General features: G+C 44.0%; 3 protein-coding genes across 11 annotated transcripts in view; 1 reads left to right on the top strand and 2 right to left on the bottom strand.

The window, feature by feature from the left end:
- CIT (citron rho-interacting serine/threonine kinase) overlaps positions 1 to 34,881 on the top strand; it is a 162,954-nt gene extending 128,073 nt beyond the window's left edge. The window contains exons 28-49 of the mRNA XM_035017121.1: positions 285 to 389; positions 7,699 to 7,839; positions 8,286 to 8,393; positions 10,144 to 10,306; positions 10,588 to 10,752; positions 13,773 to 13,910; positions 14,664 to 14,844; positions 15,512 to 15,603; positions 16,131 to 16,235; positions 16,445 to 16,614; positions 17,340 to 17,384; positions 17,853 to 17,933; positions 18,071 to 18,206; positions 19,882 to 20,021; positions 23,007 to 23,099; positions 24,688 to 24,796; positions 24,904 to 25,032; positions 25,594 to 25,674; positions 27,560 to 27,638; positions 27,772 to 27,951; positions 33,153 to 33,453; positions 34,491 to 34,881. Of these exons, the coding sequence (XP_034873012.1) occupies positions 285 to 389; positions 7,699 to 7,839; positions 8,286 to 8,393; positions 10,144 to 10,306; positions 10,588 to 10,752; positions 13,773 to 13,910; positions 14,664 to 14,844; positions 15,512 to 15,603; positions 16,131 to 16,235; positions 16,445 to 16,614; positions 17,340 to 17,384; positions 17,853 to 17,933; positions 18,071 to 18,206; positions 19,882 to 20,021; positions 23,007 to 23,099; positions 24,688 to 24,796; positions 24,904 to 25,032; positions 25,594 to 25,674; positions 27,560 to 27,638; positions 27,772 to 27,951; positions 33,153 to 33,453; positions 34,491 to 34,514 (2,766 nt within the window). The 3' untranslated portion in view covers positions 34,515 to 34,881. The remainder of the gene's footprint in view (positions 1 to 284; positions 390 to 7,698; positions 7,840 to 8,285; positions 8,394 to 10,143; positions 10,307 to 10,587; positions 10,753 to 13,772; positions 13,911 to 14,663; positions 14,845 to 15,511; positions 15,604 to 16,130; positions 16,236 to 16,444; positions 16,615 to 17,339; positions 17,385 to 17,852; positions 17,934 to 18,070; positions 18,207 to 19,881; positions 20,022 to 23,006; positions 23,100 to 24,687; positions 24,797 to 24,903; positions 25,033 to 25,593; positions 25,675 to 27,559; positions 27,639 to 27,771; positions 27,952 to 33,152; positions 33,454 to 34,490) is intronic.
- Positions 34,882 to 46,836: 11,955 nt separating this feature from the next.
- On the bottom strand, positions 46,837 to 57,613 carry PRKAB1 (protein kinase AMP-activated non-catalytic subunit beta 1). The gene is made up of 7 exons (XM_035017120.1): positions 57,196 to 57,613; positions 54,352 to 54,515; positions 52,412 to 52,505; positions 52,015 to 52,129; positions 49,762 to 49,895; positions 48,480 to 48,548; positions 46,837 to 48,214 (listed from the first exon to the last, which is right to left on the bottom strand). The coding sequence occupies exons 1-7, from the start codon at positions 57,352 to 57,354 to the stop codon at positions 48,137 to 48,139; spliced, it is 813 nt and encodes a 270-aa protein (XP_034873011.1). The 5' UTR covers positions 57,355 to 57,613; the 3' UTR covers positions 46,837 to 48,136.
- A 12,431-nt stretch (positions 57,614 to 70,044) lies between these two features.
- TMEM233 (transmembrane protein 233) lies at positions 70,045 to 114,383 on the bottom strand. 9 transcript variants are annotated; one of them, XR_004681427.1, is made up of 4 exons: positions 112,500 to 114,227; positions 86,450 to 86,586; positions 75,024 to 75,513; positions 70,248 to 70,265 (listed from the first exon to the last, which is right to left on the bottom strand). XR_004681427.1 is itself a non-coding variant. In XM_035017113.1 (4 exons), the coding sequence occupies exons 1-4, from the start codon at positions 112,683 to 112,685 to the stop codon at positions 73,776 to 73,778; spliced, it is 486 nt and encodes a 161-aa protein (XP_034873004.1). In that variant the 5' UTR covers positions 112,686 to 114,383; the 3' UTR covers positions 73,455 to 73,775. The 9 variants fall into 9 exon arrangements, 7 of the variants coding, with proteins under 7 accessions (XP_034873006.1, XP_034873004.1, XP_034873005.1 ...); XM_035017113.1 differs by lacking the exons at positions 70,248 to 70,265; positions 75,024 to 75,513 and adding exons at positions 73,455 to 73,827; positions 74,622 to 74,732 and having other exon boundaries at positions 112,500 to 114,383; XR_004681426.1 differs by lacking the exon at positions 70,248 to 70,265 and adding an exon at positions 74,663 to 74,732.
- Between the last annotated feature and the right edge of the window lie 28,924 nt (positions 114,384 to 143,307).

The raw sequence follows: 143,307 nt of genomic DNA, 5'->3' as shown, positions 1-143,307 counted from the left end.
GCATGTGAGAATGAGCATGAGTGGGGGGAGAGGCAGAGGGAGAGGGAGAAGCAGACTCTGTGCTGAACGTGGGGCTCGATCCCAGGACCCTGAGATCATGACCTGAGCCGAAGGCAGACACTCAACCGACTGAGCCACCCCCAGGTGTCCCTAGAAAACAATATTTATATTCTGATCTTCAGAACTTGATTCTTTACCTGTGAAGGTTTGTGGGTATTTGCAAAAGTCATTAGCATCTAGCATTCCTAAATATGATATTATGGCCAATTTTTCCCAATGCCCAGCTCAATGACCTGGAGAAGAAACATGCCATGCTTGAAATGAACGCCCGAAGTTTACAGCAGAAACTGGAGACTGAACGGGAGCTCAAACAGAGGCTTCTGGAAGAGGTGAGTACAAAACACCTGAGAAGTAGAGCCAGGTGGAATTCTGAAGGTGAAAATATGTTGTGTTTAGGTGGTCAGATCCAGATCAGACGTTCAAATTTGGAAGTTTGAATTTTCGAGGAAGAGTAAGGTAGTCACTTAATACTTTTTTGAAGGTATTTAACACGTTCAAAGAATGTGTCATGAAGGCCAGAGGGTCTTTGTCACTTGTATCCCCCCACGTGGTGCTTAAAAGAATGTTGAGCACAGATGAGTATGTGCCAAATGGAAGTTTATTAAATATACGAGTGACTGAATGTTGAATTAAATTGTTGTTTTAAGGTTAATATCTAAAGTATATTAAGTTTTCAGGCTGATAAACATCTATGCAAATTAGCTTCATGCACAGGGCAGGGACTTGATCAGATTTATGCTGAGTACTAAATTTCATGAAGACTTTTGCTCATTCATTTAATTCAATTAAAAAAAACTATGCCCTGCCTTTGAGACACGGAATGGAAAGCTCAAATTGGTCTCCCGAACCCATCCCTTATATTATTTCCTGGACCTTTTAACAGAATTCTGAAAATCTCTCTTTAAGTTGATGACTACTTCCCACCCCCAACCAAAGCCCTCCCTTATGTGTTGAATCACTTATGATTCTGCTTTGTTCATTAGAATTGACCAACGAGGACAAATATACTTTATCAAGATATTTAATGAGAAACAGGACTCCAAGAGTGTTCTGTTTAACCCATAGTGAACCTGATAGTTCAATTAACCAGAATACCTATTCTGGTTCGTTGAGGTTTTATTATATGATACCTCCCAAGGGACTGTGCTGATAGAAATAATACTGCTAAACTATTAACTTTGAAAAGTGTGGTGCAAATTTTGCAGGTGAGTATGAAATATTTTACAGAATGAGACCTGAAAAAAAAAGGGTGGGAATTTGGGAGAGTTCTGGAGGTGGATGGTGGTGATGGTTGCATAACACTGTGCATGTCCTTAGAGCCAGTGAACTGTCCACTTAAGAATAGTGAAAATTGTAAATTTTATGTATATTGTATCACAGTAAAGATTTTTGCAATAAAATTAATTATACACACACATGGGTGGGAAGTTCACCAAAGGCAGCGTTAAGAACGCTGTCATAGGGGTGCCTGGGTGGCTCAGTTGTTAAGCGTCTGCCTTCGGCTCAGGTCATGATCCCAGGGTGCTGGGATCGAGCCCCACATCGGGCTCCCTGCTCAGTGGGAAGCCTGCTTCTCCCTCTCCCACTCGCCCTGCTTGTGTTCCCTCTCTCGCTGTGTCTCTCTCTCTGTCAAATAAATAAATAAAATCTTTAAAATAAAAAAAAAAGAACGCTGTCATAAAAATTTAAAAATCTACCTGGTGGTCAAGTAGAGAATGATGGTCTTTTATCTGGAATGAATAGGCAATGTCCCCGCTTTAGGCACATGTTGGAAACAGAACAGAAATAATCAATGATCTTGCCTGTCCTATTTTCCTTCCGAAGAAAGAGAGTTGGCTCTGACAGCTCAATACTTTGGTCCAAGGTTACATGGTGAGTCAGTGACAAGGCTTGGAATAGCATACTGGGATCCTGATTCAGTCCCCTCTTTCTCACTTCTAAACGACACGAGAACATTTCCAGCTTCCCAGTCTGTACCTCACAGATAGATTTTTGAGCACAGACATCTGGCTGACATGGAGTTTGAGGCAGATTTCACTGACAGTTGAAACCATTATGAAACAAAGAATGATATTTATTGTCCAGGATGTAGCGAGGATCCTTGGTCGTGGTGTGCATTTTATAAGCATGTGACCAAGGGCTTAACCTGAATGTCGTCTTTTTTTTTTTTCTGAATCATTTTTTAAATGTAAACACCTGACTAATCATCATCACAATGAAAACATAAAACATTTTCATCATCCAAAAAAGTTCCCTATGCCCCTTCTAGTTGATACCTTCTGACCCTGGCCCCAGGTATCCACTGATCTTCTCTTTGTCACTACCGATAGCTTTTCTTTTCTTTTCTTTTTTTTAAGATTTTTATTTTTATTTTTTTATTTATTTGACAGAGAGAGCACAAGTAGGCAGAGCAGCAGGCAGAGGGAGAGGGAGAAGCAGGCTTCCCGCTGAGCAGGGAGCCCAACGTGGGGCTCGATCCCAGGACCCTGGGATCATGACCTGAGCTGAAGGCAGACGCTTAACTGACTGAGCCACCCAGGCGCCCCCGATAGCTTTTCCTTTCTAGAATTTCTTAGAAGTGGGGTCATAGTATATATACTCCTTGTATCTGGATTCTTTATTTTTTTTATTTTTTTAAAAGATAATTTTATTTTAGAGAGTGTGTGAGTGGGGGGAGGGGCAGGGGGGAGAGGGAGAGAGAGTGAATCTCAAGCAGACTTCCCAGTGAGCATGGAGCCCAATGCGGGGCTCCATCTCATGACCCTGAGATTATGACATGAGCCGAAACCAAGAGTCAGATGCTTAACCGACTGAGCCACCCGGGCGCCCCTGGATTCTTTGGTTTAGTTGAGCATGTTTTTGTGGCTTATCCTTGTTGATGAATGTACTAGCAGTTCATTGCTTTTTATTGCTAAGCAGTAATTTATTGTATGGGTATACCATAACTTATCCACTCACCTGCTGATGAACCTTTGAATAGTTTCTGGTTTTTAGTTATTATAAATAAATCTGCTATGAAAACTTGTATGCACATCTTTGTGTGGATATGTTTTCATTCCTCTAGGAGGAGCATTGCTGGGTCACATGTGTATGTTGATAACAAAGTGGTTGTTCCATTTTGCAGTTCCAATCCCATAATGCTTAGTATTGTTTAGCCTTTCTCGTGTGTATATTACAGTATCACATTGTGGTTTTAATTTGCATTTCTTTAATAATGAAAGATGAACATCTTTTCATGTATTTGTCATTCATATATCTTCTTTTGGAAAGTGTAAGTTCAAATCTTTTGGGTAGTTACTTCTGAGTAAAGTTGTTGAAGATTTCTTCATACTACTCTTTGTCAGATGTATGGATGCTGGATCTTTCAGCCAGTTTGTAGCTTGCCTTGTCTTTTAAAACAGTGTCTTTCAAAGAGCAAACGTTCTTAATTTTTATGAAGTCAAATTTATCAGTTTTTAAAAATGGTTTGTGTTTTCTGTGTCCTATTTAAGAAATCTATGCTTACCCTAAAGTTGCAGATATTTTCTTCTCTCTGTACTACAAGAAATTTTATAGTTCTAGCTTTTATATGTAGGACTAGGATGTATTTTGAGTTGATTTTTATGTATGAGAGGAGAGGTTTGCTGTTTTCCATAGAACTGTCCTGTTACTCCAGTACCATTTGTTAAAAGACTCTTTTCCTCATTAAATTTTCTTGACATCTTTGTCACAAAACCATCTACATGTTTATCTTATTCCATTAACAGACCATCTGATTATAACACATCTTGAAATCAAGAGATATTATCGTGTGTGTGTGTGTTTATCATGATAAGTGTACTCTTTAATGCCCATCCCCTATTTCTCCCATCCTCCCACTCACCTCCCCTCTGGTAACCATCAGTTTGTTCTCCATAGTTAAAGAGTCTGTTTCTTCATTTGTCTCTCTCTCTTTCTTTTTTTGTATTTGCTCATTTGTCTTCTTTCTTAAATTAACCCAAGTGTCCTCTTTATTAGGTACAGAGACTTGTAAATGGGGCCAGAATCACAGTCTCAGAGTTGGGAAGAGTTTTTTATGTCATGGAGCCCAGATTCCCAGCCCTTGTTCCATTGTCCCCTTCATCCCTGCCCTTGGCAGACTTTGCTAATGGATATCTCTCCCAAATCTTTCCTCTTGGGCCCGAAATGGCTTTGGAAACTTTTTTTTTTTTTAAGATTTTATTTATTTGACAGAGAGAAAGATAGCTAGAGCAGGAACACAAGCAGGGGGAGTGGGAGAAGGAGAAGCAGGCTTCCCTCCAAGCCAGGAGCCCGATGTAGGACTTGATCCCAGGACCCTGGGACCATGACCTGAGCCGAAGGCAGATGCTTAACGACTGAGCCACCCAGGCACCCCTGGAAGCTTTTTTGACATGGCCCTTGATAGCCACTATCAGTCCGTTGGAAGTAATGCCAAAGGTGAAAGTCCATTTGCAAATTCTGGTCAAATTAACCTCATGTCTAAGGCAGACAATCCCTTCCCCAACATTCCCCACCAGTGGGCCTGGTTGAACCTCGGCCTGAGTGCACAGTGCCTGTGGACCTCCCAACCCAGTTTTTCCAGCAACTTTAATTCTCAGAAAGTCCTGTCTAATTTCCGTTAAAGCCTATAACTTCCAACCAATGGTTCTATTTCATTGAAACATTTGAAAATAGAGCAGTCTGATATTTCCAACCAAAATAGGAGAGTAATGCTGACTAATGATCAAATTACTTGAGTAATAATTTTAAAATGAATGTTTCATTAGCAATTGCTGTGTGCCAGGTGCCTTTCTGAGTACCTTCCATGACTTGGTTCCTACGGCCTTTGTGACAGTTCTATGAGAAAAACTACTTCTATTATCTCTGCGACAGTCAGTTTGATACCAACGTCGCTCTCCCACTGCAGACCGCCTTCCCTTTCCTAAGAGAAACATTTCAAGTCCCTCCAAGTTTGAAATGTTCTTTTCTGGTAGATTTATCTTTCCAAAGAGAGTTTCTAGAAGTCTGCATGGTCTGAACAACATAGAGTACAGCGGGACATCTCCAGCTCCATTCCAGGCTCTGTAAGCCTCTGCCAATTACCCACTGACCTGTCATATCGCCACCAACCCTTCCATAAGGTGTTTTTGTTTTTCTTTAAGATTTTATTTATTTATTTGAGAGAGAGCACAAATAGGGTGGGGCAGGGGAGGGACAGAGGCAGAAGGAGAGGGAGAAGCAGACCCCCCACTGAGCAGGGACCCTCCCCTCCCCCTGCCACACAGGGGGCTCCATCCCAGGACCCCGAGATCATGACCTGAGAGCCGAAGGCAGACACTTCACCGACTGAGCCATCCAGGCGCCCTTATCAGTTAGTGTCTTTAAAAATCCCATCCTTTTAGGGGCGCCTGGGTGGCTCAGTCGTTAAGCGTCTGCCTTCGGCTCAGGTCATGATCCCAGGGTCCTGGGATCAAGCCCCACATCGGGCTCCTTGCTCCGCGGGAAGCCTGCTTCTCCCTCTCCCACTCGCCCTGCTTGTGTTCCTGCTCTCGCTATCTCTCTCTCTGTCAAATAAATAAATAAAATCTTTAAAAAAAAAAAAAATCCCATCCTTTTGAACTTTCTCTGGTTGGTTTTGATCCATCCTTTGAGCCACCAGGGTTGTCAGGTGTTCCGGTTCTGTGATCCAGTTCCTTGGTGCGTCCTGCCAGTCTCCCGTCACCCTTGTGAAACTCTTGGACAGATGAAAGCACAGAGCTAATGCTCTCCTTTCAGTCTGACACTGACCCGTGAATAGCCCCCGTTTGCCTCTCTCTGGGAAGCAGGTAAATGGTTTTGAAAAGCATTCCACCGAGCAGCAACCTGCCATTCTCACTTGTTTTTTTATTATAGTGAATAAGCAGCCTATTTCTTGGAAGGCTAATGGACAATTGATGTGTTTGTTCTAGAGAAATATTTTGGGCCCGGCTGTCACCAACCCGATTCTTGTCCCCAGCTCCTTATTCTCTGCTTCCTGCCTAGTAATTAATGTTGTCCTAAAATAGTGGGAAGAAACTAAAGAGGGTAATTTGCGAAAATCACTTGCGCCGTAGGGGACTGATAGCTCCCTTTAAGAGGTAATCTTAGCTGTTTTCTCTGCTCCCCCCTCCCCATATTTTAGGGGTTTCTGTGGTTTGATTCAGAAATTCCAGGTTGGCATACAGGGCAGGTGATCTCTGGTTGCTGACAGTATCTCTTGCTTTACAGAGGACTAATGCGGGGAGGCTGGGAGAGGAGGTCGGCATGGGGAAGACAGCTGGGCTAGGGACAGACGGGCGTAGGGAGAGGGGAGCCTGAACTGGATGGAGGGAAGGGGAGACAGAGAGACTGCTAAAACTCCTTGAGCATCTATGGTACTCTGGGTGTGGCGCTCAGTATATCACCCAATCAGGGGAGACATTGTACCCACTTTCAGGTGAAGACACTGAGGCTTCTAGAGGCAATATGAGCTTCCCCTCGGGTTCTATGACCGATACGTGTTAGAGTCCTCATTTACACTAGGGTCCGTAGCATTCCAAAGCCCACGTTCGTTCCACCACACCGTGATGCCTCAAGGAATCCGCTTCCCCTCCAGAGGAAGGGCTGTTGAGGAGTAGAGATGGAAAGAAAAACAAAACAAAGGTGGAGGGAAGCGAAATGGGATGAAGAGGCAAGTTCTGAGGTTGTTGGTAGCTCTTGGCCTTCTGGGGCGGAGAGCGTGGAGATTTGCCACTGCCTGCTGGGAAATGCCCGTGGTGGTATTTACGGCTCTTCAGGAGCTCTGTCCTTGAGTCTGCAGAGAGTCTAGGCCACCACAGGAGGGGATTTTAGGGCCACCTCCAGGGTGGTTAGATTGTCACGCTGGGGTTGGATGCCATCAGGCGGTGTCTCCTCAGGGTAGCTGCTCTCTCCTGCTTTTTTAGAAACAAGCATTTTAGGAAGGAGAGCCATAAAACCAGCATCTTTATAGCCCGCTTTATTTTCTGGTTGACTTCCATTGTAAAAATTGGAGGAAGATTTCCAGCACAAAACTATTTCCAAAACACTAAAGTAATTCCGCCCCCCTCCCCACCCCGGGTTTTACTGACTCTTGTGCTGAGTCTGGGCTCTTCTCTTCCTTCCTCCCCACACTGCAAAAGTATCTCCTATGATTGTGGCTATTTGTGTCCTGGTTGGGGGTCCCTCACCCTGACAAGGCGCTCCTTAAGTTAGAGGTGATATGATTCCCCTTTGTGCATCCACAGTGCCTGAACAAAGTGGTTTCTTGTGGTAGCAAATGAGACCTTAAAAAGCAAAGCGAAGGACAAATTGGAGCTTAGCTGTCGTTGCAGTAATTCGCAGCATCTTTGATGTCAATTCACAGGGGGGCAATGTCCTTAATTGTAACTGACTAGAAAGACAGACACACCAGCCTGGCCTTCCTCTTACAGTGGGGGGTCCTGTGACTTGCTGGCCGTCAGAGATTTCTGGGCAAATTCTTTTTAACTGTGCCCATGCATCCATCTGGGACAGAAGACGGAGATGATTTCAGAAGCCGAAATTTGGCGCCGTGTCTGCAATTAGTTTGGTAACAAGAACAGTGGGGCAACGAGTTGTATTGTCTGTGGTATCGAGACTCTCTTTGGCCTTTCTCCCCACTAGCAAGCCAAATTACAGCAGCAGATGGACCTGCAGAAGAATCACATCTTCCGTTTGACTCAAGGGCTGCAAGAAGCTCTGGACCGGGCTGATCTGCTGAAGACCGAAAGGAGCGATCTGGAATACCAGCTAGAAAACATTCAGGTGAGAACCAGCAAAGGAAATTTACTTAAAAATTGTCTGCAGAGGCAAAGCATCATGGCCAAAAGCCATCTGGTGAAAAGTTCATTTTCTTTATACTGTGTATTTTTGTGTGTTTTCCCCAAGATTTCATTATGAAAATTTCCAAACCTTCAGAGAAGTTGGAAAATACCTATAATGATCAGCTCTGAGATTCTAATATTAACCCCTGGCTTTTTTTTTTTTTTACACTTTTCCATATACTTATCCATCTATCAGTCCTTTTTTTAGTTTTGTTTTTGGCCATAAGAAAAGGACTAAGTAAGTAAATATTGGCCCAGTGTGGTCTGTGTTGAATTTTCATATGCTAGTATCCTCATGACCTAATTTTTTTATGTTCTTAAAGTACCACATTTAAAAGCATCCTTCTTTTGAGGGCTGAGCTTATTTTTGTTTTTATGAATTTTTAGGTTCTCTATTCTCACGAAAAGGTGAAAATGGAAGGTACTATTTCTCAACAAACCAAACTCATTGACTTTCTGCAAGCCAAAATGGACCAGCCCGCTAAGAAGAAAAAGGTGGGTCCTCGTGTTTGAAAAGTGGGGAGTTTTTGCTCGGTCATTATGATTCATTAAATACCGCTGTGATGGATAATTATAGAAACATCAAAGAAAACAAAACGCACATTCTCTTGTTTTATATTGGGTTGAAAAGAGGTTTTGAGGTAGTCAGAACAGTCCTTACAGAAGGGATGTCGTTAATCAAGTCTGTAACACACTACTTTGTGTTCATGGCCTTTGGTGCCTATCTCTGATAAGGGAATGATTTTTTTTTTTTTTTCCCATTTCCTAAGCAGCTGGGGTGGGGGTGACAGCAGAGAGAAAGGTTTATATGGATGTCATTGTACAAGACTCCAGAGGGATTAGCAGGTCACAGGTACAGGACTATAGAGAGACTATAGGTCATGCATTTGGAATTCAAGAGAGAGAGAAAGGGGTTCTCAGTTCTATCGAGGGATTCTCAGGGCACATGTACGGGACTCTAGAAAAGACTTGAAATTACGCAGCCCAGTCCTTTTGATTGGCAAAGGCCTGTTTGGAGACCAGGAACCAGGGAATTGAGGTGACTTGCCTACAGGGCCTGTCTGGATAACTAGGCCCTCCACTGAGTGCTGCTTCATCCCTTTAAAATTATGATAGACAAACAAATGAAAAACTATGACCAGAAAGAAAAAAAAAAACCAACAACTATGGACAGGGTTCTATGTAGATGCACCTGGGAAGATTTTTACTACACCTAAAACACGCTTCCCTAAACCACCGAACCCCAACCTCCCCCCCCCCCCCCCCCAACCCCCCCCGCCCAGGGAGGTTTGGTCAGGTGTTCTCAGTTGGAAAAGGTCTCTGAGGAGCTTGCAGTCTGCTTCCAAAGGCATCCCTACCCCAGGAGAGCAGTGGCAACCCCCCTGGGACTTGGAATACGTGAGAGGGGGCTGGAGTGGGCAGTTGGTGCCAGTGGTCCCAGCCCTGCTTGCACTGTAAGGGGCAACAGTAGCCTTCAGAGGCAGCCCCCTCCAGTGGGGGCTGCAGGGGAGGGAATATTCTGGCCTACCGTGTGACTGTTGGTGCTTGTTATGCTTATGATATTTAATCTTCTTTTATGATATTCAATCTTTTTTTATTTTAGCAGCGGATTGTTATCTAATTGTGTCATGTGCTGTAGCTAGGGTGTTTCCATTAATTTTTGGTTGTTAATTTTTTTTTTTCCAGTCCCATTATTCCCTATGTTTTCCGTTTTTCCCCCTCCGTGTCCAGTATGTGTTTCCATTTGCATTTTTTTTTTTTTTTTTTTTTTTTTAGTAAACCCCTTGTTTTGATATCATTTTAGTATTCAGGTTTTTGGTCTCCCTTTTTTTTTTTTTTAACATTCATCTCTGTGTCTTGTAACTAAGCGTCATGAGACAAACGCAAAGCAAGAGTGATTTCCGAACCATCCCTCCTGACTCCATCCTCCACTTCCATTTTTTGAGGGTAAAGACTCAGGAAATGGCTCTCCTTCTTGGGAATGCTAAAGGAAGAGGTGGTGGCAGTTCAAGCATCTTGAACCCTCTTGTCGAAAATTTCCGAAACCCTATTTTTTTCCAGCCGGCTGGAATGGGCTGTGGCTCAGTCTCCCCTTCCCCCCCTTCACATGCCATTTTTACTAAATCCGCTTACAGTGAGTATGCTCCTGGCTTTCGTAGTTTGCTCCTCTTGAGTCAGTGTTCCTTTAGCTAGTTTCCAGTGCCAGTTTCCAGGAGTTAGGAGATATCTCTGTTTCCATTGCTAGGGTTTATTTAGTCGACGGAAAGAGGACCCTGCTTTGCCCACACAGGTTCCTCTGCAGTACAATGAGCTGAAGGTGGCCCTGGAGAAGGAGAAAGCTCGCTGTGCAGAGCTAGAGGAAGCCCTTCAGAAGACCCGCATCGAGCTCCGGTCTGCCCGGGAGGAAGGTAGGGGCACTCCCTATGCCACGTCTGTGGAATAAAGGCAGAGGACCCATCTCAAGCAGATTGCTCGTACTAGTCCAGCATCTGTCTCTATGGGCTGGAAGCTCTCGGGGCAGATGGCCCCCAAGTCTGAAAAATTCACAGCATCCGTGGCATTGCCCGGTCGGCACGATGCATGTTCTCTTGGTCTTGGGTCCTCGAAAGACAGCCCAGGGGCAGCCCGCTTGGTTTTGGCCTCTCGGTGACCCAGCTAACCAAAAGGCATCGGACTGGTCTCTCTCCAGCTGCCCACCGGAAGGCCACAGACCACCCGCACCCGTCTACGCCAGCCACCGCGAGGCAGCAGATCGCCATGTCCGCTATCGTGCGGTCACCCGAGCACCAGCCCAGTGCCATGAGCCTGCTCGCCCCGCCATCCAGCCGCAGGAAGGAGTCGTCCACTCCGGAGGGTACGTGCCCACGGAGCCACTGGAGTTCTTTTGAAAATCGTTTTTAATCGACTAAGAAAATGCAGACATACGGTAAAAGTGACAAGTAATAATACTAAGGGTAATAATACCAAAGAGTAAGAGGTTGGTCTTATCCCCTGTCCCAGTGCCAGTTCCCTGAGTATTCTTCCAGCAGTGGTTCATGCATGTAGGCACAGGTCGTGTTACTGCTGTATCTTATATAATTTCAAGAGTATGAGAAAATTTAGGCGTATTTTCCTCAGCCCTTTTTTCTATTATAAATATCACAGCGCACTACACCGTACCCTGCAAAACACCTTTTTTTTTTACTTAAAATATTATCTCAGAGTGTTTATTAATTCCTATGCATCGATCTCGTCCTCTGAGAGGGCTGCATGGTATTCACTGGTGTGGGTACATGGTTCACCTGTTAAACCAGACCCCTGCTGATGGGCAGTCTCTCCCTACCGGGAGCACCCTGCAGTGAAACCCTGCACCTCTTCGGGTGCTGCAGCCAGAGGATTAGTTTTTGGGAAATGACTCACCGCATTCAAGATTATTTGCATTTTGAGTGTTGGTAGTTTGATCCAGTTTATATTCTTACCAACAGTGTAAGAAGTTTTCTTTGCGGTCTTAAAAGTACTCTGTTCATCTAGAGAGGAAAGGGACTTTAAAGAAAAAAGGCCAGGTTGTGAGGGCGATCTGGCTGTGACATGTGACACCCCGTTGATGGCCAGCGTTGATTCGGCTGATGTGGCTGACTAGGCAGGTGTCCCCCTTGTCCCTCACCGCTCCATGTGTGTGTCGTCCCCCCGAAGCTGCATGCTTGGTCAAAGGCGGTGGCCTTCCCTGATACCGGAGGACTGTTCTTCGGTCAAGGGTATACGAGTAGCTGAGCTCCCCTGCTAGAACCTTCAAACAAGCTCTCAAGGTCCATTTGTAGGAGAATGTCAGGTGGTCAAGCTTCCAAGACTCCAGACGCACCCAAATGCGGTGCTGCATGTGGCAGTCTGCCTTTCTTTAAAAAAAAAAAAAAAAAAAAGGCCAAGGAAGGTGGTTTGGAAGGTCTTAGGGGATCGTCGAGCAGAGCTGTGGGGTAGCGTCATGGCATCACGATGTAACGGATGTTAGTGGCAAATCTTGATGGTGTTGTGGTGTGTCGGTGGTTCTTCTTCAGTAAATGGTTTTTCTTCGGTGATGATGCCCTCTTGTTTCCTCTGTTTTCATAACACTTTGAATCAAAGAGCTTTACTCTTAAAGTCATCATTATATAGTGATGGTAACACAGGGCAAGAAAATCCTTTCTGGCCATAGTGTCTGTTGACCAGGCTCCGTAGAGCAGCGGCCTGAGAGGTTCCTCAGACCCCAGGCCCCTCCTTCCTGTGTATATTCTCCGGGTCAGAGTGCGTTCACGTCATTCATTCCTTGCAGCTTTCTGATAAAGGATGGGAGGCCATGTTCTGTGGAGAACCCAATTTGGATTCAGAAATTTGGATCCCGAGCTTTGCTGTTTAAGGCTGTCTTTAATTAGGTCACTATGGAGAGAGGGCCTGTAGCAACCTCGTTATTTTAACAGACTGGCATATAAATGTAATAATTCAATTTTTAAGGCTTAAAAGTTGAGTTTTTTAACCAAAGGAGGTTATACATGAAAGAACAGGACATGAAGAGAGAATTCTTCAGGCAGTTTATGTATCTAATAATTAGAAATTCTGTAGTTCAGAACTGATTCTTAAACTGCATTCTGAAAACTTCTAGATACGGGATTTCATCTGGAAAACAAAACTTTCATGATTAAAATATTTACATACATTTGACTTAAAAGCATTATGTTTCCTTAGGCCCACAAACATCTTTGCTATCATATAGCCTGGCTTCTGCCAGTAATACGTTCTTTAAAAATACTCCTAATAACTGGCTAATGGAGATTTGAAGTTGATTCCTATAAATCTAGATGCATCTGTTAGTGTTAAAATAGTTTCACACTCTGTAACTAATCTGCTGTAATGGTTTTTTTACAGCTTTATTGAGATAAACTCACACACCATACAATTCACACAGTTGAAGTGTATGATGTTTTTTTATCAAGTGCACAGCGTTGTACAACCATCGCATTGTAATTTGGGGACATTTTTGGCCTCAACCTTTCCCTCCCCCAAAAGCACTCTACCCTATAGCAGAACTCCCCATTCTCCCCTCTGCCCGACCTCCAGCCGCCACTAAGCCGAATAGATGTGCTACTCTGGACATTTCAGTAAGTGAGATCATACCGTATTTTTTGTGTCTGGCTTCTTTCATTGAGCATAATGCTTCTGAGATTCACCCATGTTAGAGCATTTATTAGTTTACTTTTTCTGGTTGAATAATATTCTATTGTATGGATAGCACATCTTGTTTCTTAATCCACTGATAATAATTTGGGTCGTTTCCACTTTAGGCCATTATAAATAATGCTGCTGTGAACGTTGTATGTTGTGGCCACGTATGTTTCCAGTTCTCTTGGGGACATACCTAGGAATGGAATCGCTGGGTCATACCATTGCTGGGTGATCCTAAATTTAACTTTTCGAGGGACTGCCAAACTGTCTTCCGGAGTGGCTACACCATTTGACATTCCCACCAGCAGTGTATGAGGGTTCTAATTTCTCCACATCCTCACCAGCACTTGTTTCCTGCATATTTGATTCTAGACGTCTGAGTGGATGTGAGTGGAACCTCATTGTGCTTTTGATTTGTGTTTTTCTAATGACTAGTGATTTAGACCATCTTTTCATGTGCTTCTTGGTCATTTATTTATCTTCTTTGGAGAGATGTCTAGTTAAATCCTTTGCCCGTTTTAAAGTTGGGTTGTCTTTTTATTATTGAGTTGTAAGAGCTTTTTATATATTCTAGCAACAAGTCCCTTGTCAGAGATATGATTTACAAATATTCTTTCCCATTCTTTGGGTTGTTTTTTTTTTATTTTCTTGATGGGATCATTTGTAACACGTAATGATTTTTTTTTTTTAATTTTCCTTCAGAATTCAGTCGGCGTCTTAAGGAGCGCATGCACCACAATATTCCTCACCGATTTAACGTAGGATTAAACATGCGAGCCACAAAGTGTGCTGTGTGTCTGGATACTGTGCACTTTGGGCGTCAGGCATCCAAATGTCTTGGTAAGAGCAGCGGCTGTGCGTTCGCAGTGGGCACCTGCCTGTCTCCACCCAAACAGATCTATCTGATGGGGGTGGGTGGCTTTCTTTTCTTTTTTCTTTCTTCTTTAAAGATTTATTTATTTACGTTAGAGAGAGTGGGGGAGCAGAGAGGGAGGGGTGGGGGGGGGGACAATCTCAAGCGGATTCTGCGCTGAGCTTGGAGCCTGACGCAGGGCTCGATCTCACGATCCTGAGATCACGACCTGAGCCCAAACCAAGAGTTGGACACTCAACCCACTGTGCCACCCAGGCGCCCCTGTGTTTTTTCTTTTTAAATTTTTCATCCTGTAGTACATTCATTTTCAAGCTTTCAGTTTCAGTGGGAGGACACTATTTTTCCCCTATTAAAGGAATGAGCTTATCCGTGTTTCCAGCTCATGTCTCCACCGCCCTCTGCAAAAGCAAAACACCTTGTGCTTTGCTGATTTCCAGCCCCCTGTTTTTGCCCAGGTTGCTCTCTCCCCACTTTTAGGCTGTGTGTTGTCTCCAGCTGGACTGTGCAAACGGGTCCCTTACACACCTGTTGGTGGCGGCCTGGGGAGAAGCCGGGAACACTGTGTCGAGAACACTTGGCTCCCTCGTTTCCTTTCTCTGTCGGGGCCTGGCTTCTGGTCAAGCTTAGGGATTGCCTGGGTGTTGGGGCCTGGCGGGGGCTTGGCTGGCAGAGGAAAGCATGGGCCAGGGTCCGCCAAGGTGTTTTCTGCTTTTCCCCAGAATGTCAGGTGATGTGTCATCCCAAGTGCTCCACGTGCTTGCCAGCCACCTGTGGCCTGCCAGCCGAGTACGCCACACACTTCACCGAGGCCTTCTGCCGCGACAAAATGAACTCCCCGGGTCTCCAGACCAAGGAGCCCAGCAGTGGCTTGCACCTGGAAGGGTGGATGAAGGTGCCCAGGTATTGTGGCCGCGTGCCTCGGGCTGGGGCAGGCGCTGGTGAAGACACCACCCCAAAATAGGCCGCTTGGGAACAAGGAATATTTGGAGCCAAAGGCACATGACAAACCCCGGTCTCAGAATGACACTCTGACCTCCCCTCTCTCTTCCTGAAAGTCGGAGATGCGATTCCTGTGTAAAAGCAGCCCTCCCTTTTCCAGGAGGAAAGGCGTATTATCACCAGAGACAGGGAGTCAGGGCCTACAGAGAGAACTCTGCAAGGAACCCTTGTTAAAGTAACCTCTTATCTTCCTTCTGTCTCCTGCAACATTTTAGTTGCTTTTTCGTAATTACTAGTCTTCGAGCCAGTGTACAAACACGTAGGCCTCTCCACTTTTGGGGCCTTTACTGTCTGGGGGAGACTCCCAGGAACATATAAATTAAAATTGTATGCTTCTCTCCCATTCGTCCTTCTGCTACCAGGGGCATTCCTGGGCCAGCCACAGAACCTACAAGGGGTAGCAGGAAGCTTCGCGGCCCCTGACAGAACAGCCCAGGCCGCTCCCATTCCTGAGCTTTCCCTGGGAAGCCTCTTGACTAGGATTCCCTCTCCCCCTCCCCACCACTCCTCCCCCTTCCCTGTGATTCGGGCTCCACACCCTTGTTCTTGTCCATCCCTCTTTTCCCAGGAATAACAAACGAGGACAGCAAGGCTGGGACCGGAAATACATTGTCCTGGAGGGATCCAAAGTCCTCATTTATGACAATGAAGCCAGAGAAGGTAAATTAATAATTCAGGGGGAAATTTCGGTGCACGTGGTTGACCCAGGTCTCCCAGTCTTGGCGTGAAGGCTTTGTTTTTCGGACTGCGTTGCAAGCCTTCTACGATTTCCCATTTTTGAAAATTAAAAACCAAATGACTTCGCTAAAGGTTATTGGTACGATACTCACGTCTATAGGTCTCCCCTCTGAAGAACCCGCAGGGTGCTGCCCTGAAGATTCTGCCTGCTAATACACCTTCAGAGAACTTCTGCCTCAGTCAACTAGCCCATAAATCCGCATCGTCATCAGAAATTTGACTGTGCTACTCATCTGACACACTTTATTTTGTTTTTATCTTCCCTCTCCGCCTTCTCTGCACACCTTTCTCCTTCCTCCTTTGTTCTCGTGTGCCTCTCTTTCCACGCATACTGTCTCTCTTGCCCTGTCTCTCTCTCTCTCTCTCTCTGTTTCTTTCTCCTTCTTTTCTCCCCTTGTTCTTGTTCCTGTTCTTTTGGTTTTCTTTCTGCCCTTCCTCTTTGCACCAAGCTGGACAGAGGCCGCTGGAAGAATTTGAGCTGTGCCTTCCCGACGGGGACGTATCTATTCACGGCGCCGTTGGTGCTTCTGAGCTTGCAAACACAGCCAAAGCAGGTGAGGGAAGCAGGAGAACCCACCCAGGGGCGCGCTGGGCCTGCTCAGCCAGCAGGGCTGCAAGGGGCCACTCTCCTCCGCTCTCCAGTCTCAGGGGGGACTGGAACTTGCGTGCTTGGGAGGGGGGATCTCTGACACCTCAGGGCCATCCCTCTCCTGGGCGTGAGGGAAAGCCACACCCAACCCCTGCTCTCTGTCCGATCCCCTAGATGTCCCCTACGTACTGAAGATGGAGTCTCACCCGCACACCACCTGCTGGCCCGGGAGAACGCTCTACTTGCTGGCTCCCAGCTTCCCTGACAAACAGCGCTGGGTCACTGCCTTAGAGTCCGTTGTCGCAGGTGGGAGAGTTTCTAGGGAAAAAGCAGAAGCCGATGCTGTGAGTATGAAGACGGGCGCCGGAGCTTGTCTTTGTGACGTGGGCTGACATGGGAACTGACCTGAGTGCTGGGAGCCCTGTTGTTGCCTCCCTGAGGGGTATTGGTCTGAGACTGTCGTGACTGGGGCGCTTGTGTGACCAAGACACGGGCTCTGCGCTGGCTTGTCTGGCATCACATGCCCTCCCTCTGCAGCCCTTCATAACAGGGGAGTCAGCGCCGTTAGCGAGCGCTTGGGGCGCGATGGGTCTTGGTCATGGAGGCAGACATACTCATACGGAGATCCTCTCTCTCGTTTACTCTGATGAGTTTATTTGAAGACTTGAGTTGCAAGCACTTGGCCACGAAGCAGCGCAAAAGTCTGCCAACTCGGGGAGGGCTTTCCATAACCTTCTCCGTAGCTTCCACATGATCTGCTCCTCTGTAGGCAGGCTCGGGATCCTACTTCTCCTTAAGACGGCAGAACCGTAGGTGTGCCTTGATTGGCATCACTCCTCCGGGAAAGTTCCAGAATATAAGCAGGGCTCCTTGCTCATTGGCGTTTTCTCCACCCAAGACCAAACACTGGGCTCCTAGTAAACATGTTCGGTGTTTGCAGGGGCAAACTTCTTAACCATGAGCCTCCTGAGAGGAGCTTGGCTCACTGGGTGGACCTGTTTTGATAACTTGTTCTGTGGTTCCCTGTGCGAGCCTTTTATTGAAATCCACGTTAATATGTGCACAATAGGGCGGCGACCGTCTCTCCTACGAGCTTCTGCCTGCGTGGGTTCAGGTAAAGAGATTCAGAAGCTTTTGCTGCTTCGCTGCTGACCCTGGGCTTTGTTCTTTGGCTGCAGCCTGGAGGGAAAGGAGCCTTCCACGTGGCTTATTAACTCTCTGTGGGTGACATCTCTTTAGCGTCAGTTTATTTTCTACCGCAGAAAATCTCTCAGTGTCTACTTCACTCATTTATTTCTGCGTCCAAGCCGAGGCGTAACTCTGATGCTAATTAACAACTGCCCCGGAGGTACCAGAAACATTCACCTGCTGCCTTTTGAGCTCAGATCAAAATACGGGGCAAGCCAAGAGCAAATGTGTGTTTCTGGTGTTTTCAGGAGTAACCTTACTTTCTTCCTGGCACCAAACTTCTCTCCATTCTTGCTTTTGTCTTTCTGGATGGTTTGGTTATGAACAGCTCACACTTACTGTGCCTTGTTTTTTTTTTTTCTTTTCTTTTCTTTCTTGGTTCCAATATGAAAAGAAATTGCTTGGAAACTCCCTGCTGAAACTGGAAGGTGATGACCGTCTGGACATGAACTGCACGCTGCCCTTCAGCGACCAGGTAGCGCTGTTCTCCGGACACTGGCTGTAGTCCCCCCGAAGTCACGAGACAAAGGGCTCTTGCTCTTCCTACGCTTCGGGGTTGTCGTGGGGACATGGTTATGCTTACGCTCCGCCTGTGGACTTCTGTTCCTGCAGGTGGTGTTGGTGGGCACTGAGGAAGGGCTCTACGCACTGAATGTCTTGAAGAACTCCCTCACCCATGTCCCCGGAATTGGAGCGGTCTTCCAAATTTATATCATCAAGGACCTGGAGAAGCTCCTCATGATAGCAGGTGGTAGGCCAAGGACGTGGCGCTTTCTTTTCACTGTCGAGGGAAACTATTTGAGACCAAGTGTCACACCTGTGAAACACAAAGGCAGGCCCTCCTGGTGGCAGATGGGAGCCAAAGCGGCTCTTTCCTCCGGGTCCCCATCGGTGCCCAAGCCGATGGCACTCTTGGCCCAGATTCACTCCCGTGGTGGCCTGTGCAGCACAGTCTGACACCCCCAAAGAACACTTGACCGTTATGCCGAGTGAGGACAAGTGAGCCCCGAAGTGTCATGAACGGCAGACCCTTTGATGCCGATGTCATGGTGACGTCAACGCCATCGTGAGCCGTGGCCTTCTGAGAGCTTGCCTGCTGTTAGCATGTGGCCTCTCACTTCTCTGGGACCCCTCGGAGACCCCTGGGCTGTTCACCACTGTTAGCAGTTTGCCATATTTTTACCCTCTTCCTCTACAAACGCACACGCACACACACTAACTGCTGAACCGTCTGAGAGTCCCTCGCAGCTGTGACCCCAAAGTCTTTAGCATATCAGCTAAGAACAAGAGCATTCTCTTACACAACCACGGCAGAAAAAATTTTTTCTCTCTTTATTGGCGGTCCTTTTTTTTCCTTAAGGGACAACAGTAATTTGTTGGCCCAGTGTTCGAAAACATCCACAGCCAGGTCTTGTTTCGGGTGTGGCCGGATGCCTCTGGGGGTGAAGTAATAGGATCAGGAACTGACCTTTCTGGGTCTTCCAACACTCCGTCTCTTTGCCTCTTCTGTTTCTTTCTTTCCGCTTGCTTGCCTCCCTTCCTGTTCTTCCTTTCCTTCCTTGCCCTCCATCCCCACCTTCTTCCCTTCCTTCTTGACTTTATTCTTTAGAGTGGTTTTAGGCTCATGGCGAAATTGAGCAGAAAGTACAGAGAGTTCCCGGATGCCGCCTGCCCCCACTGTCACCATCCCCACCAGAGTGGCACACTAGACGTAACTGATGAACCCACAGTGACACATCGTCACCCTGGCTCCACGGTTTCCATTAGGGTTCACTCTTGGTGGTGTCCCTCCCATGGGTTTAGACAAACGTGTCAGGGCACAGATCCACCATCGGAGTATCACACAGGATAGTGTCACGTGGCCCGGTTTTTGGAATTCAAGAAATTTAACCCTTGCTGTAATGCACTTGTCTCATATGCTGCCCGGAGTCAGATTTTACCCGCAGCTCCAATAATGTCCTTTCTGGTATTTTTCGCCCTGATTTGTGATCCCGTCCCAGGTCGTGCATTACGTTTAGTGGTGTCCCAGTAGTCCCCTGTAATCTGGAATGGATTTTCGTCCTCCATGACATTGGCATATTGGAAGAGTCCAAGCCTGTGGTTTTATAACATGTCCCGTCGGTGCTCCTAACCCATCCTTCTTTCCACTTTGGTGGGAGCATGTTTAAAAGTCCAGTTCATGCTCTCGGATTTTACGTCTGCAGAGGTTTTGTTTTTTTTTCCATCCCAGCATCTTGACCAAGAAGCCAGATGTTTTTCACTGTACTTCTAAAACTTGGACCGGAGCCGTGTAGACAGGACTCTGTGGAAAACTGTTCATCTGCGTGGCCCCGCCTGGCTCCTTGTGAGGAGAGATGGAACTGCCTTCCCGGGTCTCTGCTTCCCTGCCTCACACTGACCTGAGGCTCCTCCTTCCCCCTCAGGAGAAGAGCGGGCTCTGTGCCTTGTTGACGTGAAGAAAGTGAAGCAGTCCCTCGCGCAAGCTCACCTTCCCGCCCAGCCCGACATCTCCCCCAACGTTTTCGAAGCCGTGAAGGGCTGCCACTTGTTTGCCGCCGGCAAGGTAAGCTCTCCTCAGGGCCTCGGCGGGCCGAGTGTTCTGGAAATCAGCTCTGCCCCCCTTTCTACGGGGCTCATTGATTTGACCTTGAAAACCAACTGTCCTCTCATTGGGTTAAATTTCTGTTGCTTCCTTTAGGCACACGAAACAATTTATGTAGCCATGAAGTTTGCTTAGGCTTTGAGTCCAAAGGAAACGTCAGAGAGAAAAATGAGGATAAAATTAACAAAACTGAAAGGATGATCCATAGTTTAAAAAAAGTGTGTGGGGGCGCCTGGGTGGCTCAGTCAGTTGGGCGTCTGCCTTGGGCTCAGGTCATGATCCCAGGGTCCTGGGATTGAGCCCCGCATCGGGCTCGCTGCTCCACGGGGAGTCTGCTTCTCCCTCTGCCCATCCCCCTTGCTTGTGATCTCTCTCTCTAGGATAAATAAATAAATCTTTAAAAAAATAAAATAAGTAAAATAAATTTAAAAAGTGTGTGTGAGTGTACATGTGTGTGCGTGTGTGTGTGTGTGTATGTATGATGGAGTCCTTTTTATTTTCATTTTTTTTTAAAAAAGGCTCCACACCCAGCATGGAGCCCAGCATGGGGCTTGAACTCACGACCTCTGAGACCAAGACCTGAGCTGAGATCAAGAGTCGGCTGCTCAACTAACTGAGCCACCCAGGCGCCCCTAGTCTTTTTTTTTTTTTTAATCTAACATGGAACCCCATGTGAACTAAGTGACAAAATGTTTTATTACTAAAAACTTGCAAATTCTGATTTATGACATTTATATAACATAAAGTCAGTTCCTGATAAGTCAAGTTAATTCTTTGGTAGCTAATAGCATATTGATTTTGGCACATAAATACATTTGCTTGCCTGCTTCTTTAAGGAAATTTTTTTTATTAAAAAAAATTAAGAGTAGGGGCGCCTGGGTGGCTCAGTCGTTAAGGTCTGCCTTCAGCTCAGGTCGTGATCTCAGGGTCCTGGGATCGAGCCCCGTATCGGGCTCCCTGCTCCGCGGGAAGCCTGCTTCTCCCTCTCCCACTCCCCCTGCTTGTGTTCCCTCTCTTGCTGTGTCTCTCTCTGTCAAATAAATAAATAAAATCTTTAAAAAAAAAAAAATTAAGAGTATTTGTGGGTGCATACACGTGAACATATATAACTTTAATAAAATCTGAATCAAGCATTTGTAGACTCCCTGAGGCTACTGGAGTTCTCCCGTTGTAAACCACTGCCTTTCCCTTCTCAGAAGACTGTTCACTGGGTATTTGGCATTTAGTCACTCAGTCAACGTTTACCTAGCACATCCTATGTACTTGACCGAGCCTTCAGAGGGGTCTGTGCTGAGGGATGGAGGACCAACAGGGGAGGGGTGCAGTGGGCCACATGAACCTTCTGAGGGGGGGCTTGACCTTGGCCGTGGCCACTGTTCTTGAGGCTTTTGGTTTCTGAAACCCTCTGGCCGTGGGGCTGGTGGGATTCTTTTCTTAGTCACTCTTACAACGGTTGGGATTAACTGTGGCAACAATAAAAAGAGGATAGAATATAAAGGAAGAGGATAAAAAAAAAAAAGGAAGAGGATGGCTGGCCTAGAATTTGCAAAGATTTCTCCGAGGAGGTGAATCTTGAGGGACTGATAAAGGACGTTGCTGGAAGGACCCAGGATTTCCAGATAGGGACCCAGCAAGGAACACTGTACCTTTTCAGTTTTATCAATTCTTCTTTTTAAAGAGAACAGTTTTTTCCTCTCCTTTTTTCTGCTTTTTGTTCTTTGTTGTATATTCTCTTATAGCTGTTGCATTTTTTTTATCCCTAATATTACTTGTGCTGGATCTCTCATTCATCTTAATTTCATCAGCATTATACCGATTTTACTAATCTTTATAAAGGAGCAGCTTTGGGCTGTACTGATTCTTGCTATGATAGCATTATCTTATTTATCATTGATTTTTGCTTTTTCCTTAATCTTTGTTTTTCCTTCCTTCAGTTTACTCTGGCTTTCTTCCGTTGTTCTCTTTCTAATCTCTTGTTTAGCTAATTAATTTTCAGGTCTTTTTTTTTAAGATAAGCCTTTTAAGGCCATACATTTTCCCTCTAACTACAATTTTAGTCACATCCTGTAAATTTTTATCATTCCACGTATTTTTAAGTTTCTTACGATTTCTTCTGTGAATGATGAGTTACCTAGAAATGGGCATTTTACAGTGTTGGAACTACTAAAAAATAGGTACATTATAAAATTATAACATCTAATAATATAAACATCCCCAAACTCACTACCCACCCCAAGAGCTAGAACATTACTAACAGTTTCCATTTTCCTGTGTGTTCCTTCCCTCTCCCATCCCATCTCATTCCACCCCTCCCCCCCAACTGCTGACCTTCATGTCAGTACTGATTTGAGAAGCTTCTTTCGCCCTTGGTGAAATGACAAAGACCTGATATTGGGAGGCGAAGTAAGAGTGATTCAGCTTTCCAGAAAAAGAGAACTCCACGTACACAGATCTTAGCTAAGAACTTTTTTCTTTGAACCACAGTCTCTAAATTCTTGAGGTAATTTCTACTGCCTTCCTCCCTCAGGGTAAGATCGTCAAAAGACCCAGTCTCTAGCAGAAGGTGCTAGAGACACCATCTAGCAAATGTGTGTCGTGTCACGGGATTTCCAGGGGCCTTTGGCAGGTCTTTGTTAAATCAGTGGTTCTTATGCAGGGGCAGTTCTCTCCCGTAGGGAACACTGGGCAGTGTCTGGAGACATTTTTGGCCTTCACAGCTGGTGGTTGTGCCATTGGCATCTAGAGGGTAGAGCCCAGGGTTGCTGCTAAACACCCTACAATGCACAGAACAGCCGCTCGCCACAGAGAATCATCTGGTCTGGCGTCAGTAATACCGAGGTGGAGAAACTCTGCTCTAAATTGGTGTCACGTTCCTAGTTTTGCTCTGGAGCCAGCATACACACCAGTGACCCTCTCTTTCTTTTCGTTTCCCTGATCGCTTTTCAGATTGAGAACGGGCTCTGCATCTGCGCAGCCACGCCCAGCAAAGTTGTCCTTCTCCGCTACAACGAAAACCTCAGCAAGTACTGCATTCGGAAAGTAAGTCCTGGGCCTCGGCCATCCTGCTGTTCCCCCACTTAGCGTGGAAAGCGTGCTGCCTCAGGGACCAGTGTGTGCCCGGTCCCTTCAGCCTGGGTGACCTCCAGAGAGAGAGAGAGACGGACAAGCAGACACACCCTTCCTTCCTGGAGAAAGCTCCAGAGCCCTGAGTAGCTGCAGTTTTCCTTCTCACTTTCTTTCTCCTGCCTCTGAGCTGCCTCTCCAGCCAGCCCAGTGAATTCAGCTCTTTGTTAAGGGGAAAGGAAGCAGGCTGATGGAAGAGACACTTTTAAATTAGCATAAAAAAGGAAAGAGCTCTCTGAGAAGCTAGCAGTCCCTGGCCACACTTAACAGAATCTTTGTCGGATCCTAGACGTTTCCATTAATAACTTTTGGAAAAGCCAGTGCTCACTGTGTTCCTAGCTGTAATTAGGGAGCTGATTCTCCGTGGAGCAGAGTGGTGGTGATGGTGACTGCAGTGTGGACAAGGTGCACATTAGATCATTTGCCTCCCTTCCAGAGGCTGGCCGTTGTCCCTAGATTAGGAAAACTCCACCTGTTGTAAGCCTAATTTATTTCAGGTGCCTTCACGATTAGTCTCAAGTGCAATGTGGGGTGAATATATAAGGGTCATTATGTGTTAGGGAAACAGTTTCATCCTGGGTGGGCTGTTCGTTTGTTTAATTTTATTGATCACCTACTGGTACCAAAGACCCAGCTGACTATTTTACAAACACTTTTCACAACAGCCCTGAAATGCACGGGTGGTAATCCCCAATTTTCAGGTGAGGCCATTGAGGCCGGCTGAGATCCTGTTACAAAGTTGAGACCAAAACTCTGGAGTTTGATTGTTCCCTGCTTTCACTGTGTCATGTTGCCTAAACGTCTCCTCATACTTACCAGCTGCTCAGTAAATATGCAGTGGTGATAGTGCAGATTAGATTTTGAACTGTTAGCTTTAGGAAAAGCCTCAGAAATCAGTGCTGCTTTATAATTCTTGGCCACCATTTTGAATAAGCATGCCTAGGTTTTTGAAAATATTGGGATGGGCCTGAAAACAAGTGGAAGTAATTAGAAAGCTGATCACTAATAGACAGGAGGACCCAGAGATTTGCCATGGCGGAGGGGAAGGGAAGAGATGACAACAACAGTGATGAGAATAATTATATAGGTAATAGAGGTTCGTGTTAGAAACTTAGCTCACAAAAAGAAGGAAGCTAAAACCACTCCCTCTAACCAGCCCTGTGTTTTCCAGTCTTTTTCCTCAGATAATAATTTATTATTTTTAAAGATCTGTCTTTGAATGCAACCTTTCCATTGAAATGGTGTTTCTCTTTTTTGGGCTGCCATTTGATATTATTTTCTTGGTCTGGGTTGCAAAGAACACAGAGGTAGCAAAGGAATTATTAGTCTTCATGGGGGACGTGAAAGGATTGAGTGTGTGTGCTTTGTGTGGCCGAGAACGTGAGCAAGTCCAGAGGCGACCGTCTCCAAGGCTCGGTGAGATGCCTGAGGGGGAAATGGAATAGCAGTGGAAATGGGCTGCCCTGTGTTAACTCACATCGTTTTCTTCTACCCTCTGTCTCAGGAGATAGAGACCTCAGAGCCCTGCAGCTGCATCCACTTCACCAATTACAGTATCCTCATTGGAACCAATAAATTCTACGAAATTGACATGAAGCAGTACACGCTTGAGGGTAGGGTCCTAGTCCACCCGCACCCCCCCCCCCCGCCAATCTCTGCCCTGGCCTCGCCGCCAACTCTGGCTCCTCCCTGACGTCCCGCTTCCCACCTGCCTTTACAGAATTCCTGGATAAGAATGACCATTCCTTGGCGCCTGCTGTGTTTGCCTCCTCTTCCAACAGTTTCCCTGTCTCGATCGTGCAGGTGAACAGCGCAGGGCAGCGGGAGGAATACCTGCTCTGCTTCCACGGTGAGTTGGGGCTCCCTGCCGGCCACTGTCCTGAGGGCTTGCGGGCGCCGGGAGTCCCAGACCCCCACCAGGGCTCTCGCCCGGTCCAGCTCCATCATACTCTGTCCTGAGAGCAGCCACTTCTTTCCTTCTCCGCCCCTTGCTTCTCTCTCTCCCTTTCCTTTCTCTCTTTTCCGTTCCTTCTTTCTTGGGTTTTCTTTTGGTGTTTCTCTTCATTCTTTTTTATTCCTCCTTTCCCTTCCCCTCCCCCACGGCAAATCTCTGGGGCCTCCTGTCTCTTCCTCCCTGTGTCTGGGTCTCTGTTTCTTCCCTTTCCCTTCCTCCATGTCTCCCGTCTCTTCCTCCTCCCCGCTTTGCTCCTTCTTTCCTGTCTCTCCCACTTTCCTTTAACACATCTCTGAGAGACGTGGCTCAGCAAAGGTCCTCAGGTCTTAACGATCCAGTTAAATGTGGCTGCTGGTCCCCTGGGCTCAATCCCTTGTTCTTCTGGCAAAGTGTGTAGTGTCATTGATTCTGTTGCCTCTGACTGTGCCGACGCCCCCCGGCTCAAACTCCTTGCAGAATTTGGGGTGTTCGTGGATTCTTATGGAAGACGTAGCCGCACAGACGATCTCAAGTGGAGTCGCTTACCTTTGGCCTTTGGTAAGTGAACCAGGGTCTGGAGGGCTCTATTCTGCCAGCAGCTGGAGTTCTAGGAAAGAATTGCAGGTGGAATCCTTTTTGGTTTATGCGCTATGCCTGTGGATTACATTAGACACCAAGTGCCATAGGTCGTAGTCCCGTGAAGTGTTCAGGGCAAAGATTCTGATGCTTGATGAAGAACTGCATATGCCAGATCCACCAGCCTTGTGAAATATTTGTTAGGTTCTCATGAAGAAAGGAGAGCATTCCCTGTGAATTTATTTAAATCATTTCAAAGGCTGCAGAGTACTCCATGGCATAGCTGAACACCTGTCAATTTAACCAGTTCTAATTAGGCAGAGCATGTAGGTCATGCTCATTCTTGAACATCTTGCACTAATCTCTGCACACTTACCTAGTATCTGCTGCTCATAAGCCCTAAAATTGGAGCTGCTGGGTCACGCATAAACACCTATATACATAAACACGCACACATGTACAAATACGTACACACATATTGGTGTAAATGTTCAGAAACACTGTTATGGCTAAAATACCCGTCAAGGCTATTTGGTTTCTCTTTTGCTGCATATGGACAAGACAACAACAACTTATTATTGCCCAAGATGCTGAGGCTTGACTGGACAGTTCTGCTTCATGTGGTACCAGTGGGGGCACTGGGATAACTAGAAAGTCCAAAATGGCCTCACAAAATGGCGGCCAATTGGTATAGTTGGTGGAAACTCAGCCGGGGCTGGGGGCTGGAGGCTGGAGGCTGGAGACCTCAGTTCCTCTCCACATGGGCTTCTTCCAGGAGTGCGAAAGTAGAAGCTGGCTGGCCTTTGTTGCTTCCACCACATTCTACTGGTTAAAGCAGCCACGGGGTCCGCCTAGATTCAAGGCGAGGAGGCTCCACTAGGGCCTGAGTACCGGGAGGCATGACTCATTGTCCAAAACCAAAGTCTTGGTTTACCACAAGGGATAATAGTGATAATTTCCTTTTCCTTTTAAGACAGAAAAGGCTCCCATCATATCCTAGAGTTTCACTGATGCTATGATATAGACATATAGTATTAAGATTAGAAATATTTAATTATCTTTGAACTCAGTCTTTTTTTTTTTTTTGAAAATGTACAGAATTAAACAGTTTAAAAAGGTATACTATGAAAAGTCTCACCCATATAACCTATCTCTCCAATTCTCCATCCCCACTCCCCCAAGATGGGGGGGAAACTCCTGCTTCTTATCCTTTCAGTGCTTTGTGCAAATACAGATGCATAAGAAAAAATAAATGTATTTTTAAGATTTTATTTATTTATTTGACAGAGAGAGACACACCAAGAGAGGGAACACAAGCAGGGGGAAGTGGGAGAGGGAGAAGCAGGCTTCCCGCAGAGCAGAGCCCGATGTGGGGCTCGATCCCAGGACCCAGGATCATGACCTGAGCCAAAGGCAGACGCTTAACGACTGAGCCACCCAGGCGCCTCGAAAATATATTCTTATCCTCCCCCCCCCACACACTTTTTTTTTAAATCAGTGTGGTGCCACACTTTACACATTATTCTGAATCTTGCTTTGCACACTAAGTAAAACATACCTCAGGGTTTTTTATGCATCCGTACATAGCTTCATGCATTTTTATAGCTGTGCAAAATCCCACAGTTGAACCCTAATATATTTAACTGACCCCCTATAACGTACCCTTGATTTGGTTCCCATCTTCTGCTCTGACAACATGGCAGTGAGTAAACTTGAACATGCCTCATTATGTTGGCACGTGGATGTATGTGTAGGCTAAATTATTCTAGGTGGGATTGCTGGGTCCAAGGTAGCACTGCAGCCTGGTTTTGATTTCCTCTTTTAAACCTTCCTTGCTCCATGCTCTTCTTCTGTTGTGGCCATGCAGCCTACAGAGAACCCTATCTGTTTGTGACCCACTTCAACTCACTTGAAGTCATTGAGATCCAGGCACGCTCCTCTCTGGGGTAAGCATTGCCCTTTCAGGCTTTGAAAAGCTCAGCTGTTGGGGTCGGGGGTCGGGGCCAAGTGTCTGTTTCTTCACATCCCGCCTAGCAATGGAGGTAACCTGAATGTAAACTCTTACCTGGAACTCCTCAGGACTCCTGCCCGAGCGTATTTGGAAATCCCGAACCCACGCTACTTGGGCCCTGCAATTTCCTCAGGAGCGATTTACCTGGCGTCCTCATACCAGGATAAATTACGGGTCATTTGCTGCAAAGGAAACCTCGTGAAGGAGTCTGGCACTGACCACCACCGGGGCCCCCCCACCTCCCGCAGGTACCATACTTCCCCTCTTCTTCATTATAGGATGCAGAGTGCTTTTCTGTAAGGTAGAAGGAAATTTTGCTAAGCTGGTCAAAGGTTTCCCCAATCTTCAAGCTCAAACCACTCCTTTCTTTGAGATACCGCATGAAAGTGACTCCATCCTTTTCGAGTATCGGGAGAATTTTTAAATGCCCCCTTGGAAAAGGTGGAGGGAAATGTCTGGCCTTTCTCTGTTGGGTATTCTCAGTGGCATTAGAATGGATCATGAATTATGCATTCATTGCTTTAGCAGATATTCTGCCGCACTAGTTGGGCTTGCTATGGGAGGTATAGCGCCGCATAAACCAGATGCAGTCCCTCCCTCGTAGAGCCCAGTGGGCGAGAGACATGAGCAATCAGGCAATTACAGCACAGCCTAGGAGGATGGGGCTCAGACTGGGGTAGTTTAAGACACCTTGGGAACCCAGAGGAGCGTTGCCAGCCTGGACATGGGGGCCAGGGAAGATTTCCCAGAAGAAATAAGGCCTTCCGTATGGGCCATGCTTTCCTCTTTCTTTGCATGTCTTCTAATTTTTTGTTGGGAGACTGAACATTTCAAATAATATAATGTGGCAACTCTGGAAATCAGACCCCCACCCCTCCCCTGCGTTTGTTGTTGCAGTTTATTGAGTGACTCTCCGGGACTAAATCTGTAAAGTCTGTATTCTTTGTTATGTGTGGCCATTCAGGTTTCTGCTTGGTTAAGTTAGTCATCTGCTAATGATTGGGCAGAGATTTCCTTCAATGCATTGAACCAGGAAGTCTCCCACCCTTTGCCGAGGGGTTGTGTGTGTGTGTGTGTGTGTGTGTGTGTGTTGGGCATACCTTCAATGCTCAAAGTAAGCCAGAGCTGAGAGACTGAGGCCTTCTCAGATTTTTCCTGGGCATTTGCAGAGCCTTACCTGTGTGCATAGCCTTCTAGATTCCTACAAATATGTGGGACCATTTCAAAATGCCCGTAGACATCTTATTCCCAGATTGCCTTTTGAGTGTTTTGGCCAGCCTCTTCCCCAACTGGTATCACTGCCTCAGGTATTTGCCAGGTTAAACACTTGCTGCTGATTGTTTTTGATAAACATCTGGGAATAGGGCTTTTCTCATAAGCAAATCCTGTGTCAGGTCAGCTAAAAAGCCCGGAGAATGGTAGCCAGAGGAGTAGCCAGACAGGTCAGATGGGGACTGTTTGCTGGGTTTGGGGCTTCAATCCTGATCTCCCTCCAGTGCTGCTGTGGTTACAGGGCTGTTGGTTTCAAAACTGCAGATCTGGGGAGAAAAGGGTGGGAAGAGGTCACATTAACATGTCACAAAGCTTGCTGTTCTTACAGAGATTCAGCTATTTTTTACATAAATGCTCTTGCTCTTTGAGTTATTGCAAGTCTTTGGTTAATTTCCAGAGTTCTGAAAAGTTTATTTAGACAGTTGTTTTCAGTGTTCTGGTTGCTTTTATGGAGGAACGGGTTTTCAGCAGTCCTTACTGTACCATTCTGGAAGCGTTCCTCCCCTTTTTAATACAGGTGATAGCACACTGCACATTCTTCTGTACCTGAATGTATCTTGGAGGTTGCTCCATGTCAGTATCAGAAGTATTTCTTCATTGTTTTTTATGCCTACACAGCATTTATGCCTTCGTATGACCTTAATTTATTTAACTGCTCCTGTATCTGGATGTTTCGGTGGTTCACAGACTGTTGCTGTAATAAATTAAATGACTTTGTGCTTATGTCATTTTGCATGCTTAGGAATCCATCTGTAGGATAAATTCCTAGGGAAAAAAATTGTTGGGTGACATCAGATGTCCATTTGTAATTTTGATAGATGTTGCTGAGTATTCCTCCCTGAAGGCTATATCCATTTTTAATCCTACCAGCAGTGCGTGGGAAGTGGGACTGACCTTGTCTTGACATAGAAGTCTTTGAGCCAGATCCAGGTTGATGGGTAGGTTTGAGATGTATAACTTTAAGTTCTTGGTCTACAAAGAAGTTCTGAGATTATTTAACCCAGGGGAATATTTAACTGACCTAGGATTTAAATTTTCTGCCCTGCTGTGTCTACCCTGTAAAGAGTTATGTGGATCCCCTACCGTGTGCTAGACAAGGTATCTGGGGCTGGGGATACACTGATGAAGACATGTTTCTATTCTCAAGGGACTCTCAATTTGGTGGAGGAACTATCTCTAATATTTAAAAAGTGCTTAGGTCTTGGAAAAGAACATCATAAATCTAACATTTTGAGACTACGTCCTAATGAATAGTCTTTCTTCTGTTGAAATACAAGAGGTTGGTCTAAATGTTTGGTCAGTGTAATTTTAATCCCGGGCACTTGCTAGAAAACCAGAAGTGGTAAATAAGTGGTAAATAACCAGCAGTTCCTCTTTTGGCTTGACCCTGCCTCAAGAGTAACTGCTCAAAGGACTATGGTTCTCTCCTGAAAATGTCGAGATTTTAAGTAGTTCCCAAGTCATGCCAAGAACAAATCAAAGTACTGTAATTTTTTTTTTTTTCTCTACTGCCTTACTAATTAGATGGCAGGCACCTTCCTTTTGAGATTATATAGTGTCTCTGTAAGAAGTTGCTTATTCTGTGGTTGAAAGGAGTTCCAGTTCCTGTGAAGGAGAGGCAGAGACAATGCTGTTGCTTTCCTGCTGTGGCCAGGCATGTCCAGAAAATTGCAGTTAGTCTTTGCTTGTCTCTTGGCTTATAAAATGGTCTTTTTATGCAGGCTGCTTTGGCAGGTCAGAATGTAGAAGGCCAGCTTGGTTGAGTGTGATTCACTGCAAGGCCTCACTGACCTGGTCTGTTTAGCACAGCAGGAAATGTAACTCTTTGCAAACAAACAAAAAACCCCATAAAATTGGCATGGGAGATCATTAGTCGTTAATGGATACAGAGATGGGAGATTGCCCACTTGGCCTAGAATGATAGGTATTTTCTTTCATTCCATTAATCTTTTTTTTTAAAAGATTTTATTTATTTATTTGAGAGAGAGAATGAGAGAGAGAGAGCACATGAGAGGGGGGAGGGTCAGAGGGAGAAGCAGACTCCCCGCCGAGCAGGGAGCCCGATGCGGGACTCGATCCCGGGACTCCAGGATCATGACCTGAGCCGAAGGCAGTCGCTCAATCAACTGAGCCACCCAGGCGCCCTCATTCCATTAATCTAAGCCAACATTCCAAACGGTCTTCCTGGAGCCATCCTTCTTGCTTTATGATGGGCCCCTGTGGACACATTTTATAATTTCCCTTCCATTACAAATAGGCTTAATATAATTCTCCTACTTGGAATTTATTTATTTTTGTCTTCCGTATCTTAAAGCCACATGACTAGAGAGGAATATAAAACTTTATTTCAAGATGTTGAAATCTGAGTTATCTTAAATTTTTCACTGGACATGTAGCACAGGGGGGTTCTGGCTTTCTGGGCATGTTGTCTGGAATCTTCACAGTTAAGAGTTGCACAGGGAAACCAGAGAATCACATGAAAATCTTCACAATGAACTGATCACTTATCAAATTATCGCTTCTTACCTTTCTGTTTCACTGTAGTGCAGGAATTGGCAAATTTTTTCTGTAAAGGTTCAGATAGTAAATATTTTTGGCTTTGTGGGCTATATGGTCTGTCTCAATTATTCAACTATTGTGTGAAAGCAGCTATAGACAGTGCATCTGGTGATGGGCATGGCTGTGTTCCAATAAAACTTTATTTATAAAAACAGGTAATCTCTCTGGATTTGGCCCTCAAGCTTGCTCTAGAGTCTCTCCTCCCCCGGTAGATGTCTTTGTTTTTAATTATGGGCATTGCCAGAAGCGGTTCTGGCAGATCAATAACTGAAGAAAAAAACAACAAATTTGGCCCCTTTCAAAGAGAAGGATTTAAATATCAAGGATTAAGATAGGCCTCTGGGAAAATCAATGACACTCTCATTTTTGAAGAAATGACTTTGACTTTACTGCAGAAGTCCAACATTGACAGAAAGTATGTCATTGAGTATATTAGCATACAATTGTGTTGCAAAAATTAGAGCGAGTTAAATCAGTATGTGATTCATACTTGGCTCAGTCTTAGAATCGGCATATAATTCCAATTGTAATTTAGATTTTAAAAATAATGAGGATAAATTTACTTTCTTGATTTCTACTTTTATTTTCTGAGATAAAGCCCCAATCAATCAAAATATGTTCTCCAAGTAATATTCTCTATAAAATGTGCCCATTTTAAGTAGATTCCCTTTTCCTAGCTCTAATTGTGCTGAGATGATGAGGATTGAGTACTTTTTCTGCACATTGGAGTGGGAAGGAATTGACTCTCAGTTCTGTTTCTGGATCTCGCTTCTTCAGAGAGATGGTTAGGGCTGTATCTGCTGAAATCTTCATTTGAAATATCGAGGCCAGAGCTGGATGGAGGGTTGGATGGGCCATACAAAAAGGCCCCAGTGTTTTCAATTGTTTGGTTATTACTATAAACCTTTGGGGCCAGGGACATGTTTTGAGCCAACTATACTGTTTTTATTTGTCCTGCTCAGTGTTCTAATTCTGTCAGGCCTGATCCCCACACCTCTCACATCAGTATTAGGTGCCCAAGAGTCTTGGAAAGCCACCTGGAAGGAGAGGTGACCGAGCACCAGGCCGAGGAGGGGGGACAGAGATGGCAGCTGACAGTGATGAGCACAGGCTTTCTCAAAATTGCTCCCTTGTATCAAGGGCCTGGTAGCAGTCTCACCCCTAAATAAAGACTTCCTTTGTGCCTTCTAGGCTCTGCAAAATACCAGGTCAGTAGGATACAGGATGGAATTAGGATGTCAAACTGACCTGTGTCAGAGTCCCAGCTCTGCAGCTCTAGGTTCTTGTCTGAACGGTGAGGGTCATGCTTGTTCCTAGCCTGTGGAGCTGTTATGATGATTTAATGAGTCGAAGCACATAAAGAGCTTAGCACAGGGTTGGGCACACAGTAGGTGCTCATTAAAAACCTGCACTGAGAGCAGGAAGCTTTTTTGTTTTTTTTTTGTTTTGTCATCTTTCTTTCCCTGTCCTCACTACCAAAAGAAAACAAAAAGCCTGAAGAACTTCAGGTGGGATCTTTTCTACTAAAGATGGGGCATGGGTGTTTCTCAGAGGAGGAAGATGCCCCTTTGGGGTTATGACTTCTCAGCTCCGCATCTCCCTTTCCTGTTGCCTGCAGCCCCAACAAGCGAGGCCCGCCAACGTACAACGAGCACATCACCAAGCGTGTGGCCTCTAGCCCGGCACCACCGGAAGGCCCCAGCCACCCGCGAGAGCCAAGCACACCCCACCGCTACCGAGAGGGGCGGACAGAGCTGCGCAGGGACAAGTCTCCCGGCCGCCCCCTGGAGCGGGAGAAGTCCCCAGGCCGGATGCTCAGCACACGGAGGGAACGCTCCCCTGGGAGGCTGTTTGAAGACAGCAGCCGGGGCCGGCTGCCTGTGGGAGCTGTGAGGACCCCACTGTCCCAGGTTAACAAGGTCAGGCACATCCTGAGGCCAGAGGAGTGACCTGGGGAGCTGAGGGCCCTTTAGGGCCACTGTTAGAAAAAAAAAAGGGGGGGGGGATTTATTATCATTCAGATTTTTCAGGACATATAGCAAGTTTAGGAAGAAAACATATTTAAGAGGGCTTTCTAAGCAGATGGATGATGTGTACATGTGTACCTCAAAATGTAATAGGTACCTACCCTAGGGTAGATCATTCCCTTCCCCAGAGGCAACCAGTGTTAACAGTTTCTAGAGATATTCTATGCATATAAGCAAATATGTATGCGTATCCTCCCTTCTTAAACACAAATGATAGCATACTACGCAAAATGTTTATGCCTTATTTTTTTCAAGCAAATATACAGATACACACGTACATCAATAATTTTTTTTGGAGGGCTACACAGAAACTGGGAACAGTGGTTGCCTTCTAGAACTTTGAGCCTTTTGAAATCTCTAAATTGTATGCATGTGTTATCTATGTAATTTTTCAAGTTAGCGAATGAAGAGATGGTGGGAGGTCTTGAAGACAAGGGGGCCCCCATGAGCAGAGGGAGGGTCTGAGTGCTTGGTGCCTCCTCGGCAGGCTAGCCAGTTCCAGGGGCCCCCTCTGGACAGCACAGCCACCTTTCTGTCCCGGAGGGGCCAGAAAGGGGGCTGGTTTTCTAGAACACATTCTCCTAATGCCACCTACAGGTCACTGTTGGGACCCCTGCCAATAAAGAGAAGAGGAAAAGCCAGTCAGCGTTTCTTCTTAGCCCCTCTGATTTACTGATAAAATGGGGACAAGTGTGTGTGTACGTGTAACAGATCCATCCATAGCTTTGGAGAATTTTCCGTGAATTACATTCCCTGACGAACCCCGAGCTCAGCGGCTTGGCTCTGCTCGCTGCTGCTGGCCCAGGCAGCACTTGGTGTTAACGGCCACAGGGAGACCAAGTGTGGCACGCTTCCTACGGGGATTATGCGGGGCGAGCCCAGGGACTCCTGGCCCCCTCAGCTAAAACTCCTCCTCATTTTGCTCCTAGGTCTGGGACCAGTCTTCAGTGTAAATCTCAGCCAGGAAAACCAACTCCTCATCTTAATCTGCAGGAAAACACCAAACACTCTAAGGAACTCTGCTGAAGGGGCCCCCAGCACCCATCTGCTCAGCCACCCCAAGGCACAGCTGGGCCCAGAGCCACCTCAGTGTGGACACCCTGCATCCAGGCGGTGCAGGGGCCGAGGCTCTTAGGAGCTGTCAGCGCCTTCCTGCAGTCATCCTCCGTGCACTTTGTTACTCTTTCAGAGCATTCATAAACTTTTATACCTAGCTCTAGCCTCTACCGGTTCATCAAAGGAAACCAACCTGCGCTAACTACAACGTGGTTAGAATCCTATTTAATAGCTACTTTAAGATCCTAGGGTTGGTTGGATTTCCTTTTTTTTTTTTTTTTAAGACAACAGAATTCTTAATAGATTTGAATAGCAATGTATTTCCCGTTGTAGTTATTTTTAGCTAGATCACGCCATCAGGTCTTTGCTCCGGAAACGTATTGTGGAAGAGTCCCCGCCAGTTGGCCAACCTCCTGAGCTCATGTAGGTTCATTCTTATCCCAGTCCATCCTCACAGATGGCCCTGTTTTACCCAGGGTGACATCTTAGCCAAATGTTTACTGTTCTCATTGCCTTTTATGGCCTTGACGACTTCCCCTCCCACCAGCTGAGAATGTACGGAGGTCATCGGGCCTCAGCTTGGAGGCAGTGACTTGGGGCCATGGGCCCTCGAGGAGCTCTCCCTCCCTGCCCCTCAGCGTCATCTCCCCAGCCTGCTGTCCCTGCTTTCCACATAGCTTTGGCCAGGAAAGCATGCAATAGACTTGCTCGGAGCCCAGCATTAAGGAGTCTCTGGGTCCAGGAGGGGACCGGGGGCGCCCACCTCCTGTCCATGACAGTGCATTGTTCCCCACCCTGGGATGGGAAGAGACCCATCCGGGAGTTCTGCATGGCGGTTCACTGCATGTGCTGCCCCCCCCCGACCTGGCTGCCCCCCTTGGGTTGCTCTGCCGAAGTACTAGTACCATACCACAGCTCCCGCTGAATTGAGACCCTCTGACCACTTGCCAACTCACTGGCCACAACAAGCTGCAGTCTGTAGCACTGAACAACCAACCAAACGCTCAAGCCTTACGACCAGAGAAGGATTTCAGCAAACCACCAACTCACACTTTCCCGCTTTCCTGCCGACTCCCTCGTGGATGACTCTGTTCACACACAATCCAGCACGGTTCTACCCCCACGAAACTGTGACTTCCCAAGGGAGCCTTTCCCTAGGGCTAGACGAAGACCAGGAAGTTCGAGAGCGCCGCAGCCCCTCCTCCGCCTCTGCTGGGGTTGGGAGGTCCTCAGGTGCAGCGCAGCGCACACGGGTTCTCTCTACCCGCTACCAGAATGCAAAATTCCTGGCAACTGGAAAAGCAGCAACCTAGAGGCTTTGCAGTTGGCAAGCTAACTAGCGGCCTTATTTCTGCCTTTAATCTCCCATAAGGCATCTCTTGCTTCAGATTCTCCATGACTCTTTTAGGCAGGCCTCAAACACCAAGGCACATCCTAGGTAGGCTGAAAGGTAGACCTGTTTCCACCACTGCAGGTGAACATAACCACATTTCCACCCACGTTGTCCACAGTTCAGATCACTTTCCGGATTGCAACCTGGCCCAAATCCCAGCTCCTTCCTGCTCGTCTCTTAACCTAAGTGCTTTCTTGTTTGGAACGCCTGTGTCCCTCCCTCGTGTTGTTAACGGCCTTGGCAGGTGTCACACTGTTGTTTTATGTGTTGCTTGGAGTCTTTGGGGTCATACCGCATCCCCTCCCTTCCCCAGGGCAGATCAGACTGAATGTTTGCTGAAGTTTTTGTCTCTTGGTCCACAAGTATTTGGAAAGGTCACTGAAAACTGGTCTTTCAGTCTTGGCATTTCATTTCGGATCTCCATGAGAAATGGGCTTCTTGAGCCTGGAAAGTGTATATCGTGTGTCTCATTTGTGAAATGCTTCCTGCTATAGAACTAGCTCTAAAGACTGTACATATTTACAAGAAACTTTATATTCGTAAAAAAAAAAAAAGGAAATTGAATTGGTTTCTACTTTTTTATTGTAAAAGGTGCATTTTTCAACACTTACTTTTGGTTTCAACGGTGGTAGTTGTGGACAGCCATCTTCACTGCAGGGTGGGGAGCTCCGTGGGACCACCAAGATGCCAGCAGGAAATACCGGACCACGAAATTGCAGTCAAAAGCTTATTAGCATAAGTAAGATTCTAGGTCTCCAAAAGTACAGGCTTTTTCTTCATTACCTTTTTTATTCAGGATGAGGAAAAGAACACAGGGAACAATTCAAGATCCACCTGGAGAGGAATGAACTTTGTTGTTAAACAATAGTGAAATAAAGCAATGATCTAAAATGTTTGCTTTCGTGCAATGACCTCTTCTTTTCTTGAGAGACTGTAAACATCCTAAGCATTGGGCCCGTGTCAGCACAGGTTTGTTATCATGGCCTGGGACCTTGCTTCCTTTCTTCGGGGTGGGAGTGGTCAGGGAACGACACAGGTCTGAGCACACTGCTCTCCTGGCGTCAAGAAGACTGGCAGCATTCTCTTCTAAGAGTGAGACCTTGTTGAAGTTGGGTCATTATTTCCAGTGAACCGCAGACTGGCCGTTAGGTGACTTTATAGGACTGCAGACCGGGAGAGCTCCGAACGCAAACAGGCCATTTTGAAAGGCTTACTTGAGAATGGATTACCTAGTTCTCCTATAATGCAGCTAACCAAGAAAACAGGTCACCTTAAAATCTCTCATCCATTTTAAGGCCGTGGGGAATTTAATGATGTAGATTTCCTTCGAGGAGTTCAGATCTCAAGGTAATTTAAAATGTAAATATTTCTATTTTTAACTAGATGGATATTTAGAGTCTGTGAGGTAGATTTTTTCCCATGATTTTTTAGTTTGTTAGTATAAACTCTGCTTGATCCGGACAAACATCAGTTTTGGCAAATGGTGATTTCTTTCATGGTTCCTGTTGCTTTTACTCTTGATTTTTATTTTCCAATGAACTAATCTGACCACAGCCACAATCTTACTTGTAGGGTTGTATCTGACATGGCTTGTTAGAGGAACTGTAGTTGCAATTCTGTTCCACTTTACTGTTGGAGATAAAAACCTGCCAAAGGTCATAACTATGAGAAGGGAAATAATTCAAAAGTTGAACAAGTGAAAATGTTCGAACCTCTCCTACAACACTGGGGAAAGTCCATTAAATACCAACCCCCATTTCAGTTAATGAGAATTCTCGGCAGCCACAGAATACTTCAAAAGCATAAACAGTTTGGTTCCAAAAGGAATGTTCCAGAAAGCTTCTCTGGACCCTAAGGAATGACATCAAAGAAACAACCAATAAATTACTCAGCCACATCATAAAATGAGGCCCAACCTTCCATGGTGCCACCACTCCTTTTTTTTTTTTTGATTGTTTTGAGACAGAGCATGCACGAGGGAGGGGCAGGGGAAGAGGGAGAAGCAGGCTCCCCGCTGACCAGGGAGCCTGATGTAGGGCTTGATCCCAGAGATCATGACCTGAGCCAAAAGGCAGACGCTCGACCAACTGAGCCCCCCAGGCGCCCCACCACTCCTCTCTCTTAAACACAGAATCAGACGTCACGTGTTCTATGTTTACAACTTAATTTTCATGAGACTAAAGACACTGATTGCACAGCAAATTTCATAACCATGCAACTTTAGGATTTGGAGACTTAGGCCAAAAAGAGATAATTTGCTTAATGGGACTGAAGTTTTTCTTCAGAACTGGGCCTCTTGAATCTGATTTGCTTCAGCAAACATCCATGCCCATATAAGTCTAAAGCATTAAGACTAGGCCTACAGGGGTGGGAGCAGCTAAACTTCTGCTCATAATAACAGTTGAATAGGCCTGTTCCAGTGGTTCTAAATCACTGGACTTTGCTCCCCTACCTTGAGGACATCTGACAATGTCTGCAGACTTTTTTTTTTTTAAGATTTTATTTATTTTTTGACGGAGACACAGCGAGAGAGGGAACACAAGCAGGGGGAGCGGGAGAGGGAGAAGCAGGCTTACTGCTGAGCAGGGAGCCTGATGTAGCCTCGATCCCAGGACCCCAGGATCATGACCTGAGCCGAACGCAGATGCCTAACGACTGGGCCACCCAGGCGCCCCTATCTGCAGACATTTTTGATTGTCACAATTGGCATCTAGTGGGTCCTACAGTGTAAGAGCAGCCCCCACTCCCAACAAGACCCATATCAGATCCAAGTGTCAGTAGTGCCCAGGTTGAGAAACCTTGGCCTGTTCTGGTCAGATATTTCTCTGGGCAGTTTAAATAGTGCTTATGATGTCTACAGCATGGAGACTGTGGTGCTAGGCACACAATGTTTATATGAGAAAAATGTTTTATCACTTCCCTAATCAAGTATTGCTTTATTTTCCAAAGCTGGGGAGGGGGAGACTAGTGGAAATACAGTACAGTGTTGATCACTTGACTTTCCCTTGAGTCTATCAATGATTAATGGAACTCTGTTTACCCTGAGGTAGAGGAAAGAACTTCGAAAACTACTTTACTACTATATGCAACTCAGGCTGTCTTTCAGAGAACCACAAAAAGGAAAAAAAGTTGACTCACGGTACAGACAATTTTCCAGTTGAGATGGGTGAATTCACTCCAGGGGTAGTAGAAAAGGTAGCAGTGAGGGCTGGTGTCCTCATCCAGGCAAAGACCCATACTGAGGACAAAAAGGACTAGGAGTGGGAGCTGACCAGAGACAGGGCAGGCCCCCCAGACTGGGATCTCTGGCTGCTCCAGCTTTCAGGATCTTCTCCAAGGGTCTGACTCACTGCAGTGATGGCTCTTAGGAAGGCCCTGCAGATGTTATTACAACAGGAGGGATGACTTGGGCTTTAGAAGAAATGCACACGGGGCGCCTGGGTGGCTCAGTCAGTTGGGCATCTGCCTTCGGCTCAGCTCATGATCCCAGGGTCCTGGGATTGAGGCCCGCATCAGGCTCCCTGTTCCACGGGAAGCCTGCTTCTCCCTCTCCCACTTCCCATGCTTGTGTTCCCTCTCTTGCTCTGTCAAATAAATAAATAAAATCTTTAAAAAAAAAAAAAGAAATGCACGTGTGCTTTGTAACTTCCTTATTTTCTCCTTAAGACAATTATCTTTGGCATTCTGGGTCAGAAGGCTCTGGCTTGTTCCTCCACTAATTTGCTGGTCAATAGAGGTGCTAAGTAGGGATCCTTCAGAAGCTGAATGGAGATGTGAGTGGTCCATAGACTTGGATCCTCATTAATTCATTCAAACTGTTCATAAACACGGGTGGAGAATCAGGTATTGGGAGAACTAAATGCATGTTCAGAAATGAAACTGTGCTCATCTAGAAATAATGGGTGTTGAACCAAATAACATTTTACTCTTTCCTAAGTGGTTGTCTCTGACCTCAGCCATGGATGAGATCACTTGATGTTCTGGGTTTTTAATCTTGGCTTTTGGAGTTTGGAAGTTTCCTACTTGAGCGAGTCGAGGGGTTGGCATTTCTTTCCTTTCTGGCCTCCTGACTTCCTGTTTGTGGCCGTATCCCATCCATGTTGTAAAGGTTTTGTGGCTCCGAACAAGAAAGGAGTCCTAGGATCATCTAGTGCTAGTCCAACCCCTCTCATTTTTCAGAGGAGGAAGTCAAGCTAAGAGGGGCGATGTGACCTGCCCAAGGTCACACAGCTAGTCAGCACCTGAACTAGATCAACATCCCTAATCTCATTCCAGCATTGACACTCGGGGCGGGGGGGGTGGAGACAGCCGACTCCAATGTGAAAATTTCCCTCACATTTATACCCATAAGTGAAGCCAGAGGAAGGAAAGAAAGGAAAGAGCTTTGCCTGGGTCCTTTGATCTTTGGTTTCAGTATTTTGACATATGGCCTATTGACTCAATACCATTATACATGTTAGAAATGTGAAGGCCTTACCTTTGGCTCTATAGATTCATTTGTATATATATTTCCAGAGGGAAGAATACATCTTCATTCAAAAGCATTTTGGGTTCCAGGACAAACAAACTAAAAGGATTTGTGATCACCAAACCAGGCCTACAAGAAATATTGAAAGGGGTCCTCTAAGCAAAGAGAGAGCCTAAAAGTAACATAGACCAGAAAGGAACAGAGATATACAATAACAGTCACCCTACAGGCAATATGATGGCACTAAATTCCTATCTTTCAGTAGTTACCCTGAATGTAAATGGGCTAAGTGCCCCAATCAAAAGACAAAGGGTATCAGATTGGATAAAAAAACAAGACCCATCGATATGCTATCTGTAAGAGACTCATTTTAGACCCAAAGACACCGCCAGATTTAAAGTGAGGGGGTGGAAAACGATTTACCGTGCTAATGGACATCAAAGGAAGCTGGGTGGCAATCCTTATATCAGACAAATAATTAGATTTTAAACCAAAGACCATAATAAAAGATGAGGAAGGACACTACATCATACTTAAAGGGTCTATCCACAAGAAGATCTAACAATTTTAAATATCTATGCCCCTAACATGGGAGCAACCAATGAGATAAGCCAATTGATAACATAATCAAAGAAACACATCGACAATAATAGTAGAGGACTTTAACAACCCCCTCACTGAAATGGACAGATCATCTAAGCAAAAGATCAACAAGGAAACAAGGGCTTTAAATGAGACACTGGACCAGATGGACTTCACAGATACATTCAAAACATTCCAACCCAAAGCAATAGAATACACATTCTTCTCTAATGCACATGAAACATTCTCCAGAATAAATTACATCCTGGGTCACAAATCAGGTCTCAACCGGTACCAAAAGATTGGGATCATTCCCTGCATCTTTTCAGACAACAATGCTTTGAAACTGGAACTCAGTCACAGGAAAGAACTCAAATACATGAAGGCTAAAGAGCATCCTACTAAAGAATGACTGGGTCGGGGTGCCTGAGTGGCTCAGTTGTTGAGCGTCTGCCTTCGGCTCAGGTCATGATCCCAGGAACCCTGGGATCGAGCTGGGCAGGAAGCCTGCTTCTCCCTCTCCCACCCCCCCGCTTGTGTTCCCTCTCTCGCTGTGTCTCTGTCATATAAATAAATAAATAAAAATCTTAAAAAAATGAATGCAACCAAAAATTCTCCAAAGAGTTCAATATTCTTTCATGCTTTTATCCCACCCACTCTTTGTATTCAGTGTATTCTCTGACAATGTAAAAGTTCCTTTTGTTGCTCTCTGAATTGTACTCATGCATTTCTCTTTGTGACTTTTCTCTCAAATCCACAGTTGCTTAAAACAATGGTGTATTGTAACTTTACTTGAATTACCTTGACAACACCGTTTTACAGATCTGCAACAATTTGATGTCTATAAAGGAAGACAATGATTGCTTTCAATAAGAAGTTTTTAAGTATTAAAAAAGTGTCCACAAAAAAAAAAAAAAGAATGGATCAACCAGGAAATTAAAGAAGAATTAAAAAAATTCATGGAAACAAATGAAAACACAACTGTTCAAAATCTTTGGGATGCAGCAAAGGCGGTCCTAAGAGGGAAGTAGACAGCGATACAGCCTTTCTCAAGAAACAAGAAAGGTCTCAAATACACAACCTAACCCTACACCTAAAGGAGCTGGAGAAAGAAAAGCAAATAAAGCCTAAACCCAGCAGGAGAAGAGAAATAATAAAGATCAGAGCAGAAACCAATGAAAGAGAAACCAAAAGAACAGTAGAACAGATCAACAAAACTAGGAGCTGGTTCTTTGAATTAGTAAAATTGATAAAGCCCTGGCCGACTTATCAAAAAGAGAAAGGACCCAAATAAATAAAATCATCAATGAAAGAGGAGAGATCACAATCAACACCAAAGAAATACAAATAATTTTAAGAACATATGAGCAACTATATGCCAACAAATTAGACAATCTGGAAGAAATGGATGCATTCCTAGAGACGTATAAACTACCAAAACTTAACCAGGAAGAAATAGAAAACATGAACAGACCCATAACCAGCAAGGAAATTGAAGCAGTAATCAAAAATCTTCCAACAAACAACCCAGGGCCAGATGGCTTCCCAGGGGAATTCTACCAAACATTTAAAGAAGAATTAATACCTATTCTTCTGAAACCGTTCCAAAAAATAGAAATGGAAGGAAAACTTCCAAACTTGTTTTATGAGGCCACCATTACCTTGATCCCCAAAGACCCCATCAAAAAGGAGAATTACAGACCAATGTCCCTGATGAACATGGATGAAAAAATTCTCACCAAAATACTAGCCAATAGGATCCAATAGTACATTAAAAGGATTATTCACTACGACCAAGTAGGATTTATTCCTGGGCTGCAAGCCTGGTTCAACATCTGCAAATCAATGTGATACATTAATAAAAGAAAGAACAGGGGCGCCTGGGTGGCTCAGTCATTGGGCGTCTGCCTTCGGCTCGGGTCGTGATCCTGGGGTCCTGGGATTGAGCTCTACGTTGGGCTCCCTGCTCCGCGGGAAGCCTGCTTCTCCCTTTCCCACTCTCCCTGCTTGTGTTCCCTCTCTGTCAAATATGTAAAATCTTAAAAAAAAAAAAAAAAAAAAAAAAAGAACAAAAACCATATGATCCTCTCAATAGATGCAGAAAAAGCATTTGACAAAGTACAGCATCCTTTCTTGATTAAAACTCTTCACAGTGTAGGGATAGAGGGTACATACCTCAATATCATAAAAGCCACCTATGAAAAACGCACAGCAAATATTCTCAATGGGGAAAAACAGAGCTTTTCCCCTAGGTCAGGAACACGACAGGGATGTCCACTCTCACCACTGCTACTCAACATAGTACTAGAAGTCCTAGCCATTGCAATCAGACAACAAAAAGAAAGAAAAGGCATCCAAATTGGCAAAGAAGTAAAACTCTCACTCTTCACGGGTGACATGATACTCTATGTGGAAAACCCAAAAGACTCCACCCCAAAATTGCTAGAACTCATACAGGAATTCAGCAAAGTGGCAGGATATAAAATCAATGCACAGAAATCAGTTGCATTTCTATACACCACCACCAAGGCAGAAGAAATAGAAATTAAGGAGTCGATCCCATTTGCAATTGCACCCAAAACCGTAAGATACCATAAGATATCTAACCAACGAGGCAAAAAATCTGTACTCAGAAAACTCCAGAATACTCATGAAGGAAATTGAGAAAGACACAAAGAAATGGAAAAACGTTCCATGTTCACAGATAGGAAGAACAAATGTTGTGAAAATCTCTATGCTACCTAGAGCAATCTACATATTTAATGCTATCTCTGTTAAAATATCAACTTTTTTCACAGAAATGGAACAAATAACCCTAAAATTTGTAAGGAACCAGAAAAGACCCCATACAGCCAAAGGAATGTTGAAAATTAAAAGCAAAGCTGGTGGCATCACAATTCTGGACTTCAAGCTCTATTACAAAGCTGTAATCAAGACAGTATGGTATTGGCACAAAAACAGACACATAGATCAGTGGAAAAGAATAGAGAGCCCAGAAATGGACCCTCAACCCTATGGTCAACTAATCTTCAACAAAGCAGGAAAGAATGTCCAATGGCAAAAAGACACTCTCTTCAACAAATGGTGTTGGGAAAATTGGACAGCCACATTGCAGAATAATGAAACTGGACCATTTCCTTACACCACACACAAAAATAGACTCAAAATGGATGAAAGACCTAAATGTGAGACAGGAATCCATCAAAACCCTTGAGGAGAACACAGGCAGCAACCTCTTCAACCTCAGCCGCAGCAACTTCCTCCTAGAAACATCGCCAAAGGCAAGGGAAGCAAGGGCAAAAATGAACTATTGGGACTTCATCAAGATAAAAAGCTTTTGCACGGCAAAGGAAATAGTCAACAAAACCAAAAGACAACCCACAGAATGGGCTAGTATCCAAAATCTATAAAGAACTTATCAAACTCAACACCCAAAGAACAAATAATCCGATGAGGAAATGGGCAAAAGACATGAACAGACATTTCTGCAAAGAAGACATCCAAATGGCCAACAGACACGAGAGAAAGTGCTCAACATCACTCAGCATCAGGGAAATACAAATCAAAACCACAATAAGATACCACCTCACACCAGTCAGAATGGCTAAAATTAACAAGTCAGGAAAAGACAGATGTTGGCGAGGATGCAGAGAAACGGGAACCCTCCTACACTTTTGGTGGGAGTGCAAGCTGGTGCAGCCACTCTGGAAAACAGTATGCAGGTTCCTCAAAAAGTTGAAAATGGAGCTACCCTATAACCCGGCATTTGCACTACTGGGTATTTACCCCAAAGACACAAATGTAGTGATCCGAAGGGGCACCTGCACCCCAATGTTTATAGCAGCAATGTCCACAATAGCCAAACTATGGAAACAACCTAGATGTCCATCGACAGATGAATGGATACATACACACACATATACACACTCAATGGAATATTATGCAGCCATCAAAAATGAAATCTTGCCATTTGCAACGACATGGATAGAATTAGAAGGTATTATGCTAAGTGAAATAAGTCAATCAGAGAAAAGATAATGATCATATGATCTTGCTGATATGTAGAATTTGAGAAACAAGACAGAGGATCATGGGGGAAGAGAGGGAAAAATGAATCAGGACGAAACCACAGAGGGAGACAAACCGTAAGAGACTCTTAATCTCAGGAAGAAAACTGAGCGTTGCTGGAGGGGAAGGTGGGTGGGAGGGATGGGGGTGATGGACATTGGGGAGGGTATGTGCTATGGTGAGCGCTATGAATTGTGTAAGACTGATGAATCACAGACCTGTACCTCTGAAACAAATATTATATGTTAATAAGCAATTTGGGTTAAGCTTTAACCATGTAACCAGTCCTCACCCATCATGGGAATGCTAGTAAGAAGGCACCGCCTGGGTCATAGGACACTTCACTTCTACATTTGGCTTTGCCCCTTTGATTTGGGTCTCCTTTCCCACATCTGTGAAATAATTTCCATTACCTTGGGTATCGAGTCTTTCACTTGGGCCTGTGAGCAATCTTTCGAACCACAGGAGACTTGCTTTGTGTTGCCTTTTAAAGAAAATGGGTCTTTTAGACGCATTGCCAGCTGTAGAGACTGCAGAGACCATGGTTCCAGGCGGAGGTTGTTCCTACATTTCCACCGTAGTAGCATCTCCCTCGGGAGTCCTTTGTGGTCACTGGGCTGAGAGGGCTCTTAACAGGGTTTCCTGACTCCCAGTTTGTTTTTACACTGGACTTCCAAGTTCATGCTGTTTCCTCCACAGCCTGGGGCTGCTGGCTTCCTCTGAGCTATGACTCAGGCTAGCAGCCAGATTCTCTAATCCTCCCTCACAGAAAGGGCTGTGCAGTTCTAGACCAACTCAGGCAGGGGCCCCACCACCAGCTGCCCTCTGTCTCCCCCATGGACCTAGGGGGTGTGCTCTCAGCTCACCAACATGGCAATGGTCTCTATGTTCCTGGTGCTTGAACAGATCCCTTTCATACTTTTGAGCTTAGGTATGTATTTTCAATTGTATTTTAAAAATACTTTGTCCAGTTTTGGAAAGAGGATTTTTGCATGTTTCCATAGTCTAAATAATCCCTATAGTTCTTAAAATCTAGGGTTCCCCCACTGCTTGGGTTTTCAGAGTGAGACAGCTAATTATTGAGGTAGGAATGCTTTCTAGGCTACTCTCCACCTCAAGTGGACCAAATGACCGAGGTTCCCTTCTCTCATAAATTTATTTAAATGTTTCCTGATGCCTGGGAAGGAAAGGCTTATTAAAAGAACATCTGTAATCTTTCATCTTTTTTGGTAGAACAAACGAAACTCCTTTTAGCTAATGGGAACAACTCTGATTCTAGAATGTCCTGGTGTCTTCCAAAGCAGGTGTCAAGATCCCAGGCTCCCGTGGTGCTTACTGATGAGCAAGAGGCGGCAAAATCTCTGACCCGGGGATGCCGCCAACCTGCCCAAACTGGGAACCTTCACTGTCGCCTCTCCTTGGCTTCCCCTCATGACTCACTGGTTCAAAGGAGCTCAGTTTTACAGGCTCCTTAACAGCCTTCCAAATTCTGCGTGCAGAATGGGGTGGGTCAAGGGAATGTTCCTCAGCCCTGGGGACAGCTGGATCTGCCCTGTCACTCACCCGAGTACCACGAGGATGGGACCATTTTCAGTGAGTGCCGATATGTGATAACGATTGAAAAAGCACTGCGCTGAGTAAACCTCTGAAGAGTTCCAGTCTCTTCTCCAAATGACGGAATAAAATCAAGGCTTCCTCCAAGCGCACGTCCCATTACCTTTACAAAGCTTTATTGAAACCTGTACGTCAAGGTGACAATAATTCAGTGTTTGGAAAACAGTAACAAAAAAAGGGTATCCCAGACTCAGGTTTACCAAATAAATACTGGAAACCAGGGAGCTCGTTCCTCCATCTCCCAGCAGGAACACAGGGTGTAACAATAGCAGCTGCTGCCGACTTGGGGACAGGAACTTGTGCTAATGGGCATGTCTGCAGCGTCTCCCCGGAAACCACGATGAGTGTAAAGAGGTTTGCTTTGGTCCAAAGGATGTCTTCTCGACACAAATTTAGAAGGCTGCTGTCAAGTTCTAAGTTCCTTCCAGAATAAGCAAGAGCAACTCTACCACCTTCATTGCTAAGTGGAGATGGAGGCCCTGAGCAAGACGGCACAGGCTAGGGTAGGGCGCTTCTCCGAAGTGTTCATGGTAACACTGTCACCTCACTGCGATTAGAGTAAGAAGCTGGACAACCCTCCAGCTAACAGTGGTCAGTCCTCAGGATCATCCAGCTTCATGGAGAAATCCGGCAGCGGTTTTCAGAGTCTGTTCTAAAAACAGATTATTGCTGAATACAGTTCACATGATCTATATTCTAGTGGGATGATTTTAAAATTGTCCTAAGACCATAGAGTCAGCCACCTCTGGTTTACAACAAAAGTACTTAGTGCACAGAAGCCTAAGAAACAATTGTAAATTTCATCTGGAAATCAGACAGGTTCTAATTTCTATAGAAATTATACCTCCCTGGAGCAGAGAACAGGAGACCATCTTATTGCTTTGATTTCAGAGGACCGGTACTTGCTGTTAGCTCCACAGCCAGGCCTCGACAAGGACAAGTGGGTGGCCTCAGAGAGACATATGATTAGACATTCTGTGTGGCCTTGGTCCCTGCTTCCCGGATTTTACCAGCAAAGTGGCTAGGGTTCATTTTTGGCTTAAGAAGCATCTCCACAACCAGCTCAGAAGATGTCTGTTAAGAACTGCACCTGTCCCCATGCACCGTGGTATGGGGGCCACAGACCTTCTGTGTACCCTCACTCTGTTCTCAGCTCTGGTGAGCCCTGAGGCTCAAAGCCACTGGGTGCCCAGAGGACTGTTACAGACGGGAGGCACTTCAGGAGCTGCCACGCCTGGAACAAACCTTCAAGCAGGACTATGGCGGGTATGAAATGTCTTATAAAGAGTGTGAAATGAAAAATTTACAGTCCATTCCCTCTAGTGGAAAGCATGCACATGTGGAGCCTGGGGGTGCACACTGTTCCCTGGGGCCCACCGCTGGCTCCCAGCTCTTCATATGGGCTTGTATAACAAGGTGGTGACATACTTTTTCTTGTATCGGTGGGTCGCGCTGAGCACCATCACTCCATCCTGAGGAAGAGGGTGGAAATGATCAAAGGCAGGACTAAGTCAAGGGCTCAAACGTGTGTGTGTGTGCGTGTGTGCGTGCGTGTGTGTGTCATCAAGGGGGCTTAATAAAAAGAGTCCTGTTCTGTCTTCGGAACCAGAGCCTGCGGGTATGCATCAGGTCCCAGAAGCTGCCCTTTAGGTAAGTACTCCAGGTAATTCTGTGGCTTGGGGGCCCCAGAGCACACTTTGAGAAACACAGCTTTATCAGCAACAAACATGTCATTACCTTGATAGAGAGCGCGTAAAGGTGGTTCAACATGACGTGGTTGGGCTCAGGGAGCAAAGCTGGGTCACACTGTGGGGGGAACAAAAGCAGATGGTGAGCATTTAGGATTTGGAAATGAAGAAGGTTCTCCCTTTATTTCGCAGCAGTGGGTGTCAACAGGAAAGAGGCCAGCTCTCATGCCCCTTTCTGCTTAAGCTGGGCAGTGAAAGCCTCGTCTAAGACGACAGGTGAGGTGATGGGGGTCATGCCTCATGCTCCAACTAAGGGGAGCTCCCTGTGTGCCTGCTGGATGCCCCACTGGTATGTGTCTTGGTCAGGCTTTACCTTGGCCTCTAAAGTGTGAGCCATGGCTCTATCCTCTTACAGAAAGGGAAGCAGGAAGAAAGAGCTGTCGACCGAGTGCACTTTTAGAGAAAGCAGCAAGATAAATCTGTACTAAACATTCCTGAGCAGTGGACTGCAGGCTCATGTCTATACTCAGGGAGCATGATGAAATGGATTGGAGGTGGGGCATGGCACCTGGTGCCTGGAGAACAGCGAGTCCCCGGGGAACGAGCCATGACTGCTATGGGGCATGCCCGCACATGCCTGCGTTCAGCTCTTCAGCTCAGCACACACGTAGCTGCTTGTATGTGGAGTCCAGAGCAGTGGCATGGTTACTTTATCACCTCATAAACATGTGAATTTTAGGGGGTAGCTTGGACAAAGCACAGGACACCCAGATTCCTCAGAATTAGGGCCATGCTGTGCATATCTACTTAAACAGAACGGAAAATTAACAAGGTAATAATGGGGTGCTCTTCAGGATCCAGGAGGATATACACTTCTTTTTATAAGTAATATCAACTTCCCAGAGAAAACGTGTGTTACCCAGATTCCCCAAATTTGGATCCAGGAGCACTGATGTTTCTGAAAGCAATTTGGTGATTTGGATTAGATTCTAAAACGTGGGGGCCAGAGGAGGAATTCCATTCGGTAGCTTACTGAGAAGGGGTGGCTATATATTTCATCATGATTTATAAGGAATGAGGCTGAGGCAGGAGTGAAACACAAGGAAGACAAGTTCAGAAAGGCTCTGTGTGATGGGAGAGCGGCACCCACACTTGGGGAACATCTTGCTCGTAGCCCATTCCCACAGCGGAGGGGGACCTCGGCAGGTGGCAGTTAACACCGATGGGCAACCCAAAACCTTTTTACCAACTGCTTTCTAAGAGATGGTCAGAAAGGGGAGCCTTGGAACATGACCACGGAGGATGGTCCTGGCAGATGCCTGTGTACTCACAGAAATCCCCGTGTCCTTGTTCAGGATGACCTGGAGCAGATGTGGAGGGAGAATGGGTGGGGCTTTAAACCGTTCTTCTGGTTTTGAGACATAGGGCTCCTGATGGTAGGGTCCTGGTGGGGAGCTGGACAGCTCTGTTGGGAGACGGTGACAGGACATTTACATTGAAAATTATGAGTTTGAGGAGCAGGCTCGTTGAATTTGTGGCATCATCTAGTTTTCCTTGTCCCCTCAATAAAGATTTATATTCCCTTGAAGAACATACAGGCCCCAAGGGTGAAGAGTAGAGGCAATGAGAAAACCCTCTGGAATTTGGGTGACTGGCATAAAATACAGCAGCAAGCTCAGATGCCCTGGCAGCAGACAACGGTGGTGGTGAAGCTGGTGATTCCGGGTCAGACTAACAAGGAAGCTGCTCACAGTAACCTAACCTGACCTGCCCCTGCAGAACAACGCTTCTCGCCTTGGGCTGGGCTGGCAAATACCGCAAAGAAGCTCAGGGCTTCAAGTGAGGCTTAAGCAGCCAAGCTTAAGGTCTGAGCACCACCAGCCAGAATAAGACAGAAGATAAAGTAGCCTGTGTATATAGACACGGTGGCAAAAACAGGTTCTAGGAGGCACCAGCACATTTCAAAACTAAAACCAAAAATAAAAAATTGAAATCCTGATCTCTACAGGTTCTCTGACTCTACCACTCTGAGATTCCTTTCAAACTCCTGCTTGAGTGTCTTGATTACACAGATATATCAAGAAGCTTCTAGAAGGGCAGTGTTTCATCAGGTTAGAGACGGCTCACTTAGCAATGTTGGGCCAGCTGGAAGGGACTGAGCGGTTATTCAAAGGACACCTGGCCTAGGTTCTGGTTGCCTGATCCTTGGAGGCATCCAGAATAAATCTGATGCGCTCTCACTCTGCCAGTTCCCTTGATGTCATTTTCTAGGGTACCAGCTCCCTTCACACGACCCAACATACGACAGCAGGAAACTGAGAAAAGCATTAAGTGCAGAAAACTGAGCCACTGGGAGGAAAGATGTATTTTAAGAAAGTGAGTATCTAAATATGAAGTCTGTGCAGAGCCTGATGTTGGTTTACCGGCAGTGAGGGGTCAGTTTTCTTTCCCCAGGTGGTCTATGCTGCAGAAACTTGACTAAAAGCTTCGGTATGTGGCCTAAAATTACATTTATCAGTAAGTAGGGGATACTGGGGCATTTTCTTCATCCCCCAATTCCCACCTACTAAGAAAGAAATAAATGACTTCTCGAAAAGATTAGTTAGCTAGCTATCCAGAGGGAGCACTATTTTTGGATTTCCAATTCCTGCTCAACAAGCTGGCTTTTCAGCCACAGCAAGCCCACCATGGTCAATTTACCACTGTGGTTTCTGAACTGATAAGAGATCCTGGTGGCAGAAGCTCCAGGCCCAGCCAGGTAACAACGAAGAATCATCCTGTAAACTGAACTGAACCCATCTTGTTAGATTATCAGGTACAGTCCTGGGCAATCTTTTCACTGCCTCCCACAGGGGTCCAGGAATTATTTAAACCCCTGCAAGAAGGGGCAGTGAAGTTGGCATGGACACTTAGATTACAACACATCACTGCCCCTGAATTCTACGTATTACGTTTCTTCCTGTGGGTTTGGATGGAAAGCAATTAACCGAAAGCTTGACGACTGGCTGACTCTTGGGAGATGGAAAAGTTTTACTAGGTTGGTACTGAGTAGGCTGCACAGTTAGCCTGTTTCCTGTGATGAGACTCCGTCTCCCCTACAAGGGATTCTGAGAAGGTGCTAATACACCCCATGAGGTCACAGAGGTGTCCATTTACCACCTGCTAGGCTGAAACTCTTTAGGCAGGCACCCCAAGCGAGTCGGGAGTGGGTAGGGAGCTGGCAGGCTTCCCCTGAGCTGGCTCATCACCGACCCAACGCAACTCTCCAGGGCCTCTTGGGCCCTGCCCCTGGCACGAGATCAAGCTCTGGTTCTGTTTCCATGGTCTGCTCTCTGTGGCTAAGCAGACCTACTGAATACTGGAGAGGACCAGAAAAAATGACTTACAGCTCTCTTGGGGCTGGATTTCAACAACCTGACCTGACAGAGTTAGGAATTACTTTTGTGGCTCTTTAGGGAGCTACAAACATCCACCCGACTGGGCAGCAGCTTGAGCTCAAGAGTGAGAGGCAAGAGAAAGAGAGTATTTCTAGATTGCATAGCCCCCACCTGCACACACGTGGTATAAAATAACTGTGTTCATACCAGACACATCGGAGCACTTTTGGGAATCCACCATTAAAGCATCAAATACTTCAAAGTCAGTTTTCTTCACTTGAATGATGTTGTTAACTGTGCCAAGCTGGCTGGTTACTATTGGCTGGGAAGAGACAGACAGGCAGAAATCATAACGTGGAAGGTCTCTGGAGTTATTCTCTAGAGGATTTAGACTTCCTGGCTGGAAGGTCTCATCTCCGCGCTAGCCAATCTGCTCATTTCCATCAAGTTTGCCCGTAAGTCTGACAATCAGCATTGCTATCTAGCTCAGCCACACACAGGGATTTTACCGGCAGGACAAAGGGACCTGGCACAATTGATAAGGGAAAGTGGTTTGTTTGGATTGTGCAGGTAGTCAGAGGACCAATGGCAGGAGGAAGAGTACCTCAGAAGGGTCATGCGTCCATTGCCCATCCACAAAGAACTTGTACTGATGCTCTCCTTCAGGCAGGTCCAGGATGGCTACAAAGTTATTGTGGCTGCACGGGAAAAGGAAGCAGAGGATTTCAGCTGGGTGAGCTGCCCTCCTAAGCGTACCGACAAAATCAGCCATCGAGGGGCGCCTGGGTGGCTCAGTCGTTAGGCATCTGCCTTCGGCTTAGGTCACGATCCCAGGGTCCTGGGATCGAGTCCCACATCAGGCTCTCTGCTCAGCAGGAGGCTTGCTTCTCCCTCTCCCACTCCCCCTGCAGGTGTTCCTGCTCTCACTATCTCTGTCAAATAAATAAAATCTTTAAAAAAAAAAATCAGCCATCAAACAAAACCCGTGAAACATGTGAAACAAGAGTTCAGCTGCAGAAGAGTAAACATTTTTAGCCACTTTAGACAATTCAGTAGAATGATCCCAATCTAGAAAAGCTGTAAAGAAGCAGCAATGCAAGACGTTTCCTGGAGGACTCACTTAGCTCAATTGCAGGAATAATCCGCCTTCCTACCAGCAAAAGATCAACAATCAGGCACATGTTCTTTTCAGCTTGCATGCAAAATACCACTCATGCAAGGAGAGCAGCTCCAGGTAAACTGCGTGCTGCAGAGTCTTAATCCTTGTCAGTATGCCTTGGGCAAGAGATGGGACCGATTCCACAGGATCCACAAATAGGTCTCTAAAGAAACTTGCTTCCCTACTAAGACAAGGTTCCAGGAAAGCTCTCTGTTTTGTTCCCCAGACTTAAAAGGACTTAAAAGTCCTTAAAAGGACTTGTAACTGTGTTGAGTGTCTCCCTCCTACACCAACATCAGCCCTGGGAAAGCACGTGGTCTGGGACAGCAATCAGGCCTGACGCAGCGGGGCACAATCTCTCCGTTTCATCAAGAACACTCACTAGTAAAGATGTTTTTTTCTTTTTTTTTTTTTTAAAGATTTTATTCATTTATTTGACAGAAACAGACACAGCGAGAGAGGGAACACAAGCAGGGGGAGAGGGAGAAGCAGGCTCCCTACAGAGCAGGGAGCCCGATGCGGGGCTTGATCCCAGGACTCTGGGATCATGACCTGAGCCGAAGGCAGACGCTTAACGACTGAGCCACTCAGGTGCCCTGAAGATGCTTTTCCAATGACAGTTTGAGACTGAAGTCCATGCTAGGATTCCTGATCATGTGTTTTACTATGGTCTTGCTAATGATGCCTACAGAACAGGTACCTTCCAAACAAAAGTAATACACAGAGAGGCAAAGTTAGAAGAAACCTCAGAGATTATCTGTCCAATAGTCCCTTCTTACAGACAGAAACACTGGGACTCAGGTGTCACCAAGACGTTAGCTCAGCCAATGTGGACTCAAATCCTGGTCTTGAAGATTCCCAGCTCAGTGCTCTCTCTCCACTAGGAATAGATTTCTCTCTTTCTGCAGAAGTCCCGCCTAAGCAAACACATAGCTGTGTATCTGAAGTCAAAGATGTTCATGAAATCTCATTACTGAGAAATGTTCTCTTCTAAGTGTGCTCTAAACCTAGAGACTAACTGGGTGTGAGATGTGAACCCTGTGAATTATTATTTTTTTTTTTAAAGATTTTTATTTATTTATTTGACAGAGAGACACAGCGAGAGAGGGAACACAAGCAGGGGGAGTGGGAGAGGGAGAAGCAGGCTTCCCGCTGAGCAGGGAGCCTGATGAGGGGCTCGATCCCAGGACTCTGGGATCGTGACCTGAGCCGAAGGCAGATGCTTACGACTAAGCCACCCAGGCGCCCCGAACCCTGTGAATTATTAAGCAAAATTATTTTCCATTCAGCATCCATTTTATAAAAACATCCTTTTCTATTCCTCATTTAGAAACCACAGTATCCCTGGATTAAGACAAATACGTGAATACTGCCCAGGCAGTTACCTTCTTGTGAGGGGAAGTTTACTCCAGTTGTTGAAGGACCCAGATAAGTAAACTTCCTTTCCGCCCCCCGTCCATCGAAATACTGTTGGCCGAGCCTGGGCAGGGGCTTTATCATTCACTTCCAGATCATGCCGCCAAGCCAGGAATTCTTCCTTCTCTGGAGCCTAGAAACGGAACAGTTTACTCAGGGACAGGAAGCCATTAGTGAGCTCCCTACAATGAACAGTTACCCTAATGTAGACAATTCATTCTAAAGAGACAGCGATTACTACTTAGGTTCATATTCAGGCTCATTAACTTAATAGCGGTGCCTTGGTTTCTCCACTTGCAAAACAGAGATAACAAAAGCAACTATTTCTTAAGGTTGTTGTGAAAGACTGAGTGAGAGGGTCCATGTAAATTGCTCTGCATAGTGTCTGACACATAGTGAGCACTTAATAATTATTAGCTGTTAATACTGTTGTGATTAAAGAGATCTACACCAAAATTTTAGTAGAAGCCACAGAACTCACTTGGAAGAGGATGCAATGAATTCAAGACCAGATAGATGTCATTTTCTTCCCTTAATTAACAAGATTTGAAGTACACGAAAATTTATTAGGAACAATTCCAGAGCTGTCAACTTGAAAACTCACAAATCCAGATTCTAAGGGAAAAAAATATTCAAAGTGGTGTTCAGGCATTGGGAATAAAAAGATAAGACACAGACTGACCCTCCATATGGCAAACAATGGCTTCTTAGCACAGGTAGTGATGTATAACTGAGGTATTCCAAACTAAGAGAGAAATAAACATATCCAACTCTGGGGGAAATATATGTGCTTTTGGATCTTTTACATATTTACTAGTCAGAAGCCAAAGATATTAAAAGAGCCGAAGATATTAAAGCCAAAGATATTAAAAGAGCGGGAGTTCTAGGCTGGGAGAGACCCTTAAAGGTGTCGATGAGTGAGCTTCTAAGACCTTCATTTCAAATATTGACCAGAGTTGTTTTTTTTTTTTTTTTTTAAGATTTTATTTATTTATTTGAGAGAAAGAGCACACAAGCAGGCAGGAAGGACAGAGGGAGAGAGAGAGAAGCAGACTACACATTGAGCGGGGGGGCCGACATGGGATTCAATCCCAGGACCCTGGGATCATGACCTCAGCCAAAGGCAGACACTTAGCCGAGTGAGCCACCCAGGCACCCTGACCAGAGCTTATCTTAAATGACGCCTGCTTTAAGACTGAACAAGATCTACAGATTAAAGAGTAACAGACTGGAATCACTTGCCACTGAGAAGGTGATAACTAACCACAGCCAAAATGGTGAACTAGTGTAGCTAAAATAACCCATGACTTCTTTGGGAATATAGGGCATTCAATCCAGTGTCTCTGCTACATCATTTCAGTAACTTCTGAGGAAGCGATAATGGATACTATTTAAAATCACTGTCCACAGATTCTCTGCATGCTAAACGTTTCTTGTAGGAATTTTGGAACAGCAACAGAACAGATACTTCTAGAATAAAGTAGTTTGGTTCTTATGGTATCTTAAATAGCCGTCCCTGCGCCACAGTTATTTCTGGGGGGAAAGGATATCAAGTCACTGGCAAAACAGGATTCCAAAGTTCACTTTGCATACAGGTCCTCAGGAATGCAACAAATTCAGAAAGCAAGTGCAAATCACAGGACATAAGGCCCAGTGAAAGACTCTTTAGACTCAAAGCCAAGATCCAAGTGAGGATTTAAGATCATAATGTGATCACCAAGCCCAACATCTGAGAAAAAATATGAGTAAAGGTGGAACGAGTTGCCAGGCATTAGCCTAATGGGCAACGATGATTAATATGCAACTGGATACTAACAGAGAATATGCTAGGCTGGGGAGACACCTCGATTTTTCCTAAACCTACTCTGCTGCATTGTCCTTAAGGGATCAGTTCTTCCTTTCTTAGGATCTACCACATACTTATCAGCTGCCAGAACCACTAAGCGCCCGTGGTCCTGGACACCAGGCGTGGGCCTTGCAGCTGGAAACACGAGACCCCATCAGGTAGTTAGCAGGCATGTGGCTGAAGCAGGAGTCAAGATTCATCTTCAAAGTTTTGATGAATTACAGCAGACCACGGTAAGATGTTCAAATTTGGCTTGCAAAAATGTTTGCTTTGGTCTCTCTAAAATCTTAAGTCCTATTTACACAATAGGAGAGAGAAGGTGAGTAGCAACTGGCTGCCCCCCTTCCAGACTGACACCTCACTCACCCACTGACCTCCAAAAGTGGATTTACTTTCCTGTCTGCTCTCAAGTAGCTTGGTGAACCGGAAGTTTCAGTTAGAATGAAACACCTCTGGCAACTACAGTCAGCTGTGTAACTCTACTTTCGGCTTACACATGTGCTCTGGGTTATCTCCAAGATCGACAATAAACTACAAAGCCAGCTATTACAAAAAGTGTCAGTCTTCGTAAAGGTGAGGGAAAATTTCTCAAAGCAGTGAAACTCATTATACCTAAGAGGAGAGCAGAGACTGGGGCTCATCTGCTGCTAGCTCAACGATCTTAATTAATTAAGAATTTGAAACGCTGTCCCAGAGCTGCTTTCGCCTTGATGATGTTAAACGAAACGCGTTCCTCCTCCATCGGGGTGACTTCCTCATCGGTAATTAGACACAGGTTCCTGGACTGCTTGCTAAGAGGGCTCTTACCGGGCCATCTGGCTTTTTAAGTGCACGGAGCTTAGTGCACTTAAGTTTTCCCACTTATGATGAGTTTTAGCGGGGGCGGGGGGGATGTGGCGGGGCATCTAGGAGAGGGCTCCTCCCCTCAACGTTAGACAAGGGGAGCCGGATTCCGTCACCCCCTCACCTTCATTTCCTCGGAGTGGAAGAGGTCGGCGTCCTCGGGACTGTCCATCAGGATCTTGGGCCTGTCCCCGTCCTTGGCGCCCCCCGAGCTGTCCCTTCGCGGCGTCTTGTGGCCGCCCTGCCGCTCCAGCGCGGCCCGCTCGCTGCTCGTATTGCCCATGGTGGGGCTCTGCGGGGACACCGGGAAGCCGGACGGGGCCTCACTCCAGGGAAGGGGCAGGGGACTCCGGCAACCAGCGGGTCACACGGACCTCGGGGAAGGAGTCGGAGCCCCGAGTACCACACCCCTCGGGCGAGGCTTCCGGGCCGGAAACCGGTTTGAGGCGGGTGAGAAAGACCTGCCAGGTTACTCAACCGCGCTTAAACCTATGAAGCCCAAAACACCCCGACGCTTTGCCAACAACTCCCCCACCTTTTAGCAACTTCCGCTTCCGGCGCGTCTGTGAGTCAGTCGGGATCCGGGGTGGGGGCGGCGGCGGCGGCCGGCGAAGCGCATTAGGCAGTTCCGCTTCCGGTCCGGATTGGCGGGGTCGCAGCACCCTGAGGAGGCCGTCCTCGGAGCGCGCAGTCGCAGTCGGCTGCTACGACGGGACCGAGGATGAGGCTGCTGAAGGCCGGCAGGGGGCGTGCCAGCGCGCGGGCTGTCTGGGTCCCTCTCCCCGCGCTGGAATGAGTGATGCCGTTAACTCTTTTAGGTATCTTTGCCCACTTCCAGTTGATTCTGTACTCGACAGCCGAAGAGCTCGTTTAAAGTGCTCATCTAATTAAGAGACTCATCCTATTAAAGCCTGTTAATGTTCTAGCTCCCACGCTTTTGAGCGCCTTAGAAGCACCGCCTGCATAAAATGCAGATTCCCCGGCCCTAATCCCCGGAAATTACGATTCCGAAGCTCTGGAGTGGGGTCTGCATTTTAATAAGCACTCCAGGTGATTCTGATGCAAATAATCTTGCAGGTGTTTGATTAAATGTCAGACCATAAGAGTTCTGGAAATTTCTCACTAGTAGGCTTGGGGGTTATAAAACGTGGGAGTTATTAGTGTATTTTTAAAAAATTGAGTGCACAGCCTTTTGATAGATAATTTTGTAAGCTATTTTATAATCACTTTGGACACAACATTCTGCATAAAATTACTTATTAGTGTTTGTCACTGTGGCCAGTGCTTTAGCAAGAACTGTTTACACACTGTGGTCCTAAAATATTCTAATCTAGTCAGTCACTGTCGTGGTGTTTTTTTTTTTTTTTTTTTGGTGGTGGTGGGGCTTTTTTGTTCTTGTTTTTGTGTTTTGTTTTGCATGTGAGTATCTCAAAATGCTTTGCATTTGCTGGGCCAGCTCATGCATTTTGTCCACTGAGCAAACATTTATTTGATACCTACAAAGTGTCAGGTATTACGCTAAGTAAGTGGGAGACAGATGGCTAAGAAATGGTCTCCTGGAGGGGATTTGGTCGTATCTATCAAAATAAAAAATGCACCTTCATCTTAGTGCACAATTTGACTTCCAGGGAACTTCTGCAGAAATATACACGTCAATTATATGGATGTACGTTCATTTGCAGCTGGGTCTCTAAAGCCATATTACATTAATTCCAAGATGCGCTTTTTTTAAGATGCATATTTTATTTCACATTTTAATCTCTTTGAAACTAGGTGCTTCTTACAATCAATGGAATCTTAGATTTGATGAAATAAGGCAATGAAAACTGCAAATTTTTAAAAAGTGTGTCAATGGAATGACAACATGAATTAAATACATTTTATAGAATACTGAGCAACTTTAAAAAAGGAGGAAATAGAATTCTGTGGGTAACTATGGAGAAGTGTCTATGACATTCCAAATTCCACAGCAAGTGGCAGAACAATAGAGGTTAAGAGCATGAGCCCTAAAGTCAGCCTGCCTGGGTTTAAATTCTGGCTTTACCACATTTGTAACTGTCACTTTGGCTTCCTCTTTTGTGAAATAGGAAATAAAATAACACCGACCTTCTAGGCTTGTTTTGTGAATTGATTGAGAACACGCTCAGAAAGTGCTTAGCATAGCATCTGACTCAGTAAACATTCAACAAACATTAGCACGTTTATTGGCATCATTATTCTTGTGAATGGAAAGTTCTGGAAATACATACAACACACTGTTAATAGTGGTCCCGTCTGGGGAGAGGAGTGGGATTGGAAACAGGGGAATATCAAAAGGGGACTTTCTCTTTTTTGTTTATTGTTTGATATTTTTTCTACTGTGAGGATGTACTACTTTTGTAATTTAAAAACAAACTTTTTTAAAAGACAAAAATAAATAAGACATGATTCCAGTGCCAAAGGAATCCACAGAGTAAAGGTGGAAACAGACTCACAGAAAGGCAATAATTCAAGTAGGCAAGGGGTTCTACTGGTGCCCAGAAGGGACTTAAGCCAGGCCAGTGGATAACCCAGAATACATTCTTTGAGCTGTTTTTCTTACTCACACTAGGCAATGAGGAAGCCATGGACATGAGGATGTTGAGCTTTGGGTTCTCCTCCAAACAACTTGAGAGGTAAGAAAGAACATGTAAGCTGTGGACCTTTTATCTGAGCTATGCAGATGCTTTCATGCATGAAGAAAATTTTAATACTTCTGCTCTGGCTCAGATAAGATAACCAGGTAAAAAGCATGGGCCCCGGATCTCCCCACCTCCCCATGCTCTCTCTCCATGCACACTCAGAAGAAAGGCCAGGGGAGGACAAAGTAGCCATTTGCAAGCTAGGAAGAGAATGCTCACCAGAGCTGGAACCTTGCCAGAACCTTGATCTTGGACTTTCCAGTCTCCAGAACTATGGAAAAGTAAATTTATGTTGTTTAAGCCATTCACTCTGTGGTACTTTTTTATAGCAGACTAAGACAGACTGCAGTGTGTGTGAGGTGTTGGGATAGAGTTGTAAGCTTGCTTTTTAGTTGGCCTACCTGGATTTCTACCAGGCCTTCTGAAATTTGCCTAGGTGATGTAAATAACACTGACAATGTTGGCAGACTTGTCTGTCTTTTTTGGTAGACATCCCTGTGTTCTCTTCCCACTGAGATGCAAATGTCATTGTGACAGAGAGATGGAATGAGTTCATTCTGTGGTATTTGGTCCACAAATATTTGTGGAGAGCCAATTTAGGCTAGGCTTTGTTTTGGGTGCTGGGGATAAAGGAATAACCCACAATGTTAATCCTTTTTGCAAAGCTGAAGGGCCCTGTGTGGCAGATAGATATATAAACAAATACACAAACATAAATAAGCTGGATAATTTCGGAGTGATTACTACTATGAAGGAAACAAATGAAATCATGTGAGAGAGTGACTGGTGTACTACTTTAGATGAGGTGGTCATGGAGGACCTCCCTGAGGAGGTGACAGTTCAGTTGAGACTGTAATGACAAGAAAGAGTCAGATGGGAGAAGAGTTCGGGAGGAGCATTTCAGGCAAAGGGAAAATGCAAGTGCAAAAGCCCTGAGGTGGGTATGAGTTTTACATGCTGGAGAAACATAGAGGTGATTTGTATGGTGGCTGGAGTGTACTGGGAAATAGGAGGAAAGGCTTGATCCTTTTGGGTCTTGGTGGTCACAGTAAACTTTCTGGATTTTACTCCCAAGTCAGTGGGAATTCATGGGAGGGCTTATGTGTGGGAGTCATTATCTGAGTCACATAATGATTAATATACATTTTATAATATCATAGAATTTTGGGGTAAGGCTAAATGTTACAAATTAGCTGATTATAAAAATACAGAGTTGTAAATTTTGGAAGGAAGAGACCTTAGTTGGCAAATAGCTTCATTTTGTGACTTGTAGGGTATCTGGCAAAATTATGTTTCTTCACCTGGGTGGTGGTTATGAAAGCATTTGTTTTATAATAATTCACTAAGCCATACACTAATTTTGTGTGGTTTCCTGTATCTTTGTTTTATTCTCAATAAAATTGAAATTTATTTATTTTCAATAAAAATATATTTTTTAAAGAAATAGCTTCACATACAGGGTAAACTGAGACCTAGATTGGAGTAGTGCCCAGCTGAAGGTAATACATCCACCTTAATAAAGTTCAGCCCGAGTCTGCTCTCTTTCAAGTTTTGAAGAAATAGGAGAAAAGGATGTATATCTCTTCCCTTTTCCAAGAAGATGATTGAAACTAAAGCAGTTTTCGGGCAAAGATTCAACTAAGGTGGGAAAAAAAAGTCTGTATTTGTCTCATTAAAATGTGAGCTCCCAGGGATTTGAGGATCAGAGTTTGATAATCCCTCTAACATGCATTGTCAATGACCACTGCACCTCATCTGCAAATTGCATGCATCCTTCAGTGTATGCCCCAAATTTCCTACTATAAGCACATGTGACTGTCTGAGGGCCTTCTAGAGCATTCTTAGCATGCGCAAGGGGGAGTCCAGAGGGGCCACAGAGTGGGTAGCTTGTGAGCAGTGCTCACCAGTGACAGATAGGAGTTAGTGGATAGATACCCAGCTCCCTTGCCCACTGGGTAGGACAGCTCTAAGATCTGTTCCATATAGTGTCCATACATAAGTCCCCAGTGGAACCGAACCCTGGTTGCCCAATGCAGGAACGTGATCATAAAGGTGCACTAAATTTGTTGGCTTCCCTCCTCTCTTTCCTTTGTCACTTCTGGGGATCATCTCCTAACTAAATACTCAGAATCACCTTCCAAATAAATTACTTACACAAAAATTCTGGTTCAACCTCTTAGGTTTCAGCTGAAGAGGTAAAAAGGCTTGCTGAATTATACTAGCTAGTGGCTGTCAATCACCCCTAGGACCACTGGTTTCTGGTCCAGGACACTGATAACTTCATTCTTCATGATCTGACAGACCACGCAGGCTTAAAAAAACAGGATTGGAAAACACCATTCACAATAGCCAAAAGGTGAAAATAATGCAAACATCCCTTAAGGTAAGAGTGGATAGATAACCTGTGGTGTAATCCATACAATGGAATATTACTCAGGCCTAAAAAGAAGGAAGCGCAGTTGACCTTTGAACCACTGGGGGCAGGAGCCCCGCCCTCTACCCCGCCCACTGGAAAACCCGGGTGTAACTTTTGACCTGCGCTTTTTAATACACCCATCGGCGGGCTGGGACACCGCGGTGGCTTTGGCGGGCCTGGCCCCGGGTTGGCGGCGTCCGCAGCCTGGTGGCCTTGGCTTGGTAACGACAGTCACCTGGAGGCACAGTTCAGCTGTCCCCTTCTCCTTGGAGGTGCAACACCAGCTGGTGGCCTTTGGCAGCTGCGGCGACACGTGAGTGCTTGGCCTCCGCGAGGCGGCGGGGCTGGGACCACGTGTGGGAGGGGACCGCGCCTGGTGCAGCCCTGAGCCCCAGCGCCAGGAGGAGAAGGGGCGGCCCGGGCTTCGGGGCTCCCTGCCCAGCCCCATCCCTGGTCTCTGGGCGCGTCCCTCCGCTTCAGCACAGCCTCCAACCCGCGGGCCGGGTCGGGGGGTGCTCCACCCGACCACCCCCTCCTCCGTCATCAGCGCAGGGGCGACCTGCAGCCCTGCCCTGTCCTGGGGTCCTGGCCCCGGGGCTGCTGAGGGCGTTGGCGGGCTTTCCTGGGGACTCAGAAGGCAGCAGGTGCAGCCTCTGCCAGTCACCTTGGATCAGGTAGCTGGAGACTAAGGGGGGCGGTTGTAGATAAATGCCTCGTGGCTTTTGCTGTCAACTCAAGGGTTAGCTGTACTGATGCAGGCTACAAGGTGGATGAACCTTGAAAATATTATGCTAAGTGGGGGCACCAGGGTGGCTCAGTCGGTTAAACCTCTGCCTTGGGCTCGGGTCATGATCCCAGGGCCCTGGGATGGAGCCTCGTGTTGGGCTCCCTGCTCAGCCGGGAATCTGCTTTTCCCTCTCCCTCTGCTGCTCCCACTGCTCCTCTTCTCTCCCTCTCTCTCAAATAGGTAGATAAAATCTTAAAAGAAAAGAAAAGAAAAGAAAATATTATGCTAAGTGAAAGAAGGCAGCCACAAAAGGCCACATATTGTATAACTCCGTTCATATGAAATATCCAGAATAGGTAAATCCATAGGAATAGAAAGCAGACTGGTGGTTGCCTAAGGCTGAGGGAAGAGGGGATGGAGAGTGTGCTTAATGGTGATGGGGTTTTCCTTGGGGGTGCTGAAGGTGTTTTAGGACTTAATATAGAGGGTGGCTGCAGGACACTGTACTGAATACAACTGAACTGTACACTTTAAAATGGTTAATTAGATGTTATATGAATTTCACCTCGACTGAAAAAACAGGACTGGTCTTAGGACAAATGTTAGAGGTGTACAGTTTATCCTATTTCCAATTTATTTTATGTATGCTGTCTTGCAGGATGACCCCTCTGGTCCAGGCCTCCTGTCCTGCCCATCAGAATTTAACCAGTCTGTGATACCTGTTTTAGTTAACATATAACATTTTAGAGGCCTTCAGTTTTCTAACTTCATTAATTCATTTCTTTATCAATAATTATGTATGGCACAACTATCTGCCAGGCACTGTGGTAGATGTTGGGGGTAAAACCAGACCCAGGCCCTGTGCTGATAGTGCTTATGATTCTCTCAGAGAAGATGGACGTTAATCAAACAATCATCCAACAGTCATCTGTGACAAATGCTAGGAAGAAGAAATGTGACCTTGTGAGAGGAATGTGACCTAGTCAGGGAAGGCTTCCTAGAGGAAGTGTCAGTTAAGTTGAAATTTGAAGTCTGTAGGTGTTTCCAGTGGAAATTGTTTATCAAGCCCTATCACGTGGCTCGCATTGTGCTTGATGTATCAACTCATAAGGCCCCCAAGAGTCCTTTGAGGGGTCTACTGTTATTATCACTCGTATTTTACAGAAGAAACTGAAGCTCAGAGAGGTGAAGTGACTTGCTCAAGGTCACATAGCTAGGAAGTCGTGGAATCCGTATTCAAACCCAGGTGACCATACTTATGTAGAAATTTAGGCATTGTGGAAAGATAATTGGGTACAGTGTGAGATCATTTAGGTCAGGCCAATGGGTCTAAACTAATCAAGATTATAAACATAAAGCCAGAATGATCATTCAGTGAAGGAGACCAAACAAGGTGTTTTTTTTTTTTTTTAGCATCTATTGACTTTTATAAATATGGATCTGTTTTTGTTATTGTTACAAAACTCATTATCATCTGAAAGTTGGAGGCTATGAATTGCCTGGTGTAAGGCACTAAATCAAGAAGGTGGTATCACATTAAATAGTAAGTTTAACCTGGTGACCCATTATGGCAGGCAATACCCCCAGCATCCGCTAGGTGGCAATAAAGAACATTGAGAAATAATCCCATGGGTTTCCAAAAAATTAAATCTCTATTTTTAAGTATGAACAAACATGGTAAGAATGTCAAGTAATATAGGAGATATTGAATAAAAAATAAAAGTTCCTCTTACACCTTCTAGTAGAGCTCTATTTCCTTCCCCCCAAAATAACCTATTGAGAGTTTCTCGTATACTTTTGGGGGGGCATATTTTGTTATAGTTGTGTAACTTTTTCCGGAAGAATTATTTGCTTATATAACTCTCCTTTAAAAAATTGACACAGTGGGGACTTTTTCCCCCTTAGTGTCTCTTTCCATGTCAGCACATACAGATCCCTCTCATTTTTTAAATGGCTGCAGATTCCATAACAATAATAGTTAACATTTATAGAGTGCTTACTGTATACTTGACACTGTCCTAAGCCCTTTCCTTGTTTGAACCCATTGAACACTCACGGAGCCCTAAGAGGTGCATTCCATCATTACCCCCCACTTTACACATGAAAAAACTGAGGCACAGTGGATAAGTAACTTGCCCAACATCACAAAGCGAGTAAGTGATAGAGCCAGGATTTGGATGCCGGAAATTTGACACTTGAGTCTACATCCTTAACTACCACCCCAAACTATGGTAGCATAGATGTACCATAATTGATACATCAATCTTTCTCAGTACTCTTAAAAATTATTTATTTTTGGGGGGCACCTGGGTGGCTCAGTTGTTAAGCGTCTGCCTTCGGCTCAGGTCATGATCCCAGAGTCTTGGGATCGAGCCCCGCATCGGGCTTCCTGCTCATCAGGAAGCCTGCTTCTCCTTCTCCCACCCCCCTGCTTGTGTTCCTTTTCTCGCTGTCTCTCTCTCTCTGTCAAATAAATAAAATATTTTAAAAAATTATCTTTTTAAAATTGACTAAAATATACTGCTGTAAAGTGTACCCAGGATTTTGGACTTACTCATGTATAGTTAGGCCAACAGATCAGGAGATGATGGCCATGGAAATATTCCTCTCCATTCCCAAGAGGAGGGGATATGCTGCACCACTCAGGTTGGCCACAAGTAGAGAGGATGAGGGGAAAGCATGTGCAAAAAGCCCTTATTGTGGTTTTGGTGGGCCCTGGACTATAGGCATTGTCCCTGGTTGTCTGGTATTGGGCCCTGGGGTGTTTAGGGCTGAAGAATTTTGCCTTCTGGAGTGTAGAACTCAGATAGAGGATGTGGTTCAGAGTATGGGCTGGACTGGTTGGTTTGCATATTCCAGGCAAGTGATTTTCTACCAGTAGAAATTAGTTAATTTGGGGAGGTGCATTCTCTTCCCAGTTACTGAGGGCCCAAGATGTGAAAGCATCATAAAATACAGAAAAGAAAAAGCATGGGGTGCCTGGCTGGTTCAGTTGGTAGAGCATATGACTCTCGATCTTGGGGTCGAGAGTTGGAGTCCCATGTTGGGTGTAGAGATTACTAAAAAAACAAATTAATTAAAAAAAAACATGATGAATACATATAAATAAAATTTACCATCTTAGTCATTCTTTTATTTTTTATTTTATTTTATTTTTTAAGATTTTATTTATTTATTTGACAGAGAGAGAGCACAAGTAGACAGAGTGGCAGGTAGAGGGAGAGGGACAAGCAGGCTCTCCGCTGAGCAGGGAGCCAGACGTGGTGCTCGATCCCAGGACCCCAGGATCATGACCTGAGCCGAAGGCAGCTGCTTAACCGACTGAGCCACCCAGGAGCCCCTATTTGTTTTTTAAAAGATTTTATTTATTTATTTGAGAGAGAGAGAGACTGTGAACGAGAGCGTGGGTAGGAGTAGAGGGAGAGGGACAAGCAGATTCCAAGCTGAGTACAGAGCCCATTGCGGGGCTCGATCTCACGACCCTGAGATCATTACCTGAGCAGAAATCAAGAGTCTTATGCTTAACTGACTGAGCCACCTAGGCACCCCCTCAATCATTTTTTTTCTTTTTAAAGATTTTATTTACTTATTTGACAGAGAGAGAGACAGCAGAGGGGAGTGGGAGAGGGAGAAACAGGAGAGGGAACACAAGCAGGGGGAGTGGGAGAGGGAGAAACAGGCCTCCCGCAGAGCAGGGAGCCCGATGTGGGGCTTGATCCGAGGACCCCGGGATCGTGACCTGAGCTGAAGGCAGACGCTTAACGACTGAGCCACCCAGGCGCCCCCCCTTAATCATTTTTAAGTGTACTGTTCGGTGGCATTAAGTGCATTCACACTGTTACAAAACTGTCGCCACCATTCATCTCCAGAGCTTTTTTCTCTTGCAAAGTGGAAACTCTATACCTGTTAAACCATAACTTCATACTCCCTCTTTCCCCGTAGCCCCCGGCAACTACTATTCTGTCTCAATGAATTTGACTCCTTCCTACAAGTGAGTCACAACATTTGTCCTTTTATGACTGGCTTATTTCACTTAGCATAATGTCTTCAAGGTTCATCCAGGTTGTAAGTTATCTCAGAATTTCCATCTTGATTAACGCTGAATAATATCCTATGACGCATATACACCGCATTTGTGTATCCATTGGCCGGCCGACTTGGGTCGCTTCCATCTTTTGACTCTTAGGAGTGTGCAAATACCTCTTTGAGTCTCTGCTTCCAGTTCTTTTTGGTGTATACCCCCAATTGGAATTGCTGGATCATGTGATAATTCTATTTTTGGTTCTTTGAGGAACTGCCATACTGTTTTCATTGAGGCTGAACCAGTTTATATTTGCACCAGCAGTGCACAATGGTTCCAGTTTCTCCACCTTCTCCTATGTTTTCTCCAGAAGTTTTGTCATTTCAGGTTTTACATTTAAATCTATGATCTATTTTGAGTCAATTTATATTACCATGTGAGGCATGGGTTGAAGTTCATTTTTTTGGCATATGGATGTCTGATTGTTCCAGCATCATCTGTTGAAAACATTTATTTTCTCCCCATTGAATTGCTTTTGCACTTTTGTGAAAAATCCATTGACCATATATGTGCAGGTCTATTCTGGGACCCTATTTTATTCCATTCATCTCTGTGTCTAATCACCAGTATCACACTTTCTTGATAACTGTAGCTAAGTCGTGAAATCAGGCAGTGTGAGTCCTATAACTTGGCTCTTCTTTTTCAAAATTGTTTCAGCTATGCTGGGGCTTTTGCTGTGGCAGCTAAATTTTAGACTCAGCCTCTCAATTTGTGCAAAAAGTCCTGTTGAGATTCTGATGAAGATTATGGTCTTTTCTATTTACTCACACATTTAACATTTCCAGAACTTACTTTTTCCCCCATAGATACTAATTTCCATCTGGTTTTCCTTTCCTTCATCCTAAAGGATTTCCTTTAGCATTTCTTGTGTTTCAGATCTGCAGGAAACCCAACTCTCTCAGCTTTGGTTTGGCTGAAAATGTCTTTATTTCATTTTCTACTTAAAGGATATTTTCACTGGAGCTTAACAGTTGTTTATATAGTTGTCATTCTACTGTATTCTGTATTCCATTGTTTCCAAAGGGAAGTCAATTATTTTCACCATTGTTTCCATGTATATAATCTATTCTACCCACCTCTGGCTGCTTTTTAGATTTTATTCTTTAACTTCGGTTTCCAGCAATTTGGTTTTCTTTAAATATTTCCATATTAGAGTTTTTTGAGCTTCTTGAATATATGGGCTGATATTTTAAATAACATTTGGAAACATTTATGTCAGTATTTCTTTAAAATTTTTTTACTGCTCTATTCTCTGTCTTTCTCCTCTTATTTTGGAAATCCAATTACATATATGGTGGGATGCCTGATATTCTATAAGTCACTGAAGCTCTGTTTTGTTTTTAAGTTGTTTTTCTTGCTCTGCTTCAGTTTGAATAATTTTTATGGACCTATTCTCAAGTTCACTGATCTTTTCTTCTGTGTTGTCCCATATGTTGTTAATATCACACAAATAATTTTTTTTCAGAATTTGTAATTTTCTGATCTAGGATTTCTAGTTTTTCTTAGTTTCCATATCTCTCCTGAAATTCTCCATATCTTCACTCATTAACCTTTTCCTCTAGATCCTTTAACTTATTTATCGCCTTTATTTTAATGTATTTGCCTACTTCAACATCTGTATTATCTTTGGGTCTGTTTCTATTAACTATTTGTTCTCTTGGTGATAATACTTTCCTGCTTCTTCACATGTTCAGTGATTTTTTAAACTTTATCCTGGACATTGTGTATGATGTATTGCAGAGAACTTGGATTCTGTTATCTTCCTCAGAATAGTGTTGGGTTTTGATTTATCTGGCAGTTAAATTACTGGTGACTCTTATTTATCCAGTGGAGGCATGCTTTTAGGCTTCTTTTGGGTGGGTCTATTTTGGTTTTGTGCATTCTAGACTTTAGTCCTTAGATATGATCTTTACTCCTAATGTGTGACTCCTCTGGAGTTTCAACAGAAAGACTGAGGGGCTACCAGGCTTCTCTAATTTGGTGGAATCTAAATCCCAAACTCTGCCTCCCAGCACTGAGGATCTGATAAAATCTCTGCTCAGTTCCTTGAGCTTTGCAGCTGTCTTTTTCTTTTCTCTTCTTTTCTCTTCTTTCTTTTGTTTCTGCTGGGCTCCACATATGTAGTTCAGGAGTCAGCCAAGGATCTGAGGGGAGTTTATATTCAGATTTTTGCACCCCTTCTCTGTGGCTCTTACCTTTTCTGGGATTTCTCCTCTCAATTTCCAGGTACACCAGGAGCCCCAAACACCAACCTGTGATTCCTCAGCCCAGCGAGACTGTTGGTTTCAGCTTGGCATTTATTCCATGTGAGTTATGCAGACTTGGAGACCCCTCAAAGGAAAATCCAGGTAAATGTGGATGATTTCCTTCTTTTAAGGGTTCTGTTCCTTACAGTTTTTGCCTGCTGTTGGTTGTTCTCAAGAGCCTCTCATTTAAAAAAAAAAAAAAAATGTCTTCTCCAGCATTGGTAGCAGCTATAGACAGGAGAATTAGTCCAATATGTTACTCCATTATGGGAAGCCAGAAGTCTAATCAGTCTTTATTGATGGACATTTTGTTTTTCATTTTGGACTTTCACAAATAACATTGCCATCATATACCCATACAAGCTGACCAATCTATATATCCTAGTGTAGTTTTGTGAGTAAAATAGTGGGAATAGTTCCTAATGATAGAATCACTAGATCTAAGAGCACATACTTTAAAACATTTGCTCGAAATTGCCAAATATATCTCTAGAATGTAGTAGCATTTATGTTTGGAATGACTGGTTATCACACCTTCTTCAAAACTGAGCATTATAACATTTAAAATTTTGTTCAGCAGTCTGATTAGTAAAAAATCAGAACATCTCATTGTTCTGCTGTGTATTTGTTGATTTATGACTGAGCTGGATCAACTTTTCATAATTGGTCATTCTACTTATACTTTACCTGGGTATGAAAACATAACATTTCTTGTAATAATAAAATTAGTAAGAGCCAATATTTACTGAGTGACTCTAGGGGCAGGTCCTGACTGGACAACCTCACCCTTCTTGCTACAGTAGTTGTTTCAGGTTTTTGTTTCCTGAATGTTTCAGAATGGTGGTACAGGGACATTTTCTCCCTGAGGCTACCTCCCCCCACCTTGGATGTAGCCAGTGGCACCTCCTGCAAAGACTGCAGAACACCGTTCATGCCTGTCTTAGCATCCTCACGTTTTCTCCTCATTGTTGACTATGTGTCTGTTCCTCACTGCGGACTCTTCTCAGGGTGTCTCTTGATCATACTGGAATCTGCAGAGCCTAGCCCATGGTCGAACAGGTGCTCTGTAAATAACGATCGAATGAGGGATCGCACCCCAGATGTACCCCAGATCTGTGCCAATCTGGATTCAGCCATGACCCTACAACGCAAGTGTAGGGCTTTCGTCAGATTGTTTGGGGCAGAGAGGCCTTCCATCTCCCAGAACATTGATGAGGAAGTTTTTAGCCTGAGGAGGTAGTTTGACAACAAAGAATCATACTCAAAGGAGAACAGAATGGAGAGACTCAAAGAGAAACAGTAGTCTGCTAGCTTTGTGATCTGCTGGATCAAATCAACCTTGAAGTTTGCCCTCTGTCTGAAATTTTCCACTGTGAGAACCAGTAACTTCTTACTGTGGTAGTTGACTGGATTTTCTGTCGCTTGCAACCAAAGGCATTCCAAATCACACATCAGCCAATCAGATGAGCTCCTGTTCATAAGCGGTAGGTGTGTAGTTGTTTTGTCTCCTACAGATGTCAATTATCATACATAGAAAATCAATTTTAGATAGAGAAGTGAGACCTCAGAGTTTCTTTAATCTCTAAGATTCTAAACAGAAAACGTGTCGTGATGACTGCAAATCTGTTCCAGAAGTTCAGCCAACACAAATTTATGTCAAGCTTGCAACTACTTAGGGAAAGTGGGGAATAGACAATGAAGTCATTTCACTCTGTTATGTGTGAAAAGTAGTTTTGTTATTTTTTCTTAGTTATGAACTGAAAACCATGAGAGCTAGTTTGTGATTTATGGGAGTTAGTCAGGTGTTGTGATTAAGAACATGGATTTTAAAATCAAATTGCCTGGGCTCAAATCCTCAGACTTTGCTGTCGTGTGACCTTGAACAATCTCTTTAACTTCTCTGTGCCTCAGTTTCCTCAGAGGCAAAGATGACTTAATCATGGTGTTTATATCTGGGGTTGTTAACAGTGATTATATGAAAGTACATTTAAGGGCTTAGCACAATCCTTGGTAGATAGCAAGCCATAAAGTTTGCCTCAATAATATTATTATAGTTACCCACTTTTTAAGAATGGTCAAACAATATCTTGGGGGCAGAAGAGTTAACTTTAGAACTGCAGAATGTGGAGACTGAAGAACAAGCCCTACAAAGCCAGACTTTGCCTTCCTTGGTCACCAAGCATTTTGCCATCTTGTCTACCTTCAGTGTTTTTAAGCAACAGAGATGTGAATATTGGTACCTACATTGTGTTTGAGAACTGTGGCCATAGCTAAGTTTTAAAGTGAGCTAGCCTGGTTCAAAGGCAACAGACTATACTTTAGTGCTTTGAACCAGTGACTATAGGCAAGGACCATCATGGTTGGGATCCCAGGCTCTGGGGCCAACCCACACAGGTTCACACCCTGGTTCCACCACTTTCTAGTCATGGGCCCTTGGGCAAGTCAGTTACTTACCCTTCCCACGTCTCAGTTTCCTTGTTTATCAAACTGGAGAGTAAAGAGTGGCTTTCTCAGTTGGGTCCTGCAAAGATTATATGGCACAGAGTGCTTAGCACAGTGCCTGGCCCAATTTAAGACCTTAAAAAAGCCTTAGCTCCATTTCCTCTTTATTGAACTTGTTGCTTCTTTTCTCTATCAAATTGTGTGATTTCTATCCAGCTTGTTTCTGGATCTCCTTACAGAAGCGCAGAGGGTTAAAGGTAACCCCTGAAGGGCCTTTGTCCATTGCTTCCACTAGGGGGCAGCCCAGCCTCAAAGGGAGCCTTGGGGAAAGGTTACCCACGCATACAAGCTGGGGTTCTTTCCTGGGGTCCGTATCTTCTTGAAATAACTTTTGAGTGGACTGAATTTTCATAACTTCCTCTTTCCAGACCATCGTGATGAGTGACAAAGGAATACGCAAGGATGTTTTGGGGCAGGACTTTGAACCGATTCCTTGGTTAGGCACTTCTTCCTTTGGAAGGGAGGTTTAAATCTGCCAGAGAATGTAAAAATTAGGCCAAGGTGATGGAGCAACTTTTGGTTCTATTCTCTTTTTCCATTTCTCCCCGCTCTACACCCTCATTCTCATTCATTATTTATTTACTCGTTCTTACTGAAAACCTTCTTTGTGCCAGGCACCGGGAATGCAGAGGTGAAAAAGGTGAACAGCATTCCTGCTTTCATAGGGGCTGAGAGTCTGCTGGGAAAGAGGCATTAAATGATAATTATACAACTGGCGACTATATCTAACCCCGTTGTGATAGACCTTGAAGCAAAGCTCTGGGGCTGTGTGATTGTGCAAATAGAAGACCCTAGGGGTGGGGTGGTGGTAGGGCAGGTTAGGGCAGCCCTCTCCAAGAAGCTGAGACCTGGAGGAAGAGGAAGGGAGAATCCAGGACTCCATGTTCTGAGCAGGCGCAGCACATACAAAGGCCCTGAGGCAGGAATGATCTTGGCACGCTGAAGGCTTGGGGCTGCAGCAGAGGGAGGGAGGGAGGGAGCGGGAGCGGGAGTGGTAGGAGATGAGATCTGAGAGGCAGACAAAGCTCTGATCATGGGGGGCTTTGTGGGACGTGGTTAAAAGTTTGAGTTGTAGTTGCACGGGGTGCCACTGGGGGGTGGGTTGGGTTTCAGCCGAGGAATGACATTGTTCGGTTTAGGTTTTGAGATCATGTCAGGCTGCTGTGAGTGCTGTAGGGGGATCAACTGTGAAAGCTGGGTGTGGTGGGCAGAATAATGGTCTCCCCCAAATGTCCCCATACCAATCTCTGGAACCTGTGAGTCTGTTAGAATACACAGCAAGGGGGAATTAAGCTTACTAATCTGCTGCTTTTAAAATAAGATTATCTCCCTCTCACACTCCCCCTGCTTGTGTTCCCTCTCTTGCTGTCTCTCTGTCAAATAAATAAATAAAATCTTAAAAAAAAAATAAGGAGATTAGCCTGGATGACTAGGGTGGGCCCCAGGGAACCACAAGAGTTGTTACATGGAGAAGAGGAAGGCCGAGAAGTCAGAACCAGAAAGATGCCAAGTGAGAAAGAGTCTAGGGGCCATTGCTCACTTTGAAGATGGAAGGAGACGGGGGCCCGAGGAATGTGGGCATCATCTGCAAGGTGGAAAAGGCAAGGGAACGATTCTCCCTGAGAAGCTGCGGGAAGGAATGCAACCCTGCCGGCATCTTGGTTCTGGCCCCGTGAGATCTGATTCAGACTTTTGACCTCCAAAACAGTAGGGCAATAAATGTGGGTTGTTTCAAGTCACTGAATTTGTAGTATTTATTATAGCGCCAATCTGCAGTGAAGACCACACGAGACCTATAAGAAGACTACTGTTTAATTGTTTGGATGAACTTTGGGAGTGGCTTGAGAAGCATTTGTTTACCTTCCCTACTAGGTGTTGAGATCTGTGCGAGGCCCTCTGTCGTGCTGGTCATCAGGCCACTTGTTACTTCTGCACAGGCAGGATTTGGCCTCTCCTGAGTGCCTCTCAGTATATTCACTCTGCAGTACACCCAGTCCTCATACGTGGGATTCCATGTCACCCAGAGGAATCGACACTCGGTGGCAATGCCAGCAGCAGACAGCTTCGGAAAATTAAAATGGCAGGGCACCTCCCGTGGGCCAGCATGAGATGGTGAACCGGGTGCTGAGACCGGAAGAGGGATGAAAATTGGGACCATCCCAGGTTTGACCTGGCTGCCCAGCCAAGGTTTGGCTGCCCAACCAGGTACACAGATGAAACGCAGATGCTTGACCCGGGAGAATACACAAAGCCAATTCTGTACTTCCGTCTCCTGACCCCTGATAAGAAAATCTCCATTGGAACAAATAATACACACATCTGTATTGGGAGGGGAATTTTTCTTTCCGTGGCTTCTCCAGGAATGATGGGTGATGCCCGGGTAGTCTTTATGCCTCTTTCTGCCTGTGTCAAAACTGGAATTCAAAGTGTGTTGGTTCAGGGACCTGTTTTTAGAGGGTAACTCTCTAGGCTCAAATATCCAACATCCACGAGTGTTTTTTATGGATTGGTAGTAGCCAATGAATGTGGATGCTGTTTTAGAATTTTTTTTTTTTTTTTTGTAATCAGTGGCCCAAAACTGTCTCTTATATTTAGAAGCCTGGATCTAGGATTACATATCAAGAAACATGCATAATGCTGTTTTGCTGAATGCAGCTGTCCTAGCAGAGGCCAAAGATAATTTGCTGATCCAGGAGCTGAGGCCAGCGAATTTATGTCTGCATCTGCTTCTGCCCATAACTCTTGGGTAAAGATAGGGCAACTTCAAGGACTGTAGCCGTATCCGCCTTAGCAGTGCACAGAATGCTGGTACAGGGACATTTTCTCCCTGAGGCTATCTCCCCCCACCTTGGATGTAGCCAGTGGCACCTCCTGCAAAGACTGCAGAACACCGTTCATGCCTGTCTTAGCATCCTCACGTTTTCTCCTCATTGTTGACTATGTGTCTGCTCCTCACTGCGGACTCTTCCCAGGGTGTCTCTTGATCATACTGGAATCTGCAGAGCCTAGCCCATGGTCGGACAGGTGCTCTGTAAATAACGATCAAATGAGGGAGTGGATGAGAGTGACAACAGACTGGGGAGATGGTTTGAAACGCTTTTACATTACTTTTTTTTTTTTTTAAGATTTTATTTATTTATTTGACAGAGACACAGCTAGAGAGGGAACACAAGCAGGGGGGAGCGGGAGAGGGAGAAGCAGGCATCCCACCGAGTAGGGAGCCCGACATGGGGCTCGATCCCAGGACCCTGGGGTCATGACCTAAGCCGAAGGCAGATGCTTAATGCCTGAGCCACCCAGGTGCCCCGCTTTTACATTACTTTTGTCCTTGCTTGTGGCAGCCATAGTAAGGAGCAGAAAGCCTAATGCAGACAGTGGTTGTTTCTTCTGTTTAGCTTCTGTCTCTCCTTCTTCTGGTAAAAGCACTTTGGTTTTCCTTTGGGAAACCATCCTTCCCACTCCCTCAATCCATAAAGTTTGGGCGGAGCTGACCTCACCCTCAGTTCCACTGGCTGAATTGTGCGCCGGGCCTGGGCTTGGCCAATGAGAGTGCCACACAACCCTGGCCACGGATTCAATTTGTGTTGGAAGGGTGGCCACACCTGTTCGTTAATGGCTGGTATCCATACTGACGGACTGGTTCTCGTTCTGAGTCAATTTTGCATTATTTCAAATCAAACCTGACCCCCCCCCACCTCCATAGCTATTAGGGGAAAAACACTTCATTTCCGCCGCATCGCTAAGCTGATGGGAGAAGCCGGAAGCTGGTTGCAGCCATCACGAAACCAAAATGAACTCAGGAAGCTGAAGCTGAGAAATAATAGGGAGAAGAAGTTCTTAATGCTGAGCACTGAGATCCAGCCAAGCCTGAAGCTATTTCTGAAAATTTCAGTTAGAGGAACCAGTAAACTCTACTTTTTGTTCTAGCTTTTTTTTTTTTTTTTTTTTTTGGTCACTGGCTGCTAAAAGTGTCCTCTGGCTGATGCACTTGGTCAGTCTTTTTTCTAACTTTTTTGGAGTGGAGCAAGGATGATCTCAGCCTTGCAGGAAGCCCTGGAGAAGACTATCACCCCACTTTATCAATATGAAAGCTCTCTGCCGGGTCCTGAGGGCCCAGCAAAAATCAGGCCCCCCTCTGGGTCCCAGGGATCTCACTTAGTGATTTCAGTGAGAGGAACATTTTCAGTGCCTCCTGGGAGGGCATTTCTGAGTCGACACCTCCTTAGCCCTACCCCCAGCTTCTCTGTGTTCCTCCCTACAGGCTTAGGCTGGGGATCCAGGAGCCCACTGTGGTTATGGGAGTCTCCAGAAGGTTGGGAATGTCAAGAAAACGCAACTTACACACCATGGTAAACAGGCTTACTTAAAACCATTTTTATTCTGCCTCTCAGTAACACTTCTCATTTGATTTGGGTAAAAGATCAGGGACCTGAACACAAACAAACAAGAAACAAAATGTCTGAAACAGAAACCGGGACCCAATACACTGGAATGATGCTAGGATCCCTGCATGCTGAGAATTCGTGGCCCTGATTCCGTTTCCTCCTGGGACAAGTGCTGGCTCATGGCAGACATCCAGGTGAAAGGGCCCATGGCATCTGATGTCCATCAACATTTATTGTTTTGCTAGTTTCCAGGATTTTAACAAACAGCCTGAGATTCATAGTAATCTAAGAACAATGCTTTGTATTTGTGTAGCACTTAGAATCTCCCTCCAGGGGCATTCCTATCTATTACGGCGATTAATTCTCTTAATAACGCTCTGAGGTATGTAGGCAGGTGTTCTTATGTCCATTTTCCAGATGAAGAAATCTGAGGCACAGAGAGGCTAAGAAACTTGCCTAAAATCAGCTTGCATAGGGAGTTAGTGGCAAAAAAGGCACTGGGACGCAGGTGTTTTCTCAGCCTCGTTTATTCACTTAGAATAAGCTGCCTTTTCTCTTGCTTAGGAAAGTTCATTTTTACTGTGTTTCTCATATGCGTTCTTGAAGTTATTTTTGCCATATATACATATCACCTGTTTTGTTAACCCCTTGATATTTTCTTAGAGTCCATCTATTTTTCTTAAGTAAATTTATTTGAATAGAAACAATAGGTCACATCCCTATGGGGAAACTGTAAATGGAAGGTAATTAATAAAAGAAATACAACAAAAACAGGACTATGCTATTGAGTTCTATCTCGACTTTGAACCTGAGGCCTGCTCTTTCTTTATGAAGAAGGGAAAAGAGCTAAAGTCACGGAAAGGTGTTGAGGACCCATGCTCACTAAACAGAGGCTTTCTCTTTGCTGTAATCAGCATTGGACAAGACTAGAAAAGGGGAAAAATACTTTGTGATTGGCATCACTTAATGTTGTCTATAACTGACTTAAAAATTATCTTGAGTACCACCAGCCATACGCCGTGCATTCTGTGAAACACTGGGTTGGCGTGTTCTGGTAGGCAGAATAAGGGCATAATTAAATCAGTACAATCACACCTAACGGGGTTACATTTGACAGAAAAGAAATACAGTGGGTGGCATTTCCAGGTTGGCATCCAGGAAAATAAAAGATGGTGCCTGAGACTTGCTAAAAAAAAGAGAGAGAGTTTGAAAAAAAGCACATTCCATAAGATACAGCCAGCTTATTCCCAAAACTGGGATGGGGAAGGTGCTCCTGTACCTAGAATTGACCATTAAGTACATTCTCAGAGTCTTTAAGTGAAGTGAGGTGCCCAGCGGTGGATGCAAGCAAGGGAGGGGACTGTTGGAAGATTGAGGTCAGGACAAAAGGCCAGAAAGCCCCTTCTTTAGTTTCTTTGGGGACTGATTGAACTCTGGGGGTTGTGGCAGGGAGCAGCTGATGGAGGAGGGCCCACTAACTCCGACATGTAAAAATAAAAGGAAAAAAAATGCACAAATCCCACTCTGTCGGACAACTTGAAACATGCTGCAAATGTTCATGCTCGACTTTGCAGACACCAGCCTCCATTGCTCTTCCTAGGACCTTTGGCCCCCCACCAGATCTGGATCCCCCTCCCCCGCCATTAGAAATACTGAGATTTCCTGAGGCTCATCTCTGCAGAAGAGGAATGGACACAGAGGCTTTCACTAAACTCAGACAGTGAGACTTGAGGTTTTCTTTTTCTTTTTCTTTTCTTTCTTTCTTCTTTTTTTAATCAGTGACTGGCTGGTCTTGTTGCGCTGCTTGGTTTTCCTTAATTTTGGACTTTTTTCCTTTTCTTTCTTTTCCTTTCTTTCTTTTTTTTAAAGTTCATTTGCCAGGGACCTGCCTCTGGAGAGTCCTGGAGGAAGAGATCTCACGGTCTGAAGTCAAGGGTCCATTCCTCAGAAACTCCTGTGGGGTGTGTGTGGATGAGTTCCATCCTCCATGCTTGCGGCCGACTGCTGGCCGCTCAGGCACTGTGTGGGACAAACAGATAGTGAGAAAGAGAGAGAGAGCCGGCCCGAGCCTTCTTGGCCCAAGGGCTTCCATTCTCTGTAGGAGATGTCCAGCACTGACCTTGGACCAGTGCATCTGCATACTTTCGAGTCTAAGCACTGGCTTCCTTTTGAGAAACGTTGTATCTGGAAACATATTTGCTTTTACACGTGGTGCATGCAAAAAAACCACAAAAACCCATAATGATACAGATGCAAGGAAATGCTTTGTGAGCATTTCTGAACTTCATTCTCCTCAAGGGCTAGCAGCATCGTTAGGATTTGGTGTGCATCCTCTAAGCGTTTTTCTCTGCAGTTAAATCCGTAAGTGTGCACTCAGAAATTCATCTTGTGTGTGTTTATATAAATGGGATAATGCTATACCCATATATGGTATCTATCATATCTATAAGATATATATATATATTAATTCATTAGTTTATTCAATAAATATTTACATGCCAGGCAGTGCTCTAGATGCTGGTGATGACAAGTGTCCCACAGTTACATGGTGAGTACCATGTGTCAGGCACCGTGCTTTACACAGTTTAGTCTTCACAGTCCTGTGGGCTAGGTACTGTTTTATCCCTATTTTACTGACGAGAAAACTAAGGCACAGACTGGTTAAAAGTCGTGCCCAAGAGGACACAGCTGCTTAGATGTAGAACCTATATTTAAACCCCAACAGTTTAGCTTCAGAGTGAGCACCCTGATGTGTTATGCTCTATCCTTATGGGCAATGACAGAAATGAAAGTGTGTTTGGTTTTCATCCCAGTAGGAGGAGATAGACCATAAAAGTATATATGATTATATGTATATTAATACATAAAATGTATAATTATATATTAAATATTTGGTTTCTCAGGGAGTGGTAAGTACGGAAGGAAAGTAAAGTTGGGATAAGGGGACCAAGGGAAGGAGGGCGGGGCTGTGGGTGCTATTTTAGAGAAGTTGGTCAGGGGTAGCCTCTCTGCTAGCCTATGAGCAAGCATCTCAGGGAGAGATGCAGAACAAGCCATGTGGATATTAGAAGGAAGAAAATTCTAGGTAGAGGGATGGGCAAGTGCAAAGGCCCTGTGGCAGGAGCATACTTGTGTTGCTCAAAGAAGAGCGAGAATTCAGTGTAGCTGAAGTAGAGGAGTGAGGGGCTGTGTGCTGGAAGATTAAGACAGAGAGGCAGCAACCAGATCATGTTGGGCCTTATAAAGCTGTAGTATGGGAGATTATCCATATTTAAGGTGCAGTGTGGTACTCCATCCTATGAGTAAACCACTGTGTATTTAATCATTTTCCCTCCGATGGTCATTTAGGTCGTTTCATGGTTACCTCTATTTAAAACAGAGCTGCAGTGAACATCACTGCATATCCTTGGTTCTCCACCCTTGCTAATTAGAATCCTCTGGAGAGCCCTAAAACCTACCAATGCCTGGCCCTATCACTGGAGATTCTAATTTAACTGATCAAGGGTGGGCCCTGGACATTGTTGTTTCTTTGTTTTTGTTTTTTTTTTAAAGCTCCCCAGGTGATTCTAATGTGTAGCTAGGGAAGAGAGCCACTGTTCTACATCCTTTTTGTGCACCTGTATCTAGGGAGGATACCCAGAAGTAGAATTGCTGTGTGGGTGGAGAGTGGATTTTAAAGTTTAATAGGTGTATCCAACTTGACTTCCCAAAGACTGTCCCAATTTACTCTTCCACCAACAGTGTTGTATCTAATTCTTCACACTCTCACCAACCTTGATATTATCCATCTTTTTTTTTTTTTAAGATTTTTTATTTATTCATTTGAGACAGGGAGATACAGAGAGAGAGAGAGCGCATGAGCAGGGGGAGAGGCAGAGGGAGAGGGAGAAGCAGGCTTCCCGCTGAGCAGGGAGCCCGATCCCAGGACCCTGGGATCATGACCTGAGCTGAAGGCAGACGCTTAACCACCCGAGCCACCCAGGCGCCCGATATTATCCATCTTTTTAATTGTTTCAATCTGGCAGACAAAAAAAAGTCTATCATTGTTTTAATTTGTGTTGCTCTGGTTACTGGTAAGTAACATCTTTTTCATGTTTTTTTTGATTTCCCTGTCAAAGTCCACCAGTTTATATCCTTTTCAAAGCCAGAATCTTTCCATTGTTGATGATGACTCAGATGTGACTTCTGGAAGTAGGTGATGTTCCCCATTTTTCATTATGGAATCACAAGAATTCTCTGAAGACACATCTATGCAGAACAATCCCCAGAAAGTTTTAGTCCAACCAATCATGTAGGAAAGAAGATGGATTTGCTTTTACGTTTTTGCAAAAACGCCACCTTCTTGCTTCTTGCCCACCTTGATACATATGCTTACTTCCAATCCTAATGCAATTGAAGGATATTTTGAGGCCAGCAAAGGATTCATGCCAGTTTGTTTGTAAGACAGACTGGCTTTACCAGTGCATAATGGGTTAATAATATCTGCTAACTTTGTGTCTGCTAATGGGAGGCTGTCATGGGATCCTTAATCCAGTTAGGAGGTTACGTTCTTCCTTAATGCAAACTTTGGAGTATGAAGGCTTTTATTGCTAAGAATGACAAACAAGCATTTTTAATACATGGTAGGGGTGTGCCTGGCTATTTAGATACCTACAGCCAGAGATGTAAGTTCAGTGGAGTTGCATTGTACGTGCATTTAACTTACGGTGAATGAACCATTCATGTTTCTCAAAAAGAAAAAAAAAAAGTAGTTGTTTAAATGGAGCTGGATATTCTGACCTCATGAGCATGGATGGGTATATGACTCCTATTCTTTCCGTGTGAGCTTGGAGCTTGGTTCCGGTGTTGAACATATGCCATGATCCCTAAACAGCCAACTATTTCAGCCGGTGCTCAACCCAAGGAATGTCATCTCTTCCAACACTGGTGGGAACATTGGCTCTGTTGGGCTGACCAGTTATAGGCTGTGAATCTCTAATAGGGCATCCCCCTATGGATGCTTCCAAGATGAATTTTGATTATCCTCAAAGTTCACACGATGCCCTGACATTAGAACCTCACCCCGGAGTAAGATGAAAGTGCCCTGAATGTCACGTGTCATATTTGTGGTAGACAGTACTCATCTGCCTTACATCCAAGCTTTGTCATGGTCAACTATTTTTGCTGCTAAGAAAGTCCCACTGAATTCTACAAGGCATCAGATATGTGACCGTGAACTTGATCATGAGGAGAGAGTGAGGAACAAACCTGGGAGTTGTGTAAAGTTTCTAGGAGTAGGGAGGAAGCAGCAGTAGCTGAAGCTTCTACCAGGCATCTTAGGGATATAAAAAAGTCCTGTTTTGTGGCATATATTCACACAGGCAAGAAGGTTCTCTGTTAAATGCAAAGCCCTAGAACAGTGGTTCTCCAACTTCAGAATACCTAGAACTATTTTGTGGGGCGAGGAGTTGCTTGTGATAATGCATATTTCAGGGCCACTCAGGGTCTTGATTGGAGGCCAGGAATCTGCATTTTCACAAACATCCCAGCTGAATCTGTCATAGGTGGCTCCGAAACTTTGAGAATAACCTCACTTTGCTTGAATCCTCAAGGCACCAGCAGAAAGTAAAAGCCTGCAGACAGGTTGATTTAGGCTGGGGACGTGAATGATTCGATCAATAAAGAGACGGCAGCAATATTTAAATGTTTGGGCTCTGTGCGATTCATTTCTCCACTTTCCCTAGCAGCTGGAGAGCAGGGAATTTTCTGGCTTGGAGAGCCTGCAAGTCTCTGATTCCGTTGGCACCAGAATACTTCTCTTCTGAGAGCACCGCCTTCTATTCCAAGTTGTTGAATGTTTTAAGGTCAGTGATTCCCAGTCTTTGTGGATTTGATGTCACAAAACTCTTTGCTCCAACTGCCACATGGCTTGCAGAGATATCCTGTGAAATTAGGATGAATGAGACCTTTTTCTGAGTTTGGATAAAGACTCTGATGACTCCAATCTGTCCACCTGGAATTTCCATCATCTGGGGGAGAAGAGAGATGGGTTACAGTGCTCTCGATAAGGATACAGAGTAATTTTTTCTTTTTTTCTTTTTTCTTTTTTTTTAAAGATTTTATTTATTTATTTGACAGAGAGAGACACAGCGAGAGAGGGAACACAAGCAGGGGGAGTGGGAGAGGGTGAAGCAGGCTTCCTGTGGAGCAGGGAGCCCGATGTGGGGCTCGAACCCAAGACGCTGGGATCATGACCTGAGCCGAAGGCAGACGCTTAACGACTGAGCCACCCAGGCGCCCCACAGAGTAATTTTTTTAAAAGGCAGGGACTTCGGGATTAGTTACAGTGTTGCTGATAAGGATAAAGAATACATTTTTTTTTTTTAAAGGCAGGACCTCATAGTTTTAAAAAGGCAGTCATTTACTTCAAACAGTTTTTTGAGTGAAATTCAGAAAAGTCACCTATTCAAGGCTTTTTGTCTCCTGTTCAGAATGGGGTTCTCTAACGTTAGGCTTCCCCAGGCCCTCTCAGTAGAAACCCTGACTGCCTTGAGGTTTGTTGCAAAAGAGCCTCCCTGTGGGTGGGTAGGCCCGGCTCTTTGGTGGTAACTTGACTCCCCTCCTTGGCAACAAGTGAGACATAACACATTTCGGGTGATGAGTTTGCTGATGGAAATGAAGACTGGCCACTCTGTTAAAGGCTAGCTTCTGTTAGTGCATTCTTTCTTTTGGGTTCGGGAGGGAGGATGTTGGGTAAAAAGTGTTGTGCGGACCACCTGCATCCAAACCCTAGGGTGGGAACGGGGAGCTGAAAAATGCAGATTCTTGGGCCTCACTTCTGATTTAATGACTTAGAATCCTTTGAGATGAGGCCCCGATGTCACCTTCTTTTAAACCTCCCCAGGCAACTCGCCTGCAGCTCAAAGTTAGGGAACCTCTGCCTTAGTAATTCTACATTGCTGCTCAATTCCTCCCAGGGCTGAGAAATTTTATTTCAAAGGATTACTGAGAAATTGGCCTGTTATTGGTCTTAACGGAAGATAGAATTGATTTCATTCTCTAAGGGCTAGTTTCTTGCTCTCTCTTACACACACACACACACACACACACACACACACACAACAAAGCCTTTAAATTTAAGTTTCTCCATGGGATTCTAACTCTGGAAAATATTTTTTGTTTTCTTTGATAACATGGAGGGAAAGGTATCTAAAAGGAACCCGACCGTACAGGTGGGGAAGTGATTCTAGCCTCACTTTACAGATAGGGAAACTGGCTGAGAGAGTTTAGTAACTTGCCAGGGTGGTCTGCGTGGTGGAATTAGGATTTGAATTCTGGTGAAGCCGGAGCTGAAGTTTAGGCTCTAGCCACCATGAAACAGTGCTTCTTAGGAAGAAGGGATGGAGGGGATGACTTCATGTCGGATCATTTATGACTGCTAACAAAACATCAGTCTCAAGCATATCCACATCGATGCTTTGTCTCCAGATAGAAACATTGATAATAAGAATGGAGAAAGTCCCCACATATGAAGACTTCTGGGTCCCTTGTAAAACTTCTTAGATGGTGTCTAATGGGCAAACTGATCTCTGAAAGCCAAATTGCCTGCCAGAGACTGCAAAGTAGAGAATGTCCAGTCTGGAGATGTGGTTTTTGTATGTTTTTTCCATTTTTGGCCCTCACCATGTGCTTAAATACTGTGAATTGGTTGCCAACATCTACAAGCCAGGAGATCTGAGATGAAAACCTAGCTTTCCAATGTCTTTTGAAAAATGGGCTCCATGGGGTCTGCATTCTAAGTGGTCACAATCAGCTGGACTGTGCTCTGGAACATCACCAGTCCCCACCACTCCCTATAGTACCATAACCAGCCTGCCCCATTCATGCACGTTCCTTGCGTACCTCCTGCAGTGTTTTGATTTTGTTACCCTTGGTGCTGTCTCATCACACATATTTTTTTTTGCAGGTTGAAACCTCCCCATACCACCCCCATATAAATCAGTTCTGGAGGTAGCCACAAGGCGAGTGCTATCCACTGGTTTTTGTTATGGAGTGTACTAGTTATTGGTTTAGAGGCAGTGTGGCATTGTGAAGAACACAGTTTACCAGCTCTCAGAGCCAGATTATCCCAGGTTAAACCCTGCCATTTTTGCTAACTACCTGTGAGACATCAGGCAAGTTATTTGTTTCCTTATCTGCAAAATGAGCATAATAATACCTACCTCATGGGGTTGCTGTGGGGATTCAATGGGGATTAATTCACGTAAGAGCTTAGACAGTCAGCAGGGAGTCTGCTTCTCCCTCTCCCGCTGACCCCTCTTGTGCTCTTTCTCTCTCTCAAATAAATAAATAAAATCTTTAAAAAAAAAACCAAAAAACAAAAAACAAAACTAAGAGCTTAGACAGTCGCTGGCCTATGCCAAGTTCTATGTCAGTGTCAGCTGCTATTATTATAACCCAGTTCAACACTGATCTGGGCAGTATGTATTTTCACAAGTTCCCAGGAGTCAGGCCAACACTTGGCCTCGTTCCCCTGGAACACCGTCCTTTGAACTTAGCTCATGAGCACAAAGCCTTGAACTCTATTTGGTAGTATCTTAAATTCTGAGGTTCTCTCCCAGCCGGGTTGATAACTGATAACAGTAGTAATAATAGGGTTAGTAAATGGTTTGCATTTTTTGTGTACCAACAAAGGAACAGACACCGTGCTATATGCATGCAGGTTGTCTAATTAACCTTCACAATAGCTTTATTCCATGGGTACTGCTATAATACCCATTTTACAGATGAAGAAACTGAGGTTTAGCACTTGGCTGAGGGTCTCACAGTCAGTAAATGGCAGAGGGGAGGCTGTGCCCAGGAAATCTGGTGCCAAACCTGCATTATAATACCTATAATACCTTTAACCCCACACTCCACAGCCCCATGCTCACATGCAAGCACACAATGCCTTCCTTAAAGAATAAAGTTGGGATATCTGTTTTCTGACCATCTTCTTCATAGGCCAACATCGTCCATTTTCCATCTTGTAGGCAAGACACCTTGAGCTTCCTTTGATGTTCTAGTGTCCTTTTCTCCTCTCTGTGGTCAAAGCCATCTATTTTTTCCTTTGCGGCACTTTCTGTCTTTGCAACTGCCCCTCCATCCAGCTGCCCCGATTGCTCCTGGGTCTGGCTTGTCTGATAGGAAGTTGACCTCCTGTGACATTGTACTACCCTCTTGGCTGCCCAGGTTGGCTTGGCCGATCTGGCAGGCTCAGGATGTCCCCTCCCTCTCTCGCCCACCAGGTGAGCCTTTCCTGAGACCAAGCCAAAGGGGCTGACCTTCTCAGCTTGAGGGAAATGGTGTATGGCTCACTGAGCTGCTCTGGCAGAAGAGCTAGAGGATGTATCAGAATCCTTATCGGCCTTGCCAAGAGTGACATACACTGCGATGGATCTGGGCTTGTCGTTTCCGGGCCTTGGTCATCCATCCCAAGACCTTGCCCTCTGTCAGCCCTCTGATGGGAAGTGTCAGTGATTCTAGCAGATTCAGCCCATCTCAGCTGGCTCGAGAAATCAGGATAAATTTGTCCAAATCCGGAGAGAAATAGCAAAGGCAGCCATCTCTTAATGGGATGAGAGCACGTTGGCAATGCGAAAAATATATTGTCGCCCTTCTGCCCTTAGGCTAAGAACAGGTAGGCCAGTTGAGTCAAAATCATGAAATCATTTAGCAGATCAGATGGTAAGGCCAAGCAAGCAATAACCCTAATATCCCATTGATTCCCCCACGTTTCCCTCTGTCTTACAAAAAGGTGAAACTGTGTAACTGGTTTTAGCTAGTAAACTGTGAGCCTAAGGGACATTTGTTACTCCACGACTGAGGCAGTGCAAATCCTCCACGACTGAGGCAGTGCAAATCCATGTGGGATTCTCCGGTCCTCTCTACTCTCTCAGAGATTGGAAAACTATGTCCCCTGGGCCAGATACCTGTTTTTGTAAATAAAGTTCTATTGAACACAGCCATATTCATTCATTTGCATATTGTATATGGTCACTTTTGTGCTAAAATGGCAGAGTTAAGGGGTCACATGAGATGGTGATGGAGGCTGACGATATTTACTGTTTGGCCCTTTGTAGAAAAAGTTTGTTGATCCCTGTTCTAGCTAGAGCAGCTGGAGGGCAGCGGGGCTTTGGATAGCCTGGGCCCTAAGTGACTGGGTAGAAGAGAGACCCTCCACAAAGCACCATGGCTTGGGTACCCCCAGGGAAGTAAAAATGAGAACTCTTTGGTTTGGGATTGTTTGCTCCTGGATCATAACCTAACCTGTCCTCGCAGATTGCGATGGGCATTCAGGAGAAGGCATTCTACATCGGGAGGGATTCAAAAAGCCTACTTACTTCCTTGTGAAGTGAACTGCACAAGAAATACCGATGATGAGAAGGCCAATAATGATGGATGCGATGGCCACCCACTTGGCATTCCTCCCGAGCCGCTTGGATCCTTCGATGTCTCCATCGTTGTAGCTGTTCAGAGACTGGGGGACACAAAGGAAGAGCTGGTGATGACAGACAACCCACAGGGAAAGACATGCACTCCTCAGGCTGATCTGAGCAGGCAACATTGTTATCACCGCCTCCAGGAAGCCTTCCCTGGACTCCTGGGCTAACTTCCTTCCCCTTCTGGATTTCCCGATTACCTTCGTCTTAGTATTTACCCTAGCACATTAAAAGGATTGCTTTGGCCTCTCCCATTAGAGTATAAGTGCTACGTGGGACCATTTACCTTTTGTTCAGTAAGGTTTCCAGTGCCCAGTGCCATATTTGTCATGCAGAAGACGCTTGATAAATATTTGTATAATGAACAGGTATGCACGCGTCATCCAGCAGAATGGGCTTTGCAAACCCTGGTCCATGGGCCAAATCCAGCCTGCTGTTTTTATAAATGAACTTGGTTTGGAACACAGCCACACTCATCTGTTTAGAATTGTCTGTGGCTGCCTTTATGCGACAACAGAGTTATGTAGCGAGATCAGAGGCCATATGGCCCTCAAGGCCCGGTCCATTACAGAAAAAGTTCACCTCTCCTGCACTAGATGTTCAGTGCACAAGGTCAGGGACCTTGGCTGAACTGTTTACCCTCTATCCCCGAGCCAAGCTGTCATTCAACGGGTACTTACTCTATATGGCTTTCCCAGCCGGGAAAACACCGATCTACTTCTGTACTGGCTGGTAAAGAGCAGCGACCCCTCCCCAATATCCCAGCCATCCTGGCCACCCCACCTCTGAATCCCTGCAGACTTCCCCATGATCCAGCTACTTAAGGGTTACCACTTGGCCCAGCAGAATATCCTTCCTGATTGAAATTTTTTTGAATATTTGAATACTTGTTGAATATTTTAAATATCGCCTCTGTTGCTTGTACTTTGAGCAGTGTCTGGTATATTGGAGGAACTCAAGAAATAGGTATTTGCTAAGTGGGTGAATGAATATATCCATTTCCCTACAGGATGTGAGTTCGTTTGGGGGCAAAGTGGAGGTGCTCAGAGAATGTTTGCTGCTGAGCGGATGGCCAGGACAGCTGAACAATCTTATAATAAGCCCTCTTTATCATAACTCCCATTGCTGAGGCTCCCCCCAAAGTTCTGCTGCTGCTGAAAGAAGACTGGAAATACGTATTTATGAGTTACGGACAGAGGTTGATGAGTGCGGGTGAATTTTAGGTTTCATTGGGAACCTCTATTCTTGATGCTGAAATCACAGCATGTTGGTAATAATTGCTCTTCTTCCTGGACTATTAAGGGGGATTAGGCATATGCAGACAATTACAAGCCAGGGAAATACCCAGTATATCACTGAGCTTTCCACTTCCAGAACCTTCCATTAATTCTTGGATTCTGGCCACCTTCGCAACAAGCTGGGGGCCTCGACAGTGAAGGGGGCTTGTGTGCAGGCATCTGGTGCGAATGGGAAGGCAGGGACCTGCAGTGACGTCCAGAACTTAGAGCAGGAAGAGTTCCAGAATTCTGAGTCCTGAATTCTGGAGTGCTTGCTCAACCCTGAGTATTTATTAGAAACACCTGGCTAGTGTTTGTTTGTTTTAAATACAGATAGTTGTCCTGGAGAGATTCTGATTTAACTGGTGTGGGGACCAGATACCAGTTTTCTAAAAAAAAAATTGTGGTAAAATATACATAAAATTTACGATTTTTACTATTTTTAAGTGACTAGTTCAGTGACATTAAGTGGCACTCACATTGCTGTTCAGCCATCCCCACCATCTGTTGTCCCAAAGTGAAACTCTGTTCCCATTAAACCCTAACTCCCTATTCTTCCATCCCCTAGCACCTGGCAACTGCCATTCTGTTTTCTGTCTTTATGGATTGCACCACTCTAAGTACCTCATATAAGTGGAATCCTACAATACTTGTCCTTTTGTGTCTGGCTTATTTCATTTAGCAGTGTCCTCGGGGTTCATCACTGTTGTGGCGTGGGGCAGGATCTCCTTCCTTTTTAAGGCTGAATAGTATTCCACTGTATGTGTAATATCACAGTTCATTTATGCATTCATCCGTCGAGGGACACTTGGGTTGTTGCCATGGCATTTTTTTTTCTAAGCTTCTTAGGATTGAAAACCTTAGGTCTAGACAGCTATTTTTAATGCCCTGCACAGTCAAGGTGCCCACCACCTTAAGATTTATTCCGAGGAAGTGTGTAACAGAGCATGGGCTCTAAGCTCAGAGAGCTGAGTTCAAATTCCATGTGTTAGCCGCTATGAGAATGAGAGCAAGTTATCAAGCTTTCTGAGCCTTGGTGTCCTCATCTGTAAACTGGGGGCAATAGTAATAGTACCTCCTTCCAGTGGAGGAGCCAACGAGTTAATGCATGCAAAGTGGTTAGCATTGCCCCAGCACATAGCATGTGCGCCATAAATGTTAGCTTTTATTGTGAATTGCCACCATCTGTCTGTTCTTCCTCCAACACTGAGGTCTTTGGGGTGCAGGAGACTCATCTGGGCTACTTATCAGAATCATAGATGATCAGGCTCTGCCCCTTGCTGGAGCAGCATCATTGAGGACATAAGTTTGAGAAACTTTGTTTTAGAGTCTTCATGATCAAAGTCACTACGTAGACCCCCAAATTCTGAGCTCACAATCCAGCTTATTTCTTTTTTAATTTTTATATTTTTCACAATCCAGTTTAAAGTTATGTAGACTTGGATGCTCCTAAAGTGATCATTATCCTATTGTGCTGCTTTGGAAAAGGCAGTTCCGAGATGCGCTTCGTCATGGCAACGCACTCGTGTTGCTGTAACCAGAGGAAAAATAACGAGACCCCTCCCACCCCCAAATATTGTCAACTCCTGGCTGTTTGGATGAAAAAACCAGTTTCATGTTCTCAAGTGGGAAGAATAGCAAGTCTGTGCCATACCGAGGGGTACATCTCTATCTGTGCCATGAGAACAGGTGAGATGGGGGCTTCTTGAGCTACTTGTTTACTACAGGTTAGCAGGGCCATACTGGTGACCTGGCCGAGGGGGATTTGGGTGCAAGCCATCAGTAAGTCTTGCTCACCCTTCATTACTTGCTGCCGGTCTGGCATCTTGTATGTGACCCTTCTCTCTGCAAACCACCCTCTCGCTGGGGCTCCTAAAGGACATGCTGAGTCGTCTAGGAATGAGGCCATGGTTGGCTTGAAAAGCAGATGAAAGCCTCTTTCAGTATCCACTGTGGACTCTCCTCCCCCCATGAGTTCTCTTATGAATCCATTTCCTCCTCTGGGCCTTAAAGAAGGGGCTGCCCGGGGGCAAATCTGCTGGGGAAATGTAAGGATGTGGAGAGATGAGGGTGGGGACGTTAGAACTTCCAGATTTCGCTCTGGAGGACTTCACTGGTTGAGGAATCTCAGGGTTTGGGGTGGAGATCTAACAAAGAAGCGAGAAGGAATTAATGCTCCCCTCCCCCATTCATTGGCTGTCATTCTTTTCCCTTCCCAATTGGAATTGCGTGCTAAGGATCTCCTGGCAGATGCTACAGACTGAAGTGGTGGAAATGGGTTGTAGAGAAAATGCATGGCTTATAAATCTTTTTCTGAAGAGCTTAGAAAGCAAACTATCCCATCTGCTGTGCGAGAACTAGAAAGAAACGGGATGGCTTAGATATTTAACATTTATATGATCTTATTAGTTCTTTTACATATTACAGATGTAATTTGTGATCACATAAAGCATTCGAATGCTACCGAAGCATCCAGTAAATAGTAAGCTCTTCTCATCTTATTTCCAAGAGATAACCATTGTTCGCAGTTTAGTACCTTTGCTTCTAGATCCCCCCCACCCCAGGAATAATATGAAAGGAAAACTGACACTTTCTTGCTTCCATTATGGCTAAGCACATCATGTGTCTCAGTCAAGATAAAGAAACAGCAGTTTGCACCCTGAGATAACCCAAGAATACAGAGTCGGTCTGTTGAGCCCACATCCCTCCAATATTAAAACCTTGAGTATTTCCCATCAGTCTTGGCAAAGACAACTTCATCTCTGCCTTGTGCGATGTCGGTGCCCAAACGTAGGTCACTTCCTTTGTGGATATTGTAATCTCTTGAGAAAGATACTGTTTCGCTTTGTTAAGTTTTTAAATCATGAACAGACTACTGTATAACTTGGTAACCTTGGCAATTTTGCATTTGTTTCCTTTAAATACTTGTGTTGTGCTTTTATTCGTCTAGCTGGTCCTTTTGAAGTTGGACTTCTTTGCATTTCTTTCCAAGTGAAATTTTTTCTTTTCTAAATGTTTTGGTCTCTGAGTCTTTCTTTGACATAACTAATAGCAGGTAACGTTTATTGAGTATTTATGTGTGCCAGGCACTGTGTTAAGGATTATCTCAGTAGTCCTCATAACAAGTCTGTGAGGTAGAGTTTCCATATTACTCATGGGAAAATTGAGGTACAGAGAAGTTAAAATGATTTGCCCAGAGTCACATAGCTAGTTTGGTAAAATGTGTATGCATGTATACGAATGTTTATTGGTTAAATGTAGTTCTTCTTGATATACTTATTTCCTTTGTTCAGTTTTCTGTTAGTTTGTCTTTTTCTTATTGATTTGTGAGAACTTTTTATATATTGTAGATCAGCATTGTACAGTAGAAATATAATGGGAGGCATGTATGTGATTTTAAATTTTCTAGTTGCCCCATTAAAAAATAAAAATAAATAGGTGAAAATAATTTTTATATTGTATTTAAAAGTGTATGTGCACACACACACACACACAGAGTTTTTTGTTTGTTTTCTGTTTATTCCAAAGTTATGAATAATATTATACTATATCTGTTCTGCAACTTGCGTTTTTCCACTATTATAGCGGGTGTGCCTTTTCAAGCTAGTGCTTCTAGGTCTATCTCTTTCTTTTTTTTTTCCCTCCAGGCATGATTTAAAATAACAAGTTATACTGATAGAGTTCCTAATTCTTGCCTCCTTGGGGGAAAATCTTAAATTGTCATGGTGCTTGTTGTTATTGTTTTTTAGGTAGGTAACTTTTTGTTTTCAAATAGCTTCAAACTTGCAGAAAAGTTGTGAGCATAGTTGTCCCCTTCTTTTTAATGGCTCTGTAGTAGTCACTTACTATGACTGCGGCTGTACCTCACCAGTAGACATTTAAGTCATTTAAAGTTTGTTGCAGTTACATAATATGCTTCAGTAGACATTATTATTCATATATTTTTGCACATGTTTGAGCCTCTCCTTAGGACAGATTCATAGGAATAGAACTGCTAAATCAAAAGGTAGATGTAGTTACATTGGAGAGACAGAGTCAAATTGCCCTGCCAAAAATCTAGACAGATTTATACTTCCACTAACAGTACTTAAGTGCCCTTTCCCCCACATCCTTGCCAAAACTGTGTATTATCAATCTTTTTTTTTTTTTTTGCCATTCTGACAGGTTACAAGGAATCTCAGAATGACATTTCTTTGATTCAGTGGTGAGACTGAGCTATCTTTACGTCCTTCAGACCTCTGCTCAAATGTCCACCTTAGAGAAACTTTCTAAGAACAATGAATTTAAAACTCTTTCTGGTGACCAACACAGTGCCTGAAACATAGGAGATCAATAAATACTTGTTACATGGATGAATGTTTATTGGTCAATTGTGTTTCTTCTTGATGAATTTTGTACTTATATCCTTTGTCTAGTTTTCTATCAGTTTGTCTTTTTCTTATTGATTTGTGAGAACTTTTTATATATTACAGATCACCACTGTGCAACAAAAATATAACAGGAGCCACATATGTAATTTTAAATTTTCCAGTAACCACACTTAAAAAGTAAAAATAAATAGGGGAAATTAATAATATATATTTGATTTAACCCAACATGTCCAAAATAATATCATTAAAACCTGTGGTACGACCCATATTTCAAATACTCTATAGTCACATATGGCTAGTGGCAACTCTTCTGAATAGCACAGCAGATAATATACCATAATCTGTTATGTATATTGCAAAATTTTCTCCTGGTTTCTCCCAGTTCATTTTCTTTCCAAATTATAACTTCTATTTTGATATAGATTGAGGCTCACGAGAAGTTGCAAACTATAGATAATACCAGGAGTTCTCATGAACACTTCACCAAGCTTCCCCTAATGATACCTTATGTCACCACAGTACTTTGTCAAGACTAGGAAACTGACATTGGTATGGCACTGTTAACTCAGGCATAGACCTTATTCAGATTTCACCAGTTTTTACATATCCTCTTTTTTTGGGGGTGTGTGTATAGTTCTATGAAATTTTGTCTCATCTAGATTGGAGTGTCCACACACAGAAATTCTTTCATGTTACATCCTTCCCCCATGTCTGTATTTATTGTCTTCTAACTCCTATACGTGGTGCTTGGATGTTGCCTGGAGTTCCTTTCTGAGCTGTAGACCTCATAATTTCCCAACCCACCTACGCTTATTTTAAGGTGCTGGGTAGCAAGTTTCTCTGTTCACCATGCAAAGTATGTTAAAGAGAGGGACCTTTGGTTTCCTTCCAGTTTTTCTTTTCCTCTCTGAGGCAAATGAACCTTTCTCAGGATGTAGAACAAACAAGGCCTCATCACACATTTTGTAAGACACTCAAGAGTCCCCAGCAGTGCCTTTTCTCTTTTTTCCAAGCTTGGGCTTATGCTGGCAAAATGTAAGAGTCATTACAAAACCTAAGGAGAGCATCCAGGTCTCGGTCAGCTGCCATGAGCCAGCAAAGGTCACACTTTGACAGAAATGTGGGCAAGCTCCTTTCTCCTGAAGTGAATACTAATGATGTCATGGTCTCTGCATCAAGTTATTTCAAGTTTATTTATATATCCCTTCCCTGGATGGACACATGATACTCAAATACCCACAGAAGGAAAGTTGGTCAGGAACCAGAAATGAGGGTGACTGTTTCTAGGCCAAACCTCAAAAAACAAAACAAAACAAAAACCCAACCAAAAACACAAGTGCAGCAGAGAGCAGCAAGACTATGTCATGAGGCTCTGCGGCCAGGACACCTGGCTGCCTATCAGAAGGTTCAGGCAACTCCTGGCATCCACATTTCCAAGAAGGAGAGACTCCATGTAGCTCCATAAATTTTGCTAAGTGGAGTTGAACACCAGGGGATTCAATGTTCTAGAAATTTGTGACACTTCACACCAAATGGTAAAGCTATACCACTGTCCAGAGCCAGGAAAATATGGAAAGTACTTTGTCCTTTCCCTCTGGTCTTAGAGCAGAACTCTTGCCACATCCTACATGATACTGGATGAGACAGCATGACCTATGGAGTGGCCACCAGGTGTAGGCTTGAGATGCAAGTCTTCCAAGTTGTACTTTTTTTTTTTTATTCCCCTGTGTTGGTGGTTCTCAACCCCAACTGACCTTAGAATTACCTGGAGGGACTTTACAAATTCCTATGCCCAAGCCCCCTCCATGACCAATCGAATCAAGATTCTCTGGTGCTTTTTTGTAAGCTTCCCAGGTTATTTCAAGAAGAGTCACGAACCACTGTCCTAGATGGATAGCCATCCATCCATCCATCCATCCATCCATCCATTCATCCATCCACCCATCCATCCAAAAATCATTTGTTGAGCACCAACTATATGCCAGACAGTGCTCCCCACCCTCATGGAGCTTACATTCTGGTGAAGACCGAAAATAAATAAACATGTTAATAAACAAGATGATGGCAGAATATTATTAGGGCAAGAAAAATAGGGTGCAGGGAGGGACCTCTCGCTGAGGAGGTGGTAGGTAGACTGACACGTGAAGACTTGAGAAGGGGCCAGGCCTGCAAAGAGTTGAGGGGGAAGAGGAAGGCTGGCAGGGAAGACAGCACGTGCAAAAGTCTAGGGGTAGGAAATAATTTTCTTACTGAAGGTACTTAAGAAAACCCAGGAGGAAATCTAAGAGTGGAGGGAGAGGAGAGAGAGAGAAAGATGAGAAGAGGCTGGAGGTAAACCAGGGTTTGTGTTAGTTACAATAATAATGGATTATGGCAATTAATAGTTAATATTCACAAGGTACCTACTCTGTGCCAGGTCCTGGACTAACCTTTTATACCATCATATAACTGAATCTTCACCATGACCCTTATGGGGGTAAAAAATTGTATCTGCTGAGAAAACCGAGACTCAGAGACAGGGAAGCAAATAATGTGTTTGCTTCCAAAGGCAGCTTTCTAAGGGGGCTACAAACTTCAGCGAATGATAATAAGTTAATTGGCAAAGCTCTTACGATAACTACGTCTTTATGTCCACAAGAACCTAAGAGCTAGATTTAATACACTGTGGATAACCCAGCTTCATGTAGCTGATTTGATTCCAATTTAATAAAACCTTGGCCACTGATGTGAAAAATAGGGCAAATATGTCTCTAATCTGTGCTACTGATCTCCCTGTCCTAAATTTGTTCATTTTCTTTGTTCTTGCCTACCACCAAACGTGCTCAGAAATCCCACATTCACCCTCGAACAAAATTAGCCCCCAAACACAAAATAATAACAATGGGAGACATTGTCATTTGTTGTTGTTTTTATATTTTGGTTTCCTGGTCATTATGGATTAAATGAGTTAATACACGTAAAGTGCTTTGAGCAGTGCTTGGGAAATCGCGCCTGTAAGCATTAGCTATTACATCGATATTATTATTATTATGCCATATGCTGATTGATGAGGATGAAAACAAATGAGCTGTTAGATATACTTTGGTATGGGGCACCTGGGTGGCTCCGTCGTTAAGCGTCTGCCTTCAGCCCAGTGTCCTGGGATCAAGCCTGACATGGGGCTCTCTGCTCGGCGGGAAGCCTGCTTCTCCCTCTCCCACTCCCCCTGCTTGCGTTCCCTCTCTCGCTGTGTCTCTCTGTCAAATAAATAAATAAAATCTTAAAAAAATATGTATATATATACACTTTGGTATGCTCCACATTCCCCTTGCCCAATTGCTCCTCCTTAGGATTATGTCTACTGTTAAGAAAAAAAAGACCTGGGTAAAAACCAAAAGTCCTCTTCCCCCTTGGTAGGTCATAGAACACATTTCTGTTACCTGGGACAGGTAAGCAGTGAAGCAGGCAGTGACATCACAGTGGGAAGTAGCTTTTCTGGAAAGCTCTTGATGTCTGATAATGCCAGAAGAGAAGACAGCATAAATCACTCATGTTGGGAGATGGGATGGGAGCCCTGAGTGACCTTGGCTGGAAACCTGTCCTCCCCTCCCCATTGCTCTGGGAGAGAGACACATGTTCTTAATCATGGCCTGCCAAGCCCTGCAGGGTCTGACCTCTGCCTGCCTCTCCAGCCCCATTTGGAACCTTCATCCTTGCTCCCCACCTCCCTCTTTCCAGACCCCCCACCCCCACCGCCGTCTTTGTCCTGGTCATTTCCTCTGCTGGAAGCCCTCCTCCCTTGATGTCTCATGTGGCCAGTGCCTGTTCTTTCTTCCGGTCTCAGCTTTCATGTCTACTTCCTCAGGGCAGCCTTCTCAGGTCACCCCATCTTCAGTAGGTCGCCTGACCTATGTGCTGTCTCAGTCTTCATCTGTTTCCTTCATGCCCTCCTCTTGATGCGACTCAGTTATTTTACCCTGTTGCTGAGTGACTCCACCACCTGATTGTGAGCTCCATGAGCGTTTTTACTTTTTACTCATCACCCTTTTCCCAGTGCCTAATGGAGGGTCTGACACTTAGTATTCCTTCAGTTCCCTTATACGAGGTTGAATGGACAGAAAAGCAAACCAGTAACACAAACAATGCAAATAAACACTGACATGAAGCAGTTGGCCAACTTAACTTTCTGAACAAGGCGACCAGTCATTTTGGTAGTGGCAGAACAGAGGGTAAACTGAGTCATCGAACTTCTGTGTCAGAGTCCTGAAGGGTGGGCTTCTGCCTTAGAATGGCAGACATGGGTTTGCTGTGTGAATGACCAGAATAAATAATTTGTGGCTTGAGGTCAAGCGCTCATGAGGGAGTTTTAGCCACTTTTACTTCATAAGCCAGAGTTACTGACAGTTTTTCACTTAAATGGAAGCCACCCCCCTGCCCCCAGTACTGGTCTATGTTTATGTGAATTGTGCTATATCTCATTTTATTACAGACAGTATTATACAATAGATATTTGAATCTTTAACATGGTCGTAGTTGACCTCAAAGGAAAATAAGGCCTTGTAGGGATGGCTCCGAGTCTCAGTTTTCCTCATTTGTAAAATGGGGGTAATAATGTCTACAACACAGGCTGTTTGTGAGGCTTAATTGAGATCATGCCTGTGAAGGACCCAGCAGTGCCTCATTTCCTCTTGAAAACAATGGAAAGATCTGCACTAACATTCCCAGTGTATAGGTGGGAAAACCAAGGCTCAGAGAAGGTAGGTGGAAGGGATGGGGCAGGGTTTAGAACTCGAGTTGAGTGCAGAGCCTGAACCACCAGTATCTGCCTTTGACTCTGTTGCCAGTTCTTGCTGGGAGCTGGAGAGAGAGGCTACAAGCAAAAAAAAAAAAAAAAGAAAAAGAAAAAAGTTGTTTTATTGGAAACTCTGCAACACATAGACTCCCCCCCCCTCCCCGGACTAGGGTCTCAAAGCAAGTGAAAGAAGCAAGGGCCAGACAGCCTATTAGATATCAGATAAGGGACTTATATCCAGAATATATAAAGAACTCTTACAATTCAACAACAAAAAGACAACTCAATTAAAAATGGCAAAGGATCTGAATAGACGTTTTTTTCTTTCTTTCTTTTTTTTAAAGATTTTATTTATTTATTTGAGAGAGAATGAGAGAGAGAGAGCACTTGAGAGGGGGGAGGGTCAGAGGGAGCAGCAGACCCCCTGCTGAGCAAGGAGCCCGATATGGGACCCAATCCTGGGACTGCAGGATTATGACCTGAGCCGAAGGCAGTCGCTTAACCAACTGAGCCACCCAGGCGCCCCTAGACGTTTTTTTCAAACAAGATATACAGTGGCCAATAAGGACATGAGAAGAGGCTCAATATCATTAGTCATTGAGAAGCTGCAAATCTAAACCACAAGATACCCACTAGGATGGCTAGAATAAAAAAGACAGACAAGGGGCACCTGGGGGGCTCAGTCAGTTAAACATCTGACTTTTTTTTTTTTTTAAAGATTTATTTATTTATTTGAGAGAGCGAGAATGAGAGTACATGAGAGGGGGGAGAGTCAGAGGGAGAAGCAGGCTCCTCACCGAGCAGGGAGCCCGATGCGGGACTCGATCCCGGGACTCCAGGATCATGACCTGAGCCCGAAGGCAGTTGCTTAACCAGCTGAGCCACCCAGGCGCCCTAAGCATCTGACTCTTGATTTCGGCTCAGGTCATGGTCTCAGGGTCCTGGGATGGAGCCCCACGTCAGGCTCTGCGCTCACTGGGGAGTCTGCTTGTCCCTCTCCCTCTGCCCTCTCCCCCACTTGCACTCGTGCTCTTTCTCTCTCTCTAAAACAAATAAAATAAAAAATATTTAAAAAACAACAGACAAGTTTTATTGAGGAGATGGGGACACTGGAACCCTCCTGCATGAAACTGTCCAAACAGCACAGCTGCTTTGGAAACATTCGGCAGTTTCTAAAAAAGTTAACATAGAGTTACTTTGTATGACTCCGCAATTCCGCTCCTAAGTATACACCCAAGAGAAGAAAACATACACACACAAGAACTTATCCATGAACGTTCATAGAGCATTACTGATGATAGCCAAAAAAATGGAATCAACCCAAATGTCCATCAACAAGTGAATGGAAAAACAAAATGTGGTCTTTTCATACAATGGAATATTACCTCACTTTAAAAAGAGGTACTGACTGGTGCGTGAGCATGGCTGAACCTGGAAAACACTATGCTAAGTGAAAGAAGCCAGACATAAAAGATCATATAATGTATGATTCCATTTATACATGACGTCTAGAATAGGTAAATCCATAGATACAGAAAGTCAATTAGTGGTTGCCAGGGGTTAGGGGAAAGAGGCATGGCAAATGATTACTAATGGGTATGGAATTTCTTTCTGGGGTGATGAAAATTTATTGGAATTAAGGACTGGTAATGATTGCACAACCTTGTGAGTATACTAAAAATCACTTGAGTTGTACACTTTTTTTTTTTTTTTTAAAGAAGCAAGGCCTGGTGACAGAGCTTTTGCATCTCGAGGGCTCCAGTGGACAAATGATGGAGGCCAGAGAAGTTCATGGTGTCAGGCAAGCGATGATGTGAAGGCTTAGAAGCAGCCCGGGGGGCATTTGACAGTTACCCCAGTGTCCACCGGAAGCAGCTGCCAGGCCCTGCTGGTGTTAACAGCGCATTAGAGTTTTGTGTGAGCACGTGAGAAACACCTCTCAGAAATACAGAAAGGAATTTTGCGGGAGTTGACGTGGCAGGGAGGGCCAAGAACCAGTGAAGCCTGGGCTGTTGTTTATTAATGTCAACTATATTTGCACTCACAGGTCATGAATGCCTTAGGGAAACTGGGACCCAGGCAAAAATGGATATTGCTTCTTCAGGGACCAGATTAGTTCTGAGTGATTGTTCTAGTTTGGAATGAGGGTTGAAGTAAAAGTAAACCAAGAATTTGCTCCTACATGTGGGAGCAGTATGGCTTGGGGCCGAGGCAAAGTAATGATCTATGAAGAGCTCTTGTGTGACATCCCCTCTCCCCCCGCCCACCCTGGATAACAGAAGCCCTAGTTCTCTATTTTGTGGCCTATTCTGGGATTCCTTCCTGGGGGAGTTAGGTCCATTTTAAGTGGATGACATAGATATCATCGTATTTGTCCCTGGAATATTCTGCCACCATGCTTATTCTACCCCAGGGCCTTAGCACTTCCTGGCTCTGCCCAGATCTTCCCATGGCTGGCTTGATTTCATCCTTCAGCCAACCACCCTTTCTAACGTAGATTCTCTTCTCCACCTCCTGCCCCCACTAGTCTTTCTCTCTCATACTTCCTTGCTTATTTTCTTCACAGTGCTTACCACTCTCTGAAATGATCTTGTTTATGTGCTAACCTGTATATGGTCTGTCTTCTCCCACTAAGACAAGTTCCTAGAGAGCTGAGACCTTGACTGTCTCATTCAACAAACAGGGAAGGCTGTGGTTGTCCTGTGCAGCCCATGGAGTATTGGGCAAGTTTGCCCAATCTGGGGCAGAGTGGATCCCTTTGGCGTGGATCTGAAGCCACACTCTGCAAATAGATCATCTGTTTGTTTCCTGTGTCTTCTTTCTCAACCGGTTCACAAATCTTGAGGGGAAGGAGAGAAGTTAATTCACTGACCCAACATGTAGGCCTCTTCTAGTCAGAGAACCAGCTAGCTCACAGATGCCCCAAATGCCAGCTGTATTAAGGGTCACCATAGGGCACCTGGGTGGCTCAGATGGTTAAGCGTCTGCCTTCGGCTCAGGTCATGATCCCAGGGTCCTGGGATCGAGTCCCACATTGGGCTCCCGGCTCGGCGGGGAGCCTGCTTCTCCCTCTGACCCTCTCCCCTCTCATGCTGTTTCTCTCTCGCTCGCTCTCTAAAAAATAAATAAATAAAATCTTAAAAAAAAAAAAAGGGTCACCATAATGTCTGGCACATATTAAGTGTTCAAACATTGTTGGACAAGTGAATGAATATGAGAGAACCCCCCCCCTCCTTACTTCCTAACCTTGAAAAGTGGCCAGAGGTTTCCCAAATGCTGTGGTATCTTCTCCAAGGGGGACCAGGCATATTCGAGTGATGTTTGTGTTGGCTTAAAGCTCTCTTCCCTCATCTGAATTCCTTTTCCCACCTTTCCTCTTTGAAGCTCGGAGCTAAGTGCTGCCCAACCAACTTCCTACCATGGCGGCTGGGGCCAAGGATGCCATAATTGGAAGAAAAGGCTGGTGACCCAGGCTTTCTCTGTCTTTGGCCATACAGATGTCTATTTGCCACATGCCCTGCCTCTTCTGTTTTCCTTCTCGTTGAAAATGGGTTTTGGACTTTGTCACAGTCAAGCACAAATGTGGAAGGGACTTTTTGGGGGGCTTATGGGATGTTGAAGTGTTAGAGACATTCTTGCCAGAGTCCATTTCTTTCTGTTGGTAGATCCCTAGGAAAGTGTTGCTCAAGGGGAGATACTATGAGCCACATGTTCTTCAAAAGCATGAAGAACTTACCTCAGGAGCATCAGGTGCCCTCTGTGTGGTTGAGAGAACAAAAAAGTGGGCTTCGCTATGGAAAATAGTATGTTTTAAATTTTTGTTTGCTATTGTTTGATCTACTGAATTGCCAATATTGAAATCCTGATTTTAGAATATGTTCCCTTTTCTTTAAGGCACCTCTTTTCTTGGGGCACCTGGGTGGCTCAGTCGGTTAAGCATCTGCCTTTGGCTCAGGTCATGATCTCAGGGGCCTGGGATAGAGTCCCGTGTCGGGCTCCCTGCTCAGCAGGGAATCTGCTTCTCCCTCTTCTTTTGCCCCTACCCCCGCTTATGCTCTCTCTCTCTCTCTCTCTATCTCAAATAAATAAATAAATCTTAAACAAAAACACCTCTTCTCTCAAAACCATCCTCCTCTTCACCATCCCTGAATCTCTAGTACATATTTGGCCAGTGGGAAGTGAGGTTACCTCTCTGTCTCTGTCTATGTGTGTGTATCTCTGCCTCTTTATTTGTCTCTGTCTCTCTCCTCTCTCTCACACACACACACAGACTCACATACCTATATAGACTTACATTAATGCCTGAACACAGCCTCAGATGCTTCTGTTCAGGTGTAAGAACTTTTTTTATATAGATCAGCATTGTCTTAGATCCCTAACTCCTCAATAGCAAGGCTCCATCAAAATAGCTTGATGGACATGGGCACTTTAGTAGTAATGTCTGAGTTTTCAGATGACTTTGGGATTTCTCATTTTGATTTTGCTTGCTCCTAAGTTTCTGTGCCTAAAGGTAGTACTGGGAGTTCAGAGATGGGGCTTGCAGATCACAAGGCACATTTCCTCGCCATCACCCTTTTATTCATTCATGCTTGTCTATCTCCTTCTTGTGCTTCTGGGCTGTTTCTCTCCATAAATATCTTCAAGGACAAGTGGGAATTTTCCTTTTGCCTATCTATCATTAAAACCAAAAAGCTAGAGAGGAATTCTGCCAGGCTTGATTGAGAGTATTATATGATGCTTATTCTATTGTTGGGGCAGATCTATTAAAAGGGAAAGCTTTCAGAACATCCAAGCTGTATTCCTATCAAAGGGTGGGGCATAGCCACCTGATCATAATCCTTCAAGAGTCTAGACTGTAAACTACATGGGGGCAAGGACTATCATGTTTGATTTTGTCCACTAGGGTCACCTTTCTTTTCTTTTTTTAAAAAAATTCCAGTATAATTAATATACAGTGTTATATTAGTTTCAATATAGTGATTCAACAATTCTATACATTACTCAGTGTCACCTTTCCAAGCTTTGTTTCCTCATGGATAAATGGGGCAAACAACTTTCCTGCATACCTTGCTGGGATTTTGCGAGGAAAAAGTGAAATTGTGTCCATATGGAAATGTTTTGAGAAGTAAAGACATATGGACAAATATGATGATGTTGTTGATGATAATGGCAATACCACACTACCAAAATTATCCAGAACAAAGAACAAATGAAGTTATCAAAAGAGGGAGTTAAATACAGAAAGTCTCCTTCAGTTTGGGGGAATAGGACATACACTATAAAGAGTAAAGGAAACAGAAGGATGAATTTCTGAATTTCACCTATAGAAGAGAACGAGGGAGGAAGAACATCAGCAGAAGTTTGGCTAGGGAGGCCCATTAAAAATACTTATGTTGGGGGGCGCCTGGGTGGCTCAGTCGGTTAAGCAACTGCCTTCGGCTCAGGTCATGATCCTGGAGTCCCGGGATCGAGTCCCGCATCGGGCTCCCTGCTCGGCGGGGAGTCTGTTTCTCCCTCTGACCCTCCCCCCTCTCGTGCTGTCTCTTTCTCATTCTCTCTCTCAAATAAATACATAAAATCTTTTAAAAAAAAGAAAATACTTATGTTGGAAGAAAGTGGAGCGAGGTGGGTCTATAATGCAAGAATGTTAGGGATGGAGACACTGCCATTCCTCCCTATCAACAATGGCTCAGTCCATTAAGCCATGAGAACCACAATCATTAAGAACGGTATTAACCAAAGTGTGCTTTGTGTGGTGTATTAGCCTTAGGATCAAAGGATCCTGGGCAGCATGCTTAGTAAATGCTCTGTGTTAACACTATTCCACTGAAGAACCACAAGGCACAGTGTTTGGCCAAAGGTTCTGAGAAACCCCAAAGGAAAGGAAACAGTTTATTTTTGCTTAATTTAGCATTTGACTTCTCAATTTCATCACCCCCCTCCCTACCCCTTTTTTTGGCAAAACTTTTTAACATTGAGCAGAACCAGTTGTCCGAGAAGCGTGGTTTTTGAAAAGTCTGGCTTACTTCTTGAACTTGCAATAACTGGAGGTTTTCAGATATGTTCAGGCTCACACTCTGAAGGCATCAAATTTCTGGATGAGTGGAGCGCGTAATCCTAGCACGTTGAGAAGAGAGACCAATTTCCAAATGTGGACCCATTGGGCTGCAGTATGAGGATGTTGGTGAGCTCCAGACCAGCCAGGAAAGTTATCACAAGAACCAAGCTTTGGCCAACCGCTCAGTGACCTGTGGCGATAGCCTGGGTCTCCTGGATATTTTTCTTTTCTTTTTTTTTTAAGATTTTATTTATTTATTTGAGAGCGAGAATGAGAGAGAGAGAGCATGAGAGGGGGAGGGTCAGAGGGAGAAGCAGACTCCCTGCCGAGCAGGGAGCCCGATGCGGGACTCCATCCCGGGACTCCAGGATCATGACCTGAGCCGAAGGCAGTCGCTTAACCAACTGAGCCACCCAGGCGCCCCTCCTGGATATTTTTCAAAAAAGTTTTGGCAGAAATGCAGAACACGGCTGGGAAGGGAGGGGAATCCTCAGAGATAAAGGTAGGGAAAAACTTAGGTCTCTTTAGCCAGTCATTCATTCATTCAACATATGTTACCTACTGACCATGTGCTCAGCATTGTGCTAGTCCCTGGGGCCCACGGTGCCACCTCAAGGGGTTCACATACACAAATTGGTGCAAAGAAGTAAAGGTGTCCTGAGAGAAATCTGTTCAGAGTATAATGGGCACAACCCAGGGTGAGGGAGGTAATCAAGAAAGGCCTTATGGACGAGGTGATTTTCCAGCTGAGTTTTGAAAGAGGAGTGAAGTCTGCATTTAACAAGATCCTCAAGTGGTTAAAGTTTGTGAAGCACTGTTCTGGAAGGTGACTCCTCCTACCTGGTCTCCCCTTGATAATTATTTGCAGGTTTCCTCCAAAGTCATCATTAAAATTCATACATTATAAGTGAGAAATAATTTGCTTACTAATTAATGACAAACTGCACCTCAACCATGGCCCCGTTTTGCCAGCTCATTTAATAGCTGCTGTTGTTATCTGGGCAGTGTTTGATGACTTTGGGAAACAAGTTCTGGCTGGACTTCTTTTTTTCCTTTTCCTTTTTTTTTAAAAAAAAACTGTAATGGAATTTTTTAAACATGAAAAAAATCAAGAAAATAATATAATGAATCCCCATGCTCCCATAGCCCAGTTTCACTATCTATTAGCAGCCATTCTTGTTTCATCTATATTTCCTATATTAGCTTATGACACAGCCATTATATCATTTTATCAGTATTTAGAATGTATTTTCTGGGGCACCTGGGTGGCTCAGTTGTTAAGCGTCTGCCTTTGGCTCAGGTCATGATCCCAGGGTCCTGGGATTGAGCCTCGCAGAGGGCTCCCTGCTCGGTGGGAAGCCTGCTTCTCCCTCTCACACTCCCCCTGCTTGTGTTCCCTCTCTTGCTGTGTCTCTGTCAAATAAATAAATAAAATAAAAATTTCCAACAGTGGCACACTTCAGGTAAGATCTTTATCATCTTGAACCATTTTAATACTCTTCAGAGCTTCATGTGCAGGAATTCATAAGAGATAAATCATAAGGGTCCATAATATTACTACCCCATTTCTCAGCTAATGATCACGTGGGAAAAGCCAAAGAGGATTGAGAGAAGTCACACCCAATGAGCTACAACATTTAGAGCTCCAACTAGTGAGCAGTGTGAAATCTCCTGGGTTAGCTGCCTGGACTGAGACCTGTTATTTCCAAGTTCTGCCTTGGTCACAAAAAAAGCCCCAAAAAACTTCCCTCTAAACTTAATTGAAGTCCACTTGAAATCTAGTTTTGATGGATGAGCAGTCCCCAGTGGAGCCTGGGTCAGATGGAAAGAACAGTCAGTTTGGTTTGTCTTTTATCCTGTGGGTATTTACTTTCTTTTTGACCACAGACCTTGTCTTCTAGAGCAGGTGTGGTCAGGCACAGAGCAGGGCTGTAGCTCACTGTGCCAGCCCATGACCAGATAATGGATTTTGACAATGGCTTTCAGACCACCGATCCATTATCAACTGTATCCTTTGCGGGTTTACAAGACCTGTTGCCTTGTTTTGAGGAGGATTTCTCTTTGCCTCTTTTCTGTGTTGGACCTTTTTTGCTGGATCCTATGTCTTTCTCTTTCTTGATTTACTGCTTTGTTCTGGGGGAGCACATCCTCCCATAGCTTGCTGGGAAAAGGTGTATGGCAGGTAGTTTTTGTTGCTGTTGTTCGGATTTTTTTTTTTTTTTTTTTTTTTGAGATCTTGAATGTCTGAAAATGCCTATTCTTTTCTCTCCCTTGACTGATTGCTTGGATGGGTCTAAATTGAGGTTGGAAATAATTTTCCTTTTGGATTTTGAAGTCATTGTTCCACTGTTTAACTTTCAGCATTACTGATGAGAATTCCAAAGCCATTATGAATGCATCCATGGCATGTTTTTTCTTCTTATAAATTTGTAGGATTGGAGAGAAATTTTACCCTTAAATATCTGAAATTTCACCATGATGTGCTTTGGTACACATATAATTTCATTCATTTTATTGGGTACCAAGGGACTCTTGCAATCTGGAAACTCAAGCATTCAGTTCTAGACATTTTTCCTGTATTATTTATTTAATAATTTCCTCCCTTTGTTCGTTTGGATTTTCTTGAACTTTCTTTTTTCTTTTCTTTTTTTAAAGGTTTTATTTATTCATTTGAGACAGACAGATACAGAGAGAGGGAGAGCATGAGCAGGGGGAGAGGGAGAAGGAGAAGCAGACTCCCCGCTGAGCTGGGAACCTGACATGGGGCTCGATCCCAGGACTCTGAGATCATGACCTGAGCCAAAGGCAGACGCTTTACCATCTGAGCCACCCAGGCACCCCTTTTATGAACTTTCTGATTGGATGTTGGATTTCTGGGAACAATTCTCAAATTTTCTTGTATTTTTTTATTATTTCCATCTTTTGGGGGAGGAAAATTTCCTTCCTCATTTTTTTATTGTGATAAGATATATATAACATAAAATTTACTATTTTAACTATTTTTAAGGGCACAGTTCAGTGACATTAAGTACATTCACACTGTTGTGCAACCATCACCACCATCTGTCTCCAGAACTTTCCATCTTCCCAAATTGAGACTTTGTACCAGTAAACATTCCCCTCTGTCTCTAGCCACTAACAATCACCGTCTCCTTTCTGTCTCTATGAATGTGACTACTCTAGGTGCCTCACATAAGTGGAATCCTACAATATTTGTCCTTTTGTGGCTGGCTTCTCACTTAGCATAATGTCTTCAAGGGTTATGTTGTAGCATGCGTCAGAATTTCCTTTCTTTGAAAGGCTGAATAATATTCCATTGTATGTGTATGCCAAATTTTACTTATCCATTTATCTGTTGATGGACATTTGAGTTGCTTCCACATTTTCTATCTTTTTTGATTTTTGTATTACTTCCTTGAGCTTCCCTCAACTTTGACTTCTAATCCTTCCACTTTTTAAAAAAATCTACCCTCATATTTTTAATTCCCCAAATCTTTGTTTTGCTTCTCTGATTTATTTTTTTCCCAACCTGTCCTTGTTTTGTGGACACCACATAATTTCTTATTTCTCTAAGGATGTTCATCATCTATCCTTAAATTTTCTTCTGCTTTTGGCATTATTTATTTCCTTACATTTCATTTCTTCTGTAAACCACAGGTCTCTTAATTCAGAAGAATTGCTTAAATGTCCGATAATCTTCCTCTGCCTGTTCCTATTTGAAAGTGAGACACTGAAAAACTTCTTGGAAGTTCTGTGGGTGAGGATGGGCCTATCAACAGATGGGCAGCCACTCATGATTGGGTGGGGCTTTTATTATTTCTCTGGAGAACTTCTACATGTTTGTATCTGTAGGTTTTTTTCTTTTTTTTTTTTCTTTTTTTAAAGATTTTATTTATTTATTTGAGAGAGAGAGACTGAGAGAGAGAGAGCACATGAGAGGGGGGAGGGTCAGAGGGAGAAGCAGACTCCCTGCTGAGCAGGGAGCCCAATGCGGGACTCGATCCCGGGACTCCAGGATCATGACCTGAGCCGAAGGCAGTCACTTAACCAACTGAGCCACCCAGGCGCCCTGTAGGTTTTTTTCTTTTGGTATAGTCACATTCTTGGAGAGAAATTCTCCAATCTCCTGCCTGGATGCCAGGGTCGGGGTACAAAGTGGGTACAGGAGCTAGAGCCTTCCTTGTTCAATGATACCTTAACTTTACCCTCAGCTGTGCCTGGTGTCTAGAGCCATTCTGTTTAATCTCACCAGAGAGCAAATCTCCCATCTTCTGTCAGGTGCCTACAGCATGGACTGGCAGATGATCTCTGGTAGTACTGACTTCTTTTTTATTTTTTCTTAAAGATTTTATTTATTTATTTGACAGAGACAGAGACACTGAGAGCAGGAACACAAGCAGGGGGAGTGGGAGAGGGAGAAGCAGGCTTCCCGCTGAGCCGGGAGCCCAATGCAGGACTCGATCCCAGGACCCTTGGGATCATGACCTGAGCCGAAGGCAGACGCTTAACCAACTGAGCCACCCAGGCGCCTATAGTACTGACTTCTTAAACAAGACTTTCAAACACTCCTCCACTCTTCATCCCTACTCTTTATTCCTACCTTCAAAGGTTGTATCTTTAATCGGCACCTCAAATTTCTGAGCCTTTCTACAGTTTCTCAGGGTAAACGGACTTTCTTCTTGTTGGCTCCTTCTTCTGCAGGATTCAGAATTCAGTAATATCTACTCTGTAAGGTCAGTCAATGCTCAACTAGCCATTTTCCATGTTCCAAGAATTTGTCACCTCTCTCCTCTCTTCATCTGTTCCCCTAACTTGTCCTTGGGTATTTGTGCTCTTTTAGATTCACTTACTGTTATTTTAAGTGGTTGCAGAAAGGAGTGGAGAAAAATAGGCCTGTTCAATATTCCATGCTGAACCAAAAGTCTTACTTGTTTATTTGTATGCATCCCAGCTTAGCATTAATATTTACTTATAGGCTACAACAATTATCTATTCCAGTGACCTATTTTCATGTTATTGCTTTTGTTCTTACTGAATTTTCTGGTCTCAATAAAAAGAGGAAAACTGCCACTGGAAAAGGCAATGGCATGTATCCCTAAAATATACACATCATCATCCTTTCCCATCATCACCATCGTCATCATACTTACTGAGTTCTAGCTATGTCCCAGGCAATGGGATGAAAACATTTAACTTTTATCATTGAATAGGTACTATCACGATCCCCATTTTACAAAGATTGAAAAACCAAGCCTCAGAAAGATTGAATCAGTGGCATGAAATCACGGACATAGTAAATGGCAGAAAAGGACTTGAACCTCAGTGGTTGGTGTCTAGACAGTTTCTGTAAGTGTGAAGGAGAAGTTGTTCTGATGAAAGAAGGCTTATAGATCACCCAGTCCAAAGTCATTTGGTATCCACACTTAGAGTGACCAGATTGGTTCAGCTGTGTGAATGGAGGCTCAGCATGGACTCAGCTCCAGTCTCTTGAGTCAGGTAGCAAATTCCAGCTACACAACCAACAGATGGTGAACTCAACCTAAAATTGCCAGTACTCCTGCAATTTGCCTAGAACTTTTCTCCTTCTACATCTAATAGCACAGAAACCTTGTTGATCTTATTTACTCCTTGATAGAGGTAAGGGAGTATATCAATGTCTGGGATAGAGCCTGGCACATAATAGGTGCTCAGTAAATATTTGTTGAATGAACAGGCATTCTTTCTCTGGAGTCAAAAGCCATATGGAAATTATGGAGTTCCTTTCAGATGGCATAAACAGAGATAACCAGCGATGGGTGGGAGCATGGGGAGTGAGGCTTGAAAGCCAGCCTGGGCTCTACTTTCTAAGCCATGTGCCCTGGTGCAGGGCTGCATCTGCGAGGAGAAGGGATGCCATTTTCAAATTCCCATGGAAATGTGATATGGGCTAGAAGTGGCCCAGTCTGGGGAGAAGTTCTTGAGATATGCATCCCTGAAATTGAGTACAGGTTAAGTGCACTTTCAATACACAGAGAAGCCAAGATTTCCGTGTTTCTGCCACTGGCAACGCTTGACCCACCAAAGTTCCAATAGGACAAAGCCATGTTGTACCGATTCTCGTCTGCAGGGCACTGACTGCCTCACAACCCCCAGGACTTCCCTACCTCCGCATAGGGTGGTGGAAAGATCATAGACGCCCACAGCTTGAGGAACGTTCTTCTCAAATGTGTATTTTTTTGAAGTCGTTTTCTTATTTGCCAACATCTCCTCCAACTTGGTAATTTCTAGAAGTCTTCTCTGGCTTGGTTTAATAAGTAAAGGTCTCACTGTTTTGAGATCGCTGGGAACTAGTTATTTTGAGCCTTATCAATATTTTCCATACAGTCATGTTTATATCACTTTGCATTACCTTACAGTGTTTCTTGATTGGGGTGTTGTTGATGTTTGGGGTAGGTCAGGTCTGCACTGGGGGACAGACTCCAGCACTACAGGATGTTAGTCCTCTTTGCCCTTTCCAACAAATACCAGTAAGGCCCCAAATCACTGTGACACCACAGATGCTCCCCATCATTTTGTAATGCCTCCGTGGGGACTGGTGCCACACCCAGCAACAGTGTGCCTGGCTGTACCACGAATTACAGGTAAGTCAGACTTGAAAAGAGCCAGACCCCACAAGACATCATAAGCAAGGCACACAGAGGCAGAGTTGGTCCGCCCCCTTCCTCCTACACACCTTCCTCTTCCTCTTTATTCTTTGGACTCTGGAGTCTTTATCATGAAACGTGTCAAGCCCAGATCCGCACGGTTTCAGTGGGAAAACACCTTAGAGGGTGCACGATGGGAGAGAGTGTGGGAAGCTCTTCAGAATTTGGGTTTCACTTATTTGATGTTCTGTTTGTTTTCATATGTGGCTTATGTTGTTTCCAGGCTCCAAATCAATCCATCTGTGCAACGATTATGGCATGTACCTAGCACAATGCTGGGAGCTGGACATGCCTTATCCTGTACCATCCTTATAACAGTTTTGCTCAACTTAAAATGTTTTTCACATTCCCATTCTCTAGATGAAGAAACCAAGGCTTTAAGAAGGTGTGAAACTTGCGTCTAGTCAACTTTCCAAGTCCAGTGTCTGTGTTCTGGTGTGAGAGTGGTGTCTTGCTATAAAACTATTGGAAAAGTCTTGAGGGAGGAAATGGGGGGGGGGATAAGAAAAAGAGGTTTCCATTCAAAGCATGTACCAGTCTTATCCCCCTGGACACACCAAGTGGCATCATTAGTATCCAGCCTGTCACCACGAGCTGGAGTGTTAGCTCATCTCAGATCAGTGAAGGAAAAAGCCTTTGCAGGCAGTTTTATAATTGGCGCTGGGAAAAAGGGCAAAGTGGCTGCTGATTCATTAATAAATCAGGATAGTGTGTGAGCACCAATTCCAGCCAGAGTGTCTGCTACTGCCTGGAGAAAAACTCAAGACTGGTATTTCTGGTGAGGAAGGAAGAGAGCAAACTGGCTGGCTGGTCCTAAGGAACCTGATACCACAGTTTTCCTGGCTCCAGTCTGGGGAAAAAGGCAGCAGAAGTGAGGCAGACATCATGATCCATTAACACCATTCATTCATTCACACATGCATTCATTTCGTGTATTTATGGAGTATCTGCCACCTGCCAGATTCTCTTCTAGGTGCCGAAGATACAGCAACAAACAACACCCACAAATACTCCTACCCTCATAGGGCTTATACTCTAAGGAGGGGGCACAGAGAGTAAGCATATTAATAAAACAGTATGTCACGTGAAGAGGAGTGCTCTGGGCAGAAAACAGCAAGGAAAGGGGAATAGAGCTTGTGGGATTTTGATTTTAAACCTCTATCAGGGAAGGCCTCAGGAAGTGACATTTGAGTAAAGATCTAATAATAACATCATACTGAACGCTGTTCCAAGCATTTTACAATCATCTCATTAATCCAGCAACCTCAGTAAATTATGGCTACGATTATTCCCATTTTACAGACAAAAAGACTGAAGTTAAGAGAGATGCAGTGATTTCCAGAGATCATACAGCTAGTCTGTGGTCGGAACTAGGGTTTGAACCCAGGCAGTCGGAAGGGAAGTGGCGGCACGCTTGAATGTTGATACGGAGAGGGGACAAACGGGGGTTGGGGAAGAGAGGTTGCGCGTGCAAATGAGGTCTTTGTGTGCACCCACGAAGCGAATACGGTGCCCCCCGTGGGCAGGTGTGGGCGGACTTGAATGGGGGAAGGGGGCGGTGACTCTCAATCTTCCCTGAGCTGCATCCGACTCTCTCTCGGTCTGCGATTGGGGAGGTAGATCGCTGCCAAGGGTTGTCCCGGGACAGTGCCGGGCGGAACCTTACCCGCTGCCACCCGCGGGCCAGCTGCTCCAGTCAATAAGGCAGGGCCTCGTGGGCGCTCGCCGCCCTCCTGGTGGGGTTCGCCCGGGAGTTCCTACCTGGGCTGAAAGGGGCCGCGGAGCCGAACTCTGGGAGGACAGACTGGAACACCAGCAGCCGAGGCGCGTGGTTTGGGAGGCGGACGCGCTAAGGGCGCACGGTGTGGCCAGTGCATTACGGAGAGCGCCCTCGGCGCGGGACTGAGCGATGGAGGGGAGCCTGGGAGCCCTTGGGGGATGCCAAGAAAGGCGGAGATAGGGCCTGCGCGCAGCAAATGAGGGAAGAACTACGACATGCTGGGGCAGAAAGAGTAAAAGGTCAGGGCTCACGTTGCAGGTGAGAGGGGCAAAAGGGGCGCTCCAGAAAAGCCTGGAGAGCGAGAGGGCGCGCTGGAAAGAGGGGGCCAAAGGGGTGCCAGAGAGTGCCAAGGAGAGGGAGCTGGCGTAGAAAGAGTAAGAAGGAGCTGTTGCCCCGGAGAGGGGGTGCCTAAGAAGGCATGGGACCAGGATCAAGGAGAGGGCGTCGGAAATCGCTTGGGGACCCCCAGGAAGTGGCCGGGGCGAAGCGCTGGTCTCAGTAGAGCAAAGACTGCATGCTAAAAGAGTGCCACGCGCTGGAGAGGGGGAGCCCCGGCGGGGCACAGAGGGGGGCCCTAGAACCCGTGCACTTAGAGAACGGGCCGTGCTTTTTGCCTGCAAGGGTGGCACACTTTGAGGTTCTAGAAAAGCAGGTTGAGAAGAACCCGACCGGTGCCTACGAATGTCAGAGGAGGCAGGCAGGGAAAGAAGCCACAGAGTCCACGGAAGAACTCTCCGGGTTGGACAGAGTGCACGATGGGCGATGGAAGGAGGTGGAAAGACGGCCTGGGAGAGGTTGGATCAGGGCTCTGAGCGCTGCAGGCAGCACTGAGGAAGCGCCGGTGGTTGAGGACACAGTGCTGAGAGCCTGAGAAAAGTGAGGAGGAGGCGCAAAGGACCGAAAAGCCGGGATGTGCGTAAGGGAGCGGTGGAGAGCGCGCTGGGTGCCCAGCACTCTGGCAACGCCTCCCAGGTCTTCCCTCCCTGGCGGCTCCAGGTCCTCATTCACTCACCATGATGGAGAAGACGAAAGCCACGATGTTGATGGGGTACGCGGGGCAAAAACACGAGACGATGGCGAGCCACAAGTAGTTCTTGGGCATGGGCACGTCCTCCTCGGTCTTGTCATCCTCGGTGTTGGCCTCCGGACTGCTGTCCAGAGCCCTCTTGAAGTCCGAGCTGGGGTCGCACTGAGACATGGGCGAGGCCGGCGGGGCAGGGTGGGTGGAGGAGTGCAGGGTCCGCGCGGTGGGAGACTGAGGCCAACTGCTCGTGGCGAGGCTCTGAAAAGTCAGCGGCGCGGGACTCAAGGGAGACGTGACCTCACCTCTCCTGCATCCTCCGCTTGCACCCTCCCCGGCTGAGGGACCTGGGCCAAGAGCCTCCACACAAGAGGGAGGGAGGGAACGAGGGAGTGAGGGGGAGGCGGCAGGGAGGAGGAGGGAGCCGTAAGAAACGGGACAGGCACTCCTGGAAGGACACACCCAGAGACCATCAGGCAGGCGCACAGACTCCCTCTAAGTCTGAAATAAAAGGAGGCTCAGGGCAGGGGAGAGTGAAGGTTCTTTACGTTGCAAACTGGCCAACCTGCGGTCCCAAGATGACCAGCTCATCTTTTCAAGCGGCTGAATTTGAATACATTCCCTCCTGTAACAGAAGGCAACCCAACTCTGTGCAGGTGGCCACAGACTGACTACTTCCCTTTGACTAACAGTTTGCTTTTTCCTGATCCGATCCCTTCTCAGACTTGGAACACGGAGCCCCAGTAATTTCTCTTCCCCGACAGGTGGACAGGGAGCAAGGTGCTCAGCATTGGGCCCAACCCTTTGGGCACTGCACAGGGGTCCTCTGGAGAGCAAGCCTGAGTATAGCCAGCCAGTAGGGGCCAGTCTGGGTGCCATCCACTTTTTCCCAAGGGTACAAACAAGGAGCCCTCTCCTCTCCACATTTCTACCTAGAGGGCCCCTGGAGGGAGAAGCAGGTACATCTGGCTGGTGTAGACAACCCAGGTAGATAATTGGGATGGGAAGAAGACAGAGGGGTCTACTTTGGCAACCAGCATGAGGAGAGCAATTGCATCATTATCTAAGCAATTCATGAGAGGGGGTTATGGACCAGAACTGAGGCTCCAAACCCAGACAGAGATGGGAAATTGTCCCATTTGAGTTGAATGACCTCAGGAAAGTCCCTTCACCTCACGGAGCTCCAGTTCCTTCATCTGAAAAAAGTGGATAATAGGAATCCCTTCCTCATAGGGATGTTGTGAACACTATAAAATTGCAGCTCAAAGCAGGTGAATCTAAGTGCTCTGTACATGTTAGTTTTTTTTATTAGGAAGCTATTCCCCCCCCAAATATAGTCATTATGCAGTATCTCAGACCCAATATCCCTTGGTGCATATATGTCACCCAAAATCCAGATATTGGGAGCTGGCAGGGCCACAGAGAAATAGAAGTAATTTTATTATGCATAGTTTCAAAAATAGTTGCTCACATCACAATGCAGCAAAAGTATTAAGCATCTGCTTGACTTTCTCAGAACATGAACCGATTATCTGGGATGCTCTCACTTCTCAAGGGGCCATACTGATTCTGTTATCTGCCTCCCTCATTGGACTGCAGACTCTCTGAGAAAGGGGACCATCTTGCTCATCTTTGTATCAGCACTTGGCACAGTGCCCAGGACAAGGTCTGTGCTTAGTATGTGAACACATAAAGATGAAATAATGCTTTCTCCCCCATTTTGGTTGGTTAATCAAGTGGGAATAAAACAAAGAATCAGATCTATCGAGTTCTCAACCAAGTCTTTGCTTTGGCTGTTTTCTCTGCCTGGGATGCTGTTCTCTTGGACTGCCCCAGGGCTGTTCCTTCTTATTTCTCAGCTGTCAACTTAGTCACTTCCTCGGAGATCTTCTCTTTATATTATTTAGTGTAGATCCCCATAGTAATTACATTTCAGCAGCTTTTTATTTATTATTTTTTTAAGTTAACATGTAATGTATTATTTGTTTTAGAGGTAACAGGTCTGTGATTCATTAGTCTTACACAATTCACAGCACTCACCGTAGCACATACCCTCCCCAGTGTCCATCACCTAGCCCTCCCACCCCTCCCACCCCCCACCACTCCAGCAACCCTCAGTTTATTTCCTGAGATTAAGAGTCTCTTATGGTTTGTCTCCCTCTCTGGTTTTGTCTTGTTTCATTTTTCCCTCCCTTCCCCTATGATCCTCTGTCTTGTTTTTCAAATTCCTCGTATCAGTGAGATCATATGATAATTGTCTTATTGACTTATTTCATTTAGCGTAATATCTTCTAGTTCCATCCACGTCGTTGCAAATGGCAAGATTTCATTTTTTGATGGCTGTGTAATATTCCATTGTGTATATATACCACATCTTCTTTATCCATTCATCTGTTGATGGACATCTAGGCTCTTGCCATAGTTTGGCTATTGTGGACATTGCTGCGATAAACATTGGGGTGCACGTGCCCCTTTGGATCACTACATTTGTATCTTTGGGGTAAATACCCAGTAGTGCAATTGCTGGGTCATAGGGTAGCTCCATTTTCAACTTTTTGAGGAACCTCCATACTCAGCAGCTTTTTTTTTTTTTTTTAAAGATTTTATTTATTTATTTGACAGAGAGAGAGACAGCGAGAGAGGGAACACAAGCAGGGGGAGTGGGAGAGGGAGAAGCAGGCTTCCCCGTGGAGCAGGGAGCCTGGTGTGGGGCTAGATCCCAGGACCCTGGGATCATGACCTGAGCCGAAGGCAGACGCTTAATGACTGAGCCACCCAGGTGCCCCTCAGCAGCTTTTTTTTTTTAATGACATGTATCATTATTGTAACTTATTTATGTGTTCACCTTTGGTTCTTTCTCTACACCTTAAGCTTTGTAACCTGTTCAGAGCTGTATCTCTAACACTTAGAATTTTTCTGGCTCATAATAGGAATGCAAGAACTATTTCTTGGATGAATGGATCAGAATTACCTGTGAGTATTGCAGAAATGATTTCCAGATCTTAGCCAAGACCTACTTGAATTAGAATGTTTCAGGGTGATATCCCAGAAATCTGTATTTTCAATGCCTGAGAAATCTGTATTTTTAGAACCTTCCCCAGTGATTTTGACACAAGTGGACATTTTCTCGGATCTCACTACTTATCCCTAGTTCTTAGGACGAAGTCCTGGATCCTTAGTTTGGAGATCCCCTTTGGCACTTCCAACTCAGCATGCCAAAAGTAAAACATCTTCCCCCAAGAACCTGCTTCTCAAGGCTTGGTCCTTAGCTAAGTCCTGTCCACTCCTCCAACCTTCTGTCCTACCAATTCTCTCCTCTCACTATGTTTAAGTTACAAAGGTGTTTTTTCCCTCTGTTCTCAGGTGCACCTAGCCTTTTCCCACCTCAAGTTCTTGCACCTACTCTTCCTTCTTCCTGGAATGTTTCCCCTCTTCTCCACCTGGTGGGTCCTTCTCATCTTTCAGGACCCATCCCTCATGTGCTACCTCCTGAGAAAGTCCTTCCCTGACCATCTAAAGTATGGTCTTCTTTTTTTTTTAATTTTTAAAAGATTTTATTTATTTATTTGTCAGTGAGAGAGAGAACGGCAGGCAGAGGGAGAAGCAGACTCCATGCTGTGTAGGGAGTCGGATGTGGGACTCCATCCCAGGACCCTGGAATCATGACCTGAGCCGAAGGCAGACTCTTTTTTTTTTTTATTATGTTATGTTAGTCACCATACATTACATCATTAGTTTTTGATCTAGTGTTCCCTGATTCATTGTTTGCGTATAACACCCAGTGCTCCGTGCAATACGTGTCCTCCTTAATACCCATCACTGGGCTAGCCCATCCCCCCACCCCACTCCCCTCTAAAACCCTGTTTGTTTCTCAGAGTCCATAGTCTCTCATGGTTCGTCTCCCCCTCCGATTCCCCCCCTTCATTTTTCCCTTCCTACTATCTTCTTTTTTTTTTTTTTAACATATAATATATTATTTGTTTCAGGGGTACAGGTCTGTGATTCATCAGTCTTGCACAATTCACAGCGCTCACCATAGTACATGCCCTCCCCAGTGTCCATCACCCAGCCACCCCATCCCTCTCACCCCCCACCACTCCAGCAACCCTCAGTTTGTTTCCTGAGATTAAGAGTCTCTTATGGTTTGTCTCCCTCTCTGGTTTTGTCTTGTTTCATTTTTCCTTCCCTTCCCCTATGATCCTCTGTCTTGTTTCTCAAATTCCTCGTATCAGTGAGATGATATGATACTTGTCTTTCTCTGATTGACTTATTTCACTTAGCATAATACTCTCTAGTTCCATCCACGTCATTGCAAATGGCAAGATTTCATTTTTTGATGGCTGCATAATATTTCATTGTATATATATATACCACATCTTCTTTATCTGTTCATCTGTTGATGGACATCTTGGCTCTTTCTATAGTTTGGCTATTGTGGACATTGCTGCTGTAAACGTTGGGGTGCACGTACCCCTTTGGATCACTACATTTGTATCTCTGGGGTAAATACCCAGTAGTGCAATTGGGGGATCATAGGGTAGCTCTATTTTCAACTTTTTGAGGAACCTCCATACTCTTTTCCAGAGTGGCTTCACCAGCTTGCATTCCCACCAACAGTTTAGGAGGGTTCCCCTTTCTCTGCATCCTCTCCAACATCTGTTGTTTCCTGACTTGTTAATTTTAGCCATTCTGACTGGTGTGAGGTGGTATCTCATTGAGGTTTTGATTTGTATTTCCCTAATCCGAAGGCAGACTCTTAACTGACCGAGCCACCCAGGTGTCCTAAAGTATGGTCCTCTTATTCTCTATCCCATTCATTACCTTCTTTATTTCCTTCATCACGGTTATCACAACCAGAAACTGTCTTTGTTTATTTTGTTTACTGTTTTCTGTCTTACCCACTAGAAGGTAAACTCACAAAAGCAGAGATTTTTTCCCCCTATGGTTCACTGCAGTGTCTTCTGCGCCTAGAATAGTTCCTGGCCCCTAGTAGGTGCTCTGTAGATACTCGTTGGATTAATATACTGTGCATTTAGTTATCTAAATTGGGAACTCTTTCCTTCAACCTGTACATCAACAATCATCAAACCCTACTGACTGCATGGCCATATATGACTCTTCACTCTGTCCTCTTTTTCCCTTCCCCAGGGCTAGTGTTACGATTGCAGCTCTTATCAACAGTGCAAAGGCTCAGCGGGTGCTGTCTGAGTCATGTTTGTGGTCTGGGGCTGGTGAATTTAGTGGGCGTGGCTAAGCCCAAGGTATGGGTACCAAATGGAATTTTGCTGATTCAAGGTCATGAACTGTACTGCTCATGCCAACCCACTTGTGCCATCTAGGGAGATACAAAAGAAGGGGTTGTTGACTCAGCATGGCCCATCTCCTCTGCCAGGAAAACAACCCTTCAACACTGGTCCAACACTCCACACCAAAACTTACCGAGTACCTACTGCATTCCCTAGATGCAGCATCTCTTTTAGTTCCTACAGCACTTTGGGGCGCCTGGAGCACTTTGGTGGCTCAGTTGGTTAAGCGTCTGCCTTGGACTCGGGTCATGATCCTGGGGTCCCAGGATTGAGCCCTGCGTTCTCAGCAGGGAGTTTGCTTTTCCCTCTCCTACTCCTCCCCCTGCTCCTGTTCTCACTCACACCCTCTCTCTCTCAAATAAATAAATAAAATTTCTCTAAAAAAAAATAACTCCTACATCACCATTTGTGGGGTAGATGGAGAGGTTTCCCTTTTGCAAATGAGGGACCTATGGCCAGATAGGTAAAGGGACTTGTGTAAGGTCTCACAGCCAAGTGGAGGTCCCAGGATTTGAACCAGGTCTAAGATCCTTGTTCAGCTAGCAGGTCCAGGCCAGAGAGTTAAATGGACATCTCTGAAGTTTGCTGGAGTTATTATATTCCACCCAGAGAAGGTGGATTAATAGCTGTTGACTTGTCTGAAACATAGCCGTGAAATTGCAGTCGCTTGAAATATTTACAATTAAATTGAAAAGAAAGTGCACACACCAGAAAGTGTAATGTATATGGTGCTAATTCTTGAGGGATGCATTAGACCACTCCAGGGCTTCTGGCTCTAATTTCCTGAGCATCACTAATTTTCTCTTGAGAGGTCAGTTTATTGCTCTTGAATGAAGCCTGCTGGCTGATTGCTTAAGAGTGTGGCAATACCTTCCCTCTTTTCAAATGAGAGGGAATGGCCCAACTAGGAGAGGTGGGAAGACTTATAGGGGCTTTTTGGATCCGGATGTAGCAATTTACATTTTTTGGCATTTGAAAAAAGTTTATTTCCAAAATAAGAATAATGTATATTCATTCTGCAAACGTTGGAAAATGAATAAAAGTATAAATAAGAAGGGAGCTCGGGTGCCTGGGTGGCTCAGTTGGTTAAGCGACTGCCTTCGGCTCAGATCATGATCCTGGAGTCCCTGGATCAAGTCCCACATCGGGCTCCCTGCTGGGCAGGGAGTCTGCTTCGTCCTCTGACCCTATCTCCTCTCATGTGTTCTCTCTCTCTCATTCTCTCTCTCTTAAATAAATAAATAAAATCTTAAAAAAAAAAAAAAAAAAGGGAGCTCACCTATATCCCACCATCCAGAGGTAACCACAACCAAAATAAGAGAATATTTCCTTCTTGTGCCATTAACATTCCTTGCAGATATTTTTATGGTATGCATAATTTTCCATCCATTCAACAGATTATTGTTTATATAACCATTCCTCAATCATTAGGTATTTAGGTTATTTTGGGTGGGTTTTCAGTGTTAAAACATGAAAAATGCTGTGACTTTGTACCCAATTATCAGGATTCGTGATCATTTCTTTGTGACTCGGGATCTTACAGGGGGGATGTCTGTCTTCAAAAGGGCAGGAAAAAAACCTCAGATTGGCTGGTTGAGAAATTGTATCATAAGATATGTACCAAAAAGGGGCGCCTGGGTGGCTCAGTCGTTAAGTGTCTGCCTTCGGCTCAGGTCATGATCCCAGGGTCCTGGGATCAAGTCCCACATCGGGCTCTCTGCTCAGCGGGAAGCCTGCTTCTCCCTCTCCCACTCCCCCTGCTTGTGTTCCTGCTCTCACTATCTCTCTCTCTGTCAAATAAATAAATAAAATCTTTAAAAAAAAAAAGATATGTACCAAATGTAAAATTAAAAGGTAGGCCAAGGGAACAATCATAGATTGAATGGACTACAGAAATGAAGTGATTCAAATGAGATGAAATGAGATGGAGTCAAAGAACAGCTTCTAATGCCAAATGGATCCCCAGATCTATGATATTTAATGGGGGTGATTTTGAATCCATAATTTTTTATCTTAGCTATGTCTAGGGTTCCAAAATAGAAGAAGGGAGGTAGGAAGGGAGAGAGGGAGAGATGGAGGGAGGGACGGAGAGATAGAGAGAGAGAGGAAAGGAAGAGGAGAGAGAGAGGAGAGGGAGAGAGACAGAGGAGGGGGGAGAAGAGAGGGAGAGGAGAGGGAGAGAAAGGAGGGGGGAGAGAGAGGAAAGGGAGAGAGAGAGAAAGAGAGAGAGAGGTTCTGCTGATCTGTGAAAATACAAGAGTAAGGTTCCAGATCTTTAGGAATGGTAAAAAGTCGAATGTATCTGCTTCCAAATTTTGCATTAGTCTCAAGTACCAGCCTTTGGCAGTCACAAAGTAACTGCTGTGGTCTCAGGGGTTTGCTACAGAAGAACAGTGTCTTTTTGGCTAATATTATTAGAAAACCATTTACCTTTCCAGTTTCCAACAGTTTTGATTTTCTCACAGGGATCACAAGTGGTGGTGATGGGGGGCAGCAAGACTGGAGAGATGGAATACGAGGGGGAAGCAGAATCTATACTGTTAATTTTTTAAAACCATGCCTTTTAATGAAACCATTTCCAGATAGAGGGGCACAAAACACAAACTCTCAAACTTAAAATGCAATCCTTTTCCCATTCATCTGTCCTCCATTGTACCAGAGAACAGTATCCTATTCTATAATTTTTCTTGCCGGTTGAATGGTACCATTATTATATATATAACCAATAATATATTATCATTATATATTATATCATATATCACTATATTATATATATAATTGATAATATATAATAATGATAATGCTGTGTTTTGGACTATACTGTGCAACTCCTGGATGAACCAAATAATTAACAAATGTTATAACAATGATCCTAGAAATCAGAAAGAAGTCACCCACATCCCAATATTCTAGCCATTGATGGTTCCCATGCAACCTCCCAGTCCTTGTGTATATCCAAGTACATTTCCACACACTTGCAGTGAAATTGTATGCACCATTTTGTATCTCGATTTTTTTTTTAACTTAATGCCCTATACTAAACCCTTCCCACGTTGGGATCCTCTGCTGATTCATCTTTGATGACTTCAATAATTTTATGATAATTTAGTTTTTTTTTTTCTCTTGTTGGGTAATTTTGGAGCTCTGTCATCTTTTGTGTTAAGAATAAGGAAGAAGGGAATTTATTTTAGAGATGCTCCCAAACCCTTCCTTCCTCCTGTCACTGCCCTACCCAGGAAAGTAGGATGAAATGGAGATTCAAAGCCGCTGATTGTGCTGGAGGTCAGGGAGAAGTCTCCTAAAGCAGAATCATTTCCAAAGAATGTGGACTGCAAACCACTTAGGGTCTGAAAGGCTGAATGTTGATGTGTGGAATTGCAACCTGGAGGTACTGGGGTGATCGGTGAACAGGCCTGGTCTGGAGAGGGAGTTAGGAAGACTGAAACAGAATAGATAAGAATTGCACTTACGGTGGGCTGGAGGAGAGAGCTGGCTTTCCTATGTTTGGAGGGTATCATTTGGTGCACCTGAGTTAAGGAGACCAGATGTTTTGGTCTTGCCAACCTGTAGCATGCTGTATTAGTTGAGTCTTCCTATTCCTTCAAAAATATTTGAGAAGCTACCAGGTGTCAGGCACTATTTTGGGTGCTGGGGATAGTGTGGCAAGCAAGAAAGCCATGATCCCTACTCTTATGGACAAACAAATAAGATGCTTATGAAAGAAAAAAACCAGGGCAATGTGATAGTGACTTGGGGGAGTGGGGTACTTAGATGGGATGGCTGGAGAAGGTATGCTAGATAAATCCTGTTGAACCTTAGAGCTACTCTCTACCTTTCTCCACCCCATCTTCTGACCCAGCAGACTATCTTGAATGTTCTACATCCAGGCCCAACACACTCTGGCCCACTGCCTGTTTTTGTAAATAAAGTTTTATTGGAACACAGCCACACTCATTCATTTGTGTATTGCCTGTGGCTTTTCTCATGCTATGATGTCAGAGTTGAGTAATTGTGACAGAGATTGTATGGCCCCAGAAAGCTGAAAATATTTCCTTTCTGGTCCTTTACCGAAAATGTTTGCCAAACCCTTTTCTGTTTCAATAGACTTCTTTGCCTTCTGGTGGATTTAACCAACAGGGAGTCCTGGCAGGAGAACAGAAGGAGGGAGGAGAGTGATGTCAGTCTATTTTCCTCCCTGGTTCTCTTCTTGTTGAGTTGCCTAGAGCTGAAGAATCACTGGATTGAAGGTCACAGCTTGTCCAGCCTCTCCAAGGAACTCTCATTTTGGGCTCCAGAGAGCCCCATACCCTCTTTTCCTTGAGGCCTAGGAGTGATATAGGCCCCTTTGTTGCTCTTGGGGGTATTGTGCTATCCCTTGTATCCCCTGCACCTTCATATGTAGTCCTAAAGTTCTAATAGGAATGTGTCAATTGAGTCCAGCTGGGCCCATGACTGATTTAGAAGGTCTCCTTGGGGAGGTGACATTTGAGTGGAGATCTGATGGCTAAAGAGAAGCCAGACATTTGAAGAGCTAAGAAAAGAACATTCCAGGCAATGGTAATGGTGTGTGGAAAGGCTCTGAGGTGGAAAAGAACTCAGGATGCTTAAGAAATAGAAGGCCAGTGAGGGTAGGAGATGAGGTAGGAGAGGTGAGCATGGCCAGACCATGCAGGGCCTTTCCACTGCTGGTAAGGAGTCTGGGTTTTATTCTAAGAACAATGGGAAACCACTGAAACATTTTAAACCAGATTTTGATGTGAGCCAATTAATGTTCTTTTGTGCTAATCAGTTGCATTCATGAGTTGCCAGATGCAGAGAGTGACTAAAATTGACTTTGAGAAATTTGTTGAAGGGAAGATTTATTTCAGGAGCTCCAAGAAGAGTTAGGCAATGTGGCTTTGGGGCAGGCAGGACCCAGAGCAGATCTGGGGTCCTTACTGTAGGAGTTAGTGTCTTCTCATCTGGCTCCCAACCCATCTATATCTGTGGATCAGATTACAAACTCTTGTGAGAGAGAATTTGGCTTAACTCAGGCCTAGTGTCTCTTGGGCTCCAGGTGATAGATGGCCAGTGTGGTGAAGTGAAGAAGTCATCTATTCCTTGATTCATTCACAAATACTATGCCAAATGTATGCCTTGTACCATCCTAGGTGCCGGGGGTGCATATAATGATGAGCTAAACAGACCTGTCCATGTCCTCATGGAACCTTCATTTCAAGGGAAGAGAGCCCCTCCTTCTAGAACAAAAAAGTAAACAAGTTATTTCAAAATGTTCCTTATGGGCGGGGCCTTTATCTGGTCACAGTACTATAGCCAGAGAATGAACAGAGCCTGGCACAAAAGAGGTGTTCAATAAATATTAGTGGATTGACAAACAGATAATAACAAGGGATTTACTTAGGTAGGAGGGTCAAGGGAGGCCTCACTAAGAAGTTGACATTTAAGTTGAGATGGGTAGCATGAGAAGGAGGAGCCATGTGAAGAGCAGGGTATAAGCCCACAAAGTAGAAGGAATAGCACGAGCAGAGCTCTGAAGTGAGAAAGTACTTAGACACACACACTCACACATATCTTAAAGAAAGGGGAAATTGATATGAACTGGACACACCCCCTCCAAAGAGTTGTAATTCAACAAACATGTCAGGAAATGGCTGTGACAATCTCTACTTCAGGGCTTCAGGTGGACTAACTGTAAAGTACTTGGTTGCCTTGTGAATGACCGAATCTCAGCAACTCTAAAAATGGGGCCATTCATGACTGATTTTAAGTGCTTCAGAGTTTGAAGAAGGCAGAACTTTTTTTCTTCCCACACTCATTCTTGTGGTTTCTGAAATACTTTGAAGCAAAAGCACCCAAACTTGGGGTCACATGAGTTCTAGGAACTCTTTTGGGTTGGATCTTTGCTCCTTGTAACCTCAGTGGAAAGTGTGCTTTTTCATTGTTTCTGGCTGGTTTTGCTCTTTAGATCTCTGAAGCCTCTCTTCCCTTCCCTCTTATCTTTTACCTCTGAATTCCTGTATCATATTCCACTGGTTGGAATGATGATGGACACTTTCCCTAAAGCACCAACTTTCCCCCCAGAGGTTGTGCACCTATCATCTGCTCTTCTAAAGGGCAAGGCCCGAATCACTTTACCTCCTAACTGCTTTTTGTCATTATTTGTACATTGTCAAGGTTTATAACATTTACATTTTGTTCTCTATCATATAGAAAAATTAATTATTTTGGGCTTTGTCCAAAGGTTAAACTGAAACCATCAACTGACAGTTTCAAAGTGTTACAAATTTATCATTTACTCAAGAATGAATTTGTGTAATTGGACTTACTGGACTTAGGTGTCATTACAGTTGTGTCCTTTAAAGGAGATATAGTTAATAAAACTTGGGAGGAGTGATCGTGGAAAGGGGAAAGGATACTACATATTGTGACCATATTGCTATTGTTACTTTTATTATTTGCCATCTGATTTTATCAAGTCCATCTAGATTCTGTGTCAATATCTATTTGTTTTTGGAGCTTTCTGACTTCCTGTTATAATTTGGGTCATTGGTTTTCATGCCTACTGCGCAGCTGTCATTCCTGAGATTTTTTTTTTTTAATTTTATTTATTTATTTGACAGAAAGAGAGAGACAGCGAGAGAGGGAACCACAAGCAGGGGCAGAGGGAGAGGGAGAAGCAGGCTTCTCACTGAGCAGGGAGCCTGATGTGGGGCTCGATCCCAGGACCCTGGGATCGTGACCTGAGCCGAAGGCAGACGCTTAACGACTGAGCCACCCAGGCGCCCCTGAGATTTGTTTTTATTGCACTCCTGCCTTAATTGTTATGCTTTTATAAAAAGTCTTAATATTTGATAGGACAAATCCAACTATCTTGCTTCCCTTCTTCAAAATTCTCTTGGCTGTTCTTGGCCCTTTGTTCTTCCTTGTGAAACATGTTTTTTGATCTCAAGTGCAGAGTTGAGTTAATCATACTCCTCAGTTCATTTAATGTGTTATCGTTGGCCCATTCAGGGTTCATTTTCATATTCTTTTTTAAAAGATTTATTTATTTTTGAGAGAGAGAGAGAAGGCAGGGGGAGGGACAGAGGGAGAGGGAGAGAGAATCTCAAGCAGACTCCAGGCAGAGTGTGGAGCCCATGCGGGCTCGATCTTACAGCCCCAAGATCACAGCCTGAGCCAAAAACAAGAGTCGGTCGCTTAACCGACTTAGCCACCCAGGAGCCCCCATTTTCATATTCTTTATCCCTTTCCACATCTTGCCCACCTGCCCCTGCCATAGGCACCCACTCAAATGTGTTTGATATATTTTGCCTGGATACCTGTGTATCATTGTAAAAATGGATGTTGTTATTTAGGGTGTATATGTGTTCAAGGGATGCAAACAATTTCATGCAACAGATCTAATTGTTTCTTAATTTTTAAAAGTAATATCAGCATTTTCAGATGTATTATGCACTGTGTGTACCTCTAGTTAATTCTTTTGAACTGTTGCATGGTATTTCAAAGCTCACATCAGTTACAGTTTTCGATTACATTTCTGCCAGTGATGGACATCTAGTGGTCTTTAGCAACCTACTATGCAAACAGTTTTGCAATACACATCCTCGTACATGTCACTGTGTGGTCCTGTGTGAGAGTTCCTATGAAGTACATATGTTCAGGGGAGGGGGATGCTAGGTCCGAGGGCATACATTGATATACTTTCACAAAATACTGCCAGGTTGTTTTCTAGAATGGTGGAACCCATCAGCAATGCATGGAGATTCCATACAACCTCACTTTACAGTTTTCGCCCGTCTCATGGGAGTAAGGTGTTATCTTACTGTTTTAATTTGTATTTCTTTGATTACTGGTGAGATTGGGCATTTCTTTATTTACTTGTCAGCCATTCAGTTTTCTCCACCTGCAACTTATCACTATCCTTTTCTGAATTTTTCTATTGGAGTTCACATATTTTCTTGTTGATTTTGAGTTTCTTTTATTTTCTAGATGTTATTCCCTCATCAGTTTTATATGTTGCAAGCACCTTCTCTCAGCCTCCCATCTACCGGTTAACTATGTGATTTGTTTTTTAAATGGGAATCCTTAAATTTGATGTACCCAATACCAGCTTTCCATTTATGGTATGAGATTTGGGATTTTATTTAATAAATCCTCCATTTAGAGACCACAAAAATTCTCTGATAATTTCTTATGTTAGATTTCTGGTTTCACATTTGACAGTTAGATCCTCAGAGAATTTGGTGTTCACCTTTGTAAAGGACTGAATAAATAAATATATATAACTTTGGGAAGACTTGAAAATGTTACAAACTTTGTCCCTATCCATGAAATATATTATGTGTGTGTTTCAGAAAAATTAAAGTGAATGTGAATTGGCTAAGACAATTTTGCAAATAAAAGCAATGAGAAAGTTTCACCCTCCCAAATTTTACCACATCAAATTTTACCGCCCCAGCTGCGCAGCCCCGGGCCTCCTCCTGTCCTGCCCTCCCCGGGAAGCGGGGCTACAAGGCAGACGGCAGTAGACCAAATAATGAGCTAGTTTCACCAAATCATTTATGATTATAGATTTTTTTTTGTTAACCAATTCCTATACCAGTATTTCATGGTTTTTATTGCTATGACGCTGTATGATATGGTCTCTTCTGATTTGTTTACTGTATATTTTTGGGAGGTCATTGTTACCCTTTTAGCATTTTGTTCTCTCATTCATCTATTCTCCTCTGGACAAAATGACAAGATGGAAAAACTCACCTCAAAAAAAAAGAACACGAGGCAGTACCAAGTGCCAGGGACCTAATCAGTATGGACATTAGTAAGATGTCAGAACTAGAGTTCAGAATGACAATTATAAAGATACTAGCTGGGCTTGAAAAAAGCATAGAAGATACTAGAGAATCCCTTTCTGGAGAAATAAAAGAACTAAAATCTAACCAAGTTGAAATAAAAAAGGCTGTTAATGAGGTGCAATCAAAAATGGAGGCTCTAACTACTAGGATAAATGAGGCAGAAGAGAGAATTAGTGATATAGGAGACCAAATGATGGAGAATAAAGAAGCTGAGAAAGAGAGATAAACAACTACTGGATCACGAGGGGAGAATTCGAGAGATAAGTGATACCATAATGCAAAACAACATTAGAATAATTGGGATCCCAGAGGAAGAAGATAGAGAGGGGCAGAAGGTATATTGGAGTAAATTATAGCAGAGAACTTCTCTAATTTGGGGAAGGAAACAGGCAGCAAAATCCAGGAGGCACAGAGAACCCCCCTCAAAATCAATAAAAATAGGTCAACACCCCAACATCTAATAGTAAAACTCACAAATCTCAGAGACAAAGAGAAAGTCCTGAAAGTAGCTCTGGACGAGAGGTCTGTAACCTACAATGGTAGAAACATTAGATTGGCAGCAGACCTATCCAGAGAGACCTGGCAGGTCAGAAAGGACCAGCATGATATATTCAGAGCACTAAACAAGAAAAATATGCAGCCAAGAATACTATATCCAGCTAAGCTGTCATTGAAAATAGAAGGAGAGATAAAAAGCTTTCAGGACAAACAAAAACTAAAAGAATTTGCGAACACCAAACTAGCCCTACAAGAAATATTGGAAGGGGTCCTCAAAGCAAGGAAAGAGCCTAAAAGTAACATAGACCAGAAAGGAACAGAGATAATATAAGGTAACAGTCACCTTACAGGCAATACAATGGCACTAAATTCATATCTTTCCATAGTTACCCTGAATGTAAATGGGCTAAATGCCCCAATCAAAAGACACAGGGTATCAGATTGGATAAAAAAACAAGACCCATCAATATGCTCTCTGCAAGAGACTCATTTTAGACCCAAAGACACCTCCAGGTTTAAAGTGAGGGGGTGGAAAACCATTTACTATGCTAATGGACATCAAAAGAAAGCAGGGGTGGCAATCCTTATTTCAGACCAATTAGATTTTAAACCAAAGTCTATAATAAGAGATGAGGAAGGACACTACATCATACTTAAAGGGTCTATCCACAAGAAGATCTAACAATTTTTATTTTTAATTTTTTTTTAGATCTAACAATTTTAAATATCTATGCCCCTAACATGGGAGCAGCCAATTAGATAAGCCAATTAATAAAAAAAATCAAAGAAACACATCAACAATAGTACAATAATAGTAGGGGACTTTAACACCCTCTCACTGAAATGGAAAGATCATCTAAGCAAAAGGTCAACAAGGAAATAAGGGCTTTAAATGACACACTGGACCAGATGGACTTCACAGATATATTCAGAACATTCCATCCCAAAGCAACAGAATATACATTCTTCTCTAGTGCACATGGAGCATTCTCCAGAATAAATCACATCCTGGGTCACAAATCAGGTCTCAACCAGTACCAAAAGATTGGAATCATTCCCTGCATATTTTCGGACCACAATGTTTTGAAACTAGAACTCAACTACAAGAGGAAAGTTGGGAAGAACCCAAATACATGGAGGCTAAAGAGCATCCTACTAAAGAATGAATGGGTCAACCAGGAAATTAAAGAAGAATTTTAAAAATTCGTGGAAACAAATGAAAATGAAAACACAACTGTCAAAATCTTTGGGATACAGCAAAGGCGGTCCTAAGAGGAAAGTATATAGCAATACAAGCCTTTCTCAAGAAACAAGAAAGGTCTCAAATACACAACCTAACCCTACACCTAAAAGAGCTGGAGAAAGAACAGCAAATAAAATCTAAACCCAGCAGGAGAAGAGAAATAATAAAGAAATAATAAAGATCAGAGCAGAAACCAATGAAACAGAAACCAAAAGAACAGTAGAACAGATCAACAAAACTGGGAGCTGGTTCTTTGAAAGAATTAGTAAGATTGATAAACCCCTGGCCAGACACATCAAAAAGAAAAGAGAAAGGACCCAAATAAATAAAATCATGAATGAAAGAGGAGAGATTACAACCAACACCAAAGAAATACAATTACAAGAACATATTATGAGCATATAGTTGCAAATTAGACAATCTGGAAGAAATGGATGCATTCCTACCTAGAGACGTATAAACTACCAAAACTGAACCAGGAAGAAATAGAAAACCTGAACAAACCCATAACCAGCAAGGAAATTGAAGCAGTAATCAAAAATCTCCCAACAAACAAGAGCCCAGGGCCAGATGGCTTCCCAGGGGAATTCTACCAAACATTTAAAGAAGAATTAATACCTATTCTTCTGAAACTGTTCCAAAAAATAGAAATGGAAGGAAAACTTCCAAACTCATTCTATGAGGCCAGCATTACCTTGATCCCAAAACCAGACAAAGACCCCATCAAAAAGGAAAACTATAGACCAATGTCCCTGATGAACATGAATGAAAAAATTCTCACCAAAATACTAGCCAATAGGATCCAACAGTACATTAAAAGGATTATTCACCATGACCAAGTGGGATTTATTCCTGGGCTGCAAGGTTGGTTCAACATCTGCAAATCAATGTGATACAATATATGAATAAAAGAAAGAACAAGAATCATATGATCCTCTCAACAGATGCAGAAAAAGCATTTGACAAAGTACAGCATTCTTTCTTGATTAATTCACAGTGTAGGGATAGAGGGTACATAGCTCAATATCATAAAAGCCATCTATGAAAAACCACAGTGAATATCATCTTCAATGGGGAAAAACTGAGAGCTTTCCCCTAAGGTCAGGAACACGGCAGGGATGTCCACTCTCACCACTGCTCTTCAACATAGTACTAGAAGTCCTAGCCTCAGCAATCAGACAACAAAAAGAAAGAAAAGGCATCCGAATCAGCAAAGAAGAAGTGAAACTCTCACTTTTTGCAGATGATATGATACTTTATGTGGAAAGCCCAAAAGACTCCACCCCAAAATTGCTAGAACTCAAACAGGAAAGTGGCAGGATATAAAATCAATGCACAGAAATCAGTTGCATTTCTATACACCAACAATAAGACAGAAGAAAGAGAAATGAAGGAGTTGATCCCATTTACAATTGCACCCAAACCCATAAGATACCTAGGAATAAATCTAACCAAAGAGGCAAAGAATCTGTACTCTGAAAACTCTAGAATACTTATGAAAGAAATTGAGGAAGACACAAAGAAATGGAAAAACGTTCCATGCTCATGGATTGGAAGAACAATTATTGTGAAAATGTCTATGCTACCTAGAGCAATCTACACATTTAATGCAATCCCTATCAAAATACCATCCACTTTTTTCAAAGGAATGGAACAAATAATCCTAAAATTTGTATGGAACCAGAAAAGACCCCGAATAGCCAGAGGAATGTTGAAAAAGAAAAGCAAAGCTGGTGGCATCACAATTCCGGACTTCAAGCTCTATTACAAGGCTGTCATCATCAAGACAATATGGTACTGGCACAAAAACAGACACGTAGATCAATGGAACAGAATAGAGAGCCCAGATATAGACCCTCAACTCTATGATCAACTCATCTTTGACAAAGCAGGGAAGAATGTTCAATGGAAAAAAGACAGTCTCTTCAACAAATGGTGTTGGGAAAATTGGACAGCCACATGCAGAAGAATGAAACTGGACCATTTCCTTATACCACACACAAAAATAGACTCAAAATGGATGAAAGACCTAAATGTGAGACAGGAATCCATCAAAATCCTTGAGGAGTACACAGGCAGCAACCTCTTCGACCTCAGCTGCAGCAACTTCCTCCTAGAAACATCGCCAAAGGCAAGGGAAGCAAGGGCAAAAATGAACTATTGGGACTTCATCAAGATAAAAAGCTTTTGCACAGCAATGGAAACAGTCAACAAAACCAGAAGACAACTGACAGAATGGGAGAAGATATTTGCAAATGACATATCAGATAAAGGTCTAGTAACCAAAATCTATAAAGAACTTCTTAAACTCCACATCCAAAGAACAAATAATCCAATCAAATGGGCAGAAGACATGAACAGACATTTCTGCAAAAAAGACATCCAAATGGCCAACAGACACGAGAGAAAGTGCTCAACATCACTCAGCATCAGGGAAATACAAATCAAAACCACAATAAGATACCACCTCACACCAGTCAGAATGGCTAAAATTAACAAGTCAGGAAATGACAGATGTTGGCGAGGATGTGGAGAAAGGGGAACCCTCCTATACCGTTGGTGGGAATGCAAGCTGGTGCAGCCACTCTGGAAAACAGTGTGGAGGTTCCTCAAAAAGTTGAAAATAGAGCTACCCTATGACCCAGCAATTGCACTACTGGTTATTTACCCCAAAGATACAAATGTAGTAATCTGAAGGGGCACATGCACCCCAATGTTTATAGCAGCAATGTCCATAATAGCCAACTATGGAAAGAGCCTAAGTGTCCACCAACAGATGAAAGGATAAAGAAGATGTGGTGTATATATACAATGGAATATTACGCAGCCATGAAGAAATTGAAATCCTGCCATTGCAACAACGGGGGTGGAACTAGAGGGTGTTATACTAAGTGAAATAAGTCAATCAGAGAAAGACAAGCATCATATGATCTCACTGATATGAGGAATTTGAGAAACAAGACAGAAGATCATAGGGGAGGGGAGGGAAAAATGAAACAAGACAAAACCAGAAAGGGAGACACACCATAAGGGACCTTTAATCTCAGGAAATAAACTGAGGGTTGCTTGAGTGGAGGGGGGTGGGAGGATGGGGTGGCTGCGTGATGGGCATTGGGGAGGGTATGTGCTATGGTGAGCGCTGTGAATTGTGTAAGACTGATGAATCACAGACCTGTACCCCTGAAACAAATAATACATTATTTGTTAAAAACAACAACAATAAATTGTTCTTGACGGGGTAGGGAACACACAAAATCTAGTTTTACTCCATACCCTTGGCAAATTAGAAATCAACTCTATAAATTAAAGGAAAGGCTTATCAAAAACAATCATTTCATTGTTTGTGTTACTTGAAAAAAAAAAAGTAATGAGCCTCACCTATGTATTTAGCAAGCAGGGTTTGAGAAAAGTTTGTAGAGTGTGTACACTTGAAGTGAATAACCGCTAAATGTGTGCTTGCAATCCACACGAAGGCGGGGGCGGTCTCCGACTCTTGCTAGGTGGCAGAATTACCATTTTTAATTGCTTAAGAGAGCTTCCTGAGAGAGCTGCACATTAGTGAGAATTTGGAGGTAGTTCCGTGTATCAGCAGTAAGGGTTGTAATGCTGTCCTAAGTATCTTCAATTATACATGAAGGAGTGGGCTTTCTATCACAATCCAGCACAAAAGCTCTTCTTGGGCTCCTGGGGAATTTTTGTGCATTAAGGATTGAAACTTTTCCTGGATCCTTTTGTCCAATGAAGGTACAACATGCTCTTGGTAAGGGGGAAAAAAACATCTCTGTATTGCTCTTCTGAGTAAAAGTGAAAGTGGGTTTTTAAAATTCAGAACCATAGTTGATAGAGCCCATATTTGACTCCTTTTCTTTCTTCTTTCCCTTTCTAACCCCACCAACTGTCTCCTCCCCCAACCCCCTTCTGCCTCTTTCTCTTCTTTCTGTTACTTTGATCTTTTTGCAAAGTGGCTATAATAAGGCACATGTGTTACTCTTTTGTTTTATGATTTGTACTCTGAGATGCTCTGCTTTGCTTTTTTGTTTTCCTTAAAAACCAGAACAAAAGCAGCACAGTTCCAGGAAATGGGATGTGAAATTGTTTATCAGCTATACAAATTTTCCACCATATGGCTTTAGTTGATACTAGATGATTCCCATTTCTTTAGGCAACCAAAATTTGGGAAGAGCAGAGTTAAGGCAATGAAGAGAAAACGTTCCAAATATTAGGACTGATCAAACCGGCATGTGATGCACTCTGTTTCTGAAAGTTTCCCGGCAGAGTCTGCATTATGTCAGGAAGGTCAGGCTGGAGGAGCCAGTCCTCTTCCTGGCTGCTCACCAGAATCACCTGGGGGAGCTTTCCAAAAGAGGCCAATGTATTTTTAGCCTTGGGTTCAAATCCTGACATCTCTATTTTTTAAAAAGCCCTCCCTAAAGACTTAGATGGAGCCAACTTGGCTCTGGTCCCAAATGGCATTTGGAACCAGTAAATTAGCAGAGCTGAAAGGTCCCTTTGAAGGGCTTGAGGACTTCCTGAGATCCTCCATGATTTTAGGAACTCATTCAGGTCAAGGGTCATGTGCACCATGTTGGGGGTAATGGTAGCCAATATTCTGTAGCCCCAAATGGCATGGTACATGCCTAGACAAGTCAAATCCTTGTTCCCCTACTGCTTGCTTGGACAAGCCATCCAGTGTCTCTGAGCCTCAGTTTTCTGGCCTGTAAAATGGTGCCAACCCTTATGGGAATATTGTGGGGATTAAGGAGATAATGTATGTGAAGTGCTTAGTAGGTTCCCTGACACGTAAGTGCTCAATAAGTGTTAACTATTAGGGGCTCCACACAGTTATTTTTATCACGAGGACTTGAGGTAGCATGAGCCAAGCTAAACCATTGAGATGCTTCCTGTTAGAAGTTTTAGAGTAGTTGTGGTCCAAATCTAAACTCAGGAAAGGGATAAGGGAGATATTATTTACTCACAGGAATGGATGGTCTTTCCTGCTTCCCAAATACTCAAGAGGATTCAGCTTAAACATATCGTTCTGGACACTTACTGAACTTTTGATACTGGGAGCCACACTAGACTTTTTTTCTGTTACTCTGTTCTTGTTCTTACCTCAGGGCTTTTGCAGCTGCTGTTCCCTCCAGCTGGAATACTACACTTCTGATCTTCACATGGTTTTTAATTATCTTTTTTTCAGTTGTTCTCAGTGCTATTATAACTTACTTAACCTCTCTCTTCTCTACTAATATATAAGCTTCGTGGAAGCAGAAACCTTCCTTCATTGTTGTATCCCAGGCCTTAGAACAGTGCCTAGCACATAGTAGGCACTCAGTAAATATTGAGCCAATGAAACAATATCGAATGAGGGAATCCTGATCAGGAGAATGAATGAATGAATGAATGAATAAAGCGACATATGGAGGTTAAAGCCATAATTGTTTATAAAGAAACCAGGGTATCTATACACAAGCAATCATAAGACTTAAAGGGACCACCAAGATGATTAACTTCAAAGTATTCATTTTTACAGGTGATGGTATCTTTGGAGATGAGGGCCAGGTTTAGTGTCCTGGTATCCAGGCTTTTTACCACCATTTACTCAGTTACTAAAATTTGGGCATGGGTTCCATTGAATGTAAGGATGCACATGAAGACAAGGGAACTGCCTATTTGAAATTAGGATTCTTGCTGTATTGGTTATGTTGTCCTGAAATACTGGAAATGAGTGACTAGAGGTCTTGGAACAGCCAGATTATCCTATCATATATCCTGACAATGAAAGTCTTTCTCAGGGTGGTGGTCATGTGTGCCTAAATGCTTTCCCTCCCCCCCCCCCCCCCCCCCAGCATTTGGGAATAGTAAAGGTTAATCCAAAAAGTGACTGAATTTGACTCAGGGAGTCTCCTTGGGCCTCCGTGTTTAGTGCTGGGAAATTGAAGATATCAAAGCAGTAGCCATAACAAGTAGATTGAATTAGCACTTAGCGTGGCTTCCTGATATCACACTGGGGATGGCCACACTCCACTTGGTTTCACTGTCTGAATGGAAGGGGTCCAGGACAGTCACAAATGCCCAAATCTTCTCATCTCAGGCATCTGGGATTGAAAGCTTCTCCCGCAAAAGAGATGTTGTAATGGAGGCTTCTATATTCATTCATTCATTCATTCATTCATTCATTCATTCATTTACTCAGCATAGAGTCATCAAATGGCTACTGTTATGGGATGAATTGTGCCCCACCTCTAATTCATATGTTGAAGTCCTAACCCCCAGTATGTCAGAATGTGACTGTATTTGGAGATAGGTGTCTTTGCAGAGGGGAGTAAGTTAAGCGAGGTCATTAGGGTGGGCCCTAATCCAGTATGACTGGTGTCCTCATAGGAAGAGGAAATTTGGACACAGACACAGAGGGGAGACCATGTGAGGACACAGGGAGAACATGGCCATCTACAAGCCAAGGAGAGTGGCCGCAGAAGAAAGCAACCCTGTCAATACTGTGATCTTGGATTTCCAATTTTGGGAATGATGAGAAAATAAATTTCTGTATTTAAGCCACTCAACCTATGGTACTTTGTTATGGCAGCCTGAACAAGCAAATACACTTACCTTATGCCAGGCATTGAGGATACAGAATTAGATGGGACCTAATTCAGACTGATGGGGAGCTCATAGTTTTGTGTTCCTGTGAGTTCAATGGGAGTCACTTAAGCAGTAATAGGCAGGTGGCCCTTACCTCCGCCTGCTTACCCGGAACCTCAAGCTTCCTGCAAAGGACCTTTAATTCCCGCGTGGCAGACCTTCGTGGTGTGTCACGGTGCCACAGATGCTCACAGACAGGTCCGTCTGTCAGCTGCAGTCACTGTGTTGGGTCTCCTGTGTTTGTACCCATTAGCGTGGGGACATCAGAGGATGCCTTGTTGCTTCTGGACTCTACTTTGAAACCCTGATTTCCACGCCAACCCTGATTTCTTAATCCTGCCAACAGTTGAAGTGCCACAGTAGTAACCTTTGATCAGTGAAAAAGTGGGGAGGATGTGTTCTGTCCCCTGATTGTGAATCCAAGTTTTGTAGTGTCCTTTGTGAAAACAAGACCTTTAGTGTAATGGGATGAGTTAGGGGTCAGGATTCTTTTTCCACATTGATGTCTAATTAATAAAGCACCGTTAATAATTTGTCATCAGTCAAATGTCCAAATACATGTGGGGCAATCCATTGGTTGGCCTCTTTGTCGCTCCTTGGAGAAGTACCTACAACTGTCTTTTTAAAAAAATTTTTATTTAAATTCAATTTAATTAACAAATACTGTATTATTAGTTTCAGAGGTAGAATTTAGTGATTCATCAGTTGCATACAACATCCAGTTCCCGTTACTTCAAGTGCCTTCCTTAAGGCCCATCACCCAGTTACCACATCCCCCCCACTCACCTCCCCTCCAGCAGCCCTCAGTAGAAGTACCTACACTGTCTTAATTTCTATATATACACAGTAGTCTTCCATAAATCTCCTCTGTGTATCTTTTTCTTTTCCAAGTGTTTATTTAAATTCCAGTTAGTTAACATACAGAGTAATATTAGTTTCAGGTGTACAATTTAGTGATTCAACACTTACATACAATAGCAGGTGCTCGTCACAAGTGACCTCCTTAATCCCCATCATTATTTCACCCATCCACCCCCCTCTGGTAACCATCAGTTTGTTCTCTATAGTTAAGAGTCTGTTTCTTGGTTTATCTCTTTTTTCATTGTTCATTTGTTTTGTTTCTTAAATTCCACATATGAGTATTTAAATTCCACGTATAGTATTTGTCTTTCACTGACTGACGTATTTCACTTAGCATAATACTCTTTAGCTTTATCCATGTCATTGCAAGTGGCAAGATTTCATTCTTTTTTATGGCTGAGTAATATTCCATTGTGTATATATACCACATCTTCTTTATCCATTCATCAGCTGATGGACATTTGGGCTATAATATAATAATTATAATAAATTATAATAATTTGGCTATTGTTGATAACACTGCTATAAACATTGGGGTGCATGTATCCGTTTGAATTAGTATTTTTGTTCCTTTGGGTAAAAACCACCTCTGTATCTTCTAGTGGATGAATTCCTTCAGCTTTTGCTAATATGTGTATATTTAGCTTTCATAATTTTCAATTTATTTCAAAATAATTTCAAATGTATATAGATAAGTTGGAAGAGCAGCAAAAGCAACATCCATATCTCCCTTACTCAGGTTCCCAACTTTCTACCATTTCACTCCATTGATTCATCATCCTCTTTTCCTTTCTTTCCCATATATGTCTGCTTGTGTGTGCAAACTCATTAGCATTAGTTTTTCTGAATCATTCGAACATAAGCTACATACATGTTTCCTTATCACCTTTAAATTTTTCTGTGTATTTCCTCCAAACAAAAACACTCTTCTAAATAACCACCATATAACCTTCAAGTAAGGAAATCAGTCTTGAGACCACCCTGCCATCTAATCTATACACCTTTTTCAGATATTGTTACCTGTCCCAATAGGTGGTCATCCATGGTCCCACCCAGGAACATGCATCGCATTTTGTTATCATGTCTCCTTTGATCTGGACTAGTTCCTCGGCTTATCCCCAACTTTCATGTCCTTGACCATTTTTATGATTTTCATTATAAAACTTTGGAAGGGGAGGCCAGAATATGATCTGCCTTGGTGAATATTCCATGGGCAGTAGAAAAAAACTGTGTATTCTACTATTGTTGCGTGCGGTGTTCTATATATGTCCATTAGATCCTGTTGGCAGATTGTGTAGTTCAGGTCTTCTATATCCTTGCCGATTTTCTTTCTAGTAGTTCTGTCTGTTGCTAAGAGGGGCATGTTGAAATCCCAACTATGACTGTGGGTTTTTTGGTTTCACCTCTCAAGTATCTTCAGGCTCTACTGTTTGGTGCACACATAGCTGGGATTATGTCTTCCTGAAGAATTCATCCTTTTGCCATTATGTAATGTCCCTCCTTGTTTCTAGTAATTGTCTTTGTTCCGAAGCCTACTTTTTTATGATATTAATATAGCTATTCTGCCTTTTAAAAGATTAGTGTTTGCATGGCATATCTTTTTTCATTCTTTAATTTGATCTACCAATATCATTGAGTTTGAAGTGAATTTCTTGTAAGCAGCATGTAGTTGAATCTTACTTTGTTATCCATTTTGCCAATCTGCCAATCTCTGCCTTTTAATTGGTGTATTTAGACCACTTACATTTAAGGCAATTATTGATATGTTAGAACTTAAGTCTGCCATTTTATCATTTGTTTCCTGTTTCCTTTCCCTGTTTCTCTTTTCTTCCTTCCTGTAGGTTCTCTGAATACATTTAAGATTCCATCTTGATTTATTTCTAGTGTTTTTAAAGCTGTGAATTTATTTATTTATTTAAGTAAACTCCCCCCCCCCCCCCAGTGTGGGCCTTGAACTCATGACCCTGAGATCAAGAGTTGCATGGTCCCCTGACTGAACCAGCCAGGTGCCCTTTCTAGTGTTTTTAGGTATATTTCTTTGTATAGTTTTTTGTAGTGATTGTGCTAGATATTGCTATCTATCTTCAAACATATATTATGAATTATGTGTATGTTTATTATACATTTCATGGTATAAAGGATGTGTAACATTCAATTTACAAATAATTAAAAATGCAATATTCTTTATTGTAAATTTCAAATATCCAGTTAGTTCTCACAGAGTTCTTTTGTTGATTTCCACCAAACTCTTGTATTCTTAGCCAACCTATGATTGCATTGATGAGTGAGTGTAGTTTTGACAAGAATGTCAGTTGATTTTTTTTTAGATTAATGAGCAACACAAAAGTGAAATGATGAAGACATGGGAATTTCACTTAATTGTCAATGACATAAGTGACTTTTTTTGCTGAATTGGATAACCATCTCAAATACTGGAAGGATATTTCTTCTTTGCTGTTATTCATAATGTGATGACTACTTGTAAGTTTAATCCACATTATTAATATTTTTCCATCTTTACTGAGATATAATTGACATACAACATTGTGTAAATTTAAGATGTACAATGTGATGATTTGAAACACAAATATATTGTAAAATGATTACCACAATAAGGTGAGTTAACATATCCTTCATGTCACATAGTTATCATTGTATTGCTGTTGTTGTTATGGTGAGAACATTTAAGATTTCTCTCTTAGCAACTTTCAAGTATACAATGCAGTATTATTAACTATAGTCACCACCTTTAGATCCCCAGAATTTATTCCTCTTTACCTGGAAATTTTTATCCTTTGACCAACACCCCCTCATTTCCACCATCCCCTAGCCCCTGCTAACTGTAAATCTACTCTGAGTTTGGCTTTTTAAGATTTTACATAATAGTACAATCATACAGTATTTGACTTTCTCTGTCTGACTTATTTCACTTAGCATAATGCCCTCAAGATTCATCTCATGTTGTGCAAAAACCCAAATGTCAGGATTTCCTTTTTTTTTTTTTTTAATGTCTGGTTACAACTGTGTGTTGGTTAGAACCTCCATAGAAATGGTTACAACAGTAGTTGCTGGAGTTCGAGGTGAACCTGAGGGGATTTTAAAGTGGTGTCCACTTAGTATCCAATTCAGAGAGAAACTGATATTGATGTATAACAAGCTCATTTTCCATGGCTTTGTGTGTCATTCTCTCCCAGGATTTGGGGAAAGCAGGGCTGAGACAGGGACAGATTTTGGATGGTATCATTTGAACACCTGGATCCTGCTATGTCTAAAACTCTTATCTTTGGATTTGTTGGTCATGTGAGCCAATAAAATTTCCTTTTTACTTAGGTGGGCTTGGGCTGTGTTTTTTGTTTTCCACATACCTAAAAGTCTCCCCAGCTGTGCTCTTCATTGAAAAACCTTTAAGAAGGTTTTTGAAGGTTACTTTTAAAAAGTGTGGTAAAAACCACACAATATAAAACTTGCCATCTGAACCATTTCTAAGTGTATATAGTTCAGTAGGGCTAAATATATTCACATCGTTGTGTAGCCAATCCCCATAACTTCTTCATCTTGCAAAACTGAAACTCTATGCCCATTAAACAAAAACTCCGCATTTCCCCTTACCCCCTCCAGCCCCTGGCCATAGCCATCCTACTTTCTATTTGTGTGAATTTGACTACCCTAGATACTTTATAGAGGTGAAATCATAGGACATTTTTCTTTTTGTGACTGGCTTTATTTCACTTAAACATAATGTCTTCAAGGTTCATCCATGTTGTAGCATGCATCAGAATATCCTTCCTGTTGAAGGCTGAATAATATTCCGTTGTACATACAGACCACATTTTGTTTACCCATTCATCCATCGATGGACACGTGGGTTGCTTCTACCATTTATTTGGCTGTTGTGAATAGTGCTGCTATGCACATGGGTGTAAAAATATCACTTTGAGACCCTGCTGTCAATTCTCTTAGATATATACCCAGAAGTGGGACTGCTGGATCAGATGGTAATTCTATTTTTAACTTTTCGAGGAATTGCTATACTGTTTTCCACAGTGACTGCATCATTTTACCACCAACCACGCACAAGGGTTCCAATTTCTTCACGTGCTCACCAGTGCTTACTATTTTCTGTTTCTTTTGGTAGTGGCCATCCTACTGGGTGTGAAGTGGTATCTCATTGTGGTCAGTACGTTTTCATTGTGTGCCTTGCACTGTGCACAGCACAGCAAACACAGTTGGAGCTTGTGGGCATTAAATTTATACAAATAATTAATTCCAGTCGTGCAAATTGTTCTAAAGGAGAAATTACAGGGTGGGGAGTCGGGGAGGGCTTGGCTAATTCTGGAAGAGGGCATCTCTTAAAGACATAGTTTACTCCATGCATCCTCTTTGGATGGAGGCTTTTCCACACTGCTCCCTTAGTAGGCTTCTGGAGAGGTAACCTTCTGGCTGCTGAATTTTCTTGAGGCCCACGGGCCCTTTCTCAGTGCACAGCAGCTTTTGGGACTGGGGCCTGCCAAACATCTTCAGAGGTCCCCAAAGAGCTCTTACTTTGGCAAACAGTTTCCCATCAATAAACAGCAGTGCTTCCTGCCCAGATGCCTGTTAAATTTGTCTCCTCCCACAGAGGATCACTCTTAGCCAAATATTCTCGTTGGGCAGGATGCTCTGGTGACCCAGGACCCTGGTTTTCTGTACTACCATTTGCCAGTTGGTGAGCCGAAGTTGGCTGGTCCCTGGGCGAGGGAAGAGGTGTGGTAAATGGAGCCCAGAGAGGTGGCAGGATGGCTGCTGGGTGGGTGCATTTTCTGTAACTCTCTCCAAGACTCAGATTTTCTTTTCTAAAGTGGCAGAGTTGGGCTTGATGGCTCCCATCTTGCTTGGCATTTGGTGAGTTTGAAAGGAGGGTGTTACGGCGGCTGTTCCTTTAGAAAGAGACGGATGTTCTTAGGAGGGTAGTCATGCTTAGTTCTTGGAAGAGTGGCTGTAAAGTCGCTCTCTATCATAGAAAGGATGACCTGGACTTCACTTGTCCTAGAGCTCATCATCGCGCTCATGGGCACTGCAGATGGAGCCCCTCCTCTCCGGCCCCTGCGTTGTGGGTCCCACCTGTTTCCCACTGTCAGTAGTGCCTTTGGCCACCACTCCCCCCAACCACGGTTGAACCCTCAGCTCCCACTTTGTTACAGAGATAGGAGAAGCCTTTCTTCCCTCCCCACCCCCGACACAGAAGTATCTTTAGAGAGATGTGTCTCTGCCCTTAATAGAGACCTTTTCAGAATAAGCCTTTCCTTCCCCTTTGCTTAGCTCAGAGGCCTCCAAGAGTGATTCTTTTGGGACAAAGTAGAAGTCTTTCCTCTTCTTCTTACTATGGTGAACTCAACATCTATATGAAAAGCAAATGAAAAAATCCTGTGGCTTTAAAATAGGTGTTCGTCTTTTGCTTGAAGCTTACAAGATGGTACACAATAGCAGGGTCCAGTTTCACAGCACAAACGAATAAACGAATGATTGAATGTACACACTCTCTCTCTATGTAAACATATATGTATGTGGTAAAATCTAATCTATATAATTTGGTACAGCATAAATACGTAGTACATAGTATTTACAAATATGAGTGCTTTTCTCTAGATAGCACACATAATAGTAAAATCTATTTACTGTATGTAATAAATCATATATTACATTACTATAAATAAGAAATTATTTTAAAATTTGTGCCCTTGATGTTAGTGACCCGTGACTATGACTCACCTCATAGGGCTTCTGACCCAGGGTGATCAATCTCTGGTTCAGAACTTGTGGACCTGAGAGAAGGTGCTAATGCCCAAAGTTGTCAGACAAATCTCTGAGTGGGCTACTTGGCTTCACTCTTACTTTTCCATGCCTATAGCCTGGGGTCCTCCTCCAACTTTAGCTGGCTCTGGTGTTTAATAATGATCTCCATAGTCCCCAGGACTGGGGGCAAAGGAGGTGAAGGGGTGAGCGTAGGACAAGTGTGTGTATAGAGTAGTGACCTCCTCTTCCTGGAGGCATTGGATGGGTCCACAGGCCGAGCAAAGCACTTTGATATACTAGTGGTCTCTGGTGTTAGCTTCTGGCTGCAAGGTCCTTCTGGGGTCAGCAGCCAAGATCAAAGACCCAGTGGCATTGGCAGAGGTGGTGGTGACGGTCTTGGCAGTGGCAAGAAAGATTCTTGTCTTTGTCTCTCTTCTTCGTACTTTTTCTTATGTTGAAAGTCGTAAGTTCATTGTATACAATTAAAAAAAAAAAAACAGAGGTGAGAAAAACCAAGTTGGATCACATCACTGAGCACTTCTGCCGAAAAATATTTATGGAGCTTCTCCTATGGCTAGGTTCTAGATTATGGGAATACAGAAAGAATGAAGCAGACCCCCTCCTTCCTAAAATTTATAAACAGATGAACAAATGATATTTTCTGAAAGTGATAAGGGCAGTGAAGAAAATAGAGCACAGAGAGTAACTTGGTGGGACGTTAGTTTAGTGAGAGACAATCATTATTCACATTTTTCGTGTGTGTGCCTTTCAAGGTCTTTTTTCCCCCTCAGTATCTGTCCTTCTCTTTCCCTTCTGATCTAATTATGGACCATTTATCTAAAAATGGGATCATGATGTACATTCTGTGTTGTAACCTTATTTTTTTCACTTAATATATTGTGAACATTTTTCTGTCCCATTATTTATTCAGCTGCATCTTCATTTTTATGGATGCAGAGCAATTTATCACAAAGGCTGTACCATACTTTTTTTAATTTAATTTTTTTTTGAGAGAGAGAGTGAGAGTGAGCCTGACTGGGGGAGGGGCAGAGAGAGAGGGAGAGAGAGAATCTCAAGCAGGCTCCATGCCCAGCATGGAGTCCAATGGGGGGCTCGATGTCACAACCCTGTGATTATGACCCAAGCCAAAATCAAGAGTCACACGCTTAACTGACTGAGCCACCCAGGTGCCCCTCCACCATTCTTATATAACCAGTTCCTTATGACTGTATATAGGTTGCTTCCAGTGTGCTGAAAGGATGATCCCTCTGGAGTTTGTCTTTATCATTAATGCCACCTTCCTGACTCAAGCCAGAATTGCCCCTCACTTGGACCATTGAAATAGTCTCCTAACTAGTCCTGTGTCTCCATCTTACCCTCTTCTACCTAGATTTTACATTGCTGATTATGTCACTTTTCTGCCTCCAAACTATTATTGGCTCCCTATTAACTACACAATAAAACCTAAACACCTTAGTTTTGTAACTCCTGGGTTGTGCACCAGTAAAACCTGATGGCTTGAATAAGTACATGGAAAGATGCTTAACATCCTTAGTCATTAGGGGAATGCAAATCAGAACCACAGTGAGGTACCACTTCACACCTCCTAGGATGGAGATATATCTCCA

Source organism: Mirounga leonina, unplaced genomic scaffold (genome assembly GCF_011800145.1).
Source record: "Mirounga leonina isolate KUSES-001 unplaced genomic scaffold, KU_Mleo_1.0 Mir_171, whole genome shotgun sequence".
In the NCBI taxonomy this organism is placed as follows: domain Eukaryota; kingdom Metazoa; phylum Chordata; class Mammalia; order Carnivora; family Phocidae; genus Mirounga; species Mirounga leonina.
Note: the sequence above shows the minus strand (reverse complement) of the source record. Positions and strands in the feature narration are given on the sequence as shown.

Excerpts from the sequence above, each read along its gene's own strand:
- PRKAB1 (XM_035017120.1), bottom strand. The coding sequence starts at position 57,354 with ATGGGCAATACGAGCAGCGAGCGGGCCGCGCTGGAGCGGCAGGGCGGC. Across the intron at positions 52,130-52,411 it reads GGACGCATGACCCTTCTGAG|CCAATAGTAACCAGCCAGCT; the intron begins GTACTCTTCCTC and ends GTCTCTTCCCAG. Across the intron at positions 49,896-52,014 it reads AAAGTGCTCCGATGTGTCTG|AGCTGTCCAGCTCCCCACCA; the intron begins GTATGAACACAG and ends GTCTCCCAACAG.
- TMEM233 (XM_035017113.1), bottom strand. The coding sequence starts at position 112,685 with ATGTCTCAGTGCGACCCCAGCTCGGACTTCAAGAGGGCTCTGGACAGC. Across the intron at positions 86,587-112,499 it reads CTTTCGTCTTCTCCATCATG|TCTCTGAACAGCTACAACGA; the intron begins GTGAGTGAATGA and ends TGTGTCCCCCAG. Across the intron at positions 74,733-86,449 it reads GCAGTTCACTTCACAAGGAA|AGCACCTGTCCGACCATGGG; the intron begins GTAAGTAGGCTT and ends CGTTATTTACAG.